General features: G+C 46.5%; 5 protein-coding genes across 13 annotated transcripts; 2 read left to right on the top strand and 3 right to left on the bottom strand.

Annotated features, from left to right (window-relative positions):
- Window positions 1-4,594: 4,594 nt before the first annotated feature.
- Window positions 4,595-66,999, top strand: PIAS1 (protein inhibitor of activated STAT 1). 3 transcript variants are annotated; one of them, XM_030497371.1, is made up of 14 exons: window positions 4,835-5,109; window positions 30,072-30,516; window positions 45,146-45,230; window positions 45,839-45,886; window positions 47,133-47,223; window positions 47,460-47,594; window positions 50,730-50,835; window positions 52,304-52,377; window positions 57,639-57,799; window positions 59,559-59,689; window positions 59,992-60,169; window positions 61,279-61,421; window positions 61,751-61,788; window positions 63,376-66,999. In XM_030497371.1, exons 1-14 carry the CDS (start codon window positions 5,086-5,088, stop codon window positions 63,409-63,411), a joined length of 1,695 nt encoding a protein of 564 aa, XP_030353231.1. In that variant the 5' UTR covers window positions 4,835-5,085; the 3' UTR covers window positions 63,412-66,999. The 3 variants fall into 3 exon arrangements, with proteins under 3 accessions (XP_030353232.1, XP_030353231.1, XP_030353230.1); XM_030497370.1 differs by having other exon boundaries at window positions 63,176-66,999; XM_030497372.1 differs by lacking the exon at window positions 30,072-30,516 and having other exon boundaries at window positions 4,595-5,109; window positions 63,176-65,243.
- Window positions 67,000-69,840: 2,841 nt separating this feature from the next.
- On the bottom strand, window positions 69,841-74,507 carry CALML4 (calmodulin like 4). Of its 2 annotated transcripts, none has more exons than XM_030497368.1 (5): window positions 73,917-74,507; window positions 73,777-73,807; window positions 72,240-72,380; window positions 71,433-71,621; window positions 69,841-70,153 (listed from the first exon to the last, which is right to left on the bottom strand). In XM_030497368.1, exons 1-5 carry the CDS (start codon window positions 73,917-73,919, stop codon window positions 70,056-70,058), a joined length of 462 nt encoding a protein of 153 aa, XP_030353228.1. In that variant the 5' UTR covers window positions 73,920-74,507; the 3' UTR covers window positions 69,841-70,055. The 2 variants fall into 2 exon arrangements, with proteins under 2 accessions (XP_030353228.1, XP_030353229.1); XM_030497369.1 differs by having other exon boundaries at window positions 72,240-72,348.
- A 1,557-nt stretch (window positions 74,508-76,064) lies between these two features.
- On the bottom strand, window positions 76,065-85,843 carry CLN6 (CLN6 transmembrane ER protein). 6 transcript variants are annotated; one of them, XM_030497361.1, is made up of 9 exons: window positions 85,706-85,843; window positions 85,064-85,318; window positions 84,749-84,956; window positions 82,416-82,530; window positions 81,558-81,656; window positions 78,979-79,167; window positions 78,814-78,869; window positions 77,662-77,784; window positions 76,065-76,444 (listed from the first exon to the last, which is right to left on the bottom strand). In XM_030497361.1, the coding sequence occupies exons 2-9, from the start codon at window positions 85,260-85,262 to the stop codon at window positions 76,156-76,158; spliced, it is 1,278 nt and encodes a 425-aa protein (XP_030353221.1). In that variant the 5' UTR covers window positions 85,263-85,318; window positions 85,706-85,843; the 3' UTR covers window positions 76,065-76,155. The 6 variants fall into 6 exon arrangements, with proteins under 6 accessions (XP_030353221.1, XP_030353225.1, XP_030353222.1 ...); XM_030497365.1 differs by having other exon boundaries at window positions 85,064-85,225; XM_030497362.1 differs by having other exon boundaries at window positions 85,711-85,843.
- An 82-nt stretch (window positions 85,844-85,925) lies between these two features.
- Window positions 85,926-92,128, top strand: FEM1B (fem-1 homolog B). The gene is made up of 2 exons (XM_030497360.1): window positions 85,926-86,588; window positions 89,073-92,128. Exons 1-2 carry the CDS (start codon window positions 86,341-86,343, stop codon window positions 90,706-90,708), a joined length of 1,884 nt encoding a protein of 627 aa, XP_030353220.1. The 5' UTR covers window positions 85,926-86,340; the 3' UTR covers window positions 90,709-92,128.
- Window positions 92,129-96,768: 4,640 nt separating this feature from the next.
- Window positions 96,769-140,739, bottom strand: ITGA11 (integrin subunit alpha 11). Its single transcript, XM_030498018.1, has 30 exons — window positions 140,688-140,739; window positions 133,686-133,797; window positions 122,784-122,893; window positions 120,516-120,607; window positions 120,090-120,204; window positions 118,460-118,587; window positions 117,656-117,804; window positions 116,515-116,659; window positions 115,953-116,118; window positions 115,357-115,427; window positions 114,305-114,449; window positions 112,487-112,635; window positions 112,087-112,227; window positions 110,939-111,142; window positions 110,273-110,403; window positions 109,434-109,600; window positions 108,001-108,143; window positions 107,058-107,168; window positions 106,757-106,842; window positions 105,295-105,502; window positions 103,603-103,701; window positions 102,230-102,306; window positions 101,608-101,697; window positions 100,308-100,398; window positions 100,070-100,183; window positions 99,260-99,346; window positions 98,954-99,064; window positions 98,461-98,556; window positions 97,968-98,081; window positions 96,769-97,720 (listed from the first exon to the last, which is right to left on the bottom strand). Exons 1-30 carry the CDS (start codon window positions 140,737-140,739, stop codon window positions 97,649-97,651), a joined length of 3,576 nt encoding a protein of 1,191 aa, XP_030353878.1. The 3' UTR covers window positions 96,769-97,648.
- Window positions 140,740-141,042: the final 303 nt, after the last annotated feature.

The raw sequence follows: 141,042 nt of genomic DNA, 5'->3' as shown, positions 1-141,042 counted from the left end.
TTGATACAGCACCGTGTATGGATTGGTGATGGCCTGTTGCAGTTGCTTTTTACTCTTTCTTCTCATGCTGCATCCACACGTTGTGAAAATGGGTGCTAATGACAAAAAATTCCAATTGTGATTCAGCAAAATGGAATTTTGTTGACAAAAAAATCTGGATTCAGCTCAGCCAAACGAAATGCTTTTATAAGTGTAGATGAATATCTCGGGAATGACCATTTCTTCTCAGAGGGAAAAAAGTCTCACTTAAAGAAAAATATAACAATTCAAATAAAAGCCCAGAGAAAACTGAACAGAGGTACATACAGAACTAGATCTGTGCAACAGTGAGAGTTTACCTGAGGTAAAAGTTACAGAAGTTTAATTAGGTAAGTTAAACTAAATGCTGCAAGGCCAGTAGGATGATGATACCTTCCTAGCTTGAGCTGGCTGTAACACGTATGCCTCAATGCAGGACACAAAGCAGCCCCCTATGACATAAAACTAGCATGAATTTTGCTGTTGAGGCTGCTGCTGTTACGTATAAAACTAAACAAGGCATTTTGCATGGTGCCTCTGTGGCTGCTTTGGAGGTAATCCAGGCACTTTCCTTGTTCTATAAAGGTGCAAGACATGAAAGGCACCGGGCAGAAAGGAAAAGGTCGCTGTGATCTGTAGGTTCTGTGTGTCACGGTCAGCAGCCATGGCAATAAAAACAGGCAGGAAGACCCTCTGTTCATCTGTATCTCCATTTGATACAACTGATACTTCATTTGCCTCAGTCCAAATATGGAATAGCTTAATTATGAAGGACAGGCCTTAAGAACATTAGGAGAGTGCTAGGAGCAAGTACGTATCATCCATTGGTGCTGCAGTGGAAAAGGTTAAGCAAATAGTTTTAAAGAATGGGCTAATTGTTGTGCCTATTACTATTGTCTTGCAGCTGCAATGCTTTGTATAGCACTAAGGGACATGGAGAACTGAGCTTGACTTGGAATGCCTCATTCCACGCAGGGAACACAATATACAGGGCGTTCAAATATCAAGGAGTGCAATTAAAATTTTAAAAGATTTGCAAATATTGCAATGGGGAAAGAGTTTGTACCACGGCCACGGTAGGCTTTGGGTACTGCGTGTTGTAAAGTGCACTCGTGTAAGCAGTAAGGCAAGTTGAGAAGTAAGAACTGAAAGAACAGGAAATACGCAAATGAAGCTGGGATGTGTCACGCTGTAACGCTGCATATGTAATTAAAGATTATAGTAACTCATTTGCATATGCTTTCCATATTGCAATATCATTGTTGTACCAGGAGATCTAAGGATATAAAAGAGGTGACATAAACAAAATGGTCCAGTAGCTTTCCCTGATTTAGGATTTCAGCTGATTAACTTCCCCTCTCTAAAGTTTAACACCACATGCAGCAAAGATGCCATCAGTCTTCCTTTTCTAAGTAGCAGCCCTTGTTTTGGGCCTAATTTGAGAGCTTATGGTAACATAATAGGATATAATTGAATATAATATTGCACTAGGATGTGGATTTAGGGGGAGGTGTGTGTACCAGCCACATCTCAGTAGCTCAACATTGCTGAACTTACCATGCAGCATATTGCGCAATGCCACGTATGTTACTTATGAAGAATGGACTTACTTTATGTGATATACTGCTGCTCCATTTTCTTCACATACAGCCAAGCCATTTTCACTAAAATGTACCTACATGACTTCTTTTTTTCCCCCAGAAAAAGCTGTTTCAGTGACACATCTAAATGATTTTTATGCCTCCAACAAGCTCAGAAATAAAAGATAGTTTTAATGGCTTGGCCATGTTTTTCTATCAAGAAATAGAGTAATTGAGAATCTATCGTTAACTAAGTTATATTCAGGAGCAAAAATGCTCTCCTTCCCTCCCTTACTTTTGAGCAGAGTAAGTTTAGACTATTAGGCAAAAAGGGAGAAGTCTTGGAGGCTCGGACTAATGAGAACAACATGTAGTAGAAAAAAATGCATATCTGTTTTAAAAGTGTTACTGTGTCTGAACATGTTTTTAAGCAAGTGAGTTATGTGATCTGATACATTTTGGGGGAGGTTACAGAATAGGAAAAATAGAAGAAATGGGGGTGGAAGGTAGACTGTGGAAGTAATTTATTTTACTGCAATACGGCAAAAAGGGGAAAACGAACTTTTAAAAATTGGGAATTGAAAATATCAACATTTTGGTTCAGGAAGACACTGATACTTATTTTTCTCTCCCTCCTCCAAAGGCTAAAAGAAAAAAAGTACTGTAGTTTTAGCTCAGGAACAGAGGTGACTGACAACTAGAAGACTATTTTGGAGGTGTTCGTACCTGCTCCGGTTGCACCCCAGTTGCACTGCTTGATGGGCATGTCCTTTTGAAATGAAGACAGAATCAGGACAGATCTGAGTGTTGCCATCACTGATAGAGCTGCAGCAGAGCTGGAGCAACTGAGAGCCCCCTTGGAAATGACTGTGTGTTGACAAAGTCTTTTTTTTTTGGCAAAGAAACCATCATCTAAGTCTCCGGAGTAGAGAGGAACAAAATTTCATTACATGTAAATAATTGTCTAAAAATAGAAACACAGATTGCTTTTCACATTAAGTTCCTTCTTCATGCTAAAGTATATACTGCATTAAAAAAGAACTGACTACCAGAAGTCCAAATTGAAAAATAAAGGGCCTGTCATTAGCTTTGTTTGTAAAAACATTTACAGTATTTAGGGTGAACCATTTTGAAGTGAATATTCTGTATCCTCTCTTTTAGTTCACTTCCTTATTTTAATGTATCTGAAGACATCCTCAGCCTGTTTTATTTAAAGCAAGTTTTGCAAGAGGACGCTGTGGTTTATGGCCATGTGTCAGGTTTGATAGTGTTATGCCATGATTTAGCAAAGCACTTAAGCACATGTCCACATCCCACTGAATTTGGTAGGAAGTGAAGAAGCAGAGGAAAAACTGTTTGCTGTGCTGCAAGCCTCTTTCAGGGGAAAGGGGAAAAAAAAAAGTAAAAAAGGATTTGTCTTTATTCAACTATAGGTTTTTTTTTGAGAAATTCTTTAAACTAGACACAAACTTGTAGATCATGATTATTAAACATACTCAATCATTCAAAATGAAGTGTTCTAAACTGGGCTGGTTCAGACCACTGAAATAGATCAGCTAATTATGGTACATGTGGGTGTACTGGGTAGTCATCTGACTTTTATTTTTTTAGCTATCTCGCCTAGCTCCCTACCCCCTCCCCAAACCAGCATTTTAGACACTGTGATAAGTCTTCATTACATGCAGTATTAAGCCAGAGCATCGGAGTATTACTTATCAGCCTTTTCTAATTGCTCATTTTCTGAATGCTTCATTTGATATGCTGAACGCTGAGAACTGTAAAAGAAATCAATAAGAACAGTGGAGACTTGGTGTATCTGCAACAGAAATGGGATGAAGGATGACCTGGGGAAGAAAGTGGGGTACCAGAGTGAGGAGTGAAAAGATGTGCCTGGGTTTTCTGTCAATCTGGTCTTGAGACCAAGCTGGGGAATGTTTATGGGTAGAAAGCTTTGAAATATCTGGAGAGAGATATAGGTTGTTTTCTCTCCTTCATGGAATCAGAACTTCATATATAGTCTTACCAATAAGAAGGATGGCAGCAAAAAGCTATTCGATACCACTATCGCATTCTTCTCTCAATGGGAACTACCTAACTTGAAATTGTGGCTAACTATTCAGGTCATATGGGATATATTATAATTCAGTAATAATCATGAGTGGTAATCTTCTTACCGCCAATTCCCTGTGTGGCCTCAAGCGTGCTTTCTTTAATCTGTAGTGTGGAGATACTAATGCTGTTTTTGTCTTGCAAGGCAGATAATTTAAGTGCTTTCTGAATGTACAATGATGAATTTTACAGCAGCTGTGGAAAACCAGCAAATTTTGTCTCTCTCATTTAAAACCATGTACAATAGTGGCCGTGTTCAACAGATTTTTTTTTTTTTCCATCCTATGCACTAAGTAAAGGCCAAGTGGAGAAAGGATCATTATAGAGTAACACACAGGTAAAAGGAAGCTGAATCAAGCTAAGGTGTCTGACTTAAATGCCTGTATTTAAGCCGATCAATTTCACCACTGATGGAGTCACCTTGCCAGGTAGCATTGTCAGTATGCATTTTCCCCCTTCTACATTGGCTGGTCTTGCAAGAACCTACATTTCACTGAAAAATGATGACATGGTTTTGACCTAAAAGCTCTGCTGTTTTGTGGGCCTTCCTAAAACCACTTGTCTCGCTTTTCCTGAGCAAGAGCGAAGCCCGGGCCAGCCCCACGTTGATTCCCCAACTTCCTCCGCAGCAGCTCAGGTAAAACTTATCATCGCTCGCCTGGTGCTGCGGTTCCTATGGGTACCGATAGCAGGGCAATTCATTGCCCAGCTCGTCCTGGGGGGGGGGTGGGGTGTCACCCGCAGAGCGGTTGGGCCGGGGCCGGTACACCCACCCTGTGCCTCAGCGGAGCGGGAGGGCAGGCACCCAGCACCCGCTGAGGGACCCCCGCGCTGTGCCACTCCCGAGGCACTTGGAAGTGGATTAAGTAGCAGGAAGCGGAGTTGCAAATTGCAATTTTAATCAACTTATGGCTACAGGAATGCGTGCCCACCTCCTCCCTTTGATCATCCCATCCCAGACAGCCCCCGGCCGAGGGGCTCGAGCCCCCTCACCGGCCCTGCCTCGGGAGCGCCGCCCGCTCCCCCCTCAGCGCGCAGCTCCCCTCACGGAGCGACCAGCGGCGCAGGCAGGACGGCGCTGGCAGGGGGGAAACTTCCCCGTCAGGGCGGCGGCGGAGACGCGCTGCCCCCTCGGAAGCGAATTCGGAGCTTCCCCGCCGAAGGGCCGGGGCTCCCCGCAGCCCTGGGGAGGAACCCCGCAGCCCTGGGGAGGAACCCCGCCGCGCCTTCCCCGCCGGAGACCCCCCGCCCGGCGGAGCGCAGAGGAGGGACAAAATGGCGCCGCGATTCAAACGCTGCGCGCTGCGTGCCGGCGGGGGGAGCGGTGGGGGGGCGGTGTCCCGGCGGGGTTCACTGCGCCTGCGCCCGGAGTTGCAAGATGGCGGACAGTGCGGAACTAAAGGTAAAGCGCAGCTTCAATTCCCTCTACGATGCCCCTCGCTGCCGCGCTCGGGGCCGCCGGGGCCGTGCTTCCCCCGCCGCCGGGGGCGAGGCGAGCCGCTGCCGGCGCCCCGCGGCGCCCTGCGGCGCTGCCTCGCCGGGGTGGCTGCGGCGGCGCCCCGCCGGCAGCGGGGGCTGAGGGACGGAGCGGGGCGGGGAACGGAGCTGTCCTCCTCTTGCCTCCCGCCCGGCCGCTCTCCGCCGGGCCCCGGGGGAAAGAGGGGCGAGAGGCGAGAGCTCCCTTCAGCGCCAGCGGAAGGGGCGGTTGAGCTCAGGCTGGGCCGTCGTGGGGGTGAGGGCGGCGGCGGCCGGGGGAGCCCCCGGGAGTTGCCGGCGCTGGGCAGCGCGGCTCGGCCGCTGCCGGGGCGGGGGACGGTTCCCCGGGCTCCCCGCAAAGTTTCCAGGGGACTCCGCCAGCGGCGCCGGCGGGGAGGGAGCCCCGGGGAGCGGCTGTGCCCGCCGTTGACAGGCGGCCGGCTCCTACCGAGCCCGGTGTGGTGAGGGTGGGAGACCGGGGAGCCCCGCTGGCCTCGCCCCGCTCGCCCTCCGGTAAATAAAGAACGTCACGGGCAGATGTTGAGGGGTTCCGAGGGAGGAAGCTTGCGGCTGCCTCTGTCACCCTGCGGGACGCACCGGACAGGGCGCTCGGGAGCACCCTCGGGCGAAGTTAGAGCTCCCCGATGGGTGAAGCTGGAGGGGGGTCCCGCTGGGTTACAGGGGAGTTAGGTGGGATTCGGCCCCGGAGGAGGAGAGGGAGAACCTCTGCTAGTGCATCCCACCAGGTATTCTGACCAACTGCCTGTGGTGGAATAGGGAATAGTGAGTGATGAGGTGTCCATGCTCTGCACTAAAAGAAGTGAACAGAAATAAAATATATACCACAAAGAAGACCCCCCAAAACTTCCCAGCCACTTTGGCAAGGCGTGTGTGGGTGCAAACTCGGCTTTCCACACCCGGCAGGGGTTTTAAAAACTTTGAGAATTTCACTGTAGTTATCATAGGGCCATTACTCATCAGGAGGGCTCCTGGCTTGTACTTTCAAGTTAATACAGACAAAGACACAAATCAGAAGTATTTTAAATATGTAACATAAACTACGCAATATGTAAAGTAAGACCGGGGAAATATTTTGTTTTTCCCTGGAGTTTCAGTAGGTCTCAGTTTTCTCGGTGTTAAAGGTTTCTTGTACTTTCATTTTTAGATGCTTAAAGAACTGTCAGGATGTGAAGAGCAAAATCTTGTGTGTGTTCCAGCTCTTGGGGGTCTGTGGCTGCCATGTCAGGACAAACAGATCCTCCTTTAACCCCTCCTCAGTCCCTTGTTTCTGTGGGTGTCTTGCCGAGTGTGTTGCTTGAGCTGTGTTGTCCCCAAACTCCTTTTTTTTTCTTCAAATTGTGCTGAGAGAAAGGGTTGAGATGCGAGTCCTGTGTTAAGCTTCTATTAGTCTTGCTGTGGCACTGGAGCATTGTGTTGTCATAACTGACTTTAAGAGGTTTTGCTGCGCAGAGGCCGGCTTGGGTTTATGTGATGCCTTCATAAGCGAAACTGACTCAAGTGGCGTTAAAAGAGATGAGAGCTAGGGAATAAAGTTGGGTTTTTTTTGATGTGTGTGAAGACGGCAGGATGGTGGCCAAGGCACAGTGCTGAAAGGCATGATTTTAGTATGAAAATCAACAGTTTATTGATCTCGGGAGCTTTGAAACCTGAAGCCCGTCCATCACAGAGCCTCTGGGTACGTATACACACGAGCCTAGCAAAGAGGCCTGTCCTTTTCTCTTCCTCTGCAGCTTTACAGGTGGTGCTTTCATAGAAGTGTATTTGTGTTTGCTTGTCATCCCGGTCTTCCTTATTGAGCTATTTCTGGAACCTGCTTCTTGAAAACTGATAGAAAGAAATTACAATTTTATTTCTTAAGTACCGTTGCTGCCTCGGGGAGCTGAAGGGTAAATGCCAAACTGAGTAGTTTCTTTTCAATTTCACTCTGCTGCTCAGGATGTGCAGTGCTACTTGCAAGCTGGCACTGCAGGGTGGTAGCACTGTGCTGTGAAAAGCTGTTGGGGTTTTTTTTTGGTAGCTATATAGGGGCTTGGCAGTTTACATAAGTAAAGCAGTTACTTCATAAATTCATACTTTGACAGCTTAAATATATATATTTTTTTCCTCTCGACTGTACAAAGGAAAAGAGGTGTGTGGGTGTGTCCTGCTCTGTCAGGAAGGAGAAGGAAAGACAAGGGGACACGAAATTTCTCCTTAGAGTTGTAGCTGTTGCGCACTGGTTTTCCAGTAGTACAGCTCGGTTATTAGGTACTCGATGAGGTGAGAGTGCTCCTTGGAAAAATGTGGCTAATGGAAAGCTGTTACATCTTAGAAATACCCACTGCACCCAGCTACACAGGAGTACATCCCCGGGAAACGTGCTTTGAAATTCCTCCTTCTTTTGCAAGTTGGAAGGTAGCTGAGGGAGGGTTTGTGATTAAGGCTCTGCTATTTGAGGAATGAACAGCGAATTCCTGGAATTATTTTGATTTTCTTAGGTAAAATCTTTTGCCGTTTCTCCTTTGATTAATTAGCAGATGGCATTGATTTCAGCTGTAGTGACCTTTAAAAACTGAAGTCAAAGTTGTGCAGTAACTCACCTGCCTTGCCAAATAAAGTCTGTCAGAAAAACTTGAGTTCCTAAAACTTTCTTGCCTTCCTGTGCAAAGAACCATGTGGTTACATGTGCGTAATGGACATACATGTAAACTGGGGAGTGTGGTGCGATGGGTGGTGTTGCCAAATGCACAAGTAAAATTAAAGTTCTTGCTTCCTCTAGAAAAGCAGTGGTCATTCTTACTTCCCATAGTTTCCTACAGTTCTAAATCGTGAAATAGCGTTTCCTGTAATGTATTTTCTTACCACGATCAAGAGTATTTCGGTCTCTTGCTCTGTTTGAGAATGTTTGTCGTGTCGGAAAGAAAATAATCAGATAAGATCAAACATACTTTGCAGATCCCAGGCTGAAGGTTACTGGATTCTTTGGTACTCTCAAAGGTTTGGATAAATCAAACCAGTATGTTTTCATTTCTGTTGATGAAACAAGGTAACTGAAAAGTCTGTTCTGCTGTGAAGTGCTTCCCTGACTCTATAGGCTGAGGGTTATGTGAATTTTCCTGATCTTAATTACTATTCCTGTATAATTGCATACAGATTCTAATTTATCTCAAGGTAAGCTATTTAAAGCTCTTTCTAATTGGAAGGAGTACACTTGAGTGATTAAATCTTTCCTTCAATATTTCTTACATCTCTTTAAATTGGTTATTAGATTGTTGTGATCTCTGCCTTCTCCTTGAGTCTTTTGGAAATCATTACACAGTTTGCAATAATCAATTCAATTATACATGGATCAAAGAATGAAAAAGAAAAGCTTATGTTCTAGTATTGTCATTCTTGATACTGTCCTAAGAAGCTGGTTTGGAAAGCACATGCTGGGAGGTTTTCTCCTTTGTTCTCTCTCCTTTTAAGAAACTGCCTTTGGGGATTGAAGAGATCCCTGGTGTGTTTCTTGTTAGACACAATTTATACTTAAAAAAAGTGAGCCAAGAGTTTGAATGAAAATTCATAATAGCGTTTCCACACAATGGTGATGAAAACAACCCACTTAAAAGTACTCAGCTGGGGAATACCCCTCCCTTCAGTACAGGGAAGCAGCTTTTTGAGGGGGAGAGGCTGGTGGCAGGGCTTTCAGGTGGTGGTGCTGGTAATAGTGACACATAGATCTCTGGTATGGAGACGTGGTTGTGTTAAATTGCATCGTCAATGCCAATAAGTGTAAGCTGCCTATTTCAGTGCTCAATTAGAATTTCACTCTTCTGTATTACGAGCTATTTTTGCTTAATCCTTTTATAAGTTGCTGGGGTTGTGTGTTTCTGTGATTAAAGTCAATATAATCCACTTCTTATTGTTATCTGAGTCTGCGGATTACGTTATTTTTCATGCCTGTAATTTGCTGTATGTCACTATAATTGTATTTTTAACTATATTTTGGTCTAGGTATTTTTTTTTTTTTAGCTTTTGGTCTCCAACACTGGAATTGCAGCTATCAGATGAATGAAATTGGCAGCTGTGCATCACTGCTGAACTGTCAAAGCCCCAATCCATAACACTTCTTTATTGCCAATAAAACCCAGATTGCACATTGCGTACATGTAAATACAGTGTCAGTGCACTTCTGGTATAAACCCTTCACAAATGTTAGGGGCCATCCTGGAAGTTGCACAGCCCTGGGCAAGTGAAATTCTTACTCCTTGTCACTTGTGAGAAGGAAGAAAAGAACCGGTAGTTTGTAGTAGTTATTTTTTAATGGATTTACAGTTCATTTCTCTTTTGGTTATAAATGTATTTAGAAATTGCGGTTAAAAGGCTTGGAAGCGAAGAGGTGGGTAGAAGATGCATCTTATTTAGCTTTATTCTGTGAGAATAGGGGAAGAGTGTTACTCTGGGGAGGGGAAGAGCTCAGGACTGCTTGGCCATTGATAAGAATGTTTATGGGTCAGACACACAAGACAAATATTTAAAAGCATCCCATGAAGCGGGGTGAGGACAGTTAAGATACATGCAGATACTGAAGTTGTTTATGGGGATGTAGATGACTGCTGTGGTCTATGCTCTGATCTGCATTCATACAGAGCACAGAGGTAAGTGCAGACTTGTCACTAATGTGTTTGTTGTGGTAGATTTTAGTTCCCGTAGTCCATTCTCACAGAAATCAACATCGGATCATTTTCCTCTTCAGTGCCATTATAGTGAAAACCCAACAGAACTTCCAAACACTTGAGGCTCAAGTGCTGCCTGTGATTGTTTGGAGATGCCCTCAGTCCTCTCCGGTCCTCTGAGTGCCCGACTGCTGCGTTTCTCCAAAGCGTCTCCTATAACCCGTGTTGTAGTAATGCTTATGAGTGAGTTCAGAGCTGAACCCCAGAGTTAGCTGGAACTCCATCAATGTGAGCCTCATTGGTCTCTGCTGAAACTTGAATTTGAAGTAATAGTACCTGTTTTGAAAGGGTTACTTTGTGAGGCCTTGGGATCACCCATTGTCCCAGAGGATTTGTGGCTGGGAAATGGATTGCATCTCTTGCAGTTTTTCTCTTACACGGTGATGGTGTTTGGCCCTCTGGTTCCACAAGGAAAGACTTCTACCTACGAACCTGAGATTGTCTTAGAAATGTCTGTTTGCTTTTGCTGCTGCACTTCAACTCAACTTTTGCTTTGATGAAAGATGTTACAGGTGCCCTTCTAATGGAAGACTCAGCTTTATCCCCTCCATGAAAAATAGTAAAAGCCTTCTGAAAGCCATGATTTCAGTGAAGGGTGCAAACGTGGGGTTTATGGTAAAAACTTGTCGATATATATCTATATCTCCTATGTGTCTTTTGCAGTCCAGCCGCCTCGGCTTGTGCTGTCCCCTGTCAGCAGGAACTTCACCCCTGGTTACACACAAATCTGCCTGCAAGAATCACAGAGAAGTGTTTGTCCTGTTCTTACGGGGGAGAGAAGGGGAAATTTATTGTTTGGGTGCTGGCTGTGACGCACGCTTGGGCAGCTGAGTTTCAGAACCCTCTTGGTTGAGCTCAGCTATGGGTTGTCTCATGGCTCTGTCACTATTCCAGTTCCGTGCAGGCCAGTAAATGCTCAGTGTTGGTTTGGACTTTTTAAAATGAAGATGATTGAATTTTATGGTGCAAAAATTGCGTGTAGTGCCTTCAATGGTTCATGAAAATAAATTCCTTTCTTAAAAGTAGATTCTTTTGCTAGTTAAAGGAGAGGGTGAGGAGAAGAAAGGAGCTCCAGAGGCTTACAAAAGGGTGCTTATTTCTGTAATTTTAATCAGTGCTGTCAAAGCCATTTTGAACAACTAGTCACTGCCACAAAATGTGGCTATTTTAAAGTAATTTAGAAGCTCTGAGGCTACAGTAAAAGGTCAAAGATGTTAAACCTTTAAAAATGAGAATATATGGAATTGAGAATGGGGATGGGAGATGTTAGCTTATCTTCCAAATTTTCTGTGGCAACCAGAACCAGATGAAGCCAGGTAACATTATATTATTGTTCTCCGTGTGCTGTGGTACAGACCTGATTGTCGTTTCTTTTCTTATTGTTTTGCTGAGGCTCCTGTGTCCGTTGCAGCTGTATTGATCCAGGAGTTTGTCGGCAATTTGGTTAATCCTATTCTCCTGTTGGGGTTAGGGATGGCAATAGATGTACTGCCGTGTCTCTGCAGATATATTTTTTTCTCTTTACATACACTGGAGGGATAGCAGAGTGCTCTGTAAGCAAGCATTGTATCCAAGACTAGAGGAGAGTAGGAATTAGCAGAAGGTGAGTATTATGGGGCTTGTCTAGAATATGTGAAACACAGAAACGTAAAGCTAGTATACAGTTAAACCAAAGGTCAACCTTAGCTTGACGTTTATGTCTATAGGAGTTGATATACAAGAGATTCATATAGGAAGTGACATGATAATGAGTGGAGAAGGAAAAAGAGCTTTTAAAACCATGCTTGGTAAGGATAGACTCATAAGCTCTGCAGCAGAGACTCTGTGGGTATGCTGGAGTTTATTTAGCATGGAGGACAGAAAGATAAGTGTTACTGTCTTTATGTGCATCTCTGAAGATTGCTCTGTGGTGAACTTCCCTTGTTTTGTTTAGGAAATGGTAATGAGCTTTCTGGATGCATTCTAATAAACATGTATGAGTTCTGCTTCCTCTCTGCTGCTGCCAGGACTGCATGGGCTGTAGGTAATGCTTCAGTTGCCAGTTTCCATCCTAGAATTACTAACAGCAGGAGAGGGTAAGAAAGGGAGAATTTCAATCTCTACCCTGCTTTGGGGCTGATACACAGCCAATAACTTTTCCACAATAGTAAGCTGTGAAGCATCCCTTTATCTCCTGTAGATATTTTCTGCCCTGTGCTTTGCATGTTTTTAGTGTCTGCTAAGAGCGTTTTTTTCCCAGTTTACAGCCCAGATATGATTTGTCAGGCTAAATTCTTCAAACCGAGTTCAGTAGGACTCTCCTGTTAGCTCTCCTTGCTGTTACTTTCAGTTTGACACCTAGTTGCTCCTTTGATCCTGACCATGGATTATTTGGTAATTTTGGTTGGAGGGACCTTGGGAGATCTCTAGTCAAACCTCCTGCTCAAAGCAGCATCAGCTATGAGGTCAGAACAGGTGGCTCAGGACTTTATCCAGTCTGGTCCTTAAAACCTCTGAGGATGGAGACTGCACAGCCTCTCTGGATAACCTGTTCCACTGCTTAACTGTTCTCATGGTGTTCTCATAGTGTTTATATGTTCTCATATAAACAGATAGTTTATCTATCTGTTTATTTACTTTAAACTCTTATTTCATCTTGCGCCTGTTTTCTTCATGACCTCTTTTACATGTTAGAAAGTTGCCATTAGGTTCCTCCAAAGCCTTCTCTTCACCAGGCTGGTAAGCCCTGTGCCCCCAGCCTATTGCCAGACCATCTTGCTGTACTTCCCATCTTTGACACGAAAGTACCAGCAGCTTGTTTGGGGATGGGATTTGGGCAGATGAGTCCATGCCATAGATGTAGTTCTTGAGGAGTCTTTGCTCCTGTGGTTTTATATTAGTGGAGATGCATTAAAAAAGCCTCAGAAATGTGCAGAAGTAGTTCCTGAGACTGTCCACTGGTATCACTGGAAAAAGTGGAGGTTGCTTTGAAAAGATTAGATTTCAAAAGCAGGGAGATGAATGCAGATGACAGGCAGCAGGTAGCATCTCTTCACCGGGAAGCTCCGTAGGATTCTTGTCCATTTTGCAAATTGGTGTACCAAGCTTTCCCACTCTCTCCTCCTCTCCCATAAAACCTGTGGTTACAAAGCAGATGGAAAACTGAGCTCAGGCTGCTTACTGCTTGGTTGCAGCATTGCCTTCACTTCCTGAAGAAGCATTTTTTGTAGCCACAGCCATTCGAGTGTGCAAACATATGTGATAAATGTTCTCAGAAATTTGTATTGGGCAGGAGTTAAATCATACTCTTTAGGAAGAGCTGAGATTAGAGGCCTGGTTTTCTAAGCTGGGTTTATACTAGGAAAAAACCCCAGTTCTCTTCCAAAAAGATGGCAAAATAGAAAACTACAGAGCACTTTAGGTACACTGGAATGTTACATCGAAGCTGTAGGGATTTGTATTCATGGTGGTTCTTCCACTAGGCACATACTCAAGCTGCCAGCCAGAATTGCGGCTTTACCTTTCTGTTCTGTACAACTCATTGAGCAGCTGTAGGGTCTGTCCTCTGCAATATTTTCAGAGCATGTGGTTTGCAATAGGGTGCCTTAGGTCCATCAAATTTCAGCCTTGGCCCTCTTGACCATGCATTTGCTTGATGCTGCTACTTGAGGCTCACAAAGGGGAGCAGATTGGTAGCTGAGCCAAACCACAGAGTTCAGCAGAATAATTCATCCTAGTTGCTTGTGGGATTGAGATTGGCTCTGTGTATCTGCAGAACGACTGGTGGTCCTGAGAGTCCCTTCCCTGGTCTAGTCTAATCTTGGTCCTTCTGCATTTCTGTGGTCTGACCAGTCTATGCGAGGTTCCTCCAGCTTTTCTGCGCATGACAGTGCCAGAGCTTCCTCCTGAGAAAGTGTAACTGCCTTCTTAAAGAGCATCTCGGTGCGTTTGCTGTGTAAGCAGATCACTTACTTCTGCTTACACGAAGAAATTTACTGTCCCTTAAAGTGGGACAGACAGTTGAGAACTGTTCCGAGCTGAAACGCCTTCCTTACCTTCATTTACAGTCTTCTCCAAGATGTTCCTCCTGCCCTCTTTGTAGAGCAGAGTCTGGATTTAATAAGGCCACTCTGTTCAGCATTTCAACTGGAAACACGATTAGTTGGTGCACAACATCGCATATATAGGATGGAAATAGCAGTGAGCCCAGTTTTGCTTGGCAGTTTAGCCTAGGTGCAGCTCATTTACTTGTTTTTTAAAAAGCAGAGGCCAAATCCAATAGGGATAATGTGTTTGGTTCAGGTAAAATCTGAAATCTGAGCTGCAGGAGAGCGTTGTATAAAGTTGTGTGGACGAGAATGTTTTCTGATACATTCATTCGTTGTACTGTTTCCTGAGACTCCCTTGACAAAATGATCTCACTTTTGTGCAGATGTTGTATCTTGTTTCTCTGGTGCAAAATAAGAGGCTTTGAAACAGTCCCAAGTATTTGTGTAGGTTTGGAGTTTATTGAAAACTGGGAGACAGCTCTGCTCAGGCTGTCTGTGGGGCTCTTCGTGCACCTATAAATGCACTGCACCAAAATGAATGATGCTGAAGCTTCAGCAGTGGTACAGAAGCAAAGCTGTTCTTTTTCCTAGGTTCTGTGTTGATTTAACAGTATCTTGTCAGTGAATCTGCTGAGGCTGCTTGATGGCAGGGCTTCAGATTATTTTAACCAAGTATCAGAATTGTTGCCGGCTTGAATTACAAGGATTTTGGATAATATTTTTCTAAAGGGTGTACACCCAGGTTTTCAGTCAGTTACTTTCACCTTTTTTTGTGTTAAAATTTGACTGTTTTCAGTTGAGAAGTACCATTTTTATTAGAGGCTTTTGACGTCGCTTGGGTTTTCTGAGGAAATGGCTAAAAATAAACATGCATTATACACTGAATCATAAGAATGTAAAAGTAGCTGCACTGGTTTAGGCCAAGGGTCCATCTGGCCTGGTATTGTCTCCTGCAGCTTTCAGAAGTGAGTGCACAGGCAAACGCAAACCAGGACAAAGTATGAGGAAGAGCTGTCACCTCCCTGCAATATTCTCCTGATCTCCAGCTATTTTCAGCTCAATCCTCTGAACCCAGTGGGGGTTCAGGTGGGGGCTACTGGCTGGACAAGTGTAATAAATCTTATGTGCTGAGTGTTTGCCCAGGTTCTTCTTGAACTTCTTTTGTTCCCGGTGTTTTAGTAGGGATTTCTGTTGTTCTGCTGCTTGCTGTGTGAGAAGCCTTCTCATTTTCTCTTGAGCCTGGTTCCAGCGACCTTCATCCACTGGTTGCTATATTGTGTAATGAAAGAGACAGTACCGTTGATCCCTGTCTGGTCTCCTTGTGCTCTTCGTGGCTTTCATGCTGTCACGTCTGTCCCCAGGTTTTAGGTTGAAAAGTCTTGGCTTTTGTTGATTTTTAATTCTGGAAGTCATTCTTCTGTGAACATTTCCACTTCTAATATATCTTTTTTTCTTTTTTCCCCCCTCCTTTTTTATTTTACTTTTTTTAAGATGAGACCACCAAACCCACCCACACTTTGGGCTCGGGGTGAACCAGGGATTGATATAGTGTAGAATGCTTTCTCATTTGCTCTCTGGTCCCTTCCTAATGATTTCTAACAATGATTTGTGTGTTTGACTGCTACCGAGCTGATGTTTTCACATGTCTGTTTATCTTGGGCCCAGGAGCTCGCTCTAGTGTGGTAAAGGTCAGCCCAGAGCCCATCACTTTACATGTAAAGCTGGGTCTGCCTGGGCTGCTTTTCCCCATAGACATCGCTTTATGTTTATGTACATTGAATTGCTCTGTCACTGAGGCCTTTCAGTCATTCTTCAGTTTGCAGCCACATCATATTGTCAGCAACTTTGTCACCCCACTGATCACTTCATTTTCTAGGTCGTTAACGAATAGGTTAAGCTCCATGTGCCAGCATGGCCCTTGCAGAACTCCATGCGTGACCTTCCTCTATTGTTTAGTCTTGGAACAACTGGGACATGTTGGTAATAGAAGAACTTTGAATAGCCAGCGAAAGATCTATGGTTTGTTCTTTAAAGAAAATATTATTAATTTTGCAAGAATAGCCAGCTTGTGCGTGCGGGCTGGGTTTGCATGGCTTCCTTTGACCTGTACTATTCTGTTGTTTTTGAACATATGTAGAACTCTGAGGTGGTGCCAAGCTGTTTTAAGGGGAAGCAGAGATGTGTTGAAACTTGTTTCCTATGTTCAGTTAACTAGAAGAGGTGTTTTTTTTTTTTTAATGCGCCCTTGTTTTTCAGAGTATGTTCACACAGCTTAGCAAAGGGCTTGAGCTAAATATTAGTTGACTGACTGCATTGACTCCTTCGTTCCTCAGGCCTGTGCATGACCGATGTCTTGATGCCTCCGTTTTTATCTTCTCCCTGATACTGGACTGTCCTTTGCTTTTGACATAGAGGCTGAGCAAGGCTGTGAAGTAATACAATGCTTACAACATCTTACCTGGAAGTAGAAGCTTGATTTTATCTGGTGAGTGTATGAGGAGGCAAAAGGGTGAAGACACTTCATACTAAAATGTTAGGCTGAAACCCAGAAAATGGTTTGTTTTGTCATGAGATCCTAAATAATTCCCCCTCTACCCCCCCTCCCCATGCCATTGACCTGTATGTGTACAAAGAGACAGGCAGAGTATAAATTCATGACCGTGTGAGAGCCATTCAGATGACATTAATGAGCTGCAAAAGGCTTGTATATATGCAAATTCCTATTCAGAGTGGGATTTGGATGAGTGCGGTTAATGAGGTGGGGCAAGAGTTTGGTCAGTGAAGATGAAAAGGAGCAGTGAGTGGAGCATCCTCCTCCCTCTGCCCTGCAAGGCTGTGTGTATCTGCAGCCGGTACTGCAGAAACACTGCACACTCTCTGTTTTCACTTGGTCAGGATTTCCATGGGAGTTCTAACTTTGATATCAGAGTTTTCTTAGGCAGCTCTTTTCACTTCTGGTTGTTCTTGTGGCTGAAGCCAAGTTAAATGCAGTATCGTTTTTGGAGTTTACTTGCAATAGTTTTCATGTATTTTAAATCTTAGGTGTGGCTGAAACTTGGCTTGTAAAAACCTTCATTCCATCAAGCAGTTTGTTTCCATGCAGGGCAGAGGTTATTGTGTGAATAGATTAATTGAATTCAGTCTTACTTTGATGGTAAGAAAAATACAGTGCTTGAAGGATGAGGTGGCGGGGAGGGGGACGGTGTGTCAGATTGATGGCACTGGGAAATGAAATGTGTCTCTTCTCACTGAGCAAATATCCTTAGTGTCTCTCCTTAACATGTACCAGTGTGACTGGGAAAGAAATGTTTCTATAGGCCTTGTCTGTGCTCTGTGTGGGCCAGGAAAATATTGCATAGGGAATGTATTCTTAGCTTTCTAATGCACTGTTGAGTGTTTTGTCCTGGGATTAGTCATTGCGAGCTAATGGGTTCTTAAGCACTGCATGCTTGTCTTCCAGCCTAGAGGTACAGCTAATACATGTAAAAATACCATTTTCTGGTGTGGGCAGCACTGGAAGGTATAAGGGCAGAGTAGCCCAAATTCTGAGGAGTGAAGTAGGATTAGGATCAGCTCTGTCAGGAGTCTGGGCCTTGCTTAAGATGCATCTTCTCAGTCTGTGGCTGCATGTTGTCATTTGAAACTGTTTTCTTTATCCTCTTTTGAATGCTGAAGAAAAGCAGGAAGGTCTGCTTCCTCTCCTATTATTCTATCATCTTTTTGCATTTCTGCATAGTGGGAAGAAACCAGTCGTTGTGGGTGATATGAAAAACTGAGCTTCCTGCTTTCCCTTTCTTTGTCTCCATGGCTCTTTTAGATGGCTTCCCCAGGATACGCAGCCAGCGTTTGGCACCGCTGCCACCCCGTTGCTCTCTTTCCAAGCTGTGCTGGTACTTGGAATGGAATCAGTGTGATTCTTGACAGTCTTACTGATGCCTTAGTGTCCTGAGTAGCAGCCAGAGAAGTCATCCATTACTTGAGTCTCATTACTTGACTGACTTAGGGTTCTGAATCCACCTCGGTGGGAACTAGGCTGAGTACTGATGTAGTAAGGTTTTTGAAATGGGAGATGAACTTCTAACTGCTAGTATTTTCCCTTGGGTTTGGACAAATGACATAAGTTCGGTTTTTTTTTTATCCAGCTACTGATTTCTATAATAATAAATGTATTTTGGCACTTTAAAATGGACCTGTCTCAATATGTGACTCAAATATTAATTCTATGTCATATTGTTGTGTGCAGTAAATAAATACTTCAAATTTTTAATGCATCTGTACAGTTAGGAATAAATTAGGCTTTAGTGTACATTTTAACTGCTCTATAAATAGTCAGACCTATAATTTGTGTTCCCTATTGTGCTGTGACAGACAATAGCTCTTCAGTTTGAAAAACTGACTTTTCTTGAATTACTGGTGGCCACATGTGGTTCACACATAGTTTTTGTGCTGGCAGTTCGCTGTCACGTGGCTACTCTCTATTCTAGACATCATGTTGACAGAGAAAATGGGCTAGGATAGGTAAGACTGATTCTAGTAGGCGGTGTTCTGATCTGGTTGTATAGACCTATGTGTTCCTAGGGTAGTCCTGGGTACTCATACTCCACTGATGAACCATTCTCACGTTGATGCCCTTCTCCTGCCCAACTCTGCCCAAGTTTCTGAGGTTTCCAGTATGTATTTTGAAATTCTTTGCCTTTTTGGAATGACTCTATGAGTAGATACGTTGTACATCTCATTTCTAGTTCTTGATTCCCTCCTTTGACTTTTCCTTCAGTTCTGAAAAATACTCTCATGCACAGAATGTGAGATTGGAAGAGACCTTCCAAGGTTCTGTAGCCTACTAGTTCCCTGCAAATATGCTTATTTGGCTGTAGCTACATGAAGAGTTGTCTGTAGTGATGCCCAAGTTCCTCTCCTGAGCCATCAGCCACGTAATGAGAAAAACACATGAGAAATTTAAGTTTTCCTCCAATTTTGACTGCTTTAATAACTTTGAATTTCATGTGCAGTCATGTCTTGACTTGATAAAAGTAGTCATGGACTGGAAGAGTCATGTAAACACGTGAAAACTGTTTCTTGGTCTTAAGCTTTTAGGCTGGTGCCTAAAAACCTGAACCTATCGGTTCGCTGGTGGATGCTTCTATAAAATGCAAAGGGTTGTAATTCTTCTTGGACCAATTGATATGGTTGAAAATACCAGATGTGGAAATTCTTTCTCTAAATATAATAAAAAGAATTACTTTCCCTCAAACCTTCCCTCTTTTTTTATCCTTTTGTTTATGGCCACTGCGATGTTGATAGATAAAACGTGGGAAGCAGGGAAGTGGCTTCCAGATAAATGGTGGTGCTTGAAGAAGAAAACATTCAATAGCTAAGGAGCAGAGAAAGGACTGTTAGTCCTGGTTTGGTCTCCAGCAAACATCTAGGGCAGTCTTTTTTTAAGAAGGACTAGGGCTAAGCAAGGAATGTGAAAAGAACTTAGAACACCAAGTCTGCTTTGTAACAGTGGCTTTGTTTAAGAAGTAAGTAGGGGAAAGGCAAGAGAATGGGTGTCTCCTCCTGAAGGAGGAGGAAGACTTGAGTAGAGGAAATGTTTCTTTTGCTTACACTGTGTGAAGTCTTAGAACTGCACTAAAGGTGTGATTTTGAAGGGCTTCACTAGAACATGCTTGAAATCAATACTTCATCATAGTAGAGGCCAACTTGAGATAATCGGTGCTGTGAGAACGTTGATGTATGAAACCTGGGGCGATCTCCCCAGAACTGGTGTGGTGCATCTACCTGATACTCTGAGGAACAGAGATGTAAAAGGAAAATCTCTCAGTATTCATCTTGGTGCCTTACTGCTGACTACTTAAAAAGAAGCGTGTGCTTTGGCTTCCTTACGTGATTTCTATACACAAATTCCTTATGAAATAAGGCAATGATGTGCAGAATGACTAGGTTGGGGTTTTTTAAGACTATGCAGATGTCAGTGTGAGTACTTGATGGACTGTTTCTTTTCAGCTTATTGACACAGTGGGAACTCTTGGCTCCATTACTTATTTCTCTGATAACAATTTGGACTAATTGCCAGTAGTAATAAATTATTATTCTCAGTGGACCAGGATTAGGAGGGAATAGGGTATTGGCCAGTCTATTTCATAGGTATTTGTGGTCAGCAGATTTATTTCATTTGTGTTCTGTTTCTTCCTTGGGAAGGGGAAATCTTTTAATGATAAATGATTATTTCCCATACTTGATGTTTTATCTGATCTCTTAATTTTCCTGTTCTTCTCCCTCCCTTCCGCCTTTCCTTCCTCCCCACTTTTTATTCTAGATGTTATTAACTATTGGTGCAGTCTTTTTGTATCTTCCTGTGGTTACAGATAAAAGCACTGCTAAACATTCTCCTGCGTCTTGTGAGCTCTGTGGATGGCTCCTGCTAGTGTGATGGAGCTCGGTGTCTCGGAATCAATCTTTTTAGGTGTAATTCACAAAGCCAGGGAATACATTTCTCAAAACCAAACTTTGTGCGAAGGGTTGCTTCAAAGCCTGAAAGAAAACATTAATTTTATCGCGTGCCATTTTGGCTTTATTTTGTGTATAATTGTGAACAGAGAACTCCAGTTTTCCTTCTCTTGGGGAATGAACATAGCAGTGGGTTACTTTTAAGGGAAATGAGATTCAATTACATCCTGGCTTCAGCCTGCAAGCCAGAATCCAAATTTAGTGTGATTGTTAATTAAAACATTTTGAGATAGCAGAATAATAGTCAGTGGTGATGTTGTGTGTCAACTGTGCTCCTAGAAAATGGGACAAATGAAGGGAAAAAGCAGATAGTTGATCTAAAAGTGTCTTGGGCATATTTCACTGTACAATCTTGTATCCTGAAGTGTTACTTCATTTAAGTCAACTCGGTGGCCAAAGTTTGTGTATAGTGGACAACTGGCTGGGTGATAACTTGTGGCATGTGGACAATACATCGCTTTGCAGTTCTGTAAGGTACAGAAATAAAAAGGTATTTAAATCTTGGAGGCAAATATGCATCTATTATGGCAATAATTTGTTTTAATGAAGTGACGCTTAAGTTGGCGAACACATACAAAGAAATAATGTCTGCTGATGCAGTAGAGATTTAAATAGCTTGCAAGCCAACATCAAACCCTGGATGTAAGAATGCAGGTCTTGAAATTGTATGTCTTGCTGTTAAGAGGTTGTGGAAGCTGCCTCTTTATCCATGTTGCTATGTGAGTACATTCATTGAATTCCAGGTACATTCTTCTCCAGCTTTCTTTCAAAATTGACTTCCAAAAGCTACATGCCTCATGCAGGTATTTTAGATATTTAGAAAGTAACTGGAGCTTCATTCTCTAGTGTTGTGCTGAGAAAGAATGGCTGAAAGGATTCGCATGGAGTAGATTCCCTATCTGTAATCTGTGTATGCAACCATTGCTTTAGTTTAATTGTATATTTTAAAATGTTTTCTTCTTAAAATCACTGCGGAAGGGGAAGTAAATGTGTTTGTGAGCTCCTGTGAGGCTTTTAGAAACTGAGACTCCTTGGTCCTGGTTTTTCTCCTTTTTATGCAAAGAGACAATCTTTCAGGTTGTTATGGAATGCTGTAGAAGTTGTTCTATTTTGATTACACCGATGTAGACCTTTTGTGTTATTTGTCAGAGAGATTATAACAGGACACACTGTGTTTAGCAGGCTCCTTGGGCAGCTGTGTGTGCGGCTGGCTTGGGCTCCGCCGAAGCTTATTGCATAGGAATTAGCTCTTCTGTCAGCCAGTTGAAAGGCTTAGTTAAGGATAAGAACATTCTTAATAAAAAGTAAATTTGTCTGGCAATGACCCTCTCCCAAATAGCTGAGAAGAATTGTCTTCGTTATTGGCCTTAGATGTAAGCTGTTTGCCTTCAGAGAGGCACATTGTTTTCTATCCAGAGATGTCTAAACTGGTATTTCTGCAATTACTTGTCGTGAAAATCATGCTAGCGTATAGCTCTGTAAAAATAATTCCCATCTGCACACATAAATACACCAGGGACAATTAAGTTTGAGTGTGGTTGAAAAAAAACCTTGAGTCTCCAAGAACCAAAATGAAGATTACTACTGTGTCAGCAACCTTATTTAATACCAAAAGTAATAATATAGTTCACCTAGTGAATAAAATCTCCTGAGAACGGTAAAACTTTCGTTACGGATTAAGATAAAATGTGACTTACTTTAAGTCAAACACAATTTAGACATGACTAAAGGCTTGGCAGACTTCTCTCCCAACAAATGTAGCTTGTGCAGTTTAAGCAAATCCCTGCCCCAGCGGCCCCCCCGGCTGCGGCAGTGGTACTGTGCAGCGGGAGGCAGGGCAGGACGCAGTGTGGTTGGCAAGGCATCATATGAAAACCCATCAGATCCCACAGTGATTTCAGTGTTCGGGCACTGCAGTGGCATTTGGGTACGTGGGCACACAGTCTGTTCTGCTCAATCTCTCTTCCAGAGGAAATAACCTCTAGAAAAAGGGGGTCTAGGAGGGCAATTGCCTATGCTAACTTGCCAGGTTATATGTGTCAGAGCTTTTAGCTCGAAGATATTTCACATATATGATAGCATAGGAAAATACCACAGGCATCTGCAAAAAGCATAAGACAATTTTTAACACATGGGGATTATATTAAACATTCCAACCTCTGCTTGTTGTTCTTAGCAGGCGGTTCAGTGGGGCTAGAGCTGTCTCACTGTTTTCTTTTGCAATATCCTCTCACTCTTCAGTGAATTGTGTTACTTTTATCACTGTGGTTTTCTTGTCTCCAGTAAGCAACAGGCATATCTAAGAACTTGATAGTGTCACTGGTGCAGGCTTAGATGAAGGCCTCTGAACGGTGGGCTGGAGGGAGAGCTTAATTAGTGTTCATGTATGAAGCAACATTGCTCTGACCTTATTAAAACTTTGTAAATTTAAGGGTAGTCAAGTTTTCCCAGCGCAACAGATACAAGTAAGCCAAGAGCACATAAGAAAAATGCTCCTTCTTCTAGTTAATGTGTGGAATTGAAACTTAAGTGGTTATGGTATACTTGGCGAGTTGTTACATGAGCTGAATATGGAGGGATGGTGCTAGGAAACTGCAGAACCTCCTGCCCAGGAGCCTTGTAGACTGAACACTACACTTCTTAGGTGATCTCTTCATTACCAGAGATTCCTGGTGTTAGCAGGCGCTTGAATCTGAGCTTCATCATTCAGGTAGGTTGGTTCAAGGGTCGTAATATTTCTATTAACAGATATACAACCATATCATTTGCAAGGAAATACATTGTTTGTGAGCATGCTAAAGTAAATGACACCTGATTATTTAGCTTTATAGTGTAATATCTCTGCTAGCATGGAGAAATATGTTCCCTGGTGAAAAGCATGACTACAGTGTTTGACCTTAAAGAAGCTCATATCCATGGAGATACCAAGAGCAGGCCAGGCTATTTTTGGCATTTACAATTTATGGACATCATTTTGGTGACACATTTTTAATCCATTTTTATTGCCAGCTGGACGAATGCATAGATTTGGTCCTACAATTGCAGCATGTTCTTTATGAGCACTGATATACTGTGTAAATAGAGAGTTTCTTTGGTTAAGAAATATTGCCTTGTGTGTGTAACAAGGCAAATAACACCTGTACCTGCCATTGTTTTGTACCTATTCTTTTTGTGCTGCCCTGCTTGCCAAGACACGGTACATACCGCTCCAGGAGACAGATGAGTTTTTCATTATGAGAACCAATAACCCCCTTAAAGGTTGTAGCGTGTTGCATATTTATGACTTGTTCTGTGCTTTTGCCTCCCCCCAGTTTGAATTACGGTGACTTCAACCCTTGAGCGTTTTGGTTGCAGGAGACAAACGCAGGAAGTTACAGCCTGTCATCGGGGCGCTGGAGCTTCCATGAATTGGGCCTTTCACTCCCTCTTGCAGGTTTTCGGGAGACTGATTTCAATTTTTATAGCTTAGCCTTGAGAGCTTCCTTGTGTAAGTCTTTCAGATAGAATTTAGGACTAAGGAATGTGCCTTCGTAAAAGATGGGAATGTTTTTACCGTTATGATTTCCCATTTTCACAAATCTTAAATGTCTAAAGAACCCCAGAGTTTAGTCTGTGTGACTGTAGAGAGCTCGTGTAGCTCAGGTATAGCTTTCCTTTCCAGAAGATTTATATCAGGGGTTAAAGAGGCTGTTCATAGCATGCAAGAACTCTCTATTTTTACAGCTGGGTGTTGGAGCTATACTGAGATTAATTCAAACCCATTTCCATACTAATCTAATGCTTCCTAGTTGCTTTTGTTAGAAAAAAGAACAATTTTGATTTTTTTGTTGTTGTTGTTTTAAAGTGCCTTTTAGAAGTGCATTATGGAATTCTTCGAATAGTAGTTTTCTTGTTCCATAAGAGGGAAATTTCCATTTGTGGTGTTTTTGAAAACAGAGCTTTGAACGTGGCCACGCTGTGAATGCAAACTGCAGCCGGAGCTGATCCCTGAGGCGCTGGGGCCAAGGTGCTGAGCAGGGTGCTGCTGTGGAGGCCCCTGTGGAGAAGCTTTCCAAGCAGTACAGGGTGCAGTCAGAGGGTTTTCTGTCCTACACTTCTCCTTTGAAGTGACTTGTTACAGTGCTTGCCCTCTTCTGTAATAATGATTCTTAACTGGAAGTAAGCTATTGCTAATCACTGTGTAAGTAACACAAGAAACTTACTGTCACTGTCCCAAATCACTGGCTAGAAATGGGTGACCTCCCATTTGGAATCTCTTTTCTCATTTCTTTTTTTCTCCCTTTACTCTTTCCTTCCATCTTTTGGCTAGTGTTTGAGGTGTTTTTTTCCTTTTTCCCTTTTAACTTCCATGTTAATGGTTAGAAAATTGTGGAGGACCTGTTGTATAGCTTTAGGCACAAAGATGTGTGGTCCCTAGCCAAATGCTGCTTGTTCCGCTGGCAAATTTTTTGGATGTGTTTTGGAGCTTATTCACAATTTCTAGTTACGATAAACACCCAGAAAGAACTTGGATTCTCCAGATAGATCCCGGGGTTGATTGCTGTGATGTAGAAATACTCTTTCTAGAAAGCATTCATCACATTGTTGGGGCTGTTAATGCTGCTGCTGATGGATGAGGATGCTGCTTTGAAGACAGTACCTTGTGGTGCTGGTATTAGTGATAAATTTCCATTGTCCATCATGCTTCCTATGGACCCTGCAGTCCATTACTGACTGCTGCCTGGTTTTTACCTCTCAGGCAAGTCCTTACCTTCAATAACTGGGAAAAAAGGGGAAAGCTCACCATCTGTGGTGCTGGATCTCAGCAGCTAACCTGTATCTGAGCCTTTTTTGGGCAGTGGAACTTGTAGTTCGTCTTCCTGCATTTCAAACCAGTGTTTTAGCCCAGTGTATTTTCCAGCCTAGAAATAATGTTTTCTGCCTGAATCTGCTTGTCTCTTTAGTCACACTTCTCTGAATCACGTGCCAGTGAGGCCACACAGGGTTATTGATGGGATTTCTTATCCAGAGGCACTAACACTTTGATTTTATATATTTTTAAACTAAATTTCCAAGCTTCATAGATCGGTGAGACAAGGTCTGGTTCTTGAAAGCAATTTTCTTTGGTCTGACCTGTTAACCTGTGCTAAGAACTGGTCTTCTCTAGCCAGGAAGCTGCCTGGCCTTAGCACCTTTCCTTGGTGGGAGGAATAACTGGGCTTGTGTGGAAAACCATTCTTCTTAAATAAAGTTTTATCTTGGCTATTTTCTTGGCAGAGAGAAATGGAAGTAAATGCCTCCTCATGTTGGCTGCTCTGTTAGAAGTTAAGGTCCCTGGTAAAGTATTTACTCTGAATGCTGAAGCAGCATTCCCAAAGCAGAATAGTCCTGTTGTGTGGCACAAACCCATTTCTCCAGCTCAACGTGCTTGGTTATTGAGAGAACTCTGTGAGTCAGGAGCTGCAAAACGCTCACTGACGTTACAGCCTGATGCTTTTTATTTAATAGTCCTTTAGTGGATGTGCTGGAGAACTCCCTTGTTCCTTCTTACCTCCTAAGTGTCTACATGCAGTTTTTGGTTTGGGGGACTTCAATTTTCATGTCTGTTAGCTTTAAAAACAGCGTACCAACTTTTTTGAGAGAGAGTGTGCTGTATGTAGAACATCTTTTCCTATGGATAGCCATGGAGTGAAGTAGGTGAATAACGTAGGATGCTGCCCATGGATTGCTTTTGCATCCTTAAGCTATTTTCTTGCAAACCTTACAGGCTATCTGAAGGAGGAGCGGAGCAGGAAATAATCCTTGTTTCCAGATGAATTGCTTGAGACTGTTTCCCCAACACACAGAAATGGGGGGATGCTCCTGCTCCTGTGGCTGCAGCATGAGCTGCATCACATGGATGGGTTCACACAGTCTGGCAGGAGACAACAGGCACAGGTTTGGAAACAGGCAACTGGGAGGAGGGAAAATAAACTGACCTCTGCTTCTGTGGACCTGACACACACAATGGGGTGACATCCTCCTTTTGGGGAGCATGGACTGTGGTCACAAGCCTTGGGTGAGGGGACGTGGGCCGCAGGGGAAGGGTATATAATGAGCCTGGTAATCCCAGTGACTAATGCTGGTTCTGCGGAGGAGCATGTGTTGGTGTTGTGCTGTCAAGCAGGAAATGTCAGGTGGATGTTTATAGATGAGTTACCTGCTCTGGGAAGGACTTTACAGTGACTCAAAATAGAGATACTTTCTGCTACAGTGAGATAAGTTGAGTTTCTGTAAAGCTTGTTCATACTCTTAGACTTTGAGCAGGTTTTCTACTGTCCTTACCCTCTTCTTTGAATTTGGATATTGCCTAGATATGACAGGTACCAAAATGCACATCATCATCAGAACAGCCAGTGTTTGATACTGGGATTTGCTGTATCTGGAACTGGCTTGCTGCATTTCTCACACCAAAGTTAATCAAATGGCTGGTAGTTCAGCATTTTCCTAGCCAAATAGCATCCATTTCTTGTGCACCTAGTTGTCTGTAATTGCAGTTTGCAAGCTATTCTTCAGTCTGCCCTTGGTAGCTGTGTATATTTTGGTATTTTTGTTTGGTTGGGCTTTTTTGGTTGTGTTTTTCTTACTTGCTTTTGTGTTAGGAAAGCAAAACCCACACATTTTGTCAATTCTGATAAACAGCCAGAGATAGGGGCAGTTACTTGCATTGTGGATATTTGCTGTTGTTGGGAAACAGGCTCTTTGTGGTGGGTTGTGTAGCTTGTTGCAGATGCAGCTGTACTGCTGGGAGTGATCTTTTTGCTACTCTACTCCAGGCAACAGGGGAAAAAAACCCCCAAGATTTCCTGAAGCAAAACGCTTTGTGTTTTTGCCCTTCAGCTTTGCTGCTGTAACTAAGCCAGCAAAGGGGGGTGAATTGTGATGAGGTGAGATATGACACGGCAAAAAAATTACAAACTGCAGCTTTTTACTGTATTTACTTTGTGGGTTTGACAGCACTTGATTTGTTTCCTGCTATAATTACCCTGCCTGTTCTAAGATTAGGGTACCAGAGTGACCCACGCCAAGGGCTCGTAGCCTGGGCAGCGCTGGTCCAGGCAGCGGCACTGCTGCTGGTGGAGCTGGGCTGTGTCCTCAAATAAAACACAACTGCGGTGGAGGAGGGGAGAGGAATTCTCACGTTCATGTTGCAGTGACAGGAGAGACTTTCCCAGCACGGCTGCCTGTTGGGCTCTGCTTCCCCAGCCACTGATTGACACGATCCGCTGGCAAAGCTCTATGGATGCATCGGGGGGGGGGGTGCTTTAAGTCATTGTCTCTTTATATTTGCAGAAGAAAGGTTTCTCAATGAAGTATGAAACTGTAATGAACCCACAAGCCTTCAGTGCTGGGTTTTTTCCCTGTTTTTAATCGATGTATCTGTTAGTGCCCTTAACATTGCAAATAGAATCGTTTCTGTCCTCCTTTGTAAGGAATGCACCAGGGTGGGGAGGATCTGGGGAATGTGTTTGTTTTGGTTCGTCAGTCTGGCTGCAGCATGGCCTCTGCTTTCTGTATACTTATTTCTCACTCACCTATACCTTAAAAACCAGAAAAAATCCAACATGTAGCAGGAGCCGCTCTGTTAGCTCGATGATTTCTTCATCCTCTGTGGTTTTTGCAAGCTGGGCCTAAGAGTTTATTACAAAACATGAACAGGGTGAAGCTCTGAGAGGTTCTGGCTGGCTCTCAGGAAGTGACTTCTCAGGGCGATGGTAGCAGGCATTAAGCCCTTCAGCTGTAACTACTCACCCTGTTGAGGAAATGTTTGTAAAACATTATAAATATATAAATAATGTTTTTCCATGTTTCGAATCTATTTGTTTCACTTTGAGCTGTCAACACTTCCGATTGTACTTGAAATACCTTGTTCTTTTAAGACATCTCTGTTTCTGACAAAAGTACCTTGTCTGTTCTTATTAGTAGCTCCATGACAGTCCCATAGTTAAAAGTGTGAAGTATATTCTCGGGGTATTTGGAGGATAAAAAGCCAGGGAAGTCCTGCTTGTATCCGAAGTGTTTGTGTTAGTCTGCAGCAACGTTTAGCTGAGATTTGCAGCAGGATCATTCAGTTCTGTTGGCGTGGCTCAGCAGAGCAGAAATCTTGTGGCAAATGTAGTTAAATCTGCCTGGTGCACACCTCATTAAATACGTGATTCATCTGATTTAGGGCTTTTAAATAACACAACCTATTTCAGGATAGGGAAATACCTCCTGTGGACACCTGTGCCTGGAAGATCTCTTGCAGGTGCTGGAGGTTTGAGGAATCGATAGGGCTCTGAGGCAGGTTTTGCTAAGCTAAGCATAGCTTACTGTCTAAGATTAGCACTTCAGGTTTAAAAATGAATGTGAAAATAACTTGAGTAATGTGTGTGTGTGTGAATACTTTGCTCAGTTTGGAGAACTAGAGAGGATGGGAGCATTTTTACGCTGTTTCAAAGGTTATTTGCAAAGGCAAGTGCTAGTTTGGTTATTCAGCCTTCAGTGATGGCAGAACCCTGATATGCTGAGTTAGCTGGTTTGGTCCCAAATATATATGTCAAGAATTATTTTGCATTTGATCTTTTGGGCTTGACCACATTCTATTCAGGGTATTTAACGGTGTCGTACGGGAGATGCAGGCAGCCAGTCGTGGCGATGGGTTCCAGGCGTTTCACTTCCTTGGGATTTCTTGGGAATTCAGAATTCTGCAGAAATACCACTTGAGCTGATGTCACAGGACACGTGATGGTGAATGAGCTACTGTCAAGCATTGAAAGAAGTTTTAAAATAGAAACTAGGTGTATAAATTGCCTTTTGGCTCCAGCTGGACCAGGGAGGAAGCACTCACTGTGCGCAGGCAACTGCTGGTTTCGTTACTCTGTGGAGTGTTTTTCTTGGTTCCTGAAGAAGTGAAACAGTTGACAAGTCTGACCAGTTTGGTTCATTAGACTGTACTGGTAGACAGTAAAAGGCAGTGTAAATGAAGATGCTAATTAATAGAGGGCAAAACCCAACTCCTCCATCCAAAACATGCAGCTCTCATGTAAGGAGGAAATGGAATTGGGAGAAGTTTCCTTTAGCTCAGTAATGATCATATGGGGTTGCACACAAATTGTATTGTAATTTCTCTCTTTATCATCAGTCATTTATCTCCTTTCCTTTGAACCTGTGTGGATTAGTTATGCTGCATGGCTAAAAGTGAGGGAAGGACTTGTAAGTGAAATAATGTTCCAGAGTTAAGGACTGGCACAGCTTTTAACTACAAGTACTGGAGACTTGGATATTGTCAATGTAAAAAAACTGTTAACATTATAGATGCCAGCAGAACAGGGATTAGAAAATAATTACATTTACAAGCTTTATTGTGTACTGGCAACTTGTTCTTTTCTCTTCTGCTGTCCTGAATTGTGTATGGCAAATGGAAACCCCTTTAAAAGTTGCTCATTACAGACTTTCTAAGTAGATATGTCTGTGAATAAATATGTTTTGCATTATATTTCACATTATCAGTGGGGGAAGAGCAGCATGCATTTAAAAGCTGTATGCTTGATGGGATTAAGCCACAATCTAATGTCAGTGTTTAAGATGCTGTAACTTGAATACTAATTTTTTCCTGTTCTGTTTCTTTTAAGCAAATGGTTATGAGCCTTAGAGTGTCTGAGCTGCAAGTACTTCTGGGTTACGCGGGGAGGAACAAGCACGGACGCAAACACGAACTCCTCACGAAAGCACTGCATTTGTTAAAGGCTGGCTGCAGTCCTGCTGTACAAATGAAAATCAAAGAACTCTATAGGCGAAGGTTCCCTCAGAAAATCATGACTCCTGCAGACTTATCCATCCCCAGCGTCCACTCGAGCTCCATGCCAGCAGCTTTGTCTCCGTCTACCATTCCACAGCTCAGTTACGATGGCCACCCTGCCACCTCACCATTGCTTCCCGTGTCACTTCTGGGACCTAAACATGAACTGGAACTCCCCCATCTCACATCTGCGCTCCACCCTGTCCACCCCGACATAAAACTTCAGAAACTACCTTTTTATGACTTGTTGGATGAGCTGATAAAACCTACCAGCCTAGGTAAGGTTGCAAATGTTGTAATAAGATCTCAAGTCTTTATTTTTTTAACTAGTAAGGGATGGATTCGGCTGCTAATGCAGTAACTGGTTAAATATTGCATCACGCCAGTGTTTAGAGAATTGCTATTTTTGGTAACTTTTGGAACAGATTGTTCTACATGGAGAGACATCTTACGTAACACTCATTAGTTGCTTTAGCTGAGCCACTAAATATGGTTCAAAGATCCGTTATGTTTAAGGGGTGAGTTTGGCAAGAAACAAACTAACCCCTACAAAACACAAAAACCCTGTCTGCTTTCAGGAGTTCTTATAAACCATACGCTTTAATTGTTGAAAAACCAAACAAAAATACTCCCAAATTCATCAAACCCACAGAATCTTCTCATTTGTGCTGGGGAAGAATCTGCGAGGCTGAATATTCACTGTGATCCATTGCAGCCCAAATGCCTGAGTTCAGGAAGACTTGTGGTTCTTTTGCCATTGTGGCTACTTTTCTTTAAACTGTCATTTGTATTAAGGTCTAAATCACTTGTGTGGCTGCTGAGAATAATCTGATGCTTACAGAGCATTATATAACTATGTGTGATTTCTTTCTGGCACTGACTTCACGTAGCACTTAACAACGTGGTTAACTTTTAATACCCTTAAAAACGGCTTCCATACAATAGTCCTGTTGGTTTCTGGAGGGGCTGCTTGCGTGTTGGAACCTTCTGCTGTCTTGAAACCCTGGAAGAGATTCACAGTGAGAATAGCTGGTGGGAGGAAGAGCTTTGTGAGAGTAGATCCAGGGAGATGGTGGGTGAGTGGAAAAAAATGTCCTTTGCAGAAGAAATCCCTTGTAAACAAAAATGAGCAGGTACTTCACACTCACAGTCTGAACAGCTCCAGGGTGTAGGAGGCCTGATACGTGTGTGGTGATGGTGGTCTGCAGATTTCTGATATGCACAGTTGTTTATGTATTTTTGTGTGTTTTAGCTGCTACAACTGAAACATTGAGGGGGAAAAACAGATAGTTTTTGATAATCTCATCTTCTGATTCAGGTATTCTTTTAAGAGCTATACTGACTCTGGTTAGCTTTAATCTAAAGCTTAATTGATCAGTAAGCATTCCGGGCAATGCTGGTTTGTAAGGATAATGAGGTACTCAGTATGTGTTTCATCACTTTTACATTATAAATCCTTAAAAATAAAGCTATAATTTCACTAAGACATTCCAATGCAGGAATTATGGTATGTATTTGTTCCTAGATGTGGTGAGAACACTTTGCTGCCAGCTTCATGTCTAACAAACCAGCCCCAAATTGAAGAGATCATGATTCACTCTCTGTCATGTCTTATTGCTTGAGGAGTTTATATACAATAGGATATTTTTTCCCCTTTGTGGACTCTGAGTGTCAGAGTAAGAAAATGGAAGTGGTTAAAACTCCAACCAGATGCCTTTTTAAGCAATCTCTGTGATCTCAGTTAACTGAAGGGTATGTTGGAGTTTTTGTTTTGCATGTGAATCTGTCTGTAGATGTAGAATCCTAGAATGGTTTGGGTTGAAGGGACCTTAAAGCTCATCCAGTTCCAACCCCTGCCACGGGCAGGGACACCTTCCACTAGAGCAGGTTGCTCCAAGCCCCTGTGTCCAACCTGGCCTTGAACACTGCCAGGGATGGGGCAGCCACAGCTTCTCTGGGCACCCTGTGCCAGCGCCTCAGCACCCTCACAGGGAAGAGCTTCTGCCTCAGAGCTCATCTCAATCTCCCCTCTGGCAGGTTAAAGCCATTCCCCTTGGTCTGTCCCTACAGGCCCTTGTCCAAAGCCCCTCTCCAGGTTTCCTGTAGCCCCTTTAGGCACAGGAGCTGCTCTAAGGTCTCCCCTTCAGGAGCCTTCTCTTCTCCAGGCTGCCCCAGCCCAGCTCTCTCAGCCTGGCTCCAGAGCAGAGCTGCTCCAGCCCTCGCAGCAACTCTGTGGCCTCCTCTGGACTCACTCCAGCAGCTCCACGTCCCTCTTGTGCTGCTGCCCCAGAGCTGGATCAGGACTGCAGGGGGGGTCTCCCCAGAGCGCAGCAGAGGGGGAGAATCCCCTCCCTTGACCTGCTGCTCACACTCTGGAGGTGCAGCCCAGCACATGGAGGGGTTCTGGGCTCAAATGCACACTGAAGCTGGGTCATGGTGAACTTCTCATCTACCAACACCCCCAGGTCCTTCTCCTCAGGGCTGCTCCTAATCCATTGTCTGCTCAGCTGTGTTTGTGCTGGGGGTTGTCCTGACCCAGGTGCAGGACCTTGTACTTGGCCTTGTGGAATGATTGGTTTTCCTTTTGTTTTGGAAAGTAATGTTGCTACAGATTGTAAAATTGCTAACTGTAAATGTCATGAAGGCATTTTAGAGTAATAAATACATATATGGTAATGAAAAACCCTGTTGGATTCATAACCAGTGATATGCAGCTTTGTACACTTTCGAAACAACTGGGAGCAATGGTGCATACAGCATAGCAGCTTAAATGCAAGTATGGAGCAGTCTTGTGTTCATTTTCTCCATTTAAACAGTTACTCACACTCTAAGTAACAAGGCTTTAAATGATTTGTTGAATATCTACGCCAATGGTTTGGGCATCCTTCTCACTGCTGCAAACAATATGGGTTTGTTTCCTCAAATGTCAAATTTCTGTGCTCCCTGGCTTTGTTTTCAGATGGCAGATACATATTACAAACACTCAGACCTCCTTGGCCAGCGTTTCAGCATCTCCTGCTTGCATTTTCCCATCGGATTCCTCAGGTAGTAGGGATAAGAAACTTCTGAATTGACTGTTTCCCTCCACCACAGGAGCAATCCGATGACCTGATAGTCATCGTGTGGCACATCTTTGGATGCGATTCTCCCTGGTCCTTCCGAGTCAAGGTGGAATTGCTTGGAAGGTTTGCTGCAGTAGTCTTCTGTCCCATTGAGAAGGGGTTATTAATTTGAAAAGCAATGATTTGGCAAAGCCTCAGGGAAAGGAGTTGCACAGCAGGGCATTTGAACATGCATTCTGTACCCAGATAGTTCACGTAGGTGGGTAATACACAAGCTAATGTGAATAACAGATAAGGAAATTAAACCAGCTAACTATTATTTTTAATGTCAAGAACAAAAGGAGGAAATGGATGTTACCTTCTTACACTTGCTTCCTCAGAATGTAGCTCTGAACTGTGATTAAAATCGACGTGCTGGATTCATGGCAAGGGGGAAGCGCAGTGCTGTATCCATCTGCGCCCTCCTCACCACCAGCCTCTGAGGAGCTTTACTTCAATGTGGCTGGCTGAAGCATAAGCGACAAGGGAACGTTAGAAGGCTCTTGGCTAACTTGTATAACTTTGTCTGTCTTACAGCAGCCCGTACAACTTGCAGCAGTGAGTAGGAAGCTTTCAGAAGAGCAGACTTGCCCAGCTAGTTGAACTCGTAAACGCAGCCTGTGCTACCTCAACCTGCTCTTGTTTGAAGAACTGAAAATAGCAGCTGGGCCCTGCTGGCGGTGGGACTCTTCTCCTGCTGTTACTCTGCTCACATTGCAGAGTCTCTTGCTTCCTTCCGAGTGTTTCAAGTGCAGGACTCCTGCATAGCTCTTGCAGAGTCGTGTGGCTAATACTGACAATTGTGGTTCTGCCGGTTGTGCTGCTGGGGAATGACAGAGTTTTCTTTACTCCCAAGGACTCTGTCAGTGGGTTTATTTATCTGAGACAGGAGATATCTGTCCATGTTCAGTAGAGCTGTGAATTTGATCCATATTTTATTAGTCATCCTCATTGCAAAATTGAGAAAGCATCTCTATTGGATGTTTTTGTGTAGAAGCCAGCTGGGAAAGCTCTGTATCCTGAAATGTATGTTGGTGGGTGAGTCTGCACTGAGATTTTGCAGTGTTAGTGAGAAGTCTGAGCTCTCTGCCCCATGGTTAACCACGATTTGAAGTGACAGGACAAGGGGAATGGCTTTAAACTGCCAGAGGGGAGATTGAGATGAGCTCTGAGGCAGAAGCTGTTCCCTGTGAGGGTGCTGAGGCGCTGGCACAGGGTGCCCAGAGAAGCTGTGGCTGCCCCATCCCTGGCAGTGTTCAAGGCCAGGTTGGACACAGGGGCTTGGAGCAACCTGCTCTAGTGGAAGGTGTCCCTGCCCGTGGCAGGGGGTTGGAACTGGATGAGGTTTAAGGTCCCTTCCAACCCCAACCAGTCCATGGTTCTATGACGATTGTCTTTTTTGGAGGAAAAGCTATCCAGTTGGCCTTGATGGAATGTATGAAAGTTGCCTTATTACTGTGACTCCTCTGTTGTTTTTTGACTAGGACCTCCTTAAATAGGAGAATTTTGGTTGTTAGTTTCTTAACAAAGCTGCAGTTTCACTTAATTTTCCCTTTTTTTCAGCCCTCCATGCACAGACACTGCTGTTTGGTTGCTTTTTAAGCATGGGGCCAATTTTCTAAGAGTAATGTGTACCACACAGATAAGATCTTTTGTGTGGTGAAATGTGTTTGCTGTGAGATGAGTAACGAGTACCAAAATTTTGCCAAATGAATATGGAAGAGACATTAGTTAAACATGTTAAAAATACTTCTTGTTACAGCACATGTCATTCCTAATTGCTTTAGCTGTGTAGTTGTTTCAAAAACCATTTTAACTAGGTTATGGGTCTTTACTTACCTGTAAGGGGAAATTAACCTTTTCAGTTTAAAGGATTAAAGAGGCTGTGGGCTATGCTGCTCTTCTAAAAGCTGTCCAAATGGCATATGCATGATCATCATAGAATTTATTTGCTGTGCTTCAGGCTTAAGTGATATGGAAAACAACATTGAAACTCGCATCTGAGCCATCGAAATTGGGATTTTTTTAACTCTATCCCAGCCGAAACCAGGACAAATCCTCAGCCTCCTGGCAGGAGGAGGCCAAACATCAGGTGTTTTGGAGAGGCACAGTATTACTTTTATAGAAAGCATGCTGCCAGACTGGCTCCATCAGGTGAAAGGAGCATCTGATGGCTCTTCTGAGGCTTGTATTGATTTGGTTAGGTCTTAGTTTAATTTCTTAATCTTAACAGGATTTCAAGAAGCAGAATTTTACCCCCGGTGCCCGCCCTCAAGAATTAAGTGCTTAAAACCAGTGTTTGTGCTTCTGACTTGCCTTTACCTTGAGAGTCTTTTTGACTGTGATTGATCATGGCTACTTGGACGTGCTGCCTTCTTGAAGACAGCTCTTGCAAGTGATCTGCCTGAAATCTTTAGGGTGACTGTAGTTCAAGGTGCAGCTGTTGAACAATTAAACAATTCACTTAGAAATCTAGGTTGGAAACTAGAAGGGTTTTGTTTGGCAAGTGCTTCTCCCTTCCATATATCAACAGGCTGATCTGTTGCTCTGTGCAATCAGTATCACGGTTTAGATGAAAGTCACGCTTTTACTGTCTTCTGTGTTTATTATTTTTCTAAATGTACTTTGTGGGAGGAAGTTCAACAAAACACTAGATTCTCAATGTGGGCTTGAGCTTTCTGACTTCCGGCCCTACAGCTTCTAATTGTGCAAGAAGCAGCTGAAATATTAGCTCTGTCTTGTTCATGTGCTGCAGCTCAACTAGAATTACAGTGCACTTAAGTTTCTTTATTTTGGCTTCAACTTGTATTTGCATGTGGTATGCCTCAAGTTCATGTATAGGGAATCTTTCCATAGTCTAGAGTCTGTTTCTTTTGAGAGAGCTTTAACCAACTGGGTAGCTCTTGTGCTGCAAGGAGAGGAGTATAATTTATTATTGCTTTCTTTAGCTGATTGCTCAATCTCCTCATGCGTAGAACTGAGATCACCCAAATTCCAGGACCTTACAGGATATAGATGTTTTCAGACACCGCTGCTCTGAGGTGAATGGATCCAGGAAGCCACTTTGCTTTCCATGATCAAATTAGGGTATCTTTTTGATAACTGATACTTTGATAAGGAGTTGGGCTCAGTGATTCTTGTGGGTCCCTTCCAACTCAGGGTATTCTGTGATTCTAATTAAAGCTTTTAGTAGAAGGAATTACAGCAAACCACGTGGTTGACTCAAAGCATGTGAGTAATCCGTAATAATCAGTGAACCAACCTAAGCTTGGCATGGTGTCCCCTGTGGAGTGCTTGGAGAGCTTGAGGCCTAGCAGTGGTGCCCACATACTGTGAGAGAGGAAGCTCTGCTATGGCAATATGTATTTTTACAACCAAGATGTTGAGATCATTTAGTAATTGTTGGAAATGCTGCTGGGACTTGGAAGTCTTCAGTAGCTTGGAGTCTTTTAGAGATACTTTTATCTCCCTTTATGATGGCTTTTAGATAAAGATTGATACGGGGTGCGCTAAGCCTGGCAGAGAGCTTACTAGGGACTCTGTTATCTAACCATGAACTTTAAACTTATTTTTTCACCCTTCCTGTTAGCCTTATAAAACTTGCTACTTTCTTGTTGAGAGTAAAAACATGCTAGAAGCAGAGACCCTGTGTAAGGACGTGGCAGTGCCAGCTCTTAGTACCACTCATGTGAAGTGTTTTAACTGCTGCCGGTGCTCTTAGGAAGAGAAGCTAAAATTTTCAAGCCTGAATGGCAGCAGTTATGTTCCGAGACATATATTTAGGTGCATAAAGAGGTGAAGTGACTTGAGTACGGAGAATCCAGTGATGTTCCTTCCTTCTGGCAAAATGGTGGAACAGATGTGCTGGAGTAGGTGGATATATACTCAGAGGTAGGTTGGGAGGACAGAGTGTTCTTGCATGGAAGGTCAACATGAAGTTGTCCCTTAATGCTTACTGAAGGTCTTCAGAAATCCTCATTGCTCAGAAATGCTCTTACCCATGACTGATCAAAAAAAATAATCCAAACCTAAATGCCTGTCCAATTGCACGGAGTTTCCAGCTGATCTATTCTGTTTATACAGGGGATCATAAAGAGTTTTAAAATATGTAATATTTATGAATTAATTGTAGCCCTTGGAGTATTTCCAGGCTATTTTCATATATATATTTAGGCACTATTTCAAATAAGCTCCTTCACGTCTCTTTTCTTCCAGCCTTTCCCACCCCCAGTTTAGCTCTGCCTGTTCCGAGTATTAACTGTTAACACTGAAGTTGAACAAAACCCAAAAAAGATCTCAAGTGATAAATGCAGCAGACTGACCAGAACCTGAGTTCCGTTTTTCGTCTCTTTTAAGGTGAAGAATGTGGCACTGTCACTTCACAGCGATGCAGTGTGAGTGTAGCGCAGTGTAACCCATGGAAGTGGGTTAAGAGCTAGTTGCTGCTGTCAAGAAAAAGAATGATCTGTGTGTTTACTACAATGCTTCCTTCAAGTAGTTTTGAAGTGGTTTGATATAAGTCATGCAATATCCATTGTGGTAAATGATTGAAATGAAGTGAAATGGCCTAGGTGTCACAGAGGGCGAGTGATGAAACAGAAATGGGGATTTGGGATCTCTCTTGGTGCTGGATGTGAGCTCGGTGGCACTGAGCTCCCGAAGCCCACCGCTTCTGCAGGCCCTCCTGTGAGATGGTCAGAGTGTAGAGTCCAGCTTTGGCCTGGTCTGACGGGCCTTTAGCCATTAGCAAGAGGCTTTTCCTGTCTTCCAGGGGGGCTCCGAGGAGGGACTGACCTGATACTGCCCACTGCAAGTGCATTTAATGGGTAGCAGGCCATTGGGGTACGGTGGGTAGTAGTTTCAAAGGTACCGCTGCTTGGTTGCAGAAGATGGCAGGAGCTTGGTGCTCAGAGGTTGTGGTTAATAGAAAGGAAGTGTTTATGTATAAGCACCTGCGTTACCCAGGAACTTCATACGTTGTGGTGGCTTTAAAAGGGCTGATGATGCATCCTGGGATGTTTAGATCCCCCATTAAGGTGTATCCTCTCATTTCCCCTCCATCTCGCTGCTTGATTTCTGCTTCTGTACAGTTATTACAACATACTGGACACAGGCAGTTGATCTCATCTCCAAAAGCAGTTGTATAAATGAACCTTGTTCAGGATAGATGCAAGAGATTTTGAACAAACTACATTATGAGGAGCTAGGTGTGTGTGTTATTGTGTTATGGATTTCCTGGCTTCTGCTGCAATTGGACATAATTCAAAGCCTGTCTGAATTTTACCTTTTCAAAAGGTAAACATTTTCTGTGCCTTAATCTAAATGCAGTAATTTTGGTCTAGCTTGGAGGCAATGTGTTAAATTTTCAGCAGTGCTATTTGAAAGAGGACTGAACATAAATTGATACAATGCCTTCTGTTGTTTAAGAGAAAAAGCAGGATGTCTGTGCTGCAGCAACGTGAGGTATCTTTCCTATCTGGGGAAGACAAGCAGAGTTATTGATGTGTTGGGCTGAAAACTTCTACAATGCTTAGGTTTTTCTGGCTAATTTTTGGCAAATTTAACTTATCAAATTATGTTCTGTATTAGGTTAGTGAATAACCAGTTAGACATCTCCTGTTTATCTTACAGCATGGAGCAAAAATCTGCTATAGCCCTGATACTTAACGTAACTATTTTTGCCTTCGGAAATAAACATGCTATTATTGGAAATCATTGGTAATAGGCCAGTTCAATGATAGTTTTTCTCATGGCCTGAACTTAGGTAATTACTGCCATGTAAAGTGCAAGTTTAATTTTAGTCCAAGTATCTTTCTGTATTAGAAGGTAATTTTTTTATTCCCTTCACTATTCAATAAGGTGCACTTGGTGATGATAGATGGAAAAGATTATATTGTATGTTGGCAGGATGGTAGGATGGTGGTCAGCTGCAGTTGCATTTGGAAGCATCACCACCTTGATGACGTGATAATATCAGATTCATTAAAGATTTGAAGGTATCTGTTGTTGAATGGAAACTTTAGAGAGGGGCTTTTTCTCAAGGCAGCAAGAGGTATTTTACCGCAGAAAGATTGTGTGGCTATTTTTAGCCCTGGGTACTGGTGAGGTGGAACAGAATATTTTTAGAGCTGTAGAAAATGCAGCCACTCAAGCTGGGCTCTTTTTTCACTCCAGCTCTGTAGGGTTTTTCCAAAATAAAGAAGAAAATTGGTAGGAAATGGTGTTTTTTCTTTCCCCCCCCGCATCATTATTGCTTAAATTCATTGTCTGTATACTCACATATGTATAGAATTCATATACACATTCATATAGAATTTTAAGTGCTTAGGTCCAGCGAATGCTACTGTCATGTATTAAAATAGGTTTTGCTGAAATTTGGAAAATTCATTACTCATGTGCAATGTCTTAGCAAAATACACAACCAGCACAGCATAATTGGGCCACTTTCGCTTAATGTATACCAATCCCATATGCTGTTTGGATCATCGCTTGAGTGAGGTAAGCATGGAATAATTCAGGAAACCGTGGTGATAGTGAGTTGGTAGAAAGGATAGCTGTGAAGAAGAAACTGCTCTGTAATGTTTCTGCAACGTTTTAGGCTTTTTAGAGTGTGTTGTCCTAATGTTGGGGACCTGCAAGACAACAGACCCGAGCTTGTGCTGGTCCTTAATGAGTGTATGTACATGTTTACAAGGAAATGTGGATTTTATTCGTTGCCTTTCCTGGATTTAAGCTGGATGAATGAAGAAAGAGCAAATACTCCCCTTTGCCCACCCCGCTCCAGCACCCCCTCAAAACTGGTGTGATTCTGGTAAGATGAGAAGTGGATTTTATACGCCTTGTCTGAAACTCTCCTTGTTGACACGCATTTAATTACCCAGGTCTGCTTGAAAAGCTTTTTATTATACTTTCAAAACCTGCCCTTTCAGATTTCTGAATTATTCAGGCAGGTTTTTAGCAGCCAGGTAAAGTGATGCTTGTGATTTGTGGCATTTATTCTTCAATTACTCTGTACTGGTTCTTTATATGTAAATTAAAAAAGTCTATTAGACATTTATGCACCATACCTCCTTTTTGAGGTTGCAAAGGAGACGTGGCCTGTGAACCACTCCTGACTAACCCTCCAAGCTCTGTACCATTCACAGAGTGCTAAAGAAGAGGTTATAAAACTTAATAATTCATAGATACAAAAAAAGCCTCAAACCCAACCCCCCAAACCCATTCCTGGCAACTTTAAGAAGATTCATATTAACTCTCTTCTCCTGGCTAGATTCCAGCTTTATTAGATTAGAAATTCTATTTTAATCCACGCAGTTTTCAACTGGAGATCTATTTTTGCCTTTCTTTTGTTAAATAATAATAGTTGTTTGCAGGGCGTTGGTTGCCATCAGAATGATTTTCTTGTAGAAAACTCTGTACTTGCGTATTTCTGGTTTTAATCATACTCCAGAACTTTGAAAGTAGATGATGTGCTTGACTTGCCAGGATCTGTTTGGCGGTGTTAAACACAGCAGATACGCCAGATGAACTAATAGAAATCTGTTAGCTTTTCTACACTCTCGAATTCCAGATTTCCAGTGTCTCTTCCTTAGGAAATCTGAAGTCCTTAGAAGTAGAGGAGTTTGTGTAGTCATAGATAAGCTTAGTATTTAATAGTGAAGCTGCTAAATTACCTCTGTTTAATGTGTTTTGTTGGAATTTCTGTGCATTGTTTGTAGGATAAGTAGATCTAAGAAGAATAGATACGGGTATGAAAAGATTGAGCAAAAACATATGGGAGTGGATTAGAGAAAACCACAAAGGAAAAACATATTTCATCTCCCTTCTAGAGGATGCTTTTGGCTTTGTTTGTGCCCTTCCTCCTAGGCAAGCCTCAGAGGCACAAACAAGGTCTTCCTCCCTAACCTGCCTCTTTTGTGTCGCCCATGGTCCCCATGACAAACCCCTTCACAGCCTTGGTTTTAGCATGTGAGGCAGCACAGTCAACAGGCAGTTGGTTTTCAAGTGTGGCAAAAGAGTCTTTATGAAGCTGTTGACTTTTCCTTGCCATATTTAACTGAATTAACTCCCCATGCTTTTGCAACGGGAAGTGTATTTTGCCCTCCCTTCCTTTTGGCAACCTGGCTTTCAACACTGTTATGGAGTGGGTTCCCTGCCACGGGTGGTGGGAGGACGTCCCGGTGTGTTGGTGGTAGAGTGGGCAATAGTGGGATTCAACTGAGAGCTGGAAAATGGAAATAATGCTTTTAACCACCACGGCCCTTGTAAAACTTAACTGTGCTTTCCAGTGTGATAGCCTAGTATTTTCACTGTCATTCCTGGCCTCTTTTACAAGTCGTTTTGTGTCTGTGTTAAACTGATTCTGTTTGTTGTTTGTATAGTTTGTTCTTGCCAGTTCTTAATATTGTGCCGAATGTAAAGATTAAAATTATATCTTTATAATGGTCTGAAATGTGCCTGTTCCCAAAGGTTAGACTTACATGTGGTAGCACACACTGAACTGGGCAACCGGTGACTAAATTTGCTTTTTCTGGTTGGTAGCTACACGTCCAGGGGTTATAGCTGTATCCTAAAACTAATTGAAGAATCTGACCATAGTTTAGAGTAAGGTAACTTCTTGTCTGTCTTCCTCTGTCTGTACTGCTCGATCTGTCAAGAGTTTTGAAATATTTTGATTGGCTTTTGGATCATCTTTTCCTAATTAACGAGTTGTTTCTTCCTTCTTTGCAATTTGGCCATGCTCCCGTGGTAATCACAATGATTGCTTGTACACAAAAGCAATGTATTGGAAACATGGCATGTGTATATTAATGCTGATTTACAGCTAAGAAAACATCAAGCAGCATGTGATGAACATCTCCAATCACTGGGGACCATTGATCTATCAGCTTATAGACTTTGACTTAGAGTTATTAAGATGAGTGCATACGAAGAGAAGGGGTACTGGAGAGGGGCTTTTTACAAAGGCATGTAGTGATAGGACAAGGGGGAATAGTTTTAAACTGGAAGAGCGTAGATTTGGATTAGACATTAAGAAGCAGCTCTTCCCTGTGAGGGTGCTGAGGCGCTGGCACAGGGTGCCCAGAGAAGCTGTGGCTGCCCCATCCCTGGCAGTGTTCAAGGCCAGGTTGGACACAGGGGCTTGGAGCAACCTGCTCTAGTGGAAGGTGTCCCTGCCTGTGGCAGGGGGATGGAGCTGGGTGAGCTTTGAGGTCCCTTCCAACACAAACCAGTCTGGGATTCTATGAAGTTAGTAGCCAGGGTAAGAACAAATGTTGGAGGCCTGCTTGTTCTTAGTCTAAACTGGCAGTGTTAAAACCAACCAGCCTCCCCGAACTCCAACACCTCCCTCCTCACCTTTCTCATTTTAGGTGGAATCTAGTTCAGAGCAATTTTGTTAACTGCCATGTGCACAATGCAGTTCCTGGTAATGCTTATGTTTCTCGGGTATTTTAATGGCTATGAGTTCAAAGTGGCTATTTCTTTTGAAAAAATTTGGATTCAAGCAGAGGCTATTTGCTGCCTTATAAATGTGCTACAACCACAGCTCCTGAAGAAAACAGGAATTACAAAGCTCCCATGTCAGCACTGAAGAATGTGCTTTTGAATTTTCTGCCATTTTAATGTATAAATCATGCAAAAGCATGATGAAACTGAATCTAGAGGTTCGACCCCCACTTTTCAAGATCACACAGCACTGTATAACAAAAACACATCTTGCATTAATACCAGCCAGTAACAAACAGAGGAAAACTCCAGTCGTGCCAGTCATCCCGCTGTGTTTCTGTGATGGCAGCTCTGCCAGTTTTCGTGCTGTTTGTTGCCTCTATCACCTGCTTGATTCTTTAAATTGGGGATGCTGCAAAACCAAGGCAAGCAAAAAGATGAGCAGTTGAAAGATTGCTTGGGAAATGTGGGTTTAGGCCTTTTTTTTGGTAACTATTGTTTAACATCTTTGGATAATTGTTTTAAATGAAAGTAAATGTTCAGCAGCTTTGTCCTTTAATTAAAAGTGTTGGAGTTCACAACAGAAGTTCACAAAGACCTTCCAGAACATTTCTAATAAAGCCAAAGCTGTCAATTTCCAGGGTAAAGAAACAATACATGGGAGGAGAATATACCCAGCAGATTAAGGCCACATTTAACCCTGTAAAAATCTGAAATAATAACTTCAATTCATTCAGTTCTCTGGTCTGCAGTGCATTGACTTTGCTAATTCTTTTGTTGAGTACAGTATATAGTTCTGATCCTTCCATTTATAACTAAAAATAAGTACAAAATGGTATTGAAGACAAATATTGTTACAGATTTTCATTGTTAATTGTATACATTGTGTTTATATTTCCTGCAAATCCCTGCACTGTGATACCACGAGTGGCTGTTGTCTGAGGCTCAGCGTGGTTCTCACTTGAAGAAATGGAGTTGAAAATGTATTAAAGTAAAAATAGATGCAGGATACTGTAGCCGTGAGCATCTGACTGAACATTAACATGAGGCTGCACCTCAGCCCGGATGCTGCTTTGGACATTACGGTACAACTTATTATTGGGGAAAGAGGAAATATATGCATGTAAAATATAAAAATTTATATAATTTAAGGCTTCTAAAAAGATTTACCATTCCTGGTATTTTCAGAGGTTGCTGTTTGATCTGTATTATTCCTCTACTCATCTGGCTTTTGAGCAACTGATAATGAACTGCGTGTGGTTGTTGCATATAGTGTAAGAAAATTTACAGGTCTCGAAGCATTGTCATACGAGAAAGATACAAATGTAATTTGGTGAGATTGCTGCTGTTAATATTTATATGAAGTCAATGTCTGTTCTATTGTTGGTTCCAACCTACCACATGCTGTTTTTAACAAAGTCTCTGAAGTATCACCCCGAAGTAGTCACTCATCTGTCACTCAGGGATGAGTCAGGAAGTGTATTATAGTAAAACAAAAAATGATGAATTTATCCAGTGTTTAATACACAATATAGTTATTCATAACCTTATAACATTATTGGGAATAATGAAATGGAATGGCAAGCTTCTTGCAGCTTTACCACATGTGTTGATGAACATGGTGCACTGTTCTCTGGAGAGATGCTTCTTCCTTTAAATGTGATTTTGTTTTTCCGAAAAGCCATTTTCATTGCCACTGTGTGTGGTTCTGTGCTGCAGTGGTGCCTGCAGCCCTGGGGAAGGGATGTGATTTAGATACAAGCACTATTTGGGAGATATCTAATGTTACTTTGATTTTCAGCAGGTGCTTGGTGTGTTATGGAGCACTATGGCACAGAGCTGAAGGACTCTAAAACCAGATTTCATGCTTGTGTATCTCATGAGTTGTTTGCATGTTTAATATTTGGTGCATTTAACTCCATGTGTTGCAGTTCTCGGTCACTCTCTGCTTTCACAGGCTAATCCATGATCTCGTGTGTTAAAGGAAGTAAAAAAGTGATTGATGAGAATTCCTAAGGGTATTTTAATCTAGTATCAAAGAACATCTAGCGTTAAGTTACCATGACTGATGGAAAGTCTTGAGCTGATTTGTCTCAGCTTTGCTGTTATCTGTATCACTCTTTTTAATGCCTACTTTCTGTGCATATACTTTGTTTATTGTGTTTTTATTTACAGGAGGGTTGAAATGGCAACTTTCTTGTTGCCTCTAAAATGCTTTACAGAAACAGATGTGTGTGGTACTGTTGGGCTTGCTATAAAATGTGTGTGTGTATATGTAGACACTTGAATGAAAGGAGATGTTCTGTTAATTATTCTCCATTTGGTGTTTTTAAAGTGATGATCTCTTGTTTTCTTCCAGCCTCAGATAACAGCCAGCGCTTTCGAGAAACCTGCTTTGCGTTTGCACTGACGCCGCAGCAAGTGCAGCAAATCAGCAGTTCAATGTGAGTCTGACCAGTAATATGGCATTTAAATAGAAATAAATTAAACAAGGAACTAGTTTATTGTATCTTTCATTTTGAAACGGGATCTTAAAGAACACAGGTGTGTGTGTAAGGCCTCAGAAGATACTCTTCTGGGGAATTCTTTGCTCCTTTGTATGTAAGCTGATGGTGAGGAAGAGAGAATGAAATACCATCACTGTCCAGTGAGTACTGGGCAGGTTTCTCTTGCACTAAGTGCTGTACAAATACAGAACTCTCCTTCCTGCAGCCCTTTGTCAGATCCTTTATCGAGTTCTATGTTTATTCATTATAAAGATGGTACTTCCTGGTGACCCATCAGAATTTTCCTTATAGCATACAAAGCAAAAAGGAATTACAGAGCTCAGATGAAAATGTAATTGATTGATTTACCTTGAAAAATAAAAAATGTACCTTTTAGTGTGTTTTGAGAGTGCTGGTTTGACTGACCAGGAGAAGGGAAGTGTGGTATACCCTGTATATACCAGAAAGTGTGGTTTAAATTCATTGAACTTAGAGCAATTCTGAGAAAATATTGATGAAGCCATTGCGTAAACAGTATGTTTTAACCTGTGTTCTGCTGTTTCTAGGGATATTTCTGGGACCAAATGTGACTTCACAGTACAGGTCCAGCTAAGGTATGTGTTTGTATCGCCTGTCCTTGATGCTGCTGTTTTTCAAAATATATGAGATCTCTGCTACCCAGCAGGTCAGGCTTTCCTTTATGGAGAAGGGTCTCATCCTGTTGTTTTCCTGAGAAAAGCTTCCTGTTGGCTGCTTTGCAAAGGGCAGACTTAGCTACTCATCCCTGTTACATGCAGCTTTCCTGAAGTTGCTGGTGGCGTGATATCTGGAGTGTCAGAACACTGCATGACCCTGTAGATACATACATGTTAGATTATTGGGGCTTAACCTGTAGGTTGTTTTAGAGCTTTTGACAAACGTAAGTTGATGAAATCCTATGTATCCCTGTAATTCCACAGAGGGCTGTGAGCACAGCTGACTTAGAGCTTGGTCCTGTCAAAAATGTATATCTTGCCTTTCATCCCCCTGTCATGCCTGCATGGTGAGCTGTAACTCGCCAGTCAGAAAGCAATTGCTTTTGGGTCTCGCTTGTTGGGATACCTTCTGCTGATCAGCAAGTTGGGTTGGCTTGGTGCAGGGTGAGATGGACAAAGCAACAAGGAGGACATGAGGGAAAAGAGGGACAGAAGGTAGCTCCCCCTCTTTGAGAGCAGCAGCCTGGTAGCTGCGTTCAGTAGCTGTACCCTGATGTGATGGTACATTTGCATGGATGGGGCAGGTCCCCTGGAAGAAATCCAGTGGAGCTGAGAGGCTCTTTTTGGTCCTTTGAATGCCTATTGTCCGTGAGCTTGGCCTACACACATTTGGTAGTACAAGGAAGGGTGTGTCTTGCTTTAGTTCCAGCAGCAAATAAGCCTGAACTTAAGTAAATAAATAAAACTGCCTGAACTTTTGTAAGAGGCTTGACATAGGCACGAGGATAACATTTGATGCTGTGGCTGAACAGCTGCCTGGTTTACTGAAGCTGGAGGAGGGGGAGTTGAAGAGACTGGGCTTTTATCAAGAGGTCAGGCTGGAGAAATGGTAGGAAAGAAGTTGGGATGATCTGTCTTGTGTAACAGGAACCTGCATATCTGAATGAGTCAGTCTGAGGAATTCAAGAAATCTGAGGAGGAACCTACAACCATCTTAATCCAAACCTGTAATTTTGGGGGGCTTTCCTGCTTAATGATCTGTACAGCTGTGTTCAGCAAAATCTGTCATGCTTTCGTAACTCAGAGGAAAAGAAATTCCTTCTAGAAAGAGATGATCTTTCAATCAACTTAGAAGTGAAAGGTGATGGAACCTCTTTGCTTTTAGGTTTTGTTTATCAGAAACCAGTTGTCCACAAGAAGATCATTTCCCACCCAATCTGTGTGTGAAAGTAAATGGGAAACCATGCAGCCTTCCAGTAAGTAAAGTGTTATTTTGATATATACATTTGGATAGCATTATTAGGATATGTCTGTCAGAAATCAGCCTTTATAGTCTGATGTATCTCTCCCTCCTTAAATTGATGAGGGAGAGTGGTTCAGGTGAGACGCAGCAGCTTTTATTGAATGGGGCAGGGTTGTGGTGAGAGGGGAAGGTGGCAAAAGCAGTATTGAATTTGTTTCTTGCTGAAGGGATAAATACCTTGATTTCTAGGGCTATCTTCCACCAACCAAAAATGGTGTTGAACCAAAGCGACCCAGCCGACCAATCAACATTACCTCACTCGTCAGGTTGTCTACGACGGTACCAAACACAATCGTTGTTTCATGGACTGCAGAAATTGGAAGAGTAAGTAACTCGGGTGCCTCATGCTGCCTAAAGCTTATTAGTTTCTGCTTTGGCATCTGTTGAAAAGATTTGAAAGATAAGCAAATTTAATTGTGCAGAAAATACTTAATGGTTTCATAGTAGACTCTTCCTTTTGATGGTATTACTTTATGCTGGGCAGATATGACATGTTCCCTTCAATCAGTAGCCCTCAAATATTTTGGTGTGATCTCTCCCCCTTCACCACCCCCCCCCACCTCTCTGAGCACCCAGAAGATAATAAGATCAAGACATCCCATAAACCTTTTCTTTGCTTATTTGTTTAACTTCACACTACAAGGTTTTCTTCACACTTTGTTTAACTTCACACTACCCTGAATTTAGGGTCTTGGCAAACCTTTGCTTCAACTTGTAACTAGCGCATGACATCCGGTACAGGGTGGACTTTTCTAACTGTAAATGTGGACACAAAGCACAGCGACTCAGCAGGGCCCAGGAGATTTAATTTGCCCTATTTACTTTTCACTTCTCACAACTTATACTTAATATTTAAAAAGTCATGGGTTTATAACTATCGTGTCTGTGGGGAGGATGTTGGGAGTGGGATTAGAAAATTGCTGATGTTCCACTGGACTAATTAAATCTGGAACATGCTGCAAAAGTTACTTCAATAAATTAGTCCATGAATTAGTGCACTGCTTTCACTGATGGCAAAAAATCTGCTGGGTGTGCATTATAGAGCCAACGTGTACGTGAAAAAGTGGCTTTGCCATTGCAACCATCCTGTTTTTAGAAGGCCCGAGAATTGTCCTGAGATGAAACCTAGTCCAAGAATTTGTCAGTGTGCAAAGCCCAGGATTCCTGAACCAGTGTGGAAAAATGCTTATAGCCCATTCATGCACAATAGCCAGTTATAAAACATCACGGTGGTATTTCATGATGGATTTCTTGTGGAGCGTAAAACAGTCTCCATTCAGATTCAGTATAAATGATGGATGAATGATTCCTTTAAAAGCCTTCTCTTACCTAATGAGAACTGCAGGTATCAGAAATAAGCCTTTTAAAATGAACCTCCTCTAGTTTATGTTGCAGAAGTGCCTGCATGCAAGTTGATGAATCCTGGTATTGCTGTGAATAGAGGGCTGCACTCTTGCTTAAGGAATACCAGTGAGGATTGAGGGAAAAGACATGTCACAAGCCTGTCTGGACTCTAAGCCAGTCTCTTGCGAACTAGGTAGTTTCTCAGGCTTCATGGATATTCCAGATATAAAACCCATATTGGCTAATTTCTAGCTTGCAAAAAAAAACTGGAGAGAATGGCAAATTCTTGATGTGTTAGATGAGAATTAGATGCCAGTCAGAACTTCCCCAATCAGGAGATGCAGCGCTTCCTAAAGTGATTGTCTGAGACCTTGACAGTTGAATGTGGGGAATTACTTTCTATTTGGATGTGCCTGTCTAGCACAGCATTTGAATTCCCCTCCTCCCCTTCCCTTAAGAGCCAGTTGCATGTCTCAACTGGTGTACTCTACCTTTCCTGAAGTCATAATTGTGATTTTTACACAATCTGTTTCAAGAGCCTTCTGTACAAGTTGCCTTGGGCGAGTTCCTAGCTTTGTAGATTCAAGCTGTCGGTAAATAATTTCACAATGTTAATTAGCATTTTTCTAACTTCTATACTAATTGAGGCATTAAGCAAGCAAGTTAAAGCAGTAGTGGTTTTTAACGATGGGAGAAGCAGTCATTGTCACAATAAAATATTTAAAATGGGATGTTTCTGATGCTAGTTCAATTTGTGCAGTTTTATGGTAAGATAGATTACTGAAATCCCAGCTTTGGATTCGGGTGGCATCCTAAATAAAGGATGGTAGTTGTCACAGTTGTATGGATTTGTTTGTTTTGTTAGTGGGAATATGCATGGCAGTTGCTGGGGGAAGCCTTTCATTTGTCAATTTAAAGAGTATCAGTGCAGCTACAGGTTTAGTGAGTATTGTTTATATCAAAAAGTAATTGATGTACCCTAATGTGAGAACACAAATCTTGTCCTTTCCGGTTTGGGGGTGGGGGCAGAGAGGGGTGTTGCTGATGAATGCTTAGTACAAGATCACATTTTCAGACAGACAGTTATTACCTGCTGTTGTTAGTAGCTTACAAGAAAAATGAGCTTCACAAATCTCAGACTCTGGTTTGAAATCCATCAGCGATGCCAGGAGGAAGACTCTGCCCTCCTGCTCATCCCCTGGGGGAAGCCTTACCCGCATACAGGGGAGCTGGCAGAGTCCGTGTTGGGGCTGCATCTGACCTGCTTGTGTGCCAAATTATCTTCCGTAGCGGCAGAAGTGAGCATCCACAGCTTTTTACTGACACTGATAGGGAACGTTTGCATGGTCTGTTGTGTTGGGAGTGATGGGGGAAGTAACCAAACCTATTCCAGAGGGAAAGGACAGGCAGCTGGGAGCAGTGACTTCTTGCCTGCTCAAGCTGGGTTCACTGGAGTGCATCTCGGCCCACTGAACTCTCAAACTCTTTACCTGCCTTACTTCTGTTCAGCTTTGGCAGTGAGGTCAGCATTTCATAGGCAGTAAGTGCAGGAAGATGAGAAAAAGAAGGTTGAAGAGTGCTTCCAGACTGAGTAGGGAGTACTGCAGATGATGAATCTTTCTATGTTTTTCTTTTGAAGAGGCATCACTGCTGATTTTGAAAACAAACTAAGCTTTTATTAAAATAAAAATAAAGGAGTTTTGATCATATTTGACTTGACAGCTTCCCTTAATTGTATTGCCAAAACTGCAGTACCAAACATTACTGGTTTAAAAATACCCTTCTTGAAAGTGCTGTTAACTGCGTGTCCCAAGTTAAATGTAAAATTTCCAGAAGTGTCCTGAATGCTGGTCTAATAGCTTGGTTTGCAGCTCAATCTAATCTCAGCGAAGCGTGAAGTCACTATTGTTGCATCTCTCAGACTCCAGCCCTGTGAACTTTCTGAAGCAAAGTGGGTCTTCTCTACGCTGAAAACTTTGCCATTTAAAGTCTTGTAACTGCTTTAAAAACACAGTGCCCTGTAATCACATAACAAATTGCATAAGCATTGTATAAACTACAAGCCGTCTTTTGCTTAAAACAGTTCTTACTTTGATCTTTTGTTCTGTTTTCTAGAACTATTCCATGGCAGTCTATCTGGTAAAGCAGCTGTCCTCTACGGTGTTACTGCAGAGGTTGCGAGCAAAAGGAATACGGAACCCTGATCATTCTAGAGCATTAAGTATGTCCTGATGTACTACTTGTTTCAGAAAGAAAAATAGCTTTTGTAACAGGAGATTTGAAATAGGACTGTGCTAACTGAGGTTTGGACTTCCTACAGTTCTCTGGGTTTTGAGAATCTGATAGTGGTGTTCTTTGTATTCAGTTCCAATTCAAAGACTCAGAGGCTTTTGTTTGTACTAGGAGCCAGGCCAGGAACCCTGTTGACACTGTGAAGGGAAAAAATGCAAGAGAATCTCTTTCAGTTCAGCCATACTGGCTTTGTTTCTTCAGAATAGAACAACTATATTTATATAGTTAACTGGTAATTCAGTACCTCAAGCAAAGCTGAATTAAATGCCTGATACTGCACCTTGATGCTGACATGCTGGAGGAAGGTCACTATCGACACAGTTTTTGTTCCTTTGGCACGATGTTGTGGAGGGGGCTCCTAGAGAGTGTCTAGCACAATACTCCTCCCATCCCCCTTCCAAATTTGAGTGTGAGGTTTGGTGCTTTATTGTTGTCTCTGACTAGTACATGTTGGTATAAGTTTGTATAAGAAAAATGCAAGCAAACACTGCTGCATGTTTCTTTTTAGGGAGAAGGTGAAAATACCAACACCTGACAGCCGTGGGTCATACTCTTTAAGACTCAGATAATGTGTGTTGTACACAGCACAGGACCTGCTCCAAAAGGGAAGGAATAGCCCACTAGTAAACGTTGCAAAGCCAGTGATACATAGTGCTGGGCATTATTAGCTTGTGCTAATGCAGAATGGTGATTTATATGCACAAAACCCTAGAGTTTCCTGTGTATACAGGGTGAGAATGAGGGTGTAGGACCAGTTCATAGAGCAGGAGGAACATGGAGGTGGCTTGTTCATGTAGCAAATGACTGCACATAAAGCAGTCCTTAAGTAGATGGAGAGGATGGGTTGAGATGAAAGACTTCTGCAGTGCTAATATTTCACTGCAGTTATTTAAAACTCAAATTTTTCAGGGTACTTCTGATAGCTTATTTCTCAGTTTGCTTTTCAATTTTAAATCACAGGGTTGCTTGATGAGTATTTCAGAGGTTTCCAGTGGTGCTTGTCCATGTGGGAGTTACTAACACATTTTTAATGTGCCTGGAGTTAACAGTCAAGTCAATGTGGCTCATCTTTTTGGTAAATTTTAAATAACTGTCAAGCACAAAGTTGCATGTGTATGAAAAGAGACATCTCTGTATAAATACATTTTCTAGGGATCTTGGTTTAAGATGAGCTTTTTTGCTTTTCACTTTCTTAAATCTTGTCATTTATGATTTTTCTAAAGAGTAGAGACTGCTTAGGTTACGTATGCATTGTGTGAGCCTGAAACAATGGTCACTGCTGCTTGTTTCCAGTGGATATGGCAAATTGAAAGTTTCAGGCTCATTTTATTTCTCTATCATCCGATTTATGTTTCAAATCAACTTTAGAATAAACCTTTTCTTCTTTCCAATAACAGTTAAGGAGAAACTGACTGCCGATCCAGACAGTGAAATTGCAACAACAAGCTTAAGAGTTTCTCTTCTTTGTCCAGTAAGTTTTTGGGTTTTTATTCCCTCAAAACTGATTCTGATCAAAATGTGGCTGCTCTGGGACACGTATCCAGCAGAGGTTACCTTGTGTTTGCCTGTGCGTTAACTTTGTGGGGAGAAGATCCAGTGTGGAAGGTACCTGTCACCATGCTTAAGCATGTGATATCCCCCTGAGAAAATGATTATCCCATTAACTTGAAAATGCTGTTCGAAATTGTATGTAAGCATACATTTAAATCTGTCACTAGATCATCTGCGTGTGCAGTTTGGGACCTTAGTTATGATACCTTACCACTCTCAGTGGTAAAGTATTATCTGAGTATTGAAAATTGCTCTTCAGCCAGCGTCTGCATCTAAAGAACTGAGCATCTTGTAACTGAAGTTGATTGTGTAACTTTGAGTATTTAATAATGTTAGATTAAAACTGAAGCAGTGTCCTAGAGGTTGGTCAAAGAAAATTTCGTCCAAATTTGAATTGGGAGAATACAGTTCTAACGAATGGAAGGTTGGACCTTAAAAGTTAGACCAGGTGATCCTTGAGGTCCCTTCCAACCTGGGATTCTGTGATCCTATGAATGTGGAAGTGGCAGAGATGTACTTTATCTTGACCTGCTAATTGTTTTTTAACCAAGTAAGTACAGAGGTAAGTGGTAGTTTATACCTGGGTTTATGTTATCACTGGCAAACTGCACGATATTAATACTATGTGTGCTTTTTGGATCTTGTTTCAAGTCCCGTGCACCTTCAGAATACTTGCTTTCTGTATTGGTTGACACAGTATCTTTATTGTAGTATAACTTTTTAACCTCTTTTGAAGGATACATCTGTTTCCTGGTTTGGTTCAGTCTGCTCAAGCTTGACATGAAATTTTCAGTTTTGAAATCTAAGAAGAAAACTGACTTTATTCTTGCAAAATTGAAGCTTATTTCTCAAGTAATTTAATATGTTTTTAAACTCTCCCAGTGTGAAGAGATAAACCTTTTAGATAGACAAGCTTTGCTTCGGAAGAAGCATATTTGACATTGTGGTTGCTTTTTATATATGCATTAGGTTATTGTAAATCTTTAAATGTGGTATTTTCATGATCTTCAATCTTAAAACCATCTCCATATCAACATTGATGCTAACTAAATAATAACACATTTATAAGGAAGATAAAACTCATGTAAGGAAGATAAAGGGATTGCATTTACAAAATAAAATCTTGATCTGTAAGCTTAGAATCTCATAACCTGTAATCTTGTAAACCCATGAACTCATGTGTCACATCGAAACTGCTGCAGATGTGGAGCACTGAAGTGTTTCAGGTTCACACCTGGCAGCTGATTTTGCTGAGTTGTTATAGCTGAATCCACTTTGTTGTTCTAGAAAGCACAATGAGAGTCCTGCTGGGTTTTTTGTCTTTCTTTAGGCACAATGTTTTTACCACTGAAAATGAGTTTCCAGTACAGGCAAAACCAGTAATCTGTTAGTAGGAATTAAATGTCTGTTGGAAGTGCCTATGTATTAATTCATTATCTTAAATTAACCTTCACGCATCTTCTGGAGTTACAGATTTTTACTTCAGTTGTACCTGATTTGTCAGAACTGCCACTTCAGGCACTTATTTTGCTTTATAGATGATTCCATGGGTATGTTCTGACACATTTCTGTTTGTCCCAATTGCCTCCATTACTGATAAAAGTTCTTCTGCAGTGCTTTTAGATGCACTTTTTTTTCCCCTTGTTGACTGTGATGCAGATGAGTTAGTGTTAGAACAGGAATATCCTCCACAACGTTGCTTTTAGGACTCTAAGTTTGCTAATACCTAAAGATGTCAAATTCTATTTTGCTTTCTCAGAGTCCTGCCAGGGGTAAAACCAAAACAGGAATCAGAGGTTAGGATGTAGCTCTTCAGACGTCCTACCTTCGTCAGTATTTCCTCTTTGAAATTCACCGCTTCTGATAGACATACAAAACAAAGTCTATAGCAGATTATTTTGAGTGTATTTGTCTCTGTTGTCTACAAAACCTACACACTTGACATTTTTTCCAGCATGTTCCTCACTCAGTGCTTCTGATTTCACTGGAGCTCTTAGAATAATGCATCATTGCAAGAGCTCGTTGGGTCAGAGACTGTACCTTTCAACCTGTCCTATGAATAGAAATGTTATTAGGATGATTCAGACTGTCCTCGGGTCTGAATGTAATTCTATTATAGCCCCCATATTTTTACTTGCTCATTTGTAAGCGTCTGGCTCAGGGAGAATTTTTTGGTAAATATTTTGTGCTTCCTTTCTAATGCTTGAATGCACAGAGTATGTTTTGAAAGTACACACTGAAAACACTGATTTGGTCTCCAGCAGCAGAACCAAAAGTGGCAGAATGGTGCATCTTCAGCTCTGTTAATGCGAGGTGCTGTTCTCCCATCTCATTTGTTAGGGGGGCGATTCTCTTGTGTGTATACTTCAATAAACTAAATGAAATTGCTGTCTGGGTGTGGAAGGTTTAGACTTTAGAACCTTTCTTTTGCCCTCAAAGTAAAGCGCAGAGTGAGGCAGCTTCCTCTGAATGTGTTTTGTTTTGCTGCTGAGCTTTTTTTAGCAGAGGCCTGCTCTCCCTCCCAGACCATGGAGTACATTTGCGAAAGCTGTCCTTAACTGCTGCCTGCATCCATCCGAGATGCAGCAGCAAATGGGCAGGGCTGAGGCTGTATGTCAGGAAGACACTTGAATTCATGTTCTTGTTTTCCTTTGAAAGGAAAATAAATAAATCCACAGGCTCTGCAGCCGGATCAAATATTTAACTGAACAAAAATTCCAAATCCAGCGTGTTCCTGTAGGGTTTGCAGCTTTGTTTACAATTCCTCAACTCCTGGTTTAGGTGCATATTTTAGCATGAGCAGATAGCAGTATTTTATATGCCTGTAAAAGAAATGAAGGCAGTGTGTCTTTGGCTGCCGACAGGCAGGAATCTAAACAGTAACGGTGTTGGGAAACACAGTTTTTCACAAGTTGGGATGCATCCCTTCTTTTATGACCTTTTCTTTTGTCAGTTCTGACACAGCTTGGCCAGCATGGCAGAGCTGATCCAGGAGGTTCAGTGCCAAAAATGGGAAAGGAGGCATCCACTCATTAACACTGAGTATGCTGATTCCATGTGTATGGCTTCGGTTAAATACGAGTGCTGCTTAGTATTAAGAGGTTTTATACCAAAAGCTTGTGAAAATGTTCCAGTTTAAATCTGCTTTTTCACTCAGGAGACAGGTATTTATGTTCTTCCTGCAGCACGTGTCTTCAACCTTCCTTAATTTTCTTTTGCATCACATAGAAGCATCCAGGTTTTATCTCCAGTAACCTTACTCTTGATCCTCCCTGAGCTGGGAGACTCTTAGTGTGCCCAAAAGACAAATGAGCGATTAACCTACCATCTGGGAGATAAGAATTCCTAACAGACATGGATCAGGGGGCCTTGCTTTGTTGGGGGTTGATGATGGCGTAGAAATAATGTGCTTGGTCATGGATTTTGGGGGAGGGGGTGCCAAACACATGGCACGTACAGCACCTCCTGCAGTCTGAGCTCACCACCACCATTACTGCCGGCTCCCCAGGGAGTTCTCTGCTCCCCTCCCATCTGGTGGTGGGTTTTGTGACACTGACTGAGAGCCAGAGGGAAGCAAAAGAAGCCAGACCCACTGGTGTAGCTGAGTTTGCTGGGAGTGGGGTGGAGGGATTTCTGTTTACGGGGGATGCAAAGAAAAAAGCATCATGGAGGAAGTAGTGGACTCTGTGTAGAGCCTTTGTTCTTGATGTGGTTTTAGTTTTCTGATATTCTGAGATTGAGTGCCATCCTGTGGCACCCATCCTGTATTGCTCAGAATCACTATGTGTGGCCACCACGTTTGCTTAAGCCCTACTAAAACCAGTTCCTCCTACTATCCACTGCTAGAATGGGCTGAAGGTTTTCAAATGAAGTCATTGTGTATATTTTAGTCAAATATACATAACTTTTAAATATGCAGTATAAATAGTTCTTAATAAGTAATTGTTTTGTTGGTTTTTAATGTGGGAAAAGTCTTGTTTAGACATTCCTACTTTTTACCTTTAGTGTGGTCAGTTAAAGCCCCTCCTAAACTGCAGCATAAGCACTTTGCCAGAAAACAACAGCTTGGGGTTTGTTTGAGGAGAGCAGGCTTTTTAATTTCAGATGAATATGAAATGCCTTTCACTGTAATCAATTTGGCATTCAGTGTAATCATACGATAGTGTTTTATGGTCTAGGTTAGCGTTGATTTATCCAATCCAAAGATATTCCTGTTGTACAACTTAGCCTAAGCACCTTCGGTGTGTAGCACTGCTGTGTTAGCTGCTCAGCTTAAGCACTCCGCTGTGCCTTTTGTATTAAACTCATGGCAGCTTTGTGCTGACCCGCAAAACCTCACTGTCCGGCCTGTCTACAAACTTGAAGGAAGGATGGTCCCAATCTGAAAGTGCACTTTAGAACTCATTTTCTCCTGTCTTACCTTCCGCTATCATTTGCAGGCCCTTTGCAGTATTGAAAAGGTATGATGGTATTTGAGGGGATAGTCAGTTATTTGTATTTACACAAGAAAAAGGCAGTGAAATTTCAGGTTGGCTCACAACTGATACATAGCAGTGGTGTTTATCACAGCAGGAGGAGTATAAAATGGTTTAATAGTTAGCAGGTGTGAATTGTTTTGTGAGCAGTCACTTCCTGACTGTTCTTTGGAGAAAGGAGTGAAAATGATGGTTAGAGAAACATGTCAGGAAATGATCCATAAATGCATTTGCTATGTGCTTGCTTGTGTGACTGTCAAGGTAAACCAGTGGTTCTGGTGATGCCCTGCTGACTGAGGTATGGACAGCAGCTTGAATACAGACTTCAACTGTGTGAGGATAGGAGAGCTCTGACCCACGTTCATCAGCTTTTAAAATACTGATGAAGAATTCTTTTTGTGCTTCATTCAGGACACTGCTATGTTACTTGAGCTCGGTATTTTGTTCAGGGAATGTAGAAAGATGTAGTCGTCAGTTTCCTTGACCAAATGTAGTTACAAATGAGACTTTTAGTAACTTTCATGCAATAATCAAACCTATAGGAAGGAGGGAATGGTGTATGTGGCATGTATTTTAATCAAAACTCAGATTTGTGAGAGTTTCGTGGAGTAAAACTCAACCTGTCTCTTTCTTTTCAGACAGAAAAGGCCTGTTTGTTAATTTCATACCAAAATGATTTAATCTTGTTCTTTTCTTTCTCTTAAAGCTTGGTAAAATGCGGCTAACTATACCATGTAGGGCCCTGACTTGTTCCCACCTGCAGTGTTTTGATGCCACTCTGTATATTCAAATGAATGAAAAGAAACCAACCTGGGTTTGCCCTGTCTGTGACAAGAAGGCCCCCTATGAACATCTCATTATTGATGGGTAAGTAAAGCTTGAACCAAAATAAAGGATGTACCTTACACTCTCTGCTTACTGTTCTGTGCTGCACAGAATGTCATGCTTGAAATCCTGGTTATCTGGCTGTGACCTGTTTTAAGTTACCATTTAATTTCCCTGCTGTTGGTGGAGAATTACTAACCAGGTACCCCTTCATTCAGTATTCTGGAAGAACTGTGGTCATGAAACTGTTAAAGGTAGTAATAATGAAAGGTATTCCTTCCAATCCTAGGTAGATTTTTGAGCTATCCTGCCTAGAGTAGTTGTGGGTTTGGGGTTTTTTCCCCCAGCGTTCCATAGTGCTGCATTCCTAGGTGAAAACAGCACATGTCTTTTCTTTTAATGGAGCAATGGCACAAATCTGGTCTAGTTGAGAGCAGACATTCATGTTAGATCAAGTAAATACTGCCACTCCCCCCCCAATGCATGTGTAATTCAATGTACAATTTCACACTTGGGGAGCTGCTACATATAGAAAGTGACACAGAGATTGATTCCCTGGTCCTGCCTACCTGCAAAACATAAACCCTCCCTAAGAAATCTAGTATTCATCTCCATAAAGAAATGCCAAGTATGTATTCCTGGGTTTGCATTTTAATTCCTTAGATAGGAATCTTCTTTTCAAAGTGTGATAAAGACAACAAGAGGAGTCTTCTGAGAACTCTCAGAATGTTTTGCTCAAAGAAAAACCACAAAAAAGACAACAACCAACCAACCAAACCAAAAAAATCCAAAACAAACAAACAACCCCCTCCAAAAGTGAAACTAAAACCTCTGAAACAAATGGAACCCCAGAAAAAACACCTCACAAACGATTGAGTCTTTATTTAGTGAATAGGTGCTTCATTTTGGTGACCTGCCAGTGAAAAGATTGCTCGGGGTCCACTCTAAGGCCTTGCAAAAAGCTCTTGAAGAGGCACTCAGGGCTGGCACAGGCTGCTGTGGACTCATGGACCCTGACATTTACAGGCCCTCTGCTTTGGATCAAAGATCTGTGGGGTTCCTTGTTCTGTGTTTCAGCCTAAAATAGTAAAAACTACGAGTAGTAACAATTAAACCAAAGCATTTTCCTTACTTCTTCTTGCGTTGCCAGGTGCAGACGTTGGAGATCAGGTGATACAATTATAGCATCCCAAAGAGATGGTTATTTGTAGAAAATATTCAATCTGGGAAAGAGTGAACTTTCTCACTAATTAAAAAAAAAGCTCTTTCCTGCAGAACCACATGAATAGTCTTGGTCAAAAGCTGGAATTCGCACTGGGAGTGATGTGGTGCCAGGATCCTAAAAATTTTAGGAGATGCAGCTTAGGAGAAGATGCTGCAAGTTCAGATTCCCATGCTCAGCTTTTGGTAGAAAGTTTTAGCTTCTAAAGAGGTTTCAGGAAATAGTAGTCATTACATACTCAGCTATATTGACTCCTTTAAGATAAATATGGGTTAGGATGAGATCATTTTCTTAATGCTAGTTCACATTTTTCCTTCATTTTGGGAAACAGAATTCTGTGTCATGAGCTCTGCAGGATTCCTCTCTTGCAGTAAGTAATTGTGTAGATTTTTATTTTAGATAATATTTTACATTTTTCAGTGACTCTTTTTTATCAAGGAAACACATGAGAGAAGCGTAGAACAATGGAAGCTTTCAGCTCTTTAAACAGTAATTTGTACTTACACTAATGAAGATATTGCAGGAAGAAAGGTGTTAAGCTCTTTTTGAGGACTCATATTAAATGTTTTTGGTTGACAGCTTGTTCATGGAAATTCTGAAGTATTGTACAGATTGTGATGAAATTCAGTTTAAAGAGGATGGATCCTGGGCTCCTATGAGATCGAAGAAGGAAGTGCAGGAAGTAACTGCATCTTACAACGGAGTTGATGGTAAGTTGTGTTTTGGGATGTATGGACTGGATGTCACCGAACTGTTGATGTTCCTTTAACTTTTCAAAGTGCTGGTTTTTGCACTTACATTTATAGCTTTTCATGATCATTTGTAAGAGATTACTTGAGTAATACCTGTTCGGGGCTGATGGTACTTTTAAGTTATCAAAACTATGTGATTTTGTTGTTTTTTATTCTGAGTTGTAAGCTTTTTTTGCGAAGGCATGTAATAAGCTGTGATGCTATGATGTTTGTAGTGGTGGTGTAATCTACATCTTATAATGTTGATTTACTTTGTATAGGATGCATAAGCTCTTCCTTGGAACATCAGGTGTCTTCTCACCAACAGTCAAATAAAAATAAGAAGGTAGAAGTGATCGATTTAACCATTGATAGCTCATCAGATGAAGAGGATGAAGAACCATCTGCAAAGAGAAGCTGTCCTTCCATATCTCCAGCATCACCATTAAATAATAAGGGGTGAGAATAAAATATACAGGCCAATGCAAAGAGAATATACTCATGATGGAGAGTAGTAATAAATTTCAAAAGAAATTGTATCTAGAAAGTTCTATATCTGGATTATATCGTGATGTAGTAGCTTATAGCAAATGGATCTGATCTGGGTCGCAAGGCCTAAGAAGATTGAAATAACAATTTGAGTTGTCAAGTGTGTAACATGATACAGTTTTCAGTTGTGTTTGTGAAAATGAATATAAAATGGTGCAAAAGGTTGTGGCTTGGAAGGATTTTGTTTTTGCAAATCTGGAAATGTTTTTCTTCCCTAGAGAAATGTAAAAGCAGCACATACGGAGAAAGCGAGCAACGAGAAACATGGGTGTGGTATGGGAGTTGTGTGGGTTTGGCTGGTGATTACTGCCGGTAGCATAGTAATAAAGGATGCCAGAATAACCTGATTACACCTAAGTAGCCAAGCTGTTAATAGCACCCTATTTACATAAACATGGAGGGATGAAAACAGGCTGCATGAAGGGATCCTGTTGTTGAAGTGATTACTACTCCAGTAATGTAAATGACTCAGCGATCACTTAAAACTCCTCAAGACCTTTTTGGCTGTCTTCCATTGCCATTTACCTTGTAGGGTATAAATGTGTCATTACACAGATTTGTGGGGGGGATTTTTGGGTTCAATATACCTTTAGGATTGTCCCGGCTTAGTATTTTTAACATATTTATAACAGAGATCCCAATACCATTTATAGTGAGAGTCATCAGTTTCTGCTGTTTGAGACTGAACCTATCTTAGCTTTTAATTTTGCTGGGCTTCAACTGTCTTGGACTGAATTAACTTTCCCGATGAAATGTGATTGTGAGAAGGAAGCTTGGGGAACATGGGATGCTCATGTCTCTTCCCCGCTTCCATCCCCCACCAGACTTGTTGAGGAGCTGTAGCATTGTGATGCTTTCTAGTGAAGCTTTGGCATTTAGAAGGGGAGCTGACACAAAGCTCATACTGCATACTGAGAGGTTGGCTTTGTGTTAAATTTGAAAATAGCCATATCCTGCTTGGGACAGCAATAAAGCCAAGACTATATTTTACACGTTTAACAAGCCTTTGTTTCTTCCAGCATTTTAAATTTACCCCATCAAGCATCTCCTGTGTCAAGAACACCAAGCCTTCCTGCTGTTGACACCAGCTACATCAATACATCACTCATCCAAGACTACAGGCATCCATTCCATATGACACCTATGCCTTATGACTTGCAAGGTAAGCTTCTGACTGTTGGTAGCTGTAAGTACAGCTCTCCATGCAGTAATAACTATTGTAAAAGGATTTAAACACACAGTGGTTCATAATTCAGTAGTGCAAAAGACTGTTTTGCATCCACAGAGAATGAGATGATATTTAAAAACCAAAAAAAATTCAAGTTAATATTGTAAGATTTTAAAAGGTTGATGTTTTGCAAGCTCCAGTAGTGAAGAGAATCTGAAGTGTCATCAGTATTATGATGGCTTAATTTCAGAATAAATGGGGGGAAAGTGGGGAGGTGCTTTTTTGTTTTGAGAAGCTTAATTTTTTCCTTTGGCTCTTTACAGGTTTAGATTTCTTCCCTTTCCTGTCAGGAGACAATCAGGTAAGTCAAGGAAAATCAAGTCATATGGAGATACTCTTTTCTGAGAAGGACTTGCTGGCATGGATGTATAAGCAAGGAAGGAGCAGATGTATGATGTAGGTGTAAATACAGGCAGGCTGCAGCTTTGTTTTATGCACACGGAGGCTGGGACCAAACACAAGCATTGTCTAAATAGGGGTGTAGGATAAGGGCTAACAAAAGAGAAGCATTTCTGTTCCCAAGGGTTAAGCTCAGCCAGCCACTGTTAATGGTGGCATGACCCTCTGCCATGGCTGGAGGTCCACCAGCCACCTCCTTAGTTCATGTCAGACCATGTTTGCCACCTTTCTGTAAATACTTACTGAAATGGGCTAGATTGGTGCTGGCTCCTCTAGCTGGGGAGGTCATTCTCAAAAGGAGCCTGGGTTGGCAAGTGGTGGTTGCCAGCTTGATCCCACTGGGTCACTTCTCTTCCTGTGCTTCCAAGAAAAGAAGGGGCTGAGGTGGCTCACCTGCCCTTGGTCCCGTGATGTCTGATCTGCAGTCTCAAGTAGGAGAATTGCACTAAATGTGGAGGGATACTTTCCTATAATTGAGACCAGAGCCTGCACTGTAGAATTTGGATTCAGAAAAGCTATCTTGATATTCAGTAAAACACAGATATGAGAATTGTTCTGAAACAAGTAGTGCAGAATCTGATGCTGTACTGATATGACACAATTATACCAGTGCATAGATGTTGGGGAACAATGCTGAATAGCCCACATGTGTTTCATCATAGTGAAAACAAGCATCCAGAGCAAAATTTCTCTGCAGAGACATCGTATTTAAAATCTGATTCTTGATAGCTATGGTTCTTGCTTTTCAGGGGCTACCCAACAGAGACTATAACTTGGGACAGCCATTGCTGTCATCAGATGGGACTAAGGATGCTATTGCTAAATGCATTTTCCACAGAAGTATGCTTCCTTCCACCAACAGTGATTAGCACATAGTTTCACCAGCTGTGGTTGGTCTGTGGCTGTTGAGCGGAAGAGAGGGATGGCAAAATGTTGCTTTGAATTTTTGGGGAATTTTTCCACCAGGGAATTTTCTGAAGAGGTAAAAGAGTGCTGCTGCTTACCATTTCTTACTGGTTTGGGTGTCCTGCAATACTATTACCTCTCTAGCATTAGCTCTTACTAATACTAGTATTCCCGATTTCTTTTGGCTTCAGAAACCAGGGGCTGCAGAGGTAAAAGTTCACTGCATCAGTCCACTTGCCTTACAGAAAGGTTGAGTAGCTGAGCTGGTGTGAAATCCAGAACCCGTCAGAGCTTTAGCTTACAAATACCTTCTTTTGTGCTGGTCTGAATCAAAACTGTGGTGTCTGAAATGTAACTTGAAAATGTTGTTTTTCCCCCCCCAGCATTACAACACCTCCCTTCTTGCCGCTGCAGCTGCGGCAGTTTCTGCATCAGATGATCAAGAACTCTTACACTCTCGTTTTTTCCCATACACTTCATCTCAGATGTTTCTCGATCAGCTAAATGCAGGAGGAAGCAGTTCTCTGCCAGCCACAAATGGTAGCAATAGTGGCAGTAACAGCAGTCTTGTTTCCTCCAACAGCCTGCGAGAGAATCATGGTCATCCAGTTGCAAGTAGGAGCAGCACGGACACGGCGTCTATCTTTGGTATCATACCAGACATTATTTCGTTGGACTGATTTTTGGAATATATGAACTCGTCAGAGGAAATCTTTGTGCTTGGTTTTACTTTATGTTAGAAACATAGACAAGTTTTTTTCCTTTTGTAGGGAAAAAAATTTATGTGTACAGAGAACAAAAGTATATTTTCAGTTTTACTTTTGTATATAAACCTAAGATGGCCTCACTGGTAAAAATAAGAAAAAAAAAAAAACACAAAACAAAAAAAAAAATTAACAAAAACAAGGAGCTTCAGTTCATTTGTATGGATGCTGAAGATTTTACACCTGCGCATTTGTCATGTGAGTTATTTTTCTTCCCCCCAATAGTTTGGACACAAACGGCATTATTTTCTTCATGGTAACATAAACAGGAATGGAGCTGAACTTTTAAAGTTCAAACTTACGAGAGGGTTTTTTCTCCTCTTGGAGTCATTTACCTTTGGTGGTGGAATCTAATTCCCCCATCCCACATTTAGTGCAGATGTTATTATGCTGAAAGTGGAATAAACCCTACTCAAAGTGTTCCACGGCATCCCCTCTGTTTGCAGGACAGAGCCTTTCAGGAGTGGCTTTGGCTTTTTAGTATTTGTTTTGGTCATTTCTGGTTCTATGTGACCCTCTCTTCAGATTGTTTTTAATTCCATGCTTTAGTCAAGCATGTTGCAAGCTCATTAGTGCACCAATTATTCTTGAGGGCCAGACTCAATAAAATCTCAGGCTGAGGAATTTACTTGGCTGTGCTTATGTGGGACGAGACAGAACTTTTATAGAATCTAGCCCCAAATAAAAGCATTGACACATTGGACTGTAGGGGTTTGCATCTAAGAACTTACTATGAAATCCTTTTGAAATATCTTAAGATCCTAATCAGCAAAATATTAAGCATGTGTCAATTTTAAATTTGTGGAGCTGCTTGTGCTTTAAAGTTAGCCACGCGTGTATAACTGGCCTATTGAATTGAGGCCTGTCTTGTTCTGGCTGGAGAAACCTACTTTTAGCTGCAGTAGATCAGATTTCTGCTTCAAAGTGAACTTGTCAACAAAAGGACAAAAATACAAATACCAACACACTATTGCATGGTTTGTGCAGCCAATAATGGTCTCGGTACACACTGTCTTCTGAGGTCACATCCATCAAAATGAATACTAAATGTTCGATGTGAGTCTTTTAAACCAAACCCAATCCTGTAACAAAGCCCCACCCTGTAGCCCGTGTACTCAAAGGGATTGCTACCTATTGAAGTCTCTTAGGGTAGTGGGTTTCAAAACTCAGTTTTCTCTTTTTGGCCTTGTAATTACTTTGATTCCCCTGGTTTTTCAGTACACTTCTGTTGAACTTTGAGCCATAACTACTTCCCGGGTTCTTTTCTCTTTTTTAAGTTGTGCATGACATAGGAAAACCTTTTTATTTTAGAACTGATGGGTCATTTGGGCTGATCCGTTCTTATTAAAGAGTGAAACGTGTAAATAGCTGGAATGCAGTTTTTTCAGGAGATTCTTTAAAGTTAAGAGAAGGGGGAGGGAAGGAAGTGATTCTCTTGTGTCCCAAAGTCCATGTCAGAGAGAGTAAATATTTCCTCTGGTGTGAAAAATATTTTTATAACTGGTTGAAAGTGCAGGTAACGAGTTTATCAGGAAAAGAGAGTTAAGGAATACTAAAATGAGCAGATTCTTGTCTGAATTTTTCATGTCCAAACCTGTTGATTGCAGCTAGTTGCTTTGAGCATTGACAAGGGCCACCTTTTGCCTATGAAGTTGTCTGAGAAATCTTGCATTGATTAAAAAAAAAAAGAAAAAAAAAGAAAAAAAAAGGAAAAAAAGGAAAAAAAACCAGAAAAAAATCCTCTTTAATCCAAGTAGCATTAGGTATTGCTGTATGATCAGTCGTATGGTTATTTGAAAGGTTCACATTATGTGGCATCCAAATCGTTTTTAGTGTTTTTACAGCATCCCTCTGCCACTAAATAGTTGACTTGAATTTTGAAAACAACTGTTTGTGTTTATATGTATATGTGTGTGTATATATGTATTTATAGATCCGTGTGTGTGAGTTCAAAGTGAGTTAAATAGTTTTTCCCATGCATGTGTATTTCATACATATCTGGCTGATATATATATTTCACCATACACCAATTTTATAATTTATTAAATGTCAGTTAAAAAAAAATAAATAAAAGGATAGAAAATGGGAAATACTTATTTTTTAAACTCAGTCTGATTTTGAAGTGATTAAACCTACACTAGGAATATATCTCATACATTTTAGTCATGAATACTAACCTGGTAACTTCAGAGCATATGCTTTGCTATAATACCGTTTGTAAACCTGGAGTACAAGTGCTGTCGGTGTAACGGGGAGCGTGTGTGACCCCAGTTCTGAACCACCCAGGAGACATTGGGAGAGCTGGTGGCTGTTCTGCCGACGATCGTGGCAACGTTTCATTGACTGTATTGTTAAAGATGACCTGAAGAGCAGCTTGTGTCACTTTTGACAGTGGTATTAAAGTCTTGTTAACCCACATCTAAAACGAACCATGGCGAGTGTGTGGTAACAGGATCTGGCATCTTTCTGTCTGGCTTAGCTTTTGGAAAGCCAGGTCAGCTGATGACGACTTCCATTTCCTCACAAGTTATCCTGAAGGAAAGGAAGGCTGTTCAGTTCACCGTTGTCGTTTTTGAACCTCATGGCTCTACAAAGGGACAGACGTGTTCTGAAGTCCTCCTTTGTGGTATTAATCCCATATGCTTTGTGAGTATTCCTGTTTCATGCTAGGGTGTTCTTTATTGCTGATAATTCTCTGTGCCTCTGACCACAGTTAACATTGCTTGGTAGAAGTCTCAGTCTGAGTTCTCGACAAGTTCCCTGCAGATGTCACTCCAAAACTCAATCTCCGTTAGTTCAAGTATTAACAAAGATGCTGTAAAGCAACCCAGAGCTCCCTTCGCTGCCGATGGCAGAGTTTCTGTGGCTCCTTAGCCTGGAGGTCTCTTGTCCTCAAGTTCTTCCACCAGAGAGGTGGGGTGCGCACACGCTTGTGTCTGTGTTTTGTCAGGGTATGAGCACACAGCTGCTTAATAGCAGGGTGGAAGTGGCTTTGAAAGCTCTTAGGGCATTACTGATGCATCCTTTAGATGCTCTAACCTAGACCACGTGGTAAGATCTTGGTAGCACTTCCGTAACGATAGATGTGACAGCGACTGCAGGCTCACCCCTTCCTCCCCATGGCAAGGACTCAAAGCCTTTCAAGGGTGGGATGACTGATAGGTTGTCATTGGACTCTGTTGGACCCTCACTAAGACTGTGAGGAGAACATTTGACAAATTAACTCTTCACTGCAGTTAAACATTTCAGGGGTTTAAGCACATTTTGAATAGAAAAGGGTTTGTTTTGTCAGTGTAACCAGTTTTCTTTTCTTCTTTTAAACAGAGCTTAGATTTCTAACAAGGGAAAATTGCTGGTGGTCCCCGAAAGTGCTGCTGTTAATTGTTTTAATTAACAAAGGGAAAATGTATATAAGCAGAATATTAAAATTACCATTAATTCCATGAATTGAAATCTGTCATTCATTGCCTTAAAACTTTCTCTTAGTTTCCATACGGCATGCCAAACCAGTAAATGGCTTTTAAAAATGTATAGTAGACCAATGTCAGTTTGTATAAAAGTACCAAGTGAAAATATTTATTATATGCATTGGAAAAAAAAAAAAATGGTTTACCTATTGAATGTTACCTGTTTATGTAGAAATCTTTAGATGTAATAAAAAAGCATTCAGTTACGTTGTGTTTCCTGGGGGGAAAACAAAAAGGTGGGGGGAGAGGAGGGTGTTTTCTGTGAACTCAGTTGCAAAGGTCCCTTTTGAACAGGGATGCTTTGCCACTAAGTGCTTTGTGGCATGGAGTGTCTCTGTTGTCTCTCCAAGCTCTTAACAACTTGGTTTTGGAGTGGGTTTGAAGCGGGGTTTGTGTTTGCTGGCCTGTATTTGGGTACGGTGCACCCACCCAGAGCGGGTGGTGAACCCCCTGTTAGGGTCCAGATCCACTCTGGAGTAATCCAAAGTGATTTTGAGCTGATCAATCCCCATGACATACAAGCTTTGATACTGTCTGCAGCTGAAAGGATTTATTCATCAACTGTTCTGGTCAATAGGGAAGTATTAAGCTGTGTATTGGATCATTTGTAATTTGGTTATTGATGCATATGGGAAACAAATGCTTCTACATGAACTCTGTGTTTCATAAGCTGATTATGCTCACAGCAGCCGAGGTTTGTGCTCGCCTCCATCACTGGTGCTCCTGCAGCAGAGGGCTGGAAGGGCTCCGGTGGGCAGCCGGAGCTCCGTGCTGTGGGCTGAGCTCCAAAAGGCACTGGAGCAGAAAGGCTCAGCGGAGAGGTAGGTGGGGTTTGTATCCAAACACTGGGATTAAGTTTGACGGGTGGGAAGAGAGGTACATGGGAAATCTGATCTTTTGCTTGTGGTAGGAGCTGTTGTTGGTTTTGTTAGTCAGTCTTTGCTCTATTTCACTGCTGTTTTTCTGGAGTGTTGGCCGAGTGCTGAGCTGCTTGTAACTCTAATTCTCAGAAACAGGGTTTTCCAGGTTTGTTTTCTCTCTCAAGAGTAGGAAGATGCAGGATGCATTAGACAGGCATGACAAGATATGTCAGTTCTACATCGAGCAGAGTTCATTTCCCCTCAAAGCACAATCCTTTACTCTTCAGAGGGTTTTTCATCTTGGCATGTCAGGATCTGAGGCTGAGCTTACTGGGTTAGTTCAGGACTGCTGCCTTGAGAACTGCAGGCTCTGCAGCTTGGCTCTGAATCAAGGGAGGTTGGGCACAAAACTGCCCTTTGTCTAAAATACAGGACTGAGAGGGATGTCCTGGATCCGCTTCCATTTCTTACACAGCATTCAGCATGTCATTTGGTCTTTTGATTATAATCTTTTAATCTTTGATTTGGAAGGGTTAAGATTTCAGATCATAAAGTCATTTTGGGTTGGAAGGGACCTTAAAGCCCATCCAGTTCCAACCCCTTGCCATGGGCAGGGACACCTTCCACCGGAGCAGGTTGCTCCAAGCCCCTGTGTCCAACCTGGCTCATACTTCAGTTTTGGTTTATTTGTCCAGTTTCTAACCAAGTTTGTGGTAGTTACAGTCCTGGTTGATTCTGTGTTGCAGCAATGTGTGATGATGGTCTTGGTCAATGGTGTTAAGGCTATGCGGCGTGCCCCAGTGGGGGATAAATGCATTGTATCTGCTATGGCTGTCATGATTTAATTGCTGATTATTTCATAGATGTGGCAAAGAGTGAGTTGGCTCAATTTGAATCCCAAATTCAAGATTTGGAGTTAAAGCAAGGAAGGAGGGGAGGCAGAGGTGGGGGGAAGGGGCTCCCATGGGTAGAAGCCACTGCAGACCCACAGGAACGTGGCCTCTTCCAGTATGTGGCTGCTTGTGCTGCGTGTCTTGTGTCTGATGGTCTCTGTGCAGAGTTCCAGCTGACTCCAGAGAGAATCTGCTGTATGTTGTCCTAAATTTCATGCACAGGTCTGTGGACCTTAACTAAGGCTGCCAAGGTACAGGTGGAATAAGCTCAATAATAACCATCCGGGGTCAGAGTGGCTTTAATCAGTCTAAAGCCAGGAGAGATGGGGTGTTTTTTCCTGTTGTAGAGGAGCTGAATTTTCCTGGCCCTGTTCTTCCCTGCCAGGCTGTCTCTGGGAGTATGTCCTTGGAGGATAGCCCAGAACTTGGTGACAAATACATTTACCAAGCACAGCATTTTCAGTGGGTTACCTCAAAAACCAGCGTAACCACACAGAGACTTGGCGCTGAAGTTCGTGTGCCTTAATAACTAATGGGACAGAGGCACAACGGGACAGAGATCCTGTGTGCTGGAGGAGCGGAAGAGGAGGAGGCATGAGGTGGTGATTGTAGAACGTTGCTGTGATTGGAGAGTGGGAATTGTCCTCTGCTGAGCATCACTGGTGGGGTGAACTGGAGAATTGCTGCTGCATGTCTGTGATACTCTGGATACTCAATGGGGATGTGGCTGGTGACTTCACAGGGAAATATCTTCTTGGGATCATACCTTGGATCCAAGGAGCTGTCCATAGTTGTGCTGGATTTACCACTGTCATGACATAGTTGAGCTTCCAGGGGAATCTCTACACAAAAGACTGTCTGGGCTTGGGTGTGTGGAAGCAGCAAATGGTTGTGGGTAATGCTGACTTCTTGGAATGCTGTCACTAGGAAACCTTAACTACAACTTCCCATTTACACCACAATCTGTAGACTTAAATGCATTTTTAAATCATTTTTAATTAATATTTTTTAGTATTTTTAATTGTTACTACTTTGAATACTATTTTTTTAAAGCATGACACACGTTTCACAAGGGAATGTTACATGCAGTTTATTTAAATAACAGCTCACATTCATCTCCAGGAATGGGGTGGGATCCTGTGTGAGTGTGAGCACTGTCGTGAAGGCAAAGTAAGGGATTTTAAAGGCAAATGATGGTTCCCAAGTCCAAGTAGTAAGTAGGAAAAATTGAAGTAAAAAAAGTCTCGGGTTCTGCTCTTACCAAATCTTGGTTTAAATTCTAGTAGTCAACTGCTGGAAGACAAATCGTGTGGACAAATTCTTCATATTTGATTGTTCCATTTGGTCCAACTTTGGCTTCTTTGAGCAGGTCATCAACTGAAAGAAAGAGTGGAAGAAAAGCACAGGTTTGAGTGGCAGATAGTACCCATGTGATCTTCACAAGAGCAGCAATACAGGATTTGGGGTTTCAGATCAGTTTTGTTATAAGTAATAACTTGTGGCATCAGTTCTCTTGCCATCCAGAGGCGTTTTGAACTAGCACCAGTTCACACTTGGATTTAGATTTCCATGTCTATCTTTCTGGAGCAGTAATGCCCATCTCTGCTTTCCACATGGAAAAGATTCACAAGTGTAGTCCAAATCAGCTGTTAATTGTTCTTGGTAGGAGTAGCTTATTTAGCCTGAATAGCAACCTGTCCCTATGCAATTTAGACCAGATTAAGTGCTCATAGAGATGGTGTGCCCAACTTGAAGTAGATTTGTGTGACACTTGTTAATGTTGGCAGGTCTTTAGTGTTTGAAAGGGAAGAATCTCTTAGCTGGAGCTCTAAGGCTCTCGCTGAAAATACATCTGAAGAAGTGGTAACTGTGTAGTTGGCACCTGGGAGCAGTGTGATGCTTTTCATTCCAGCTTTGTGAGCACCTTGGCAGTGACAGCAGCTGCCTAACTTAAAATGTTACCATCTTCTGTACAGGCTAAGCCATTAGAATCGTGGAATCCCAGAATGGTTTGTGTTGGAAGGGACCTTAAAGCTCATCCAGCTCCAACCCCTGCCATGGGCAGGGACACCTTCCCCTAGAGCAGGTTGCTCCAAGCCCCTGTGTCCAACCTGGCCTTGAACACTTGAACACTAAATACAGCATCTCTGCGTGACAAATCACCGTTCCAGGAAGCAACTCTGGGAAGGGAAGAGGTCTCTGGGTTAACGGGTTACCTCTTCGCAAGGCACAGAATCTCTGCTTGGCCATCGTGGTGTGGGTAAAGGCTGAGGACAGCAAGGAGACATCGTCCTCACGTGAGTTGGTGGTGCTAATGGTTCTGCTTGGCTTGGGGAGCGCTCCCTGCTCTGTGTGTGTGTCTGGGCTCTGCTGGGGGCTCTGGTTTATGTGGGAAAAGCCTTTTAAATGAAGGCACAAGCTCCTTGTGTGGCTGTGACCAGAAAGAGGCTGGTGCTGGTGGGGTGGACCTGGGGACACAACAGCAAGATGCGATGCCCTGGTGCCCTGGACGTCTTGTGTGTGATGGGGAGACATCCCTTCTGTCCCTCAGGCATGCACCAGTGCTATCTCCTGCTGGCACGGGTCCTTTCCCAGAGGGAATTCAGGAAGGAAATAAGATGAGGAGCATTTGATACATCTTTGAATTGCAAAATACCTTCTTCCTCGGAGAGCTTCTCTCCTAGTCTCGTAAGCTTGGCTTTCAGCTCCGAGACGGTGATGACGCCTCTCTTCTGCCTGTCTATCATGGACAAGGCGGTGAGGATTTCGCTCTCGGGTTCCTCTTGCTTCATTTGCCTATACATGATATTCAGGAAAGTGGAGAAATCCAGCTCTGCATTTTTGTCTGGAAAAATGAGAAGAGGTTCTTCAGGAATGGCTCAGTTTTGTAGTCTGGATCTAGTCCCCTTCTCCCACTTCCCCTTCCTGGGGCACCTTTTACCTGGCTCTGGTCTGGACCAGGATGGACCATATCTGGTGGCTTTCTCCTGGCCTAAAACCCTTTTATAGCTTCACTACACTTGCATATCCAGGGTTTTTGTACACGAGGTCTGGATGCCAGACCTAGCATCCAGGATTTTAATCCAGCCCATTTTATCTCATGATTCTTCTTTGCTCTTTGCGCTGTGCTTTGAATTCATTTGTGTATCTGCACATGAACATCTTTCAGTGCTTTTCTACCTCTGCTGGTTGGACTGGACAGTTTCCCAGCCTCAAAATCCATAATCAATACAAATGCCTTGAAGCTTTTCTTTTCCAATGGCACTGTTTTAACCCATGTGCTGGATTGACTTCATTCACCACCACATCAGACTATAGGCTTTGGTGACTGCTCTTGGTTTGCATCGCTTGTCTCAACTGGGGGTGACTGTTCCCTGCAGGGCTCCAGGCAGCCTCCGGACCACGGAGAAGCTGCATTTCTCCATCTATAACCCCATGTGTTTTATCCATGGGCTGCACTCACCGATCCTGTGCAAGTGGAGGTGTCTCTGCACCTCACCAGGCGTGGGGCTGGCTCCCAGGCACCGCATCACTGCCATCAGGTCCGAGGCCTTTATCTTCCCCTTTTGTTTCTTGTCGTAGAGGGAAAAACATTCCTTGAACTCTAATTAAAACCCAAAACTGTTATTCCCTGTGAGAGGACATTGATCCACCGCTGACGTCTCTTCCCCTGTGGCCCAGCTGGGCGCTGTTGGTCGGTTTCCAGCAGGGATATAGTGTCTGTTTTGCAGTGTCTCGTTTCAGGATGATGGACGGGGTGGGGACACCCTGGGTAAGTGCCAAGGACTATTGAAATCCAGGCTTAGGAATAGCGGAGCTAATTTGGGGTCCTTCAGCCTAATGAAGAAGTCTGAGAGTGGAGTCAGGCTGCTACATATGGAGAATACTGTTTAAAAGTACTTTGCCTTTGCGGGGGTAGGAGAGGATGCTGAAGGAGTGAGCCTTAAGGATAGAACTGCAAAGTGGTTTGGGTTGAAGGGACCTTAAATCTCCTTCAGTTCCAACCCCTGCCATGGGCAGGGACACCTTCCACTAGAGCAGGTTGCTCCAAGCCCCTGTGTCCAACCTGGCCTTGAACACTGCCAGGGATGGGGCAGCCACAGCTTCTCTGGGCACCCTGTGCCAGCGCCTCAGCACCCTCACAGGGAAGAGCTTCTGCCTCAGAGCTCATCTCAATCTCCCCTCTGGCAGGTTAAAGCCATTCCCCTTGGCCTGTCCCTACAGGCCCTTGTCCAAAGCCCCTCTCCAGGTTTCCTGTAGTCCCTTTAGATACTGGAGCTGCTCTAAGGTCTCCCCTTAAGGAGCCTTCTCTTCTCCGGGCTGTCCCTACACCTCATTGCAGGCTGAGTGCCCTGTGGGTGCTGTGCTGGGTGCTGTGTGGGTGCCGTGGCCTCCCCTGCCCTGTCCACCTGCTCCCTGCCGCCATCCCTCAGAGCTGCTGAGCCCGAGGCCGCTGCAGATTATCAGGTTTACAATAATACTCTTATTTCAGCTTCTTCTGCCATTCTCTGGCAAATCCATCCTCATCGCAGCCTGAGGCAGGGCCCCCGCTCCCAGGGAGAGCCCTGGTGCCTCCCAGTGACTTCCTGCACCCTCCTTCCTCCTCTTCCTCCTCCACCTTTGCTCCCATTGTACATGAAACCTCAGTACTGCAGGTTCCTCCTGCTCCCTGCTGCTTGGCCGGGGCTGGGGGCTTTATGGGGTTGGGAGGTTGCTGGTGTCAATGCAATCCAATGTGTGGGTATGGGGGGTTCAGTTCCCCAGCACTGTGCTAGAACTGGGGAGATTTCTCTGGGTTCTGGGCAAAGAGATCCCCTGGAGAGCCGGGAGGAGGCAAGTGGGGAAGCACAAGCCAGAGTGAGGCACGTTGGGGAGAAATGCCATTTTTGTATAGATATAAACTTAACAAATCATGTGTATATATATATATATATGCATTTGTTAAGATGATCTTGCTAATAGGAAAAAACCAACCAAAACCAAACCAAAACCCTACGTACCATTAATCTGATCCTGGGACAGAAACTTTGCCTGGAGCAGGGAAAGGGGAAGGAGAAGGAGAGAGAACAGGAAAACCAGCTTTAAAATCTGGCAGGGTGTGGGGGGGTGGTGTTTGTATCAGCCCAAATGCTTCACTCACCATTATCTTGGGGCTTCCCTTGTGTTCGACGCTGCCCGTGGGGATCGGAGGCGGCTGCTGCTGCTTTCCGACTCGATTAAGGGCTAAAGTCCGGGGTGGAGTGAGGCTGTAATAAATACCCCGCTGCCATGGCTACGAGACCTGATCCCTGCCACGCTGGATCCTGCGGCTCCCGCTCACATGCCATGGGGATAACGGCGCTCCCGGAGCCTCGGATGGGACCGAGGAGCGGGGTGAGAGCTTCCCTCGGTCAGGGTTTAGGGGTGTCGCGGTCAGGCCGGCTGGAGATGGGCTGGTGCAGCACGAAGGGTTCGATAATCCCCACGAGCTGCACACCTTGTGCTAAGCTTTGCTGCTGGGACACAAATCCCGCCTGTTGGTGGCTGCTGGGGACGGGTGAGGGGATTTACAGCCCCACGGGTCACTGCTGGAGGGGTTTGATGGTGGCAGCAGCAGCAGGAGGCGGTTTAGGCTCGGTGCAGGGCTTTGGGCATCACTGGCCATGTCGTCATGCCCTGACCTCAGGGCACGTCAGGCAGGCGGGGAGGAGAAAGGGTTTGTAAGAGATTTAAAGCTCCTCATTGTCCGCATTGTTATTCATTAGCATTTATTCAGCTGATCTGCGTGAGTCAGATGCCTCCAGGACTGACGGGTCTTGTTGCAGATGTAGAAGGGGGGATGATGCTGAGGGAGAGCTGCAGTGGGCCAGAGAGACCTGAGGTTTAACCCGGGTGGTTGGTGCTTGTGGACCGGCCCAGACCAACAGCCCCGTTTGCTCACGTCTTCTGGTCCCTTCCAGTACTGCGTTGCTGCTGCCACCCGGTTGACATTCAAGCCATTGAAAAGCAAGTGTTATGCATAAATCTGTGATTTTGTCCCATCCTGTCCCTACAAGAAGAGCTGAGCCAACAGTGTGGGTGCAGGGTGATGCTCAGCCCCTCTGCATCTGCTGGTGCTGGAACTACCCCAGAAAGAAGCCCAGCAGCAGGGTCAGCACATATGAGAGGGGATGAAGTACCTGATGCCAGGCTGCAGTGGAGATCCAGACCCAAGAACAAAGTATTTAGTGGCCACAGTGACCACTGCAACATGAACCAGCCCTTTCCTAGGGTAAACCCTCCTGTGTTAAAGTGATGTGCTCAAGGTCCTTAAACCTCAAAAGATTCAAGGAGCAATGGGTTTAAATTTAAACAGGGGAAGCTCAGATTAGATCTTAGGCAGAAGCTGTTCCCTGTGAGGGTGCTGAGGCGCTGGCACAGGGTGCCCAGAGAAGCTGTGGCTGCCCCATCCCTGGCAGTGTTCAAGGCCAGGTTGGACACAGGGGCTTGGAGCAACCTGCTCTAGTGGACGGTGTCCCTGCCCATGGCAGGGGGTTGAAGCTGGATGAGATTTAAGGTCTCTTCAACCCAAACCAGGCTGGGATTCTGTGAATCTCCTTTCAAAGGGCAGAGCTGCCTCAGGAAGCAGTGGGAGTCACTCAGTTTTTACCAAGTGCTTTTATTCACTGTGCTTTGCTAATGGCTTTTTCTCTTCTACTACTTGAATTCAGTCACAGAGGGCTCTAACACAAGTTTTATAGACATAACTCACTGCAGGGATGCAGCTGGGGTTGCAGGAGCTCGCCTCCATCACCTGAGCCTGGAGAAGTGGTGAGTGGGAACAGACCCCACTGGGCACTGGAGCTCACCCCCTGCCTGATGGATGCTCTTTTTGGGCTGCATTCATGGGGAACTGGTCCTTCTGCCACCAGCCAGGCCCTTCCTGCACCGTGTCTGCACTCATCAGTGAGGGTTTAACCCCATCATCATCACCCTGGGACCACTGTGCAGATCCAAGGAAGGGCAGCTCAGCCCCTTCCCGGCATGTTTTACTCATCTTGGAGCAGTGTGGGAGCAGCAGATGCATCTCTCAGTGCCAAGATGTGGGGAGGGTGAGAGCTCCGACTTCCCTGCCATCCCTGACTCCCGTTAAAGGCCGGGATGCTCCCGGGGTGGCAATGGTGGTACCTGGGCCACCGTGGGGCTGGGATGCTGCGCCCCTGCCGCCACCCCGGCTTTAAACCCTTAAGTCACAAGGACTGTGCTGCCCTTTGTTGTTCAAACACCCCCTTCCCGGCTGGCTCTGGTTGACACACACACATCGTGCAGCTTGTGTTGGTCAGGAATTTATTTGAAATACATCTACCTTAGAAAAACTAGATTATTCTTTTTTAATTCAAATCACTCTAAAATATCAAAACTTAAAAACTTTCCTTTGCTGGATGGAGGTTGTTCATGTGCAGGGTGTAAAATGCCCACGGCTCAGGGATGTAGATCACACCGGGGTACTTCTTCCTGAGGATTTTGTCATTCCACAGCCAAACCACCCAAAGAGCAATGAGGACCAGTGTGATGATGAAGGAGTAGAAGAGGAAAAGCCCATTGCTGTCCAGCACGAGCCCTTTGCGCTTCTGGTGCATCACCAAAGCCATCATGGCAAAGAAAGTGAAAATGTAGAGGATGAAAATCTGACCTTCGGTCACGAGGTACCTACAAAGCAAAGACACCCATTAGTGCTCCCATGGAGAACACAGCACTTCCAGCCTTACCTGGGTGAGCACCTCCCCTTCTCCTGCTCTACATCAGACAAAGCTGTGCTGCCTTCTGCCAGCTTTTAAGCTGTGATTTGGTTTCACCTTTCCGATCAGTAATTTAACAACTGAACTATGAGCTTCATTAAGAGAATTGGTGAAGAAATGGGATTTTGGGCTCAGTTTGTGAATGGGATGCTTAAAGGCAGAACCAAAGCCAGACTCTGGCTCTGTCCCATGGATGTTGTGCTTATTTAGTCCAAAAACCCACTGCTCCCCCTGTGTATCTGGCAGTGGCCAGTCCTGAGCGGGTGTTAGCAGGGAAAGGAGGAATTACACTCCCTGGTTCTCGAAGGCTCACACAAGAGCTGCAGAGCTTTGCGCCGATGGATTTAAAGGCAGCGCATTGGGGGAACTGGGAACTGACCAAATCATCCTGATGATTTTGACTATCAAAACTTAATTTAGTGTATAAAAGCAGCCTCGGCAGGGGGCAAAGCCCTGGGCAAGAGAGAGCCTCATCTCTGGAGACGAATGAGAAGCTGTTTGGCTGCCATCAGGGAACCCGTTTGGGAAGAGGAGGCTAATGAGAATGGGAAATAAATAAGACCTCTCTCAAAAGGCTATTTGGGACCCGCAGGGCGAGAGGAGGAGGCAGCGCCTGAGCATCACCCGTGCGGCCTGGGCTCTGCGTGAGACGTCTGGACACTGCTGAGAGCATCCCCATTGCCAGCAGCGAGCTGAGACTGTGTGGATGTGCTGCAGGCACCGGGTGAGCGCCCCAAAATCATCAGGGAACCGGCTGAGAGGCAGCAAACGGCAGCCTTTGAAGGGGGAGAGACAGCAAATACCATGGAGGGTGGAAGCTGGAGCTCCAGCAATCACAGTATGACCAACTGTGGTTGAAGAAGCATCCCAAGCAGGGATGTGAGTGCTCATGGGTGACCCTGGACTTGTCCCAGCTTGTAAAGGCTGAAGTGGCTGCAAATATCGATGTGATTTGATGTGATTTGATTTGATTTAATTTGATTTTCCAGCCCTGCAGAGCAGAAACTGCAGCAAGTTCTGCCCTGGGGAAGGCAGAAGCCCTCCCTGCACACTGTGGGCTTGCCTGTGGTATTCCTGGGTACTCCCTCTTCATCCTTTACCCATCCAGAGTGGACAGAAGCCACTTACCAGTAGTAAAGGCTGCTGGGCCCCATCAGAAGCAAGGCAGCCACTGGCATCCTGCTCTCCTCCTCGACAGGGGTGAAGCAGCCAGTGAAATATATGAACAGGATCAGGAAAAAAGGGATATACCTGCACATACAAACAGCTCCCATTAGTGGCGTGAGCCTGGGAAGTGTTTAAACCCCCTCCCCAAATCCAAACCATGCACATGAGCCATTCCTGTGCTGTCCTGGCTGCACCGAGTGCTCCTGCAGGTACTGACTTCTGGGGCTCTCATTGGAATAGCCCAAGTTTGCTGATGAGGTTGAATGTTGGGCTCAAGTGTTGAACAATCACATCTGTCACTGTGAGAGGCTGCGTGGTGTTAAAGGCTGAACTGTAGGAACGCAGGATGGGGACCAGGATTTCAGTGACCTCACAGAGCCCTTTTAATTTAAAAGAATAGGATTTAGTTGCTTCTCAGAGCTCCAGGAACAGCAAATAAACCGGGAAAGCCTCATGGGGAGAGATTTCCCTCTGCTCTGAGCAACCTCAGGATTATCTGGCAGCGGATAAAGGGAGAGACAGTCCCTTCTGGGGTCTCTGGTGCAGGCAGAGCAGCAGGACATGGACACATCTGGCACTGCCCATGTTCCCTGCCCCTGGGTAGGAGTGAGGCTGGATGAAGCACGTTGTCCCGCTGGAACAAGCATTTCTAGGGTCAGCTTGGGGCAATAGAACTGAAATCGGATCCTAACTGAGCTCCCTGGATCACCATGGCCAAGTGGTCTCTGTTACTGGTCTGGCTATGAGAATAACCCGTCCCTCTCGCTGGAGGGTCACTACATGGATGCACAGTGAAGGAGGGGAGTGAGTAAAGGGCTCGAGTCTCAGCTCATGTGGGAGATGACAGCCAATGGTTTGACAAACCATCCCTATGGCTGTCAAACAACTGCCACATCCTAGAAACATCACTGAGACAGAGATAAAACTAGGGGGAAACGGGTGATTTTCCGAGGGGGAGACCCACTGTAACCACCCTGGCTCTGAGAGCATCATCCCCAGCCAGCTCTCATCAGCTGGGATTTATGTTTTTCCCATATTAAGCTCTGATCAGCTCAGATCTGCCCTTCCTCCCATTACATTCTGAGGCTGCTGCATAGGCTGCGAGTTGCTTACCACATCGAATGACCTAAATATTCATCGTAGTAGTACAGCAGCTCAAAGGAATCAATCTGCAACACAACAAAGAGCTTTAGAAGGGCAGAGGGAACAGGAGGCTTTTATATAAGGACAAGCAATTAATGTGTTTTTTGAAGTGCTTGTATAAAGCAGCCTCTTTACCAGTGTCTCTGGCTTCAGGTTCTTGATGATGGGGTTCTCTCTTACAGACAGATGGTGCTGGTAGCCACTGAAAATCAAGCGATGGTTGACAGAGTCTCCAACCAAGTGGATGCTGGCTCCCATGACAAACATGATGATGCTGACGTAGATCATGGATCTCGGTAAGGTCTTGGGGGACCTCTCGATGAGCTAAAACCACAGAGAGGTGTTGAAGAGCGCGGTGGGACCAGCAGAGACACGCAGCAGGTTCTGCTCACCCTGAATTTATGGTGCTTTGCAAGAATCACCCCAAAACACAGGGAGGGGGCCTGCAGAGAGCTGCAGGCTGTGCTGCTGTAGCAGGCGTGAGCTGCTGCCCGTGGTGGCCAGCACCTTGTAGGGACAACACATCCCTTCCATGGGGAAAGCAGTGTGACCGCACCAGAATGAGCTTTCCTGATGGCAGCTTTCCCTGAACACATCCCAGACAGGTTTCTACCAGCCTACATGGCTTCCAGGTTTGTGTCCACTCTTTATCCCTGGTTACAACAATAAAACCCTAGTTTTATGCCCTTTCTACAAAGCAACACCCTCAACCTGAGTCAATGCATAGACCAGATCAGTGATCCAGTACTTCTAATGGAGTACTCGGAGCAATTTCTTCACCAGATGAGCTCAAACCCGATTAATGAGAAACAAAAAGGCAGCCGGGTTCCCCAGTTCCTCGGCTGTGGAAAGCTGGTTCCTCTGGATGCGGAAGGCTGGCTGTGCCCTCCAGTGGCAGGGAGAGCCTCCAGCAGCACTCAGCCACACACTTTACTCCCCTGGCTAAGAGACACTTGCTCCTTTATAACTAACTCTCCACTGGATGGTTTTCAAAGGACTCTTGTTGAACTACTTGGAGTTTGGTTTTTCTGTCTTCCTGAAGGAATCGCACTCACCTCTCTGAGTATTCCATAGAATCACGGAATGGTTTGTGTTGGAAGGGACCTTAAAGCTCCTCCAGTTCCAACCCCTGCCACGGGCAGGGACACCTTCCACTAGAGCAGGTTGCTCCAAGCCCCTGTGTCCAACCTGGCCTTGAACACTGCCAGGGATGGGGCAGCCACAGCTTCTCTGGGCACCCTGTGCCAGCGCCTCAGCACCCTCACAGGGAAGAGCTTCTGCCTCAGAGCTCATCTCAATCTAGAAATATCTAATTGCCAGCAAAACCAGTTGAGGCAACCTTCGAACACCAGCTTTAGCTCTGCCTTTACCATCTCGTGGTCTGCTTAGCCTTGGTGGAGGCAGGCACCTCCACATGAGGCTGACGGGAGCCCCGTGTTACCTGGAGCGAGCTCCTGCAGGCCTGGCTGGGGATGAGGAGCAGGAGCTTCTCTCTATAAAGGAGCTCTTCTTCTGGGTAAAGACCTCAAAGGACATGAATCCCAGCTCAAGAGGTGTTCAGGATTGGGGGGGACACCAAGCCGTGCTCAAGAACACAGTCAGGGGACACGCACCAGCCCAGGATCAACCGGGGCCACCTTCGCCTCCCATCTCCCTGCTGCCAAAGCAGCTTTGCAGCGCTCCATCAACACTGGAAAGCTCCTTATTTGTATTTAATTTTGAGGCTTAACTTCCCCTTTCTCTGAAACTGCTGCATGAACGTCAGAGCAGCCCGAGAGGACGAGGACCAGGAGAGCTCTCGTCTGCTGGAGAAGGACGGTGGGACGCGTCCTTCAAGGGGACACTGGGCAAACGAACGCATCCTGAATAACAAATGAGTTTTCCTATGGATCAACCCCTCGTGCTGTGCTGCCAGGAGAGCCCAGGACAGCAAACGTGAAGCTGATGAGAACCCAGCCGGCGGAATCGGCTGTGTCAGACTGGGATGGGTCACACAGAGCTTCCACATCCCCCAAGGGACGGATCCTGAATGTTCCTTTTTGGCCACAACGGCATTTAAAGTCTCCCAGACAGGCTCAGGAGAGAGAAAATCATTTACATCTTAGGATGTAATTCAATTTTTAGCTAATTTATAATTGCTTTCTCTATCTCCTGGCTGCTGAGTATTTAATGTAAGGAGATTTCTAATGACAGGATAGTCTTTAACCTCATAAATGGTTTATAGGATCCAGTGGCTGGCAGCTGAAGCAAGATGAATTCAAGCTAAAGCTACAATTCTCATGTCAAACAGCAAGTGTAATTAAGCTCTGAGCAATTTAGAACATCTACCACAGTTCCAGCTGTCTCAAAAGGTCTTTTAAGTCATGGATGTTGACTTAAAAATATGCTTTGGCTCAGGCAGGGAGAAGGGCTCTAATTCCTCTTGAATCCAGAATTCCTGGGGGAAGCAATCTGCACTGTATATGCAGGGAATGGAGTTGTATTAAGATGGTCACTGCCTTGCTCTGTAAAAGGTGGCACCACAAATTCCTTTTGCAGTGGCAAAGCTCGCTCTGAGGGCTGGCTCACTTGCCAGAGTTTGGGAATAACCAACATTCATTCACCAAGTCACCAACAAACCCTTAGGCTTCACAAAACTGTGGTGTTTGCCCTGTTTTTACAACCAGTAGTATTAAAAAGCCCAACAAACCCAACAGCTGCACGCCGAGGTTTACCTTTAGCAGAAGAAACGGTGTGATGACATTGTAAGCCATGTGGAAATAATCTCCGGCACTCGGTTTGTTTAGAGGGAACCACTCCAAAGGTAGGATTATCTGAGGAGGGGGGGAGAAAAGCAGCACATCAGTATATCCCCACCACCCAGCTCGTGGTTACAGCCCATTGCTGGCTGAAAGAGAGAGAAAACCCTTGCTTTGGACTGCTGCCGCTCGCTAAGTGTCAGCTTGGCTTCACATAGCTGTTAGTAACGGAGCTGGGCAGCTCTTCTTGCAGTGAGCACCCCTAAAAGCACAGTCTGGAAGGGGGTGTATTTACATCTCAGCCAGTGCCTAAAGAGGCTATAAGAAACCTGGAGAGGGGCTTTGGACAAGGGCCTGTAGGGACAGGACAAGGGGAATGGCTTTAACCTGCCAGAGGGGAGATTGAGATGAGCTCTGAGGCAGAAGCTCTTCCCTGTGAGGGTGCTGAGGCGCTGGCACAGACTTTTCCCAGAGAAGCTGTGGCTGCCCCATCCCTGGCAGTGTTCAAGGCCAGGTTGGACACAGGGGCTTGGAGCAACCTGCTCTAGTGGAAGGTGTCCCTGCCCATGGCAGGGGGTTGGAGCTGGATGAGCTTTGAGGTCCCTTCAACCCAAACCAGTCTGGGATTCTGTAAGAGCAGGAGTCCCACCTTCCCAGATACCTTCCCTACAACTGGAGCAACAGCTGGTTTGGTACCAGTTACAGCAGGACATGGCAATGGTCCTTGTCTCAAGGACAGCTCCCCAAGGGAGCCCACCACGGCTCTGCCCCCCTCTCCTCCACCCTGCACAAGGTGATGGGAAGCAAAGCAGTGGCTGCCTCTGCCGCACTCACCATGGCAATGGGACGCCCGAAGTCCAGCACCCAGTTCTGCAGGGTGAAGTAGAACCACAGATCCAAATGAAACGGGGAGGTCTTGAAGGTGTCCTCGTTCTTGACTGCTCCATGCCTGGAGGTGACAGAAGTGACAGTGTCAGCCTTAACTACTAGAACAGGTTTCTGAGGAGGGAGGGAGCAGACTACAGGTCTGCATCCCTACCCAAAACCTGGGCTTCCCTGGCTGCTGGTGCATATCCAGGCTTTGGGATCTGTGGAATAACGAAGCTGAGAGACGAAGGAGAGTAGGAGGCAGCATAGAAAGACAAAGTGTTGTGAATACAGTCTGGAGTATCCCCATAAGTCGGCTCCTGGGTGAGAAGTGAGCACAAAAGCAGGATGAAAAGCTTAACTGCTGAATTAAGTGCACCTATTTTTAACTTTTGCATGACGAAGCAGAATTCAACTCCCGTGGCACTTCCAAATGCTAAACATGCATCGCTGCCCGGTGGTACTCGAGCACAGGGATGCTCTGCACGCACTATCACCTTCATCTTCCACTCTGCTCCTCTGCCTCCGCAGAGCGGGGCCTGATCCAACCCCGCTGAGGTCTTTACATCAAATAACCCTCCAGCACCACCGGACTTTCACCTCCCTATGGGAAAAGTGGATGAATCGCTCTCCCGTGGTGTCCAGACAGGATCAGCCACGAGCTTGTGCTACCCGTGGTCCAAACCCGATGGGTGAAGAGGATGGTGGTACCCTGGACAAGCTGGGGTGCCCTGGATGAGCCGGGAGAGCTGCAGCTCCCTGGAAGCGGTTGAGGATCCCAGACCAGCCTGGGGGGACCCAGCTAAGCCAGGATGCCCCGGACAAAGCTGAGCGGGGGAACCGCTCGGTGAGGATGGGACACCCCGACCCTCCGGGACCCCCGAAGCATCCTGATGGGGCTGGTACCCGGGATGGGGCGGGAGAGGAACGAGACATGCCGGGGGAGCGCGGGGCAGGGTGCACGGGGGGGTGGATGGGTTGGGGAAGGCGGGGACCGGGGGGAACAAAGAGGAGGGTCCCGTTTTCGTGCCCCCCCTCCACCGCCGCCCCCTCCGCTCACCTGCCCGGGTAGAGCGGCCCGGCGGGCTGCGGGGAGCCCGGGGCCGCCGCCGGGAACGGCCGCCGCCGCGCCGCGCCCTGCATGTGCCCACCCGGCCCCGCTGCTGCCGGCCCCGGCGCGGCCCCGCCTCGGCGCCGGGGGACGAGCGGCGGCTGCGCGGCCGGGAGCACCGGGACCGCCCCGGCCGGGGAGGAGCGAGCGGCTCCGCTCGGCTGGGTTCGGTTCGGTTCGGCTCGGCTCGGCTCGGCTCGGCTGGGTCCAGCCTTCTCCCCATCCAAATTCCGGGCATTTTATTTCCCTTCCCTCTCCGGATCCCGAGTGTCCGATCTTTGCTGGTTTTAGGAGAGGAAGAGGAGAAGGAGGATATTTAACTCCTTAATTCCTCGTTCAGTGAGGAGCTCTCGGCCCTGGTGCCTCGATATGAGTCTCCACTCAGCCTAGAAAATAAAATCCAGGGGTGGGAAAAGTCTGGTGGAGAACAACATGGAAAATACAGCCTGTTCCATGCCATGCCTGTGTTGTTTTAAGCCGGAGGTTTAATGGAAATAAGGTGCTGCGGATTTGGTTTATTGCCATAAGCAAATCTCTACATGTGGCAGGTCTCATCTCCATTAGCTTGGAATGAAGTGACCTGTGCTTGGCACCTGCACGGTGTAAGGAAAATGGACATAATCACTGCAATGAGCTGGGAGATGTGGGTGCTCTAATCCCTCTCCCCCATTCATTATCCCTTTGCCTGGATAAATGCAGTCGGGTCAAGCAACCCATGGGTGGTAAAAGTGTGAGGCAGGGAAGGAGTTGCACCCCTGTGACTTGATTTGTAACCCATGGGACTTGTAGTTTGGGGTCTAAATTGGGAGCTGCCACTGCATTTGAAACACACAGAACTCCTCAAGTAGAGACACAGTTTAAGGTGTTCTTTCAGCCATTAACAGGCATTTAACGAGCTAATCGGTTTAATCACTGGAAGCCTTTGGCTTCTGACCCTGCTCCTGGGTCACTGGAGGACTCAAGTGACCTTGAGTGTGGTGGAGCTCAGGGGTTTACACATAGAATTCCAGACTGGTTTGTGTTGGAAGGGACCTTAAAGCTCATCCAGTTCCGACCCCCTGCCACGGGCAGGGACACCTTCCACTAGAGCAGGTTGCTCCAAGCCCCTGTGTCCAGCGTGGCCTTGAAATACCCTTGAAAAGTGGAGGAGATCATTGAGGTAACAGAGACAGGTTCCACTTAAACTTACCATGAACCCGGCTTGTCACACTGTGCCTTACACACGTATGTGGCTGTTAGAAGCTGATCCTCCCCGACTGAACACGCAGAGCTGACCGCGGTCTTGACTTGCTTCCTCTTGCCTTTCCAGGGCTCCTTTGGCCACATGGCCAGGCTGCTGCTCCCATACATAATGCACGGCCCAGCCTGTGCCAAACTTTCCACAAAGAGCTGCTGCTCTAGTTGCATGATTTTAAATTAACTATTAATACGGCTGATACCGTATCCCCTCGAAAACAACGGCACGCAACAGCCGGCGGCGCAGGTTGTGTATCCCGTTACTTACTGTGGCCTTTATCGGTCTCATGTAACTCGTCACAGTGTGAGGCATCTCCCGAGGGTCTCTGGGGGCATCTGTGTGGAGGAAAGGAGAGGCGGCCATGCAGGCGGGGTGCATTCAGCTCTTGGTTAAGCTGATACGCGTGCAGTGGGTCTGGTGATGGTGTCCCTGAAACCAAGGATGAAGTAGTTGTGACTGGGTACATGTGCTGACTGGTTTGTTGGGTAGAGTCATGTCCGAGGCGATGAAAGCTGCTGGTCCCTTGAAAAGAAAAGAATGAACTGAGCCAAACAAAACCAAACTCAGCCCATCTGAACCCAACTCCTCTAATCCAACCCAACCTAACCCAACCCAGTCCAGCTAACCCAATCAAACTGAACCCAACTCCTCTAATCCAACCCAACCTAACCCAACCCAATCCAACCAACCCAGTCAAACTGAACCCAACCCAATGCAACCAACCCATCCCGACTGAATCCAACCCTACCAAATCCCAATGGAACCAGATCCAACCCAACCCAATCCAACCAACCCATCCCAACCGTGCCCAGCCCATCCCATCCCATCCCAACCAAATCCAACCCTACCAAATCCCAATGGAACCAGACCCAACCCAGCACAGCCCAGCTGAACCCAACCCAACTCTACCCCACCGAGCCGGAGCCAGGGGGAGGGCAGGACGGGTCGGGCCGAGCAGCGATGCCCGAGGCCGGGCGGGCAGCACCGGGTACCCCGGGACAGGGGAGGCGGCCCCGTCCGGCCGCGGGTTCGAGTCCCGCCGCGGCCCGGAACTCCCGCGCAGCGCCGCGGGTTGCCGGGGGGAAACGCTGCAGAGATGGCGGCGTTTCCGGTTTCGCTTCCGGCAGTCGGCGGCGGGGGCGGAGCGGCGGCGCCCGGCAGGGCCCTTCCCGCGACCCGTCGCGGTGCAGCCCCGCGCGCGGCGCTCCGCGGGTCCCCCGCACCGGGCGGCGGCCGCGCCGCGGGTTCGATCCCCGCCGCGCCACGGGCGATGGGCCGCGGGCGTTCGTGAGGCGGCGGCGGCGGTGGGCGCTGGGGCTGCCCCGTCTCGCCGCCGGCCCGAGGCGGGGTGGTGGTGGTGAGGGCTGGCCCGGCACAGGGTGGGGCGGCTGTCCCCGAGGGGGCCGCATGTGCCCCCCGCCGGGCACCGGGGCAGGACGGAGGAGGAGGCGGAGGGAGAGGCCGCCCCGGCGGCGGGGCAGGCCGGCAGGCCCGAGCCCAGGCCCGGTCGTCGGGGCCGCAGCCGTGAGGAGGAGGAGGCGGCGATGGAGGGCCTGGCCGGCTACGTGTATAAGGCGGCGAGCGAGGGGCGAGTGCTGACCCTGGCCGCGCTGCTGCTGAACCGCTCCGAGAGCGACATCAAGTACCTGCTGGGCTACGTGAGCCAGCACGGCGGGCAGCGCTCCACGCCGCTCATCATCGCCGCCCGCAACGGGCACACCAAGGTGGTCCGCCTGCTCCTTGAGCACTACCGGGTGCAGACGCAGCAGACCGGCACGGTCCGCTTCGACGGGTACGTAAGAGCTCGTTGCCACCGCCAGACATGGGTGTCGGTACCGGCGTGGGGCTGGGGACCCACCGCTCACCCAGCGCGGGTGGGGAAGGGTGCTTCCGTAGCCGTAAAAGTGCCTTTGGTGTTTGTGATCCGGCACCTGGTGAGTGATGAGCCATAAACGCCTTTGCTGTTCTGAGGTTCCCCACCCAAAACTAGGCAGAGTTGTGTTTGTTTTGCTCTCACTGAGCACGTCATGCTCTGCTTGTGCTAAAGTGGCCTTTTCTGTGACACTGATCCCTGCTGCCAGTGGTACCTGCACAATGGGAGCCTTTCTCACTCAAATTGAGGGTTTCCCAGTGTCCAGACGAGGCATCCCAAGGAACATCTTTTCATCACCGCTGGGAGCCAATGTGTGGGGTGCTCAGGAGTGAAATGAGACACAAATTCTTCACTTATAAGGGTGCTGAGGCGCTGGCACAGGGTGCCCAGAGAAGCTGTGGCTGCCCCATCCCTGGCAGTGTTCAAGGCCAGGTGCCCATCAAGTCCTTGCCTATATGTCCATCTCCACCGTAAGGCTGACTAATCGTGACGGTAGATTGGTCTTTTGAACATCTTTCATCGGGCTCCTACTTGAGGAGCTGGAGTTGTGCCTGCACAGCTCTGCCTGGCCCAGGGACAGGCTGGCTTGGTCCTTACATGCATGAAAGGGGAGGAACCAACTTCCCTGTGTGGTTTGTTGGGTTTTTTTTTTCCTTCCTCTTCCAGCCCTTTTTTTCCACAGGCAAAAACCAGTTGAGAAAAACTGGTGAGATCCGCCCCAAACTCAGCTAAAGCTTGACAGAAAGCGATAGGAAGGGCTGTCCCCCCACTCTGCTGCTGAATTTTCTGGCCTGGATGGGGTGGTGATCCGCTTGCCAGAGCCGCTGCCTGGTTCAGATTAAAGGAGGTGTTGTCTGAGGCACAATGGGCACAGTGGGAGTCGAGGAGAGAGGCGGCATGTGATCCCGCGTTGCTGTCATTCTTCGTGAGATAAGGTGGCACAGCAGCTCCCCTTGTTTGAGCTCCAGGCTTTTGACTTGTAAATACACACCTGTAGCACACCAGTAAATTACCTCGTGTTCATTAACAAATCCCAGGCCCTGATTTTCCTCCTGATTTAGTATAAAAGTATTTTAATGTGATCATTTGCAAAATAAGGAACTTCTTACTGTGGATAAAGGTGTGGATGTCCCTGCACAGCCTCTGAAGTGTTGTCTAGAGGGGTTGGATTTATGAACAGCCACAGACACAACTAGTCCTGTTGGGCTATGTGAGAGCTTTATCATAGAATGATAAAAATCACTCTTAAAATTAAGTCACTGTCTTATGATATTTTAACTTTGGGAAACATGACTATTTGGACATATGGAAATAAGATATTTATCCCTCTGTGATTTGGGATGTGCTTTGAGTGTGTTTGTGTTAGCTGCAGGGTGAGTGCTGCCTGTTTCTATGCTTAAGTGCTACTTCAGAAATCAGGGAGATGGAAAGGACCTTAGCCTTTATCTTTGTAGTTACACGATTGCTGGATTTGGGAATGAAAACAACCTAAGAAAACGTGATGTTTTGCTAAACTGTCCCCTCATTTACGAGCGCCAGCAAGCTGTCTGCAAGGCCATGACGTAGAACAGACCTCATACAGCCCAGCTTATAAGAACTTCTGCTTTTTTAAATTGCATTTTATTCCTGGAGTTCCATTTGTGTAACACTGCTGGGCTGCTTTATGGTGCAGTCTCTCAAACCAGAACTATCGGAGCAGTGGAAGCGGTGGCAATTCTGCAGCTCGGGGAGAGAGAACAAGTGAAGAGGTAGGAACTTCTTAAGCCTTTTTTTCTGCCAAAGCCTCTGTATTGTGTCAGAGTTTGTATTTTTGTGTCAATAAGTCAATTTAAAGTTTTTCCTCTGTCTTTTAATGTGTCAGTTTCTGGCACAAGGCATCAAAGAAGTGGTAATTCTTGTAGCTATTCGTGCTCTGCAGGCTGAGGGCTGGAGCTTGCAGGTGGGATCTTCAAAGCAGCCTGGGAAGTACTAGTGCAAATGTGGCTAAATCCCCAGGCTGCTCTGAAGCTTCGTAAGAACCGTGGAGTGGTTTGTGTTGGAAGGGACCTTAAAGCTCCTCCAGCTCCAACCCCTGCCACGGGCAGGGACACCTTCCACTAGAGCAGGTTGCTCCAAGCCCCTGTGTCCAACCTGGCCTTGAACACTGCCAGGGATGGGGCAGCCACAGCGTCTCTGTGCCGGTGTCTCATGTTCGGTTGCCAACGCTGCTTCTTTTGGGAGGTCTGCGTGTTGATAAGATTCTCATTCTTTTACTTTGGCTGTCTGGGTACATTCCTTCAAGTACAACACTGGCTATAAAATATCTTTTAATGGCTGGGTACATACATGCCTGTGGCCATCTGTAGAAGATGCTTTTGAAGGAGCATCATTGTAACTGCTTCTTTCTTGTCCTTGTGTTTTCAGCTTTGTCATTGATGGAGCCACAGCTCTGTGGTGCGCAGCAGGAGCCGGCCACTTTGAAGTAGTGAAGTTGCTGGTGAGTCACGGCGCCAACGTGAATCACACGACGGTGACCAATTCGACTCCGCTGAGGGCCGCGTGTTTCGACGGCAGGTTGGACATCGTGAAGTACCTGGTGGAAAACAACGCCAACATCAGCATCGCCAACAAGTATGACAACACTTGCCTTATGATCGCGGCTTACAAAGGCCACACGGACGTGGTGAGGTACCTCCTGGAGCAGCACGCTGATCCCAACGCCATAGCCCACTGCGGTGCCACGGCGTTGCACTTCGCGGCCGAAGCCGGGCACTTGGAGATAGTGAGGGAGCTGGTCAAGTGGAAGGCGGCGATGATGGTCAACGGCCACGGGATGACTCCGCTCAAAGTTGCTGCTGAGAGCTGCAAAGCTGATGTTGTAGAGCTGCTGCTTGCTCACTCTGACTGTGATCGGAGGAGCCGGATCGAAGCTCTGGAACTTTTGGGTGCCTCGTTTGCAAATGACAGAGAAAACTATGACATAATGAAGACTTACCACTATTTATATTTAGCGATGCTGGAGAGGTACCGAGACAGCGAGAATGTCATTGAAAAAGAAGTTCTTCCACAAATCGAAGCTTACGGAAACAGGACTGAATGCAGGACTCCTCAGGAATTAGAGTCTATTAGGCAGGACAGAGATGCCCTTCACATGGAAGGTCTCATTGTGCGGGAGAGAATTCTGGGCTCGGACAATATTGATGTTTCTCACCCCATTATTTACCGTGGGGCTGTTTATGCAGATAACATGGAGTTTGAACAGTGTATCAAGCTATGGCTCCATGCGTTGCATCTAAGGCAAAAGGGCAACAGGAACACTCATAAGGACCTCCTGAGGTTTGCTCAAGTCTTTTCTCAGATGATACACTTGAACGAGCCCGTTAAAGCCAAGGACATCGAGAGCGTTCTGAGGTGCAGCGTCCTGGAAATAGAACAAGGCATGTCCCGCATCAAAACCACCCAAGACTCCGACATCCACACAGCCATGGACAACTACGAAAGCAACATTTTTACCTTTCTTTACTTAGTCTGCATCTCTACCAAGACCCAGTGCAGCGAAGAGAATCAGTCCCGGATCAACAAACAGATTTATAACCTGATTCACCTCGACCCCAGGACTCGGGACGGCTCCAGCCTGCTGCATCACGCCGTCAATTCCAGTACTCCGGTTGACGACTTCCACACGAATGATGTCTGCAGCTTTCCCAACGCACTTGTCACAAAACTCTTGCTGGATTGTGGTGCTGACGTGAACGCTGTGGACAACGAAGGGAATAGCCCTCTCCACATCATCGTCCAGTACCACCGGCCCATCAGTGACTTCTTGACGTTGCATTCCATCATCATCAGCCTGGTGGAGGCCGGTGCTCATACAGACATGACGAATAAGCAGAAGAAAACCCCTCTTGATAAAAGTACAACGGGGGTGTCGGAAATACTCCTCAAAACTCAAATGAAGCTGAGTCTCAAGTGCCTGGCTGCCCGAGCAGTACGGATCTACAACATCAGCTACCAAAACCAGATCCCCAGAACTCTGGAAGAATTTGTGAAGTTTCACTAGGCTACACAGAAGCTTCGTGGTGGTGCTATCCTGGGATGACATCAATTGCAGACAGCAGAATACATATGTATACATGAAATTGCTTTTCTCTATTCTTTTGGGTTTGGGTTCCTCTGGATTCAGTCTGCAGATCTTGGGGAGGGGGAAAAAAGAAAGCCACATCATTTTCCTGTAGTCAACAGCTGATGTTTGAGATTTGAGTCGTTTCTTTTGATTAAAAGAATTGCTTCATTATCTCTTTGTTTTTCTAAACAAAATGAAAAGAATGCCAATGTCACTTGTGCAGAATGTTTTGTTTCCAATGCACGTCTCCACTGAGGAGCTGCAGCTTTGGGTATTATTTAAAGGCACCTCTGAAAGCCCGTGTCACTGAGGCAGTGACTTTACAAACTTTAAACCCTCTTGGAGTGAGGTGGGAAAGAGCAGTTGGAACGTGGTAGTTGATTAAAGGTGAAGTCTGGATGTACAGAGCAGTCCCTTGCTCTCATACCTCACCATCTCTTTATGCCTTTCAGTTAATGCTGAAGATGGTAACGTTTGATAACAGGTATTGTATTTTTTAAGTGAAGTTTTGAACAGCAGTTATCAACATACAGATGTATGGAATGCTCTGTTAGGAAATACAGGTTTAAATTCAGCTACGATGCATTCATCTGATTGATAGGAGTTGAAATATCGAGCTCTTCATTTACACAACTGCAGTAAGTATGGAATAACTTTTGAAAAATGAACTTGCACATTGAACAAAACCAACCAGAGTCATGGTTTCTTTTTTATGTAGCTAAGTTGCTCATATATAAAGATCGTGCATGGATACCTAGAAAATTGATAGGGTATTTGTGTCTCTGTGTGTCCCAACATTTCAAACTGCTTTTAACTTGTTTTTCTTCTGTTGTTTCAATGATCAACATGCACCTTTATTGACTCAAAGTATGTAAAACTGCACTCTTGGATTCCAAATGCTGTATCTTCCTAACGGAGTAGTCTGTCGCCAAAGAGAGTCTTCCTTGAAACTGCTTGAGCCTGGCTTTCCGGATGAGTGGAATCTGTGCCTCCCTGCATTGGACTGGAGGAATTTTTGTGATTTATACTCCTTTCATTATGAAAATCTCTATTGAATCTGATTTTTAAAAAATTGTCCTAGCGTAAGATCTTTTATGATAAGCAACTGATTGTATAATAACGCCGTTGCTTGAGAAAGTACTTCTCCTTGGTAGAAGTTGCAGATACTCCGGCAGTAAAATGTCACTTGTTTTGACAGGCTACTGAAAACTCTGTTTATGTTAAATGCAGCTTTTTAACTGTCAGATGATGAAAGAATGTTCTGTAGGGTTTTGGTTTTTTTTTTTTTTTTAAACAATCTGGGGTAGAACTTACTTTAAGGCGAGATTTGGGCACACGTTTCTATTTGTATTACAAATAAATAAACCTTGAATGTGGAAGAATTACCTCCTAACCCCTCATTTTTGTCTAGTGCTGCTTGGATTAGATGGTACCATGAGCACTGGCTCTTGTGTTTCCTTCCAGGGAAGAGCTTTAGAAATACCATGTCTTCTAAGCTGCAAACTTTTACTTTGCTCCTAAATGAGAAATGTATCTCAGGTATGCTTAAAACCCCATGACTCTCGCAGTTGAACGTGAGGCATCATGGCAAAGCCAAATGCAGCTGCACAGGGCCTTAATGCAGCAAGTGGATGGTATCAGATGGCTGGGACGGTGTTTGTGCTTCTGTAAACTGTTACCTACAGGTCTTGCACCTGATGGATTCACCCGAAGTCATCAGGAAAGCCGCAGGTTTGTATTTTGCTGAGTATTTACGGTGGTGATTTTTAGCCTGGCTGTTGGAAATGCGAAAAATCAAATGTTTAAGTACCACGGCTCATCGTGAGACATGGGGAATGCTTTTAGTGTCCCGTTTAGGGGTTGTGTCTCTTGGTGCTAAAGCTTTGAGCCCAAACCTCAGGCAATTTGAGTCCATGTAGCAGATGGTTATTATTTAGCTGTGTCCCGGGTTCAGCTGTAGCAGTTATTTTTCTCTTTCCTAGTCGCTGGTGCAGTGCTGTGTTTTCAACTTCAGCCTGAGAACAACGCTGATAACACACCGATGTTTTTACTTGTTGCCAAGTAATGTTTACTCCGATCAAGGACTTCTAGTCTCATGCTCTGCCAGTGAGGAGGGGCACGGAAAGCCGGGAGGAAGCTTCAGGAGAGACAGGACCTGACCCAAACTGGACAAAGGGGTATTCCATCCCACAGCATGTCATGCCCGGTATAGAAACTGGGGGGAGTTACCCGGAAGGCCCAGATCACTTCTTGGGTCGGGCTGGGTATCAGTCAGTGGGTGCTGAGTGTTTGCAGTGTGCATCACTTGTGTTTATTGGTTTCTCTTCCTTTTCTTCTTTTAGTTTTATATTCTCTCGCTTTGTTATTTCCCTTATCATTATTATTATTATTGGTGGTAGCAGTAGTGGTTTTGTATTATGTCTTAGTTACTGCACTGCTCTTATCTCAACCTATGGGATTTACATGCTTTCCATTCTCCTTCTCATCCCTTCAGGAGTGGGGGGGGAAGAAGAGGTTCTGAGTTAATCGGCTGCGCTTAAACCACGACAGTTGCTGGGAGCTGACTCAGTTAAAATTCACCAGTGTGTAAATCGTATGTATTACAGGAAAAAGTTGTCTGTTACGTATGTGTCACATGCTTCAAACAGAGCCCTGATGCCTTGCTGCTGCTTTTTACACTCGTGAAAGAGGGAGATTGAGATGAGCTCTGAGGCAGAAGCTGTTCCCTGTGAGGGTGCTGAGGCGCTGGCACAGGGTGCCCAGAGAAGCTGTGGCTGCCCCATCCCTGGCAGTGTTCAAGGCCAGGTTGGACACAGGGGCTTGGAGCAACCTGCTCTAGTGGAAGGTTGTGTGATATATATAACCCACACCTGTGGCAGGGGTTGGGATTGGATGAGCTTTGAGCTCCCTCCCAACACAAACCAGTCTGTGGTTCTATGATTTATAATTTGTGATGTACATATTGTTAAAAATGAGTTGGTGGTTCTGTTGTAGTGGAATTGGGGGGAAAAGGGGAGAGGGCTGAGCACCTCTTGCTACATCACAAAGCATTCTGGACTGGCAAGCATGTTGTGTTACTGTGGTGGTGTTTAAGACAGTATTTCCCTGCACTGTTGTTCTTGCTCTCAGGACACACCTCTAAGTGGTGTGTTCTTGTGAAATACCTGTACAAAACTGTTCTTGGAACAAATATGCATGCTTGAAATACCTGTCAGTAATAATAAGGTGAAGCAAGCTGCTCCTCCCACAATTCTGCCTTTTTAATAAGAAAAAAAAGGTCACACTAAATGATCATGTGGATAAGCTGCTGCTTCATCCCTTCATGTACCTTTGTTCTGATCCTTTCCCGCTTTTGGTTCCGTTGCAGGATATTTGCTGAGGTTCTGCTTTGTCCATGCTGTTCCCGGGGTGATTTCAAGATGTGAAGACTTGAAGAGAGACGATGCTGTTACCCAGAAGCAGCACTAAAACTTCTTGTCAGCAGGTTGCAAAGCACTTTACAAAGAGGGGGAGTGTCTGTGCTATGGACAGGAGCTCATGTTGAAGCTGCTCCTGTCTCAGGTGTGGTCCCTGGTCTTCATCCCAGATCCTGATGAAGACGGGTCCCTGCTTGTCTGCAGCCTGGGAAGGTGGTGTCATTAATGTGCTGTTCTGCCGCCTTTACAGTGAGAGCTCTTGGCCAAAGGATAGGAGGAAAAAAACCCCACTGGGTGCTGTTCCTGCATGCCTGTGGGTGAGCAGAGTCTATCATGGCTCTTGGTGTCCCGGGACCTTCCTTCTCCTTAGCCCGTAAATTCCTCTTTCAAGCATTAAAAGCTGAAGGAGAGTGTTTGCTCTTTGTGGAGTTATTTAAAGCTCTTGTTAAGATTCCTTACAAAGCCCACAGGTGCTCCTTTTGCTGGGAAAAGGAAGCAGAGTGATATCCCCTCTGCCAGGGACAATGTATGTGTATGCCCATAGGTTATTTATAGAGCTGGCTCGGTGCAGGGAGATGCTGTTGGAGAGCAAACAGGCTTTATAAATTTCCCCTGCCAAGGCCAGCCTGTGCTCAGTGGGGTGCTGAGCAAACCATCATCCCTGCTTGCTGGTGTCTCAGTCCCTGTGGCCAGAGGGGTGCAGAAGGGCAATGCCATCACACACAGAGGGAACTGCATCTAGCATTTAAAATGCTCATATCTTTGGGTCAGCTCTGTTTAAATCGTGGTCCCTAGGTGGTGATGAGAGCCCTCGGATGTCCTGGCATCATGCAGCTGCATGAAAAGCTGAGGTTTTCACTTATTTATTCCATAGGCCTCTACAGCTCTGTGGAGGGAAGCGCTGCTCAGCTCTACCTCAGAGCATCAGCATCAGCAAGCAGGGGAAAGCCCTTGGCTTAGTAAAGAAAACCATTGGCTGAAAACAGATCACTTCTTGAGTTTGTGAACTGAAATAACAACCATGTGGAGCAGCTCAGCTGCTTTGCCTGCGCTGATTTGAGTTAAATTGATAAAAGCTGCTGGTGCAAGTGGCTTTAACCAAGTTCTCAGTAGTTACAAACCCTCTTCGTGTTTTTGGAGAAGCACTGGTACTTTAACAGCCTACAGCAGGGGACAGGCACTGCATACTGGTGGGCAACAACCACTGCTGCAGGCCCTGGATGCTGCTGGGCAGGAGGTATGTGGCTATGGACAGTATAGACATATATGTATGTGTATATATTTATATATATATGTGTGTGTATATATATACATATACACACATAGACACACATATACATGCCTTTATATACACATAAATGCATAAGCATATGCACACACACATGCACACACATATACACACACATGTGTGTATATATATATATACACACACACGCAGAGAGATCTTGGCTGGTGCAGGGTCCTCTCTGACCACAGCTTCCTAAATTTGGAGGCTGGAGATGTTCTCTTAAAACCACACACACTTACATACAAACACCACAGACATATATATACGCGTACACATATACGTAGCTACACATTCTCACACAAACACATACATGTGAACACGCACAGGCTGTTGCACCGTCTTGCCTGTGAGCCTGGTTTCCCCAAACTGGAGGATGTATATATTGTGTCTATATATATACATATACATATACACACACACACACAGAGACATCTATTTTTTTATATATATATATATATATATGGAGAATACATAAAAAAATACATACACTCAGACATGTATTGAAGCCCTTACACGTGTCTTTGGATCTTGACGGCAGCAGGAGGGCACCCAACACCCCCATGTCCTTGGAAGGTGAAGGCTCCTGCCCAGACCTTGCTGACCGTCAGCTGTTTTCCTTGCTGAAGGTCAGCACCAAGGGCTGAGATGCTTCTGGCCAAAGCCTTGAAACAAACTCACTTATTTGTTTCCTGGCAATAGAAGGTTGGAAGGACGCCATTGGTATCCTTGTGCATCCTGCCGCTGCGCTTTCAACAGTGGCAAGGGAATTGGGTGAGCATGAAGAGAAGGAAGAAATAAATTGGGAAAACATGGTCTCTTTGGGGCTGTGGGAGCACTGGCAGTGTCAGCATTGCCCTGGATTCGTGGACCACCAAGCACCCACCCTGGTACCAGCACTGGGATTTCGGTCTCCAGCATAGCCCTGCACCCCAGCCGGGCCATGTGGGGCAGCCGAGACCCCAAATCAGCCACAAACTCCAACACGAACAATTCCCATTCAAGGTGAGGATCCAGCAATGAAAAATCAGAGGTTTTTTTAATTCCCCTCTATGATATACACTGCCTGGGGCTGATTCTGCAGCATGCCTTCCTTCGGGCTCACAAAGACTGCCACTCATCCCACCTGACAGCATCCCTTTAAAAACAGGCTGGAAAAACCTTGCATCCCACAGGAAATAAGTGGAGGAACAAGCCTGAGCCCCATCTTGATCCGCTGCATCCCAAAGGGGTGTGAACATTCTAATACCCAACCATGGAGATGGGCAAGCACAGAAGGGGAGCAGAGACTCTTCATTCTTTAAAATACTGTATTTTAATCCTTACAAAAGACTAGGTCAGTATTTAACACAGTTCATTACACTCCGGCGGCCCATATGCTGCTTCTTTTCATCCATAAAATTAATATTAGCATAAATAATCCTGTTTGTTATGCAAAAAAAAAGATTTTTGTCAGTCAGCACCGATCCTCCCGTGACACCCGCTATGTACAGCTATAATACACATGTGGGCCCGTGCTGGCCACGAGCTCTTCCAAACTGCTCCCTTTGAGGTGTTTGCTACAAACTGCTCTTTGGGTTTAGTTAAAGAAGAATTGGATTTGGGTTTTCTCCTTTGTTTAAACAGGTAAATAGATTTAGAATGAGTATGTACAGCTGGACACGGGAGATCTGCATTAAGGTGCTTTGATTTGCTATCATTTGTATTCAGTGCATTAAGAAGGCAAATTAAAATCTTCACCTAATCGCTCTGATTAAGGAACGCAGCGCAGTTTGAGAGCTGTGGCCAGCAAAGCCCAGGGTTCTTGCTACAGCCCAGCCATGGGGATGAGCAATCCCCATTCTATAAGGCTATTAAAGGTATTTGCAGCCCGGTGGTTTGCCCCAAGTGATGGGCACGTCGCTTCGGTGGCCCCTCCATCCCCATGCTGCTGCCACCTCGTTGCAAACCCAGCTTGAAGCTCCTCTCGCATCGGGGTTTTTGGTCTGTGTAAGGTTTTGCTTTACCTTCTTTTTGGAGCTGTTTGGGTGGTTTCACACCGAGGGGTGTGCTCTCAGCTCGATGCAAACCCAAGTTCAACACCCAAATCCCTCAGCATCGAGGTGAACCTCTGCTCCGTAACCAGCAAGGGACTGGAAAAGGGCATGGAGGGGATGAGCTGGTGGCCCTGGCAGCATCATTCCAGCCCCTGGGTGCTGCGCTCCCGCTCTGCCGCCCGCCTGCGGCTCCCGCTTTTAAAGAATCCAAGCTGCAGGAATTAAAGAGAAACAAAGGGAAACTTCACCATTACTTCAGCTGATGGCTGGGAAGCTCTTCTCTTTCAATGGGATATTACCAGGAGGTTTAGACCCTGAGTATAAATAATACTGAAGCAGGAAGAGGGTTTTATTTTTGGCTCATGGGGCTGTGGACACAGAGTTGTGGGGCCAGGGGGTCCCTCCACATATGGGGGTCTCCACTGAGCCGCCAGTGTGCGTAGCTTAAGGGCTGCTCACCTTCCAGAGCGCGAGGACGAGCAGGGCCAGGAGCAGGAGCCCTCCTAAAGTGCTCCCCAGGATGATCCAGATGGGGATCTGTGATTCCTCGGGCTTGGAGATCTCAAATGTTATCTGCAAGGAAAGAACATCACAATACACCACTGCTGCTGGGTGCAAGAGCAGGAATGGAGGGAATCAGGGATGGTACAGCACAATGGTCTGGATGCTGGGCATCCCCTCCTTTAGGAGGATGCTGAAACTGCTGGGGAAGATTCCCACCCCATTAACCTGTGATTTGGCTCAGGTTTTCCCTGTTGGATCTGGTGGTGCCATTAGTGGAGCTACTTGGCTCCGGCCACAGCCACACCGAGTTGCTCTGTGCTCTGCAGAGCTGGGTGCACGGTGTGGGTCACTCCAACCCTGCTGCCCACTGCAGGGCTTTTCCCACTGGGATCAGAACAGGGTGTTGCAGCATTCCCGACGCTGCTGGGTCCATGTGTGATCATCCTACCTGGCGGCTGGGATCCTCCTCCCGGAAGATGAAGGGGCTGCCGAAGCGTCGCTGGAGAGCAGCATTCATGGTGAGCTTCAGTGACTTGAACTTCAGCTGCACAAAGAGATGCTGGATGTGAGCATCAGACATGGGAGCGGACCCAGCGCCCCAGCTGGGTTCTCCTGGTGTTACATCCGTGCTGGGATGCTGTGTGCTGCATCAGTGCGGAGGATGGTGGGGATCAAGGAGCGTGGTTAATATACAGCATAAAGAACTGATTGGGATTAAACTCCACACAATGAGGTGCTGCGCAGGATGCTGGATGCACAAACCCATAGAATAAGTGGACTTTGCAAACAGAAATCACCGCACGCATGCCTGGGCTCCCAGGGAAGAAAGGCAGTCACAGGAGAGGGGAAAAAACCCAACTAAACCAAGTTTTCTTGTGGTGCAAGAGCTCCTTTAGGGTATTTCTCCTCAAAAGCCACGTGTCTGCTTTGGGAGGACTTACTGCTTTCAGAGACTTCATCCACAGATTGCCACGCAAGTGCAAGCTCAGCTCCTCGTTGGGGGCTAATTTCACATTGCAGTCGATGGAAACAACGTCGGAGTTGCTGTGGTTCTGCAAGGAGAGAAGGTTGAGGTGTGGGAGAAGGGGATGAAAACCCTCTTGGCTTCCCCTTGGCACACACCGAGGGGAGCGGGAGTCAAATCCTGCCAAATCCTGTGGGACATCCCTGTCCTGGGGGATTTCTCTGTGGTTTGGGAGCATCAGGGCTCAGCCCAGGGCCAGGATCAGACCCACTGAGGTACGTACCAAGTGAGGAGTGCGGGACAGGTCCTCCTTGCCCGGTGTCCTCTGGTAGTCAGTGGTGTTTCCCCACATGTTGCAGGTCGTGTTTTCCTGTGGGAAAAGCCAATGGGTTCCGAGCATGGGGACGGAGACCACGATGGCCACATCCCTGCATCCTGCCCCATGCCCCCTGCCCTGGGCTTTGCTGGTGCTGGGGTCACTGCACTGTGGGGCTGGAGAGGTTCCAGCTCAAAAGGAGCCCATCCAGCATCCTACTTCAAGTAATTCCCATGTTTTGTGCCTCTCCCCAGCAAAATCATCCTAGTAGTGATCCTCATCCAGGACGCCAGCCTGTGTGCTGGGGTGACACGGGGACTTTGGCAGAGCTGCAATACAAAACACCCCCACCAAGGCCAAATCCATCTGTAAACACGCCATCTCTTTTCCAGGCTCTTTCCATCATCAGCACGTGAATCCCACATGGCTGCGGGAAGCTTGGGATGCCTGCTCTCAGCCCTCTGTTAAATTGCTCAATCCTGCAGCTCACCCCAGGCACAGCTAATGCTTTCAAGACCCTCAAGAATTCATTGCATATTGGATGGAGGTCTCGCTTAGAGAAATACTTGGACTCAACCCTTTGGCTGCTACCATTTTCCATGTTTCCAGCCAAACGCATACAAAGGGAGAAGTCCAGGCACGAGCCAAGGCTGTCTGTGCAGGTGTGAGCATGGAGGGGGGTTGCAGAAGGATGAGGTGACCCATGGGGTGTACCCATCCCCACCCTGGTGCAGAAGGGACCCACATGTGCTTAAGTGGGGTGAAACTCCCTCTTACCTGGTCCACCAGGAATTCAGTCAGGAGCAGGAGGCGGTTGCCTGCCCGGGTGGCCACGGGGACAGTGAGCTTGATGGTCACACCCTCCACAGGGAAGAAGCCCAGGTTCTGCAGCTGCAAGGGCAGAGGACAGGGATGTGATGGGGTGCTCACATCCCATGGGATGGGGATGAGCAGGGGGACCATGGCACATCCAGTGCTTGGGGCTCCCTCCTCTGGTTGAAACCCTCCTCCTTACTTTGAAGGTGCAATGAAAGGGGGGGCCGATGCTGTCGTATCTCTCCAGGGAGCTGTTGGACCTGATTTCATAGTAATCCAGGCTCGACGCCCTGTCGTGACAAAGGATGACACGTCGCGAAGTGAGCTCAGAACAAACAAAGCAGCCCTGCACCCATCTGTCCCCAGCACCAGGCTGGGCAACTCCAGCCTCTCCACAGGCAGATTCCCTAAGGAAGAGGTCTTGTGGCCCCATTTTGGATGGAAACCATCGCCTGGCTCCGCCTTGTGCAGAAAAGATGCATTTTCTACTGTTCTGCTTCTGCAGTATTTCCCCTTTCTTGGTAGAATTTTTCTCGTCTTTTGAACAGAACAGAGACACCCAAGGCCCTGGTCGGAGGTTTGAATGTCAAGTGTAAATCAGAGGAGGTAAATCACATCTCTGTTTTGCAGCTGGAGTGGAGGGAAGGAGCCAGGAGCATGCAACAGGTGCCCATCCGGAGTGCATGCAATGGAATGCTGCTCACCGGTGTCCTGACAAGGGACACATGGACCAATACCTCTCAAAACCATTCCTTTTTTCTCTCCAGGTTTGCCCAAGTTTGATTTTTTTGGTGCTGTTTTATTTCCTCCAAGTTCTCCCTTCTCCCATGGGGCTGATTCTGATATTTATTCAATTGAAAATCCCCCCACTCCCCATAAATCCTAAGTATTAAAGTGGTTTTATTGTCAGTGCCCCATTGCCTCTAGTGTAAAAAAATAACTAACTGAAGGTCTCCCAAATCTGCTAAGATTTACAGCAAGCAGTGCCAGGAACGTGCTTCTGGGGTCCATGGGTTTTCCTTATAATCAGGTTAATAAATCTGTGCCTCAGCTCCCACTCTCCTTGGACCAAGGATGCTCTGCTTTAGTTACTGTTGATGCCCAAACCCTTCCACACATATCCCTAAAGCGGGATGGCTCCTGGCCGAGACACTGGCTCCTAACACGTTATGAACATTATTACCTACAATAAGTACTTTTTTCCTTTAAAATATTGCCCTCACACCTATTTAATAACACTTGTGCACTTCAACATTATGGAAGCACAGCGCCGCATTGCTCCTAGCTGCTGAGTTTCATAAGGACCCACTGAGCAGGATGCCCCTGATTTTTTGGTTCCTTCAGCCCCTTTTCTAAACAAATCCCCCCAAATTAAAGCTCTGTTTGCGCTGGGCTCTATTTGAACACAGCTCCCATGGGGCCCACACTGGTTTTCCCAAAGGACGCCCTGCAAGCCAGGTCCTAACCCTGTGAGCTCCATTCCCATTCCAAACACCCACCTGGTGAAGAGCAGGTCGGCTTCGTACTTCAGGTGAAAATTCAGGTGGACAAAGTTGTCCTCCTTGGTGCTCTCCTTCTCCTCACTGTCACTGAAACAGCAGCAGAGCAAAAGGGGGATGAGGCAGCAGCCAGCTCCTCTCTGATGCTTTTTTTGGGGGATCATACGAAACAGGTGGGGAAGGGCCAAACTTCTGCTTTTTGGCCAAAGTGTGTCATAGAACCATGGAATGGTTTGTGTTGGAAGGGACCTTAAAGCTCCTCCAGCTCCAACCCCTGCCTGTGGCAGGGACACCTTCCACTAGAGCAGGTTGCTCCAAGCCCCTGTGTCCAACCTGGCCTTGAACACTGCCAGGGATGGGGCAGCCACAGCTTCTCTAGGAAGAAATAATATATAACTATATATATATAATATATAATGTGTAATACATAATACATTATATATAATATATAATATATAGTATATAATATAAGACATATAATATAAAATATAAATATATTGGCTATTCCCCGAGTAAAGCCTCCAGCATCACCTCTGGCTATGGAAGAGGAAAACCCAGTGCCAGCACGCAACATCCCGTGACGACCTCGCAAGCACATGCAAGGGAGAAAGCAACCATTAACCTGTTGGCAACCAAGTAGATCTCCAAGCTTTGAAGGAAAACGGACTTGCTGAATTCAAAATCCAGGCGAAAAGCAACCTGTGGAGGTTGAAGAAAACATTAGGGAGGGCATAAAACACCCAAGTGCCAGCTAGGAGCAGTGTGGGAGCTCTGTGGATGTGAGCATCCCCCTGATCCCACTGGGAGATGCAGCTGTGCATGGGCAGAGCATCGGTATTCCAGGGAAAAGAAGAGGCCACATTGGGGATTGCAGGCATTGCTCTCAGCCCCACACACTGCATTCTGTTTCTCTGAGATTGGAGGAGCGAGCATCCCCCTCTTTGAATGAGAAACCCTCTGGGGTCCTGCAGCGAGAGGCTGCTCGCTCCCATCCGCATGGGGAAAGGCCAAGCACAATAAAATGTGATGAATGTCCCATCTGCAAGAGCTGTGGTGGTGACCTCACGCTGTCTGGGGCTGCACAGCTGAGTGCAATATTAAAGCTCCTGCTGCTCTTCAGGCCAAATTTCCATTTCCAGCTTTGTTTTGGCAGGACCTGGACTACCTGATGCCACGCAGATGCATTCTCAGCCCCCGTAGGTCATGGGGAGTCGGGCTGCTGAGCTCTTTGGACAGCCACAGGCATCCGAGAGGGATTTTTTGGGAGCTTGAGAGCCTAGTGAGATGCCTGGAACTCATCCATGGTATCAGGCTTCCGACAAGGAAAGGCTTCACACAGATAAAGGGAGGCAGAAAGATTTTATCTTCATATTCCTCTTGTATTGGCTGCTTTTCCTATGGGGGTGCAGGACCAGATGGGATTTCACACAAAGCCCCAGTGACTGCAGAGATTGGCATCTCCCCCCTTTTCCTTCCCCACCTTAATGCTGCCTGTAATGTTTGTGAAGGGTTTTATGGCATGTGAAAAATGATGCTCTGGACCTGGGCTTACCCCAAGTGTTAGGAATTACTGTAAGGAGGATGCTACCAGCCCGAGGGGGCTTGGAGGAGGGTAGGGGGGGACCCTGCGTGTTCAGAGCAAGGAAAACCTCTCCTGCAGGGAAGGGTGCCTCATGCTGTGAGGAAGGAGCTTGGGGAAGTTACCATCAGTGGTTTGGAACCAACATTAAATTGCTCCAAAGTGCTGGAGTAAAATTGTTTGACTTGGAGGAGCTGGGTTTGATTTTGGTGCTCTCCTACCACCAAGGCAGCACCTTACCCATCCTCGTTTCTCTAACGTGCCTTTCCAACAGCAGCAATGGACATAGGAAGGGAAGAAATCAACTGTTCATCCTTAAAAATCCTATTCAAAGTCCCCCAGCCCAAAAATAGATGGATACAGCCTCACAGCCGTGCCAGGGGCAGAGGGCTCCTGTTCCGTGGGAATAGCTTTACCTTGGCCTTGGCTCGGAAGAAGGGGTAGCTCACGTTGCACACTTTCTTGTTGGGGTGCTTGTCTTCAGTCATGCAGTCGATGTTGATGTCTGTGTCATCCTAAAATGGGACATGAAGTGTCCGTGACACCAGCCCGTGACCATAAAGAAGCAGCAAACACACCCATGGGGCCCAAAACAGGCTTTGATGCTTGGAAAAAAATACACCAACCAACCCCATGGAATCCTTCCCATCAGCTGAATTTCTAGGGCCATTCCTGGAGAGAGGCATTTCTAGCAAGCAACTTCCAGCTTTCCTATTAAAATCCTCTTTAGACATTTAACTACAGCAATGAATGAATGAACCTGATTATTCTGGGCCCTATGATTGGGAAGAAGAGTATTTTTCTGTGATGAGGTGTCCCAGGGAAGCATCAAGAGATAACAGGAGCTATTATTCTGCATGGCCACTGGCTAAGCAATAAAATTTACTTTCCTGGTCCCAACGATTATGTTCCTGCTGCTTGAACACCTTCCAGCCAGGCTGGGGAAGCGCCTGCCTATCATAAAGCCCAAGCGCAGGCTGAGATGGAATGGGAAACCAACCCTGCTCTGTCTCAAGCTGTAACAACCCTACAAGAGGTTGTAACACGGTTGTATGCAGGGGTCCATCCCCACCAGGAGATGATGAGCTATTCCAGGTTTTGGCAAGGGTCTTGGTTTGAGCTGCTGCCACCAGACAAATCCTACCCAGGAACTGAAACGTCCCAGCACCAGCCCCAGGGAAATGCCTTGACAACCATCAGCAACAACCCGGAACTTTCTGCCACTCATCTGTTGACATTATGGACTTCCTGGAGCCACAAGTGCTTTTCATTGGGTCTCTGTACAGCCTCTGACTCCAACACCGATCCCCTCCAGTTGGCAACTCACTTATTTATAAGGAGCAGCAGCCAGGAACCCATGAGCAGCGGTGCTGCTATAACCAGCTACAACTATTTCCTGCAACCACTTCTGCACGGAGCTTTCTGTTACTGAGCATCACAGGAACATTCCCCCCCCTCCCTTCATTTGGAATCATCTTTCCAAAAATGCATTTTGTGGCAACGTGCCCCACAATTTTCCCTTGGCACGGCTTGCAATAAAAACAAAGGCAGGCGATGGGATCTGCGGGCGGGTATGAAGTCATTGGGGGATGAGGGAGGGCTCAGCAGCATCAGCATATTTCCCAAACCTCGCTGGGAAAAGGGAGGAGGAATATTGGGGTGGAATACTGGGGAGGTTGGGAATGAAACATGATGGGCTTATGCAGGGGACAGCCACAGGGAAGTGCCAGCGCCCAGCTTGATCCTGAGCTGTGGCCACATTCCCGTTATCAGCCCATCCTTCCAGCAGTTCTATCTCAGCTGCAAAAATTCAGCCCTGACAGGAACTTGGCCACGTGCAGCACGTATTTTTAAACTACTGGAGTAGAAAAATAAAGAGGGAAATCATTTCATCCGCGTTTGACCTTCTCGCAGGCTCTTGAACGTTTTTGTATTTCCAAAATGAAGAGCTGAAAGGGCTGGTAAGTGCTTAGAAACGAAGCCCATAAACATGTCTGATTTATGAGGGATGGAGGCAGTTCTGGGCACTGGTTTAGGACACAGCTTTCTCATCCGGCCGGGATGAGCAGCACCTCTGGAAAGCCCTGGATCTCGCCTGGCAGCCTCACCTTTGGGATCAAGCTGGCAAACTGGAGGTTCCTGGAGAAGGAGATGTTGAGGACGGTGCTGTAGGCGTTCTCCCCTCGGTTCTCCAGCGCCGCCTCCACGGCCACCCTCCTCCTGCTGCTCTCGATGACAGAGACGGAGGTGTCGAAGGAGAGGGTGAAGGCTGAGCAGTCCGGAGGTGCCCTCCGCAGAGCACGCCTGCAGTATTCCCTGCGGGAGGAGGGCAGCAAGTCCCAGAGAGGTGCAGGTAAATCCCAGCCCCACGGTGCTGATGGGCACGGTGGGTAGGATGCTGCAAGGAAATCCCTGCTCTCCCTCTGTCATACAACACCGCTATGGAAAGAGGAATCACACATTCCTCCCATGGACCATCGTTTTGGCTTTCTCAAACCCATTTAGGAGCTCTGAGTACAGCTGGGATGTAAGGAAAAAAAGAGATACCATACCATTAGCAAAAGGTAAAGCTGGCATTCAGTTTCAGCCTGGTTGAGATCTCTCCCACTGAGCTTGCCATCAGACAATGCAACGGCTGGAGGGGTGTTTGGGCATGTATTTTCTTTATGAAAAATAGGAAAGGGAAATGCAGGATGGTGCCACTTTCAGAGTCACCTGCTACCCCTAATAGCAGAGCAACCAGGGTGCCGGTTTGAAGGAATAGCTCTATTCCAACAAGTCACCTCAAAAGTGGTTTTCTCGGCAGAAATCACCTCCATATTGGCTGCTCTTCCAGGGCAGGATCCAGTTCCTACTGATGCTGTCAGGAAAGCTCCACAGGCTTCAGGAGGAACAAATTAGAGGTCTGGCACCGTGGTAGACCACAGAATCTGCCCATGGTTACCTGTAGGACTCCAGCCACTAAGATCCATATATAATCCGTACCCACAGCTCACTTCAACCTCCTGCAGTGCAGCCCAGCAAGGGGCCCTGGTTGAGCCCCAGGTCACAGCCTCAGGAGCAAGAGCTTTACAGGAGACACGGAGCAATAAATGCTGAATTATGGGGTACAAGTAATCCCCAGGTAGCAGCACTGGCCATCAGCTTGGTGCAGAGCCCAGTGCTGTCAATGGGAGGTGGAGGTTCAGGCTCCTGTGCTCCTCGATAACGTTTAAAAGCTCCTTAAGCACTGAAATGTAGTGTATAATTATTTCTGCTGCATGAGTCAAGCCTGTAATTGCCAAGTGGGCAATGCCAGCCTTGCATTTATCCCCCTGTTATTTACTGACTTGTCTCCCTGGGGCTCATCACCATGGCATCAAATATTAGTTGTTCTGCGGATTCCCTGGAAAACCACCAATTCCTTCCAGGCAGGGAGCAGGCAGAGGCTCCGAGGAGTACCTTGTGGTGGTGTTGGGTGAAGGACCAGTTGCAATGCCCTAATCTATGGAGCATGGGTTAGGGCTGGGTTTTGGAGCCCCCTCAGCGTGCGATAATGTTTTGGGAGGATGCAATGAGTGACCTACTCACATGGCACTGGGCACATCGCTTCTGGCATCCAGGACCAGATCAGGGACGCAGTGCTCGTCCTCATTGCACCCGTTCCAGAAAGGGACCTGAGGGGGACAACAAGAGCTGGTCAGTGGTGATTTGTGCTCCAGTTTGTACTCCAAGGAGAAGGGACATGGGTGGTGATCCCAGGCTGGAGCGAATGCCCAACACTTGCTATCATGGGAGGGATAAATCTGAGATATTAAAGATAAATCAGAGATAAATCTCCTGACCAACTGCCTGATAAAAGACACCCTGGGAGGTCGGTGCTGCTACCTACCAAGACCCTGAGTGAGGTGGGCCAGCCATCATCCAGCATGGGGCCATTTTCAAGGTGCTCAAGCTCATAGTCAATGGAGAACGTCACTGGCTTCACGTAGTCAGCTGTGTCCTGCAGCAGACAGAAAGCATCACTGAGAAGGACAGGGCTCCTGCCACTCTATGAGCTCTTCCATGCATTGCCCCAGCTGCACAGGTTGCAGGTGGATGCTCTGAAGCGAGATGCTTCTTGGGATAAATCACAAGCTCCATCTCAAGCTCCAGACTTGAATTCCTCAGAAGTTCATGGCAGTTCAGGCCGGGGCTTGGGGCTGGGCCAGTCTGGCAGCTCGGCCTTCCCTGGCTGAGGAATATTCTCATCATTCACTGGGAATGTTTGAGTTTGGCCAGGTTTGTGCATCAGCTGCTCCTTGTGAATGATGCAGAGGGTTTGCTGCCTCCTGGGCCCAGGGAGCGGGACCCTGATGGTTAGAGGGGTGCAGAGAGCGAGAGCACTGGGGACTTGCACGGAGGCATTTGTTTCCCAAAGGAAAAAGAATGAGTTTTCATTGATTCTGGGGCTGGAGGACCAGCCTGACTTGGGAGTCAGGAGTTCACAGCCTCCCTAAGGGCATGGCTAGCTGCTCATGGCAAGGAGAAAGTGCAAGCTGGGTCTGCGATGAAGTCAGCGCTTGGGGACCCAGTGGCTCCATCCCTGACCACATCAAGCGGTTGGACTTGATGATCTTGTAGGTCTTTTCCAACCTAGTTGATTCTATGATTCTATGAAACCCAGTGTGAAGAAATCCACTGGGAGATAAGGCTCATTTCCAGCCCCATGAAGCCATAGAGGCTCCTCTAACCATCTCTCAGCGCATCGCTGTTTCGCAGAAGGTGAAGAGCATCTCTGCTTGGGCAGCTGGGGCAGAGGAGGAGACCCCAGCCTTGTCCTCCATCACACTCACCAGGACGTGGAACTGGAGCCTGTCGCAGTGCTCCTGCCCCGCGAGCAGCACCAGCTCCTTCTGCGTGTGTCGCTCTCCGCTCTCATCCAGGTGTGCCCGCGGCGTGTACCTGCGCTCATCGATGGTGGTGTTGTACCGCAGCGCTGCGAGGAAGGAGAGCAGTGCCATTAGCACTATACAGTGCCATTGCTATATAGCAACACCGGCTCAAACAAATGGGCTTTTGTGCACTCAAACCCCTATTGCTGGGAACAGCGTGGCAGGGAGCACGCTATGGGAAAATTGGGAAAGTTAGGTTGGTGTTGACTGTTTCTAACAGGCATTTCTTTTGGGCAAAGAAAATTGCCCGAAAGAAATACCTGTTTCTCTCCAAGTCAAATGAAGAGCTTTAAAAATACATTATTACAGGAAACTGCACAAAATCTGTGCAGGATATATGATTATTCACCTCATATATTCACATGCGGGAGGGATTGTACCTGTCACTTTCCTACATGCTTTACTGGATATCATTTTCTACGTGCATACTGTCAAAAAGAAACCAAAGGTCCCCAACCCAACGCCAAAGCAGGGTGGGATTTGCATCCACTACCCCAGTGTGATGCAAAACATGCATCAGTCAAGATCAACCATCACCCTCCAGCACACACCGTCCACGGGGTGGCTCTTCTGAGTAGAAATAAGTGTGAAATTAAATAGATAAAGGAAACCCTGCTCAGCTTTTCATCCTGCAAGCGCTGCAAAGACAGCAGTTAGGAGGAAAACACTGGATTTGATAGGGCAAATCAGGATTCTTGCTCTAGTGACCTGTTTTTCCTATGACACTGTTTGCTATCTGTTAACTACTATCGCTTCCCCCTGCTCCAGCCGAGTCACAGGCACCCACCAGGTAGACTTGGGGTCACAGCAGCATGCAAGGGTTTAATAGCAGAGCTGGCCAATAGCTTCACAGAGATTTCCTGGGATATCAGGGAAACATGCACATATGGCCAGCAGATGTGTCCTGCTGCTGCAGCGGGGAGGATGGATGAGCTCTGCAGGACGTGGTCCAGGCACATCCTCTCCTGTCCCACTGGCTGACGAGGAGGTGGTGACATCCCTGTCACATGTACCATGGCAAGGCAAGCTGTGGGAGAGCTTGGCCACAGGGAATGGGCAAGGGAAGAGGTTATGCATGGGTATATCTTTGGTTTGTATCCTTGGGGTGTTTCCTGGCACTGCTTAATGGCAGAGCCACCATTCCTGCTACATGAGCCAGGATAGGGACACATTTGTGGGTAAAAAGGGATGTGGCAAATGGCAACATGCACTCCTGCAGACATGTCAAGCTCTGGGATGGTTTCCCTTGGCAGAAGCCGGGTGCTCCCTCGGGGCTGGACACCTAAGCAACGCATGAATTGGGGTTTTTGTTGTGTGAGCAGCCGTGCACTTACCCACGCTGGCTGTCTGGAAGTGAGCCGAGAGGAAGACAGCAGTGAAGCAGATGAAGGCTGACATGCAGGTGGCATCCTTCCCATTTCGCTTGCAGTCCTTGGTGAAGATGTTGATTTTGGGGGGCTCAAAGCGGATGCTGGCGTTGATCTGGACCACACTGCGGGACCTGCGGGGCAAGTAAGGGTCAAGAGATGTGCTGTGGCATGGGATGCACAACACATCTAAAGCATCCTCCAAAAGCCTCCTACACCTCCAAAGTCACCCTTTTCACACCTTTTCACTCTTTTCCTCAACATGAAGAAGGTGCTGAGAAAGACCAAAGGCCGCCACAGCATCCTGCTCTACTCTCAGCTCATCTATGTAGCATTGAAGAATAAAATCTCTTGCACATATTTGCCTCCTGCTCATGCCAGCGAAGCAGCAGGATTTGTGGTCCCTTCCATGCACGTAGCAGACCCCAGGGTGGCCCATCTCTGCTGGGCACAGCTACCCTCCATCCTAACAGCCTCAAGGCTCTTTCCAAACCATTATTCAATGTTTGAAAATATTAAATCATTCTTATTTAATAAGAGCAGGGTGAGCTTGGGCTAATCACCACAAATCAATGAGCTGGATTGAGACTCCTGGGGAACTAATGATGAAATTCAATGCAAAACCAACTCTGACACCCTACTAGGGCCCAACGGCATCAAAATCCCACGGCCCCTGCTGGGCAGGGGGTTGTTATTGTGGAAAGATGGGTCAGATTGTTGGGAGATCAGTTTTCCCTCAAAAGATTGCAGCATATTGCAGTGAGCATTGGGAAGAGAAGGGTGCCAAGTGAGAGGGTAGAGCTAACCACAGCAGCACGGCATTCCCCAGGGAGCCAACAGCCAAGTCCACGAGCCCATCTTCATTCAGGTCCAGCTGTCCATGGATGCTGCATCCGAAATACATCAGCCCTGGCGCGAGGTCTGCAGCTGCTATCCGCTGAAAGGAAAAGGGCAGAATCCAGCAGGTTTCCAGTGGAAGCATCCCTTGCCTGCGAAGGAGGGGTTTGCCATGCCAGCCTCCTCCATGCTACTGAAGATGCCCCTTCCCAAGTGATTGCACCACAGTTTTCCAGGGAATAAGAGCAGTTTCTCTTTGGAGACACCATCCAGTGATTCCTGCTGAATTTACTCTGCATATTTACTATTTCTCACAAGTGGCAGGGGGTTGGAACTGGATGAGCTTTAAGGACCCTTCCAACCCAAACCATTCCAGGATTCTAAGTGCAAGAAGTATTTTCTCTATAGCAATCCATTGCACTGAGTACTAAGCTTTGCCCCTGATTTCCAGCATGTTTTCTATACCTTCTGTTTTCTTTCTCTTGGACCCCTCACAAGAGAAGATATCTGGCAATAATAATTAACAATGCAGTGCCATGTATGAACTTATTGTGCTCTATCAGTCCTCAAAATGAGAACAAATGACATTTATTCTGATGAAGGACGAGGCCAACCAAAGCACGCAGAAGCCATACCTGCTTGTACTTCTTCAGGATGGTCTCTTCGAAGCCAAGGAAGATGTATATTGCTCCTTGGTGCTCGTCCTCCAACGGAGCCCCAACAACAAGGTCATTGTAGGAGTCCTGGTTGAGGTCAGGCACAGCAGCGATGCAGGAGCCAAAGCGGGAATTCTGGTAGCTCTGCAGATCCAGGAGGGCTCCGCTGGGAATGAAGTGGTTCTGCCGGGCCAGCCAAAGAGAAAAGGCAAAAACCCAACCCCAAAACCATCAGCAGCAAGCCTGGCAATAGGAGAAACCACCCAAAGGCAAGCAAACACGATGCGGTGTGTGTGAGCAGTTTCTGTAAGGAAGGAGGTGACTCTCCCGGGGCTGCAGGACTTTCTGCTGAGTGTGATGAGCCAGTGCATCAGCTTTGCCTTCCTTTTATAACAACCTATGTAAATAACAGTACAAAAAGTTGTGCTTTGGTTATGGGGACTCCTGCTGCTGCAGGCAGGATCTGCGGCCTTGGATATAGAGTGTGACCTGCTCATTGTCCATGTGATTTGGTTCAGAAACTGCAGTTTAAGGCAGGTTTGAGGGTGGCAGCAAAGCTGGTCCTGCCCTAGAGCACTGGAAGGAGATGGGGGTGGCACATGTCCCGTCTGTGCCCTAAAGTGATGGTGGAGGGACCTTGCTTCTCCACAGCCCATATCTGGCCCAGCCTCCGGGCAGCAGGGTGCCCATGGAGGGAATGGTTTTGTGGAAGCAGAATGAATGGAGACTTTCTCCAGACAAACACCCATGTTGCAAAACCCCCTGCCTTGCACCCCGTGCATCACCCCGTTGGGGCTGGGAAGCTCACTGAACAGGGAGCAGCGAAGCTTTGAGACGACACGGCTCTGCTCCAGCAAGGGCTGGATTCCCTTTGGCAGCGAGCAAACCCCCTGGGATTGTTTATAAACAAGGAAACCAGACAAATCCTCCTCCAAACCAGTGAGGAGGTGCCAAGCTCTGCTGCCGTTGGGCAATGCTGTCATGCCCTGTGATGTCTGATGGAAGCTGGTGTGTGAATGCAGCCCGAAGCCACCCCAAGGAGGTGACACAAGGGGACAGACACAGTTTCTGTGCTAGCACCCAGCCCCTGTGGTGTCCCTGGCTTGCTCCATGGTGCTGCCACGTACCTCCCGCAGGGTGTAGACATAGACCTTCCCCCTTTCCCTGCCCTCGCTGAAGTACATGGGGGCTCCCACCAGCAAAACATCAGTGATGCCATCTCCATTGACGTCGAGGGAGTTGATCTCGCTGCCGTAGTACGAGCCAATCTGGAGGAGATAGAGGAAGGGATGAGAGCAATGCTCCTGGCACGCAGGTGCACTGCCACCCACCCCGGTGGGGACATTTCAAGCCCTGCTACAGCCATGGGGATCAGACCTGAGGGTACAGGAAAAGCCAAGGCATCCTATGGATGTCCTACAGTGCTGAGCCATTTAAACAGGACAATTTGCAAACAAAGGGTGAGGATTGGTGGAGGAGCATGTGTGCCACATGGGGAAATCCATGTAGCATCCTCATAAGCGTTACCTGCTCTCCCTTTAGCGCCTGGTGGATGGTGAGGTTCCGGTTGTTGTGCATGCTGAAAAGGATGACCTTCCCAGTGTGGTTGAACCTGGGAGCTCCTGCAACGTAGATCCGCTCGTGCTTGGTGGAGATGACGGAGGAGACGGTGTAACCTGGAATGGGGCAGGTGTGGGGTGAGCATGGCTGAGCATTCCCTGCCTGCTCCCAGCGCTGCCTGGGATCTGCTTTCCATTAGTCCCCAGCTGCTGACACAGCTCTGGCCACTTCCCAGATCAGGAAGCAAGAAACCCAGATTTCTTCACAGATAAAGTCATTCACATCAACCCCAGCGCCCCGACCTTGGGCTCTGAGCCGCCTGCTCGGGTCCTACCTACACCCTGAGCCAAGAGTTCTGGCACTGCCTAATGCAGTCGTGCAAAATCCTTCTTCCACTGAGGCGAGCCCAATTCCTGGCTGGATAAGTGGTTTATTTCATGGATCATGTCAAGTTAAACAAACGCCAGCAAGGTCGTGCACACCGGGAGGCTGTAGTACCTGCTCCTTCAAGACCCCTCCAACACCCTGTCCCAAACCAGGCATGAAAGGCTTTGCTGATGCTTGATGTGAATATTCACAGTCTGATAAGAGCCATGAATCCATCAGGACTGTTGCTCACGAGTCCTTCTGGAAATGACCCCATGTAAGTGAGTGACCCTGAGCAATCCCTGGGATCACCAACACATGCCGCATGCTGGGCTGTGGCACTTGCCAGTGGTCACAGGTGGGATTATGGAGGAATATAACACTGGGGCTGCAAAATCCTGTTTTTCAAACCCAGATCCAGGTTCCTGCATGTTCAGTCAGTTTTAGTATTACTTAAATTGTTAGAAACTCAAAGCATGGCCAACCATGAAGCTGGATCAGATCACAGGATCGCAGTCAGTTGAATTTTGAGCATCTCTAGGGATTATCAGGGTTTATGGACCCCTTTCCCTGGGCATTGCCTCTATATAGGGTCTCTATTTCCCTAAATATTCCCTTCATGGGGGGATATTCTTAAACCAAGCATCAGCCTTGAAACCCCTATGTCCCAGTGCAGGGCAAGCTGGGCTGCTCTGCTTTTGTGTATTAAATATTAAGGAAATCAAGCATTCCTTAGTATTTCTGGATTTCTTACTCCAGACAATGGGAAAGAGAGTCCAGCTGAGCTCCCACACGCTCTCACGGATTTCCCTTGCACAGCCACAGCCATCCCCACTCCAGGCATTCTGCTGTCACCCCGAGGGGTGACCCCCGTGTCCAGGGGCTGTTCATATTCCCAGCACAGGGAATAGCCCTGACACGCTGGCAGTCAACCCCACAGCATCCCACCCCGCTCCCTGCCCTGGGGCAGCTCATCCTGGCATGCACATCTCTGGAGGTTTTATAACCAGGCTGTTATTTTTACTCCGGAGCCTCAGCAGCCGCACATGGAACGGATTAACCCAGCAGGTATTTCCTCCCTAGGCATGGAATTTCATCACTGCTTTTTAAACCATTCCAGTAAGTGCTGCAGATGACCCGGGCTGAATGGTGTCTGAGCTACTTCTGCATTGGAAGCACTTCTGTGCTACACCCCATGGTCGGCACTGGGTTCTTCCCAGGTGAGGATGCTCACGTAGTCTGTATCCCAGAGCTGTAACGGTCTCGCTCCGATGGGAGCCTGCAAAGAGCCAGGCACAGTCTCCAACACTGGGAGCACTGGCTGCTATCAGTCACTTGAGAAATGTGTTGTGTTTCCTATTATTAAGCATAAAACCATGAACTCAGCCCCGGCAGCAGAGCCTCATTCAGCTTTCCTACCTAAATATGCGCCGTGATTTTTCAGCTCCTCCGGGAACTCCTGGAGATAAGATTCCCGCAGGGGAATGACCTTCCCGCTGCTGGTTTCCTTCAGGACGGCTCCGTTCCAGTCATAGGCACCCACTGCCCCCAGCAAAATCCCATCCTGTGGGAGAGCAGGAGGAGTTTAAGGGTGTTTCTAGCCAAGTGAAAGCAATTCTCCCCCATGCTGTCCATGTGGGCAAAGTCAATTCATGCTGAGATGGTCGCAGGGACCTGATGGGGCGGTTTTGTGGGAGAAGGGGTCCCTAAAAGCCCAACTTCCAGATTATATAGAATCATAGAATGGTTGGTGTTGGAAGAGACCTTAAAGCTCATCCAGTTCCAACCCTCTGCCATGGGCAGGGACACCTTCCACTAGAGCAGGTTGCTCCAAGCCCCTGTGTCCAACCTGGCCTTGAACACTGCCAGGGATGGGGCAGCCACAGCTTCTCTGGGAAGAAATATATAATAATAATAATGCATAATATATATAGTAATTATATGTAACAATAATGATATATATATATATATATATAAAAATCAAGCCATTCTCCAAAGCACACCTGGAAAGATGGAGATTTTTAAACATGCTGGAGTGACCTTTCCATCCCATTCATACATTTCCAGCGTGCTTTTCCTCCCCTGGAAAACCCCAAGCAGAAATCCCTGCTGGCCTTTCTGTCAGACCTGCCAGCCTGCAGAGCCCATGCGTGGAAGCGGACTGACCATCCTCTGCACCCCACCACCACCAAGTGCCTTCCTCCATGGCACATCCCAGATTGTCTTTTCCAAGAAGCATCAGAAGGAGCTGCTGCAGGCTGGTCCCAAGGAAAGCACCAGTCTCCCTTCCTCATGGGATAAACCAGCAGCAACAGGATTTTCTTCCTTATGCTCACATTAACAATTTACCTTCATGATTATGAAACTAAATACCCATCTCCACACCTGCAGCATCTGGTGATGATAAAAAGCACAGGGGTGCCCTCTTGCATGGAATGGAGTAAAAAACCCCACCACATCTACTCTCTTACTTCCACAACATGCGATGAAAACCCAGTCTGGGACATTTCCAGTCCAAAGGAGATTTCATTCTTGTTGGTTCCTTAAAAAAAAGCAGGAATTTGTATTTAATGGAGAGCTTTGCTTTCCTGGAGGGGCTGAGCATCCACCTCTACCCCACCTGGAGCACAGAGGACCTCAGCTACCACAAATGAGCCTGTTTCTCCCTAAATCACTACAATTCCATGAACTCCTGCTGCTAACAGGTACTGGCATCTCTGCCCTGGTGCAGTTCTGTCCTTTCCCAGCTGCAAAATCAAACAAAAATGTGGATTTAGAGGATTTTGCTTCATAATTGCAACTGGGTGAAGCCACTACTGCTCTGCAAATAACAGTGGCCAGGATGAGGGGTGTCCTTTGGAGAGAGGGGATCTGTGTTCCTGATGCTTGTAGGATGCACTCAAAATAAAGATGTTTCCTTATATGAGAAGCTATTCAAAGTGTGATTTTAGGTTCTGTGTCAAACAGACATTAGGGAAACCCTGCTGTGATCCATTCGAATTCTGACTGACAGCCCACCTGAAGCAACCTGGCAAGCCAGGACGTGTCAGGCAGGAGGATCACTCACCTTCCAAGCTAAATATCCTTTCCCCCAGAGCATCCACAATGTCCTTGAGTGCTGCTTCATCTGTGACATTAAAGAAATGCTTGTCATCCGGGTCACTCGCTATAAACTTTATCTCATTCAAAAAGGCTTCGGGATTGATTCCCCTTCGGTTATAATAACCCAATACCTAGGTTTGAAAGAGAAATACAAGACTCAGGGGTGTTTGTGTGATGAATAAAGCCATCCCAAAGCACCTGAGGGGTGTCCATATGGAATGAGCCTGACAATCCCAGCATCCGACTCCTCATTGTGGGAGCAATCTGAGGAGCTGCTGTAATTCATCCAGGCAGCCCAGGATGAGCTCCCCTCATGCAATTTGGGTGTCTGGTGTAATGCAGGGTCCTGCCTCTCCCTGATGCCTGCTCCAGAAGCTGAATCCAGAGCCAAGCATCCCACCAAAAGCAGGACCAGCAGCAAGGACACCTGTGGAGGTGCTGGGAGAGGTGGAGATGGGCTGCACTGCCAGCCCCATTGCATTGGGGTGCATGGGGCACCGCTGAGGTCTGCTTTTGCTATCACTTACTGCCACAGCGTATCTGGTGACATTGTCCTTCTCGCTGTCCTCGATCACCTTCTCCAGGTCTGGGCTGTCGTGCGACTCTCCATCTGTGATTACAATCATTACTCTCTTTGCCCCTTTCCGGCCACCTTTCTGAAACGCTTCCGAGCTGCAATTGAAGAGATGCCCTGGGCTGCTCAGCCTCGCCAGGCCACAGCTCCCACTGCCGCGCGCACCGCATCCTCCACAGCTGCCCAGATGTGCGCGCCATCGCCCGCCTCGGAACACACCAAGGGGTGTTTGGTGGGCTGATAGCCCTTGGGGAGGTGGAATTGGGACCCTCAGGAAACATTTTAGGACCTTAAAAGGGGATTTTTACCCACCAGTGGAGCTGGATTCTTGTAGGAAAGAAACCTTTAACCAAGAAAATGCCCTAAATCTGTAGCAGGAATACTGGTTGGGCTGTGGCAGAAAACGCAGGAGCAGGGACTCATCCAAGATAACGGAGGAGATGCAGCTGTGGGTCACGATTGTACTGAGCTCGTGGGTATGCTATGGGGGTCTGCAGAAGAGCTGCAGTGCCTGGGGCAGGCATGGGGTTGCATTTGGGGGCTGAGAGCTCAGCTCTGGCTGCTTTCAGAGAGAGGAAGCATTTTCAGTCTGCCTCTGGGCCTTCCAGGGGGAAGTACAGGGGAAGCCTTCCATGGCTTTAACCTGCCCGAGGGAAGACTGAGATGAGCTCTGAGGCAGAAGCTCTTCCCTGTGAGGGTGCTGAGGCGCTGGCACAGGGTGTCCAGAGAAGCTGTGGCTGCCCCATCCCTGGCAGTGTTCAAGGCCAGGTTGGACACAGGGGCTTGGAGCAACCTGCTCTAGTGGAAGGTGTCCCTGCCCGTGGCAGGGGTTGGAAATGGATGAGCTTTAAGGCCCCTTCCAACACAAACCCCTCTAGGATTCCTATGATTGCTTCTGGTCCAGCTGCAGTTTTGCAGGGTATCATTTGTAAAGCACTAATTGAGGACCGAGCCTTTTTGCAGAAGCATTTTTAGCCTGGTGGCACCTCCTGCTTTCTAAGCAGCAAGAAACAGCAAAGGGGGAAGAGGGAATTAAAATAAATGATGATTTTAAACTTGCTATCACAATGAACAGGAAGGTGAGCGGTTTTTACCGAGCAAACTCTATCCCATAGGCAGTCCTGGTTTCTGTACCTCCTCTTTGCTCTATGTGACTGGCAGCTGCAACCACATCTTTTACAGACCTGTAGTCGTTTAAATGAAACTCATGGACGACGTCTTCCCCGTACTGAACAACTCCAACCTGGGGATTAAAGGGATATCACAAAGGATGCCAACAACCTGCTGCACAGCCAGGGGCTGCACACTTGGTCAACCACATAAAATAACAGCCACTGTTAAAAATCAATCTCTCTGTCCCCATTTGCTCCAGTTTCCCTCTATGGGACCGCTGATAATGCTCAGTTTTATTTCTATTCTCTGTCGGCTCTCACCCATGCACAGTCCCCCCTCCCCTGCTATAAAGGTTTGGGGTGATGCAGATGTGCCATGTCCCAGTGTGGACCCCCAGCATCTCAAGGTGAGACTAAACTTGGGGTTATTTGTGTTGATATATGCACAAATCCCTGCCCAAATCAGCCCGTAATTACTTATAGGAAGAGGAGGGAAAGCAATTCACAGCTGCCTTGGCTTAGGGACATACTTCTATATTTCCATCGGATTTCACCTTCCTGTGCCTGGCTGGGATGTGAGGTGCTGCTCTCTCCATAGCTCACTAATGTGAGCATTATTTCCATGGGCTCATCTTTAAAACCCATACATTGAAAATTCATTTAGAGAAACCACAGCACCAAATAGCATCATATTGGCAGAAAAGGGACACTGAAAAGGGCCCCATGAGCACGGCCAGGGGACTCTGAGTGGCACAGGGGACACACACGAGCTGTGAAGGGTCTTACTTGTATCTGGCCGGGGCCAATATAAAACTTTTTCAAGATGTTTATGAGGAAATGCTGAACTTCAACCCAAGGATAGATGCTGTTTGATCCATCCAGGACTATGATTATGTCCATGTACGTCTGGCATCCTGTGAAAAACACGCAGTGTGTTATTGAGAGATCTTGGCAACGCTCGCAAAGAGGAGGTTTATAGCTTCATTCCTCGCAGTCAGGTGCTTGCTCTTATGATTTGTTTGGGAAGAAATCTTATTTCAATCATTCTAAAGAGCTTTGGGCTTCAGCAAGGTAGAGAGAAGCCACAAGCATCCTCTCTGCCGAGAAAGGACTAGATAACTTCCTAAGAATAACACTCAGCTGCATCTTTTCTGATTCACATTTGAACCTTTATCCGGTCTAATATCGTTGCATACTTCAAAGAGTGGCCCCTGCAGGCAGGATCCGGCCTCCGTTCCTCCTGCAGAGCAATGCTTTCCCCCTGAGTCACTCCCCAGCCCTGCCTGAACTTGCCATAGAGCACTAGTTGGGCATTTCCTCCCCTTCCCATTAAATCCTCTGCGAGAGGCAGCCAAAAACCCCAGCGAGGACCCCAGGGCTCGGCTCTGGATTTAGGCAGTCGACTGGTTTTCAGTAGGGAAAATTGCTCAGCATCATCTGTCTTGCTTGTATTTTATAATATTATTTAGGAAAGTTGCAGAAAAACAGAAGATGCTGGATTTTCCAGGGACAGATTTATCGGCTGCCCTTTCCATCTGCTGTAGGCATTTATGGGTTAGCGCATCCATGGACTGGAGTCACACACGGGTCACTCCATCACTGTGGTCCTCAGCTGCGTGCCACCACCTTGATCCCCTGCTCACACCAGGACGCAGGATCCTCTGCATCCCACTTACTAAATGAGAACACTCTGCTCATTAACTACCTTCCCTCTAAAATACCAATTGCCCTTTGCAGCAAGAGCTAAAAGCATCTCCTGGCCATAAAGAGGGAAGAGACACTGGGAAGTTCATGGTGGGTTTTGCCTTTACTGCCTCTGCCACCCAGGAGTCCCGTTTTCCCATGCTCTGCTCTATGCCATAATAATTAATCGACACGAAACGGATGATGGAAGTGGGACATCAGACCCTGCGCCCAAGTGGACAAGGAGCTTCCAGGAGCTCTGATGGTGCAGGACAGGCTTCTGCAATTAATCACTACTTACAGGAAAGCCAGGAAAATTATTTAATAACCTCGAACTAAAATCACATATCCAAAATCACAGATTTGGGCCAAGCTATTCAGCTTTCAGTCAATGAGCACTTTGTTTTGCGTGGCCAAGGTCCGAATTCTTTCCCTATTCTGCCTTCCTAGCTGCACTGATAAAATATTCTGGATGCTTTTATTTCTAGCTTTGGAAGAAGAAGGTGTTTTTTGTCTTCCGCGGGTGTCAGTCAAAAAGAAAATGTTTACCAGATGTCTGTGTACGTAACCCCCTTTGAATCACTTCCCTGCAATCATTTCCTCTGCTCTCTCGCCTCCTTTTAAACACTGACATCTCTTTGTTTTCTCAATGGGGCTGAAGCGATTAGAGAACAGAAATCCCCTCGGGCTTCAAAGGCGGGGTTAGGGCTGCAGGGAACACTGATTCTCGTACTCTGCAGAGCTGGAGCCACTGTCTTGGAGAACCTGAAGTTGGAGTTGACCCGAGAGCACATCCCTGTAGTGTAGTAGGAGCTCCCGCACTCGTGGGACCAGAGAGGGCTGCAGGCCTGAGGAGGAAAATAAAGCATCAGATGGGTTTAGAACTGCCACTTTATAACTGCTGCTTTGTAAGGCTGTTCTCTCTTTTGGCATCTTCTTCCCCATGGAAGAGGAGGTTTCTGAGCCCTGCAGTGCATGCAGCATGTGCGTAAATACACAGAGAGGTGTATTTGCATGCATTTACATGCTGACATGCATGTATCTGGGTTTTGCATGCCTGATGTACATGGAGCTGGTTTTACACGCCGTTGTACATCCACCTTGGAGCACCCTCCCCATGTAGGGAGGCCAGGCTGTGCCAAAGCCCCCCTTTCCTCACCAGAAAGCTGTTGTCCTTGGGGTTGGTAGCCAGGCTGAGGCCGAGGCGCATGTTGTCCTTCCGCTCGGAGACGTTGGAGAGCGTTACCCGTCCTTCGGAGAGAGGATGAGGTTAGGTACCACTGCAGGGCAGGGATGCTGAGCACCCACCCCACATCCCCATGGTGCTCCCCATGGAGCAAGAGGGATCTAGCTGAATGCTGCAGGAGCGGTCTCTGTCTGCCTACACTTCAGACTTCGTGCTTTTGCTTTATTTTGGGAGCATCAAGATGAGAATTGGTTTTTCCCCTGAGTTGCCACAACCAAGAAAGAGAAAAGTCTTCTAGGGAATGAAGCTGTGAGTCAGAGATGGCATCTCTTGTGCTGTCAATCTTTAGGAAGAAACCCCTCTCTGAGCAGCTCTAGCATCTCATCTTCTATTGCCGGGCCAGCAGGCATTTAGTGGCTGGTTTATCTTTGCGCATTGCTTTCGTTTCCCATGTTTCACAAGCCAGAAACTGGGAACAGCCCGCAGGGCAGCCCTGTCTTTCTGTTAACGCCAGTATCATTTAGCTGTGACACAAACACTGCCATTCCTCCACTTCAGGGGCTCTGGGAAATGCAGCTCCCTGTGACCCAGGGCTCCCCCTTTGCTGTTTTGCCTGAGAAGCAAACTGAGAGGAGGAAACTGGGCAGTTAATGGTAAAACTGGGGGTTGGTTTCATTGCCTGTGGCCTTTGGAAGCTTCTTGCTGAGGTCTAAATTGAGGGGAGGCTCAAAATCAGAGGGCTATAACCCAGGGCTCAAAGGAGCTCAGCCTGAAGCTGAGCAGCTTCCAACAACCCCTCAATTCTCCCCTGCAGACCAATCCTGAGCTTGCTTCACCCCACCACGGGCATGCACACCACAGCAAAGCCAGAGGAAAAGGGGCTTTATCCCACGCCATAAATCCTCCAGCATCCCAACTGCAGATGCTGCCACTCGCTGTCCTGCTCTGGTACCCAAGTAACACACATCCTGCGACCACAGGGTCACATATCAGCTTCTGCTTCTCCACACTGTGGACATCTCTGCTGCCTGCTCACTGACAGTTTGGCATCCCCCCAGGGCATCTCCGTGCCTGCTTTTACTCAATGGCCTCAGTGGATTGTGCTAAGTAGACAAGTGAGTGAATTGGGAATAAATAAAATAGGATGCGCTCATGGAGCCAATCTTTTCATTTGAAACTCATTTCCAATGGAGAAAAGATGGCTTTTTAGCAAGATTCAGATTTACACACACGAGAGATTTATTTCCCTGAAGAATCTTGATGTTCTCATAGGAAATAACAAAAAGGAAAAAAGAAAACAGTGTTTAAAAAAAACCCTTTAAAAACCTGGAGCCAATCAATCAAATATTGCAAAGGATCCAGATTTCCTCCTCTCTTTATCAGCTCTGGTAGAAACCAGGATAGTTCAGATTCATTATGATGAAAAATGAAGTGAGAACAACTGCTCCAGCTGCTTCAGTGATAAAAACTTGTTCCAAACCCCAGCGATGCTCCTCAGGACCATGAGAAAGTCCCCGTCTCCCACGTTCCCTGCTGAGATGGGGATGTGCCCATCAGGTGGCCCACTCTGGGCAGCAAAAGGGACTCATTGCACTGCCCTGATCCAGGAAGGGCATATCCTGATGTCATGATGTTGTGATATTGGCATGGCTGGTGCTAGACCAGCCCAAGAAACCCTGAGAAAGAGCCTGCTTTCTCCATCCAGGGAAATGGGATTGGGATGTCTGTGGGACCCCACGGTCTCTCCTCGTATGGCAACACTGATGGGGCCTAGGGGTGATGGGGCTGGGTGGTAATTCCCCAAACACCAAAGCTGTGGGAGCAGGCTGGATCCTGGGAGTAAAACGCCTTTGCCTGGGGAATTGCTGTGGTGGGCACATTGTCTGAGCATCCCCTGAAGAGGGAATACAGATACTGCCATGTGCAGCCAGGTATTGGCTAGAGGGACCATTATCCATTGATAAGCTCATCCTGATAATTTAATAAACCAGTTCAAGCTATATTAAATAAATAACCTCTTTACTTCATTCTGATCTGTTTAATTTTATCCTAATGCTTCTTACAGCTCAGTATCAGGAGTAAGGTGAACACTCGAAATAATTCCTTATCTAAAAATCCTCCTAAAACATGCAGTTCTCCCACTTTTGGGGACAACCTGAGCAAGAGGGTGTATCTTTACAGACCAAAGTAGTGATAACGAGCACCATGACAAAATGCCCCGCTCCCCTCGGTGTGCAGTACCTAGGTTGAGTTTGGTGCAGTTGCTGTGGGTGTCGCTGGTCACAGGGCACTTGTAGACATCTCCCGTCTTCTGCTGGCCGTTGGTTTCATAGGGAGCTCCTACCACCAGCCTGTGGGAAAGAGGGGTCCATCAGTGCACAGAGGCTGGATGGGAGGTGTGGGAATGAACCCACAGCCAATGATTTCCCAGCCCAAGTCCCTGGCTCATGGTTCAGGAGGTGTCAGGAGAGGGGACACCATCATTCCTCCAACCTGACTCAGTGCAAGCAGTAAAAGCAATAATTCGACTTCCCCTTCCCATGACAGCAGGCAGCGATAAGCTGGAGATGATGACTCAGAGCTGCTTGGAAGTAATGCCCATCAGATACCAAATAAAGGGTTTATATTCTAATAATAAATACATAATAATATGGCCACCCCATCCCTGGCAGTGTGCAAGGTTGGATGGGGTTTGGAGCAACCTGCTCTAGTGGAAGGTGTCCTTGCCCATGGCAGGGGGTTGGAACTGGATGAGCTTTAAGGTCCCTTCCAACACAAACCAGTCTATGATGCTATGAATAGCAAGGAGGTGGTACAGCAGTAACAGCAGCTCATGCTGGGATCCACAAGGAATTTTTGTATATGGGACATCAAAAGTATTTTTCCCTACTTTTTCATGTAGACTTGACCAAACCAGCACAAAACAGCAAACCAAAGGAGGAGGAGGAGAGCAGGACCTGAGGAATTTGACCATTCCTTCCAGGCTAGTTCAAAAATACCCTCAACCACGAGTTACTGGAATCTTCTGCTCCCAATGTGTTTGCCCAAAATAAATCTGCTCCATTGCTTTTTTTGCTGTCAAAATCCTATCGGTGGATGCAACCATCCACGTCCGGATCACCAGATAAACAGGACCTCTTTTGTTCTGCATCACCCTCCCCAGCAGTTGGCAAAGTGACTGTCCCCAGCACAGATGTTCCCTGTTAGACCAGAAATGGTCATTTTTTAAGCAGCAGCTTCTACAAAGACACTAAACACTCATTCCTTTATTCCATCACTATAAAATGGAATTGCTCACCAAATTAAAAGCTCCAAATCTTAAGCAGTGCTCAAGGATTCTCATGGAAATCCTTCCTGTCTTATAGCTTCTTTGCTAACGAGGATATTAATTCGGGGAAAATAATAACCATCTGGAGGTGTCCTCAATAGCATCCAGAACCTCAGGGAAGTCTGGTACCTTCTCCCTGACCCCTAGAAGGAGTTTGCTCATGTCCCTCTCCCTCTTCTGCATTGTCAATACCCATCTACTCATGGTCAGAGATGAAGGGAACATAGAAGATGTGAAATAAGGGAGGGGGGGAGAAAAAGACCTTGAAGATGAAAAGAAATAAAGGTTGAGACACTTCAGATGATAACATTCTCCTTTTCTAATTCTTAATTTCCAAAGATTTAGCATAAATGGGTTTTAAGATGAATTTCTCAGAGCAGCTCCACCTTGATGTGCCCCCCTCTCCCTGCAGGAAATCCTGTCTGGGACTTTTTCATTGATTAACATTCACATATGAATACTTTCACATATTAATACTATCACACTTCCCATAAATAAATATTCCTGAACACCAGCTGTTATTAGGTCGAAGCATCTCATCCAGATGTGAGACGGTGATGAGGGCAAACCACATTCCCCCAGTTCCCAGCCCCACATCAGGGCTGGGAGCTCAAAGACAGCCCAACTATTTGCAGCCCTTGCCAGCAATGTGAAGTTCATGAAACCAGAATTCTTGTCTCCCAAAGACAATGGCATTGTTTTCCCTTTCCAGTTAAATTTAAGTGATTAATTAGCTGAATCTGTCAAATTCTCATGGAAACTTGGCAGCTTGGGAAGAGGCTTTTCCAGCTGTTTGAAAGGTGCCGGTCACAAGGATGCTGTGAGTGGTCCCCGAAGTGGGCTGTCAGAGATGCTGCTCTGCTCACCAGCTCACAGGCTGCTTGCAAACCATTTCCTTTGCTTTGTGGTTTGTAAATCTGTGCTCTAAATGTTGTTTTTCTCTTACAAGTAAAAATCCCATTCCAAATCACCCGAATCCAATCAGAGCATCTCACTGCAGCAGGGAACCCTGCTCCATTCCCGCTCACCTCCTCCTCACGCACCCTTGGGTCACCCCAAATCTCCCCAGAGGGTGACAATCCCCCCCATCAGCCACAGCCTGATGCTAAACAAGCAAAGCCCTCTGCAGCAGCCGGCCCTTGCGTCATGGCTTGGCTAATAAATGAAGCTTTAAAAGCAAATAAGAACCAAACAAGCCCGCCCTCGCCTTCCTTTTCATGCGCTCCTTATGGGGACAACAAAAGCAAAATAGAAGAGAGGATTAAATGCAAAAAGGCACAGACTGCTCAGAGCAACATGTCTGAGGATGTATTTTTAACTTTCATCTGGGAAAAACAAGAGAAATAAGGAAAACCAGGCTGCTGGTGGAAATACTCAAGGAGCCTCAGTGCAGCCAGAGGAGCAGAAACCCGGTTTCTGCTTTGCAAGCAAAGCCCCCATGCTGGGGCCTGCTCCTGGTGCCCTGCCCGGGCTGCAAACATCAAAATGATGTGTTAAACTCAATTTGCATCTCTTTTTAGTGCTGTTTTAGAGGGTTTTGTTACATATGAGCGGCGTGTGCAACACACAACACGAGCCACTACTGTGCTTCAGTGTCTGAGACAATTAAAGTCACAGCAGCTCAGAGCTGATTGAGTTATTGGGTTTTTTCTCTCAGTCAAAACATGATCTGGTGACATTCCCTGTGTCACAGACACTAATTCATGGCACTTATCTTGGTAACGAACCCAAGAAATGGTGTTTGGCTGGAGCACATCTCCTAGAAAAACATCCGTCCCTGATTTGAAGGCATCAAGTGATGGAGAAGCCAGAGTTTCCCTGGGAAATCTGCCGCAGAGTTCACCCCTTCAGAATCCATGGACGTGCCTCCAGGCTCCTGCACTGAGCCAAAGGGTTGTGCCCATCCCCAGCACCCCACCATCATCCTGGCTCTGGTTCTGCTTCAGTTATCCCACCCCTATTTATCTTCATTTATTATTCTCTACTACATAAATTGTTCATTTCTATCCATTGCCCTTCAGGTGCTGTTGGCTTTTCCAAGCCCTTTCTCCTGCAGGGCTGTGTTAACCAGCATCTTTGCCCAGACATAGCTCAGCCCCTTGCCCCATACACATGATGATCCCACACCCCAAACTGAGCATCCCAAAGAGACCTCTCAACCTTTTTGCATCCAGCAAATTCCTGACTTTCTAAGGGAATAACCTTCCCCTGGCACATCAGGCTCCCCGGGTGCATTGAGGAGACATTGAAAAGCTCATTTTGAGCCTTAAGTTATTTTGATTAAATGGAAAGAAATGAGGAAAGGAAGGTATGTCTCGCTGGTGATCCGGGAACACAGGGATTAGGGAAGGAATGGAGAAGCAGCTATACTTTTCACAGGATTTTTCAATCAATGGGACACTTAATCTCCCGTAAGGCAAATTCACTTGCAGTTAATTTAGTCAAGATGGAACTGGATGAAGAAGTGATTCAGGAGGTTCAGGAAAGGGAGGGCTCAGCTATGGAAAACTTTAAACGGGATCAGAGCTCCTCAGAGGGAGTGTGACAGAGGAATGGACCTTGAAGTGTTTTTCTCCACATTGATGGAAAAAAATACCTACTGGAATTCCAAGGAGAGGCTGAAACAGTGGGGGAGGCAATGAGAGGGGAGCACAGGAGGATGTGAGACCTGAAAATGAGCCTTTGGGCTGACAGCAGCTTTTTGTGCAGCCTCTGGCAAATCGCTTGAGCAATCTCTGGCCAATTTTTCATCTTTGAATATGAGACAGCTCCGCTGAGGAGCACAGGCCATGCAGGACGGCTCTGCTGATGGGCCTTAGAGCTTATTGCTCACTCCCAAGTCTCCCTGTATTACCCCAATTAATAGAATCATGGAATGGTTTGGGTTGGAAGGGACGTTAAAGCTCATCAGTTCCAACCCCTGCCATGGGCAGGGACACCTTCCACTAGACCAGGTTGCCCCAAGCCCCATCCAACCTGGCCTTGAACACTTAGACAACCTTAAGAGACAACCTACTAACTACTTAATAGACAACCTAACACTACAGTACTCCATCCCCACATTTGGGGGATTTCTCTGCCTGCAGGAGGGTGTCCATCTGCCACTGATGCTCACGAGCACCCTTGGTTGTTATTCTTTCAAAGGCCCATCAGTGTTTCTCCTGCCTTAGCACAAACACTCTCATTGCAAAGTGAAACACAAACACGACTGTAATTTCCCAGCAGCTGTGTGCGCCGGGCTGAGCCTGGAATGATGCTCCTAATTACACATCCCATTCCCACAGCGCGTCTGCAAACCCCTCCCGTGTCCGGGCAGGACCTGGTGAACCATCTCCTTCTACACCAAGCAGCCACATCACAGACACAGCCCTGAGGGAACCTGGCACCAGGACACGGGCACAAGCAGGGGCTGAGCCCTGCTTGATGCTGCAGCAATTCTACAGCACGCCAGTAGGCAAAATCACCGGTGCTCTCCTTAAAATAGCATCCGATGGGAGTGCTGCACAACATGTCTGAGGAGCTCGCAGCATACTGTGGTCAGCAGTAATGATACTTGCTTGGTTTTCCTGCTGTAATTTTTTCCCTTGTACTTAGGGATATTGCAATAAAGAGGTGTTTACAGGAGAGGCCTCTCAGTGATTCTTGGCCTGGCCGTGGGTTTCCACTGTGGCGCAGGGATTTGCTGCTCCATGTTCTCTGTAGGCTGCACGTGTCCCTCAGGACTTGTGTGATCTTTGGCTTTCTTCTGCAGGTTTCCAAAGCAAATGCTGATCTGTGCCTCTGGTTCTTGCCAGGTGCCTCTTGCTTTCGCCAGTCACCCATTATCACCAGTTAACAGTGTTGGGGGGGGTCCCCCACCCATGGATTTCTGCATTGGAGGCACCTTTGGGTCACTGGCTCCAATACCACAGCTCGATCCAGCTGCCCTGGACCAGAGCACCATGCCCCCAGCCCTCAATAATGAAATTGTGAATGCAAAGACCTTTTAATGGGTGAATAATGTGGGCTGGGAAGGACCAAGACCCCCTTCCTCCATAGAGATCTTAAGTGAGCAGCACACATGCATCATGGTGGCACAGCAGGACTCAGTGTCCACCTTCCTCCAGCCTCCTCCTGTCTCACCTCAGCAGGGGTGCTGGAGTCTGGATGCTAATGCTATGGTGCAATGAGGATGCTTTAGAAAACACCAAGGAGACAGTTTTCCTCTGTGATCCAAGGACTTGTGCTTGGTGGGCCTCCTCCAGCTTGTCCTCAAAATCCTAGTGCTTCTCAAAGGGGCAAGCCCACCATACATCACAGCAAGCAAAGGTGGGTTAGGGAATTAGAGGTTTGTAAAGCCTCTGGTAAACCCACAGTGTTGGGGCAGAGGAAATTTCCCCACCTTTGCAGGGGGAAGGCAGGACAGAGATGCTGCAGGGATGCCTGGGAGCCTGGGAATCATAGAATCAACCTGGCTGTGAACATTGCCAGGGATGGGGCAGCCACAGCTTCTCTGGGCACCCTGTGCCAGCGCCTCAGCACCCTCACAGGGAAGAGCTTCTGCCTCAGAGCTCATCTCAGTCTCCCCTCTGGCAGGTTCAAGCCATTCCCCTTGTCCTGTCCCTACAGGCCCTTGTCCAAAGCCCCTCTCCAGGTTTCCTGTAGCCCCTTTAGGCACTGGAGCTGCTCTGAGGTCTCCCTGAGCAGCTGAAGAAGCCGTGTAGCAGCTGCTCTCCACTGGCTGGATTTACCATGTAGCCCAAATCCCCATTTCTGCATGTGCCTCCCATCAGATCCTTTGAGGACAAGAATACCAAGTGCAGTTTTGCTTTCCCGCTGGATGCAGTGGCAAACCCTTTCCTTCCTCTTCTTGGTTAGTAGGAGGCTGAAAGAGTGTGTCAGTGGGAGCAGCCTGGGCTTCCCTGCAAGGGGATGTCCTCCTCTGAGCCCCTCTCTTCTGCAAGCCCTACAGTAACACAAGACCACATCTTTTTTTCTGAGTAGACCAAATGCTTTCTAAAAACACATAAAAGAAAGGAAAGGGCTCAACCTTGCAGCTGATGCAAACCAGCCCCGAAGCCAGTGATAACCACAGTGCTTTATGGCCAGGAGGATCTGCTGCAGGCATGTCAGATGTCCCATGTCCTCGAAGACACCCTGGGAAGGTGCCAGGCAAGGCAGTCCCAAAGAGCCCAGCGATGCTATAGCAAAGCCTATGGAGTTTTCTGGGATAAAAAGGCCATATTGTCCCAAAGAAGGGATAATCCTGAATTTAGGAGATGAGGAGAGCACCCCACACCCTGCGGGCAGCCCGTGCCTGCAGCCCCGGCGTAGTGGGAGGGAGAGCTGGGAGCAGACATTATCCCTGTGCCGAAGGAATGCTCTGCAGTTATGTACCCTTTCACCAAAATAATCCAGGCGCTCGGGTACCGGCCAAACCACAGGAGAATTGGAGCCAAGAAAGCCTCTCGCAGTAGTAGGGAAATAGCAAACCTTTAACTGTTTTTCCAGATCAGCACAATTATAGCTTTAAATCCACCGAGCAGATTTTTGTCTCTTCTCCCTCCTCCTTTTTCCCTTTGGCCAGGCTCAGACTGGAAACGTCATGTCTGTGCCTGGAGGAGCTGTGGGGATGGGGCTCAGGAAGATGCCCCATTCCAGGCACCCTTGTAATGGGGTTAGCCTTGCAAGGATGGGTTCTTGCTGAGGGCAATGGGGAGCAATGCATGGAGAGCTTCAAGGAGACCTCCCTTTTACACCCCTTCGCTGCAAAGCAGGGTCAGGACAGCACGAGACATGATCTCAGGAGCATGAGAGCACCTAGAGAGCATCCAGCATCCCAAACACTGGACCTGCAGCCCTTGAAGCATAGCAGGGACCGGCTCCCCAGCCCTGCCACCTTGCCAGCAGCAACAGCGAAGCTCCGGCCACAGCCAGCTCGGGAATGCTGTGTTTATTAGTTTTACAGCTTCTGAAGGCTAGTAGATGTTTATTCCCAGGGTTTTCCTTCCACAGCCAGTCCTCCTCAAGCTTCGTTTTTCACATAGCTGGAAGCTTTCGATCTGCAGACACAAGCCAGCACAGGGAAGAAGTCCCAGCACTCGCTGCATGGAGCATCACGGCTGCTGCTGTCTGCTCCATGGAGGCACAACCTGCATCCCCGGCCCCTTTCCCTCTCCTGCTTCTGCACTGGGGTGCCTGGTGGCAATGGAAAGCTGAAGGCAGTGGTTGGTGCGTCCTCCCATGCACATGTGGGAGGAGAGAATGGGTCCTTTTGTCCTTCCTTAGGCAGTGACACAGCTCCTGCTCATGGGATGATGGAGAGCAATCAAGAAAAGCAATTGGGAAAAGGAGATGAAAGATGGAAGGAACTTTTTTTACCTTTTTTCCCCTGATTCTGGGCCTCTAACAACATTTTCTCCATGTGATTACAGTTTGTTGACCACAAATATCCATGAGCATCATGAGAAGAGCACACACTGGGATGGAGCTTCCACGTTTGAGGGACACATGTCCCACGTGCGTTTGTGGAAACTCTTTGCATGTTTGAACACACTTATTTTGCCCAAATACATCCATCCACAGCCACAAACTTGCCTGGACTAATGTCCAGGCACACCTTAAATATCCCCAAAATGACACGAACCAAAGCATGACTTGGGGCAGAGACTGCTCACCACTTCAGGTCAACACCAGCATCATCTCTGCCCTTATAGTAACTCACTTTCCTTCAACCAAAACTCCTGGCAGGCCGCTTTGCCCAAGCACAGGGAGCTCCTATTTCCCCCATGGTTTCACCAATGAGGCTTACGAAGGATGCTCAGACCCCGTAACACCGGGTACCACTTGCCCTGCCTGCACCAGGAGCGCCCCAGAGCAGGGCAGCCGCTGCCTGACTGCTGCTGTATGGAGCCACTCTTCACATTAGGGTGAATTTCAGTAGCCTATTGTCATTCTTTCCATCCACATACTTGGAGAAGGCACTTGGGTTGCACCTCCAGCTTAATGAAAGAGGGAGAGAACGTGTTGAGAGAGAAGTCTGACAGCCACTTGCTGCTCTGGAAGACGGTGGGCAGAGAAAAGCCACCCCATGAACTGATGAGCTTTTTGAGCAGTGTATTTCAAACTTCTTTTCTCCTGGAGTTTAATAATCTGAATTCTTTCCTCCCAGGTTTTCCACTATCAGGGTTGCACTTACAGCCCCCACGTGCAAATGACCTGGCTCCTTCATCAACAGGTTAGAAAGAGGGAAATAGTCACAATTAAAAATATACCTGGAGAATATGATATATAAGTTTGTATACACTCAAATATGTCTTTACGCACACGCATACATGTGTATATATATGTGTGTGTGTGTATATAAGCTGCTTTGAAACCCTTCTAAAGCCACCCACACTAGCCAAAAGCAGCATTAAAAGACAGACTGAAGGATAGGTGCCAAAGTCCTCAGATTCCACATTCGGTATTTGGCAGCCGGGTCTCTGCACGTTGTTATAACCATCACTCCTATATGAACCCCTTCTGAGATAACCATCTAGTTCCTCTAAACTCTTCTGCATTTCAATAGGTTTTGTTGAGCTCCTCTGGGATGATATTGAACGATGCTCATCTGGCTTCTACCAGCAACTGGGCTTTCATCTTCGTATCTCCATCTCTCCTGCCAGCTCCTGGGGTTGGCCAAGGCTCAGCAGAACTATTATGCTGCTCTCTCTGTACTCCCTTAGTTTATACTATAGATATTTTGTTTGTTCAGTCATTTATCCTTTAACCAGAGTGAGTCATGGTGGCTTCATTTTTAACTGTGTACACATATTTAATAGACATTTTGTATGGCATAATTGCATATTCAAAAAGATGTTGTACTTATGTATAGACACACACTCGTTCTGTGCACAGAACATCCCTTCCTTCATGTGGGGGAACCAAAAGAAGACAGAATTACAGCTGGGTCCTGCCTGATGCTGGCAGGAGAGATGTGAAAGGACAAAAACGAGCCAGAGCTCGTCTTTGCTCCAGTGTCCAGCTGAGAAAGGGGGAAAACTTCTCCCTTTGCTGGTCCCCAGGAAAGTCAGTGCTTGAGCAGCCCATCAGTGATGGTGGCATGAGGGAAAAAAAGGCATGAGAGCCCCCAAAGAGCATAGGAATTGCAGTCCCTCTGCCAGGGTGCAGCCAGGATCATGCCCAAAACAGCACTTACAGCTAAAATTGGGCTGAAAATGGTAAAAAAATTGGTATTTTCCACAAATGTCCATAGGGCCTTTCCCTCAGAGAGCTCACTTTGGGCAGAAATCTCTGCAGAGCAGCAAAACCAGCCCATGCAGGCACTGAACACCCAATGGCTTAGCTACTGCTGCCATTCCCACCTGGGAAACCAAATCCTGAGGGGCATGAGGATCCCTCATAAATGCCTTGGCCAGGATCTCTGCAAGATGGGCTGAGGGATGGAACAGGCTAGGCTGCATCCGTGCGCTGCATCCCCCTGCCCAGGGGTGAGTGAGGATGGTCCTTCCTTGGAAGCAAGGGGAGACTTTTGGCATGTTCAGGATGGAATGAGATATGGAAAAGGGATAGTCTTCAGAGAGGCAGGGAGGGATGTGATGGCAAAGGCACTCTGTTCCTGCTCCTTATCTGCTTTGGAGAACCACCATCTCCGAATTGCCTTCCCCGGGCTTAGCCCTGACTGGCATAGACTTATAAAGAAAGCCCTGCAACTGCTGCATGCAAACCTGTTTGTGGACCATGGGGATGTCCCCCTGCAATGATGTTCTCCCGGTGGGAAGCTGAGTCTTATCCCACCATTCACAGGTTTATGAATATTAACTCAGGCCTCTGCTGGAAGGAAACAGTGACCCAGAGAGTGGAAACATCCGCATGGATTTAATTGCAAACAGCTCCCCGGGATGCAGTGGGGACACTGGAGATCAGACAGCCCTGGCAGCATCAGCATCACCCCATTAACTGCATGCATGGGACCATTTGGAAAAAGCACACAATCTTTGTGGGAAGCTGGGGCTTGGAGCCAGCGGAAAGGCTCACCACAGTGTGCCTGGGCTACTGGCCCCAGCCTTCCATTAGGGAAGCAGCGAGCAGGCAGGTTTTGGGGCCATGCTGATGGCAGCTGGGGATACCAAAGTTAAACCAAACCACCCTGCTCATCTTTGCAGTGAAATAGCTCAACTTGAGGACACAGGACAGGCTTTTGAGCTGCCCTAATCACTGCAGCATCCAGATGTGCTCCTGGAGAGCGCTGAGGGTCTCTGCCAACATCTGTGCAGGAGCCCCCAGTGGGGACCAGCCCTGGCGAGCAGCAAAACCTGCCACGAAACCCAAAACCTGAGCAAAGCCCATCCGAGCCCCATCCCGCACTCCTTACGGACACAGGCAGGTCTGAGCGCTTCTGCAGACCACAGCTCCTTGGTGGAAACTGTATTAAAGGGGATGGCCTCCACCCAAAACCCAGATGGGTTTCCAGCAAGCATTGGAGGCCAAGGGGCCCCGGGAACCATGGACTTGCCTGGAGCAAAGCCCCATGCACAGCACCTGCCATCAAGGGGCAAGAGCCAAAGCACAGCACCCTCCATTCACACACATCATCAGATACAAAATATGCTGTCATCCCCCATATGAAGATCCTCTTTTCAAAAGGAAGAGTGTTTCTATTCTCTACATTGCCCAAGCTGGCTTAGCACCAGCATCACTAAGAGCAAGCCTCAGCTTCCCTCCGAGCAGCAGCACTGGTGATTAGATGGAGCAGAAGGAGAAATCCAGTGTTTTGGGCAGGTTGCTTTAGATTCCATCCCCCCACTCCAGAGCCTGGCACAGAGTTCACTTACCATTTCTTCCCCCCGATGTCATGCTGCTGCACCGTGTAGCCAAAATACGCTTCTTTGGAGCCAGCTATGATTTTGGGTCTTTTGGTGTCAATGTTGAAGGTGTCACTGAACCCTGGGGAGAGAAAAGAAGGATCCTGTCAGACAAGGTGCTGAGATGGGAAGAGAAAACACCTTCTCACTGGGGTCAGAGAAGAACAAGTCACCCTGAGAGGCTGGCAGTGTCCACCCATGGAGATATCCAAACCCCAACTGGACACAGCCCTGGACAACCTGCTTGAGCATGGCTTAGACTAGGTGACCTCCAGAGGTGCCTCCAACCCCAACCATCCTGGGAATGCTGCTCCCACAAATCGTACAATGAGCCCCAGGAGCATCCTACATGAAACGGGTGATTTTACCCCATCACAGCAGCTCCCTGCCATGGCATCCCTACAGCTAGCCATGATGGATAGGAGGCTGCAAGATCCTCACCTGCAGACACCCAGCACTGAGCCCCCAAGGAGCAGCCATCCCAAAGCTGCAGCTCTAAGCAGGTTCAATTATAGGGTTTAGAGACCTCAGCTGTGCAAGTTCTGGAGGTAACCCCTTCCCCAGCCCACCTGCAAAGGGACTTCACCTCATCAGGCACCACCGTGCTCCTCAGGGTGCCCACCACTGCGACCAGAGCAGAAAGTGTGTTTCTCGTTTTACCCCATGATGATAAAAGGTGATAAAAACGATAAAGGAAAAAAGGTGGTTTTCCTCTAAGCTGCTGTAAAAGTGAATGAGGTGAAGCCAGGGATGCCAGGACAGGCATGGGGAGGGGAGAGCACCCTCCTCCCCTCTGACAGCCCCAAGAGCATCTTGCTTGCCAGGCAGCAAATCCTGGGGGACTGGTCTGGCATCTCCTCCCTTTGCCAGGAGCTGGACCCAGGGCCGGGGTGCTTTAGGGCTGCTGGAGATGCCCCTTTGCTTATCCATGGGTTCAGAAGCTGCCCGAATCATGCCCACAGCCTCCATGGGTGCATTCAACAGAGAAACTGGTGAGGGCGAAGACCACCCCCGGGCAGGGAGAAGAGCACTACCTGTGCCAAGGAGCTTCACCTCTGCATTGCCTCTATTCCTGGTGGGTGCAAGATGCTGCAGCCCAGAGAAGCTGTGGCTGCCCCATCCCTGGCAGTGTTCAAGGCCAGGCTGGACACAGGGGCTTGGAGCAACCTGGTCTAGTGGAAGGTGTCCCTGCCCGTGGCAGGGATTGGAGCTGGATGAGCTTTAAGGTCCCTTCCAACACAAACCATTCCATGATTCTATGAGATCCCGTGGTCCACCTCTCATAGCCCATAGGTGTCAGCCCACGATACCCCAGTGCACATCCCTATCCAGAGACACACTCACTTTGGCTCAGGCCAGCAGCACTCCCAAACCCTCCATGGGTGCAAATGCTTCACAACTTCTACAAGGAGATGTTGAGCTTTTTATCTTAACAATATTATTTCCTCCCTGGCTTTATTAAGCATAGAGGGACATGGCCCAGGAGGACCGTGTGGGAGATGGTGCTGCAGGGATGGACACAGATAGCCAGCATATCCTGGATCTTCATACACCTTTGGGCAGAGACTACCTGCTGGGTGGTTCATGTAAATGAAATATCTTGGCATCCTTCTTAAGGACAGCTTTAAAAGGATCAGCAGGATCGCATTTGGTATTTATAGGAGTATAAAGGGGTTGTCAACAGGAGAGGTTGGGAATGCTGCTTCCCAGGCAGAAGAATTCAGGATGGGAAGTGTTTTGATAGGTAGGAATGTTCAGGATAAACCTGATTTTCGCAGTCCTAGGAACAAATCTGCAGCACTGGCTCCATCAGCAGAGAAGTGGGGAGCCTGGCCAAGGAACGCTGAGGTAAGGAGCTTTGAGATCCTACAAACAGAAACTCTAGAAAGCAGGGAGGGGAAGGAGGCAGGGATGGGAGCCAGCACATTTTGTGGTACACTGACCTTATTTAACATCACAAAACAAACTCAAACCTCCTCCAAGTTAACTGTTACCCACTGGAGAAGCAGAGGCCAGGACCGGCCTTTGAGAACAGTGATGGGCAAAGGAAGGGATGGGGAGGTTGTGGGGAGCTGGGAGCACCCTGGAGTGGCACAAGTGAGATGGGGTGGCACTCTGGACCTGCCTGGAAGAGGAGGGGGTTTTACATGTTAAGCAAGGTTCAATTCCATGTAATGAAGAGGCATCATCACTTGGGTGCAGAGCAAGTGTCAGAGAGGATGTGATGGGTTTTGTTCTGATTCTTGCTGCATTCAGCAGAGGTTTTGCACGGCAGAGCCCCAGGGAGAGGTTTTTGGGGAGTGGGAACACTGGGACAAGTTGGGAACCCCCATCCCATGGCTCCTTGCTTTAGGACATCATTGTGCAGCCAGTCTGGCCATGAAAAGCAATAGAAACCCCCAAATAAATAGCAGGAATGCTTCATAAAGTGCAAATGTATCTGAACCAGGGGGAGCACGGAGAAGGGCTGCAAGTGACTGGTGCCACTCATCGTGCTGCAGCATCCCAGTCACATCAGGAGAGGTGATGGGGCTGGAAAAGCAAAAGGAACTGTAAGAAAGCTTCTAGGCACTGGAGACAGAGGGGAGGGATTTCAGGAAGCCGATAGATGTGGGTGCGTTTGAGGCAGAAAGGGAAAAGAAATAAGTAATCAGAGGATATTTAAACTGGTTTAAGCTAATGGGAGCTTTTTGAGAGGTTGTCAGGGAGATTTAGCAGCCCAAAGAACCGAGTCTCATTTTCTTGTCAGGAGTGACATCACTGTCATAAATAAGTGACCAAAAGCCACATGTTTTGCTTGCAAGGCTGCCAAGGCAGGAAGCCTTAAATACCTCCTTTCCGAACTGGAACTTCTGTCGAGTCCAAGCTTTTGATTCTTGTCAGGTCAAATATTGAGAACGAAAAAAGAACAAAACACATTTGGGGAACAATACTGGAATAAAAGGCACCTTTCCTGCCAGAAAGGATAAAAATAAGTCCTCCCTGTAAGGGAAACCTCTGGGATGGGGATGCTCTCAGGGCCCCAGCACCATTCTCCTGCCCACACCTCTGCCTGCATCCTTTGAGCAAGCAACAGGATTCACCTCTAGCAAAGGGACTCTGGGAAGGTGCTATAACACATCCTGGTGGTGCTTGCTGTGATGCCCCAAGCCTGCATTCTGCTGCCATGAGATGTTTGAGGCTTTAGCTCCAAACCTTTACGATTTAGGAAGATGCGAGCCAGGCAGTGGAGCTGCTGGAAGTTTCCTTCTCTTTGTTTTTCGACTGCAAGGAAAATGCTGTCAATATGTTTGACTGCATCGTGCAAACCCAGCCTGCTTCACCAGCCTCCACCACGTTCATTGAGTTTCTGGAGAGAGGCAGTGATATGGTGGGGAGAAGCATCTCAAAGGCTGCAGCTGAGTCCAGCCCGTAAGAACCTGTGTCTGGATCTGCATGGGCTCTTCTGCTGAATCATCTTCCAGGGGGCTACAAGGATGCTGGAGAAGGACTCTTCATCAGGGACTGGAGCGATAAAACAAGGGGTGATGGGTTTAAACTTACACAGGGGAAGTTCAGGTGAGCTCTTAGGCAGAAGCTCTTCCCTGTGAGGGTGCTGAGGCGCTGGCACAGGGTGCCCAGAGAAGCTGTGGCTGCCCCATCCCTGGCAGTGTTCAAGGCCAGGTTGGACACAGGGGCTTGGAGCAACCTGCTCTAGTGGAAGGTGTCCCTGCCCGTGGCAGGGGTTGGAACTGGATGAACTTTAAGGTTCCTTCTAACCCAAACTGTTCTGGGATTCTATGATCTGCCAAAACCCTGAAGCATGCCAGAGTCAAGCAGCTCAGTCTGGCACTTTCAAACAATCCTTGCTGTTCTTGCTCCAGATTCCTCTCTCATCACTCAAGCCCATACAGGAGAGGTCACCTCTGCAATGGGGCAACAGGTCCATGGACCTCAGCATTGCTGCTGTGACCCCTGCATTGTCAGCATCATTGGGGATGCTGCTGGCCACCCAGTGCTGCGCTGACCCCATCCCCACATGGGCTTTGGTTGCATTGGAACCTCCTCTACAACCATGCACATTACTTTTTCTTTTCTGAGGATGGAAATACTTAGCTTATCTAGAAAATCTTTAAGCTTTATGTAGGGGTTTTGGGCAAAAGCCCCAAGAAGGAGCAGGGTGGGCCAAGTGTCCTTGTTTCCCTCTAGCTTTAAACCCTCTGAAGCTGAATGAGATGCTGAAAACACCAGATTCCTCTCCAGGTCACTATCTCAAAGCCAGCATTTGTCATCAGCTATTAGGAAACAACCCAGGGTCTGGTGGCTGCTGCAGCCGTGGATGGAGAGCCAGGGAATACTGAGGATGAACAGAGGATCAGTCATCGTCGGCTTGTGTGTTGTAACATTCCTGGTTACCCACAAGACCTCTGACAAACAGCCCTGGGGCATTAGCTATACCAGTACCTTGTGCTGCCATAAGTCAGCTTTCTGGCCCCCAAAAGCTGGGAAGGAGCCAGTTGATGGCCATGTTTCACAGCCCTATGGAACGTATTAATTATTCATTTGCAGCACATTCATTAGCGATATTGCCAATGGCATCGGGAATAAATAGGGCAGGCCTCTGCCCATTTCCCAGGGACACCCCAGGAAAGAGATAGGTTGTGGAGAGAATGGGGGGTTGGCTTCTCAGGGCCCCATGTACCTCAGGGGGTTGTTTATCAGGCCTTCCCTGGCCAGTAGATGGACAACTGGTAGGTGAGGTCCTACTCAGCCCCACTGCTGGGGCTGTGCAGCCACCCAAATGAAGTACCCACCATCAAAGCCTGGACTGCAGGGTCCCTTGGGAACCCACCTGGACAATCCCAAATGTGCCACATGGAGTCAGCACGATGGTTTTACCATTTGGTGACTCTTTAGAAAGGGATGGAGCCAACTACCTTCACTTGAAAACTGAACCAGTGAAGGAAAACAGAGGCATGGTCTGACTCAAAGGAAGTTATCATGAGTCTGGAGGAGGCCCCGGAGCTGCTGCGAGGGCTGGAGCAGCTCTGCTCTGGAGCCAGGCTCAGAGAGCTGGGCTGGGGCAGCCTGGAGAAGAGAAGGCTCCTGAAGGGGAGACCTTAGAGCAGCTTCCAGGACAGGCTGGGCAGGCTTGGAGCAACCTGGCCTAGTGGAAGCCGTCCCTTCCTCAGGAATTGAATGAGCTTCAATGTCCGTTCCAGCACAAACCATTCTATGATACTGTCTCAGCGCATCCTCCCTGGATCCTTCTGGAAGCTGCAGTGTCAATGATCAATGGGGCCATGAACTGCCACTGAAGATATTTAACAAGCCATGGCCCAGCACCCCTTGGTGTGGGTGGGACAGCACCCAGCTCTGTGCTTTCAGCCTGGAACTGCACCCTGCCTGCACTAAAGCCTTAAGGAAGAGGAGCTGGCCTGACCTGAAGTTTAGGGACACCGTGGGGTGAAGCACCCGAGGGTTTACACCAGCACAGGCAGCGCTGCCAGCACAGCAAAGGGACAATCCCCAAGGATGCACATCCCAACCCAGTACCCTCAGCTCAGCCCATGACCCCAGGGTGGTCCCACACATTGCACAAACTTCCTTTTACTCCAGGTAACAAAACACCAACATTAGTTCTCATCAAAACACACCAACCCATAGCCACAACTCATCCTGATCCAGAGACCACCATGGAGCAATAGAAGCATTAACCCTTCTTGCTAGCACATGGCTTATGTTTGCTTCAGCAGCGCTGCTGTTGCTGGCTACTGCAGGAGCAGGCAGGAACACCCATGGGCAGAAACATCCAAGGATAGAAATCCCCATGAATAGAATGATAGAATCACATACAGCAAAACCCACGGACAGAAACGCTCACGTGGAGGATTTCTGTCCAGCCCAAGGTGCAGCTGCCAATTTGCCCCCCAGCTCCCCTCAGCAATACCCATCACACATCTCCGAGCAGCATCTCTTTAAGGGGGCTCCCCCCTTGGGCTCGGTTGCCCACGTAAGCATGGCCGGGGCCGTGCCGGCAGCTCCACGCAGGCAGCCCCGCGCCCGCTGCCGCCATGCAGGGCGCACACATGTTCCCTATTAAGCAAAGGAAGGCGGCTCGGCTGTGGCTTGCTTTAAAGGATGGGGCAGCAGTGCAATTAGGAGGGAAAAGGGAAAGGAGGAAGGAAAGAAACCGCCCTGGCGCGCTTTTCCATCGGGATGTTCGGAGCTGTGCAGCCGCCGAAGTGCTGCCGGTGAGGCGTGAGCCGGTGGCAGTGCTGGGGATGGGGAAGAGCTCCTTTTTTCCCCTGCTTTCCAGCACTGAGCAGTCCCAGACTGGCTGCTCTGCGCCTGGGCTGCGTGCAGGAGGGTGCCAGATGGAACTGCAGCAGAAATGACCGCTGTTGGGCAGCCTCTTTCTGCAGGGACAGAGCCCAAACGAGCCGGCGAGGGGCCAGGAAGCAGCATAAGCCCCCCCTGTTCCCATCCCAGCCCCTGGCAGGGCTCGTCCCGCACGTATGGGGGAGAAGCTGCAGCCTCCTGAAACCAAACGCTTGCCTGAAACCTCCTCTTTAACTTATTTAACCCCAAGCAATCGTCTTCTGCACAGCTCCCCTCGTGTGCCACGGGACAAACCACTTGTGGGGCACAAAAGTTAAGTTTAGGTAAAAGGGTCTGGATTTGGGGGGGGGGGGGGGGGGGGGGTATTTTGTCCCCCCACCATCTGATGCTTAAGAAAAACGCGGACTAATCCTGCTCCAACTGCAGCCCAGCCGAGGAGGGGGCTGGGAGGACTCCGAGCTGCCCGCTTGTTCCTGGAGAGCCCATCAAACATCTCCATCCCTTTCAACTCTCCTGGCAAGAGTTTTCCAACACCCTTATTAAGCCTGGGCTTTCTCCAGCACCTTTCCCAAACAAGCAGAAGTTATTCCCTGTTGCTTTCCCCTTGACCTGGGGATCGGGGTGGGCACAGGAAGGGGAGCAGGCACTTACCAGGCAGGAGGCAGAGGGAGCAGGCGAGGAGCATCCCGCTGGGGAGGTCCATGGGAACGCCGGCTGCCCTGCTCCCCGGCCCCGAGCATCCGCGGGAGGCAGCCAGCCAGACTGGTAGCCTCACTCACAGAGCCCTTTCCTTATCCCAGCCTTTCCCGGCTCCCTGACAGAAGGCGAGCATTGGGAGGGAGTGGGAGGGACGAGCGAAACTTGTAGGAGGTACAGCAGGAGAGGATGGGAGAGGGGACAGGCTTTGCACGGACACGGCACCCTTTAGGGATCGGCTTCCCGGCAGGGCTGTGCCAGCTGGGAAGTTCAAGCCCATAGCAGCATCATGGTCTTCTCCCTGTGGCAT

The sequence above is a fragment of the Strigops habroptila genome, chromosome 9 (genome assembly GCF_004027225.2).
Source record: "Strigops habroptila isolate Jane chromosome 9, bStrHab1.2.pri, whole genome shotgun sequence".
Lineage (NCBI taxonomy): Eukaryota > Metazoa > Chordata > Aves > Psittaciformes > Psittacidae > Strigops > Strigops habroptila.
The sequence above is the reverse complement of the archived record's forward strand: the minus strand, read 5'-3'. Positions and strand labels throughout refer to the sequence as shown.

Coding starts and splice junctions, on each gene's coding strand:
- CLN6 (XM_030497361.1), bottom strand. CDS start 85,262: ATGTACCCAGTCACAACTACTTCATCCTTGGTTTCAGGGACACCATCA. Junction 78,870..78,978: donor ACCTGAAGCCAGAGACACTG/GTAAAGAGGCTG, acceptor GTTGTGTTGCAG/ATTGATTCCTTTGAGCTGCT. Junction 77,785..78,813: donor TATTTAGGTCATTCGATGTG/GTAAGCAACTCG, acceptor TTGTATGTGCAG/GTATATCCCTTTTTTCCTGA.
- CALML4 (XM_030497368.1), bottom strand. Junction 72,381..73,776: donor GTCCCAGGATCAGATTAATG/GTACGTAGGGTT, acceptor GGTTTTAATTAG/AGTTCAAGGAATGTTTTTCC. Junction 70,154..71,432: donor GAAGCTCTCCGAGGAAGAAG/GTATTTTGCAAT, acceptor TCTTTCTTTCAG/TTGATGACCTGCTCAAAGAA.
- FEM1B (XM_030497360.1), top strand. CDS start 86,341: ATGGAGGGCCTGGCCGGCTACGTGTATAAGGCGGCGAGCGAGGGGCGA. Junction 86,589..89,072: donor GGCACGGTCCGCTTCGACGG/GTACGTAAGAGC, acceptor TTGTGTTTTCAG/CTTTGTCATTGATGGAGCCA.
- ITGA11 (XM_030498018.1), bottom strand. CDS start 140,739: ATGGACCTCCCCAGCGGGATGCTCCTCGCCTGCTCCCTCTGCCTCCTG. Junction 112,228..112,486: donor AGGCGCTAAAGGGAGAGCAG/GTAACGCTTATG, acceptor TATCTCCTCCAG/ATTGGCTCGTACTACGGCAG. Junction 99,347..100,069: donor CTGAATTCCTGGTGGACCAG/GTAAGAGGGAGT, acceptor CTTTTCCCACAG/GAAAACACGACCTGCAACAT.
- PIAS1 (XM_030497370.1), top strand. CDS start 5,086: ATGGCGGACAGTGCGGAACTAAAG. Junction 50,836..52,303: donor TGATCATTCTAGAGCATTAA/GTATGTCCTGAT, acceptor TTCCAATAACAG/TTAAGGAGAAACTGACTGCC. Junction 57,800..59,558: donor GAACATCTCATTATTGATGG/GTAAGTAAAGCT, acceptor TTTGGTTGACAG/CTTGTTCATGGAAATTCTGA.